The sequence below is a fragment of the Lycium barbarum genome, chromosome 8, assembly GCF_019175385.1.
Source record: "Lycium barbarum isolate Lr01 chromosome 8, ASM1917538v2, whole genome shotgun sequence".
Classification (NCBI taxonomy): Eukaryota; Viridiplantae; Streptophyta; class Magnoliopsida; order Solanales; family Solanaceae; genus Lycium; species Lycium barbarum.
The window spans coordinates 64,224,371-64,368,549 of record NC_083344.1 but is presented as its reverse complement, the minus strand read 5'-3'; the positions used below and the strand labels follow the sequence as shown (position 1 = coordinate 64,368,549).

General features: G+C 39.8%; 1 protein-coding gene, 1 long non-coding RNA gene and 1 pseudogene across 3 annotated transcripts; 1 reads left to right on the top strand and 2 right to left on the bottom strand.

The window, feature by feature from the left end:
* Positions 1 to 49,520: 49,520 nt before the first annotated feature.
* Positions 49,521 to 55,325, bottom strand: LOC132605092 (uncharacterized). 2 transcript variants are annotated; one of them, XR_009569026.1, is made up of 3 exons: positions 54,899 to 55,325; positions 54,459 to 54,652; positions 49,521 to 49,730 (listed from the first exon to the last, which is right to left on the bottom strand). XR_009569026.1 is itself a non-coding variant. In XM_060318365.1 (3 exons), the coding sequence occupies exons 1-3, from the start codon at positions 55,022 to 55,024 to the stop codon at positions 49,680 to 49,682; spliced, it is 357 nt and encodes a 118-aa protein (XP_060174348.1). In that variant the 5' UTR covers positions 55,025 to 55,325; the 3' UTR covers positions 49,521 to 49,679. The 2 variants fall into 2 exon arrangements, 1 of the variants encoding a protein (XP_060174348.1); XM_060318365.1 differs by having other exon boundaries at positions 54,459 to 54,638.
* A 1,517-nt stretch (positions 55,326 to 56,842) lies between these two features.
* LOC132605091 (uncharacterized) lies at positions 56,843 to 68,323 on the top strand. Its single transcript, XR_009569025.1, has 3 exons — positions 56,843 to 57,030; positions 57,477 to 57,540; positions 68,069 to 68,323. It is a non-coding gene; the product is annotated as an uncharacterized LOC132605091 (long non-coding RNA).
* A 10,955-nt stretch (positions 68,324 to 79,278) lies between these two features.
* On the bottom strand, positions 79,279 to 135,592 carry LOC132607842 (uncharacterized; annotated as a pseudogene).
* Positions 135,593 to 144,179: the final 8,587 nt, after the last annotated feature.

Here is a 144,179-nt window from a genome sequence, read left to right as displayed (position 1 = left end):
TAAAATTGCATTTCACCTTCCTTTTCCTACCCTATAGCACACAGCCATACACCCACTTTCACACACACACACCCATGCACATACACAACACAATCCCATAATTCTCATTCAATTCTAATCATTATAACATGTATACTTCTTCCATAACATAAAAGAATAAAATTCTTACCTTTTTCTTCAATTTTCCACTTTCCGCAAACGGAGTTTTCTTGGCAAACTAATTATACCACGTTGTAGAGGGCCTTAAACTTATCAAGAATTCAAGAAGGAAGAGATTTTTGGATCAAAGTTGAAGAACTTGAAAAATTTTCTCCCTTTTTTTTTGCTTTGGCCGAAAGGCCTCTTGGTCTTGGCTCTCACCTTTATTTCTTGAAACTTCTTACTTATGAATGAAAAATAAGCCCCTTTTTAAGTCTATTTATCACATGATTTTAATGACATGGGCTTGGGCCTTTTCATCTTGCCATGGCCGACCACCTTCCTTAATTGGGCCTCTATTTTGTAAATTTTTTTTTTAGCCCAATTCATTGTGTATCTTATTTGTAATTCCCGGAACTAATTTTCAAAATTTCAATTTTGCCCTTGGCCTTCCTCCGCATTTCCGCATCAATATTTTTCATGAATATCACACATGTGTTAGATAAAGTAAAATCATAGCCTTATTTCCTAGAAGGCAAGATTATTCCAAATTTTTCCAAATGCGCAAAAACGCGAGATATAACATTCTCCCCCCCTTTAGAACATTCGTCCTCGAATGTTAAATTAGCCTTATACGGTCCGACAAACATTTCGGGGGATTTTCTTCTTATGAGTAGCGCAGATAGATCACTTTCCCATTAAGATAACAAATTTAGAAATTTAGATTACCTGTAGGCGTAAAGTGCAAGTGAGGGTACTTTTTCTTCATTTCGTCCTCTGCTCCCCAGGTCATTTCTTCTTTATTATTGTTTCGCCAAAAGACCTTAACAGAGGGTATATCTTTGGTACGTAGCCTCCTCACCTGACGATCCAGAATAGCCACAGGTTGCTCTTCATAAGACAAGTCTTCTGTCACCTGAATATTATCTGTTGGGAATATTCTGGAGGGATCACCAATACATTTCCAGAGCACGGATACATGAAATACCGAGTGTACTGCCTCCAAATCGGAGGGTAAGTCTAGCTCATAGGCGACCTCGCCTATCTTCCGAACGATCTGATATGGCCCGATATACCGCGGGCTTAACTTACCCTTTTTATCGAATCTCATAACACCCTTCATAGGCGACACCTTCAGAAACACCCAGTCGCCAATTTGGAACTCTAACGGTCGACGTCGTCTGTCTGCATATGCTTTCTGTTGACTCTGTGCAGCCAATAATCGCTCCCGAATAAGTTTTACTTTATCCCCTGCTTCCTGGATCACATCTGGCCCAATTAATTTTGCTTGACCCACATCAAACCAACTAATCAAAGAATCTGCACTCCCTACCGTATAAGGCTTCATACAGTGCCATCTGGATACTATATAGGGCTTCGTATTCGTATGGTGCTATGAACGATAACTATTATTTTGAACAAATTCAATAAGCGACAATTGATCATCCCATCTACCTCTAAAATCGATAACACAGGCCCGCAACATATTTTCCAGTGTCTGAATATTACGCCCGGCCTGTCCGTCGGACTGAGGATGGAATGCTGTGCTAGGACTCACCTGAGTCCCTAATCCCTCCTGAAATGACCTCCAGAAATTCACCGTAAACTGGGCACCTCGGTCAGTAATAATAGATACAGGGACTCCGTGAAGTCTGACTATCTCTCTGATGTATAATCTAGCATAATCCTCAGCCGAATAGGTAGTCCGGACTGGGAGAAAGTGGGCTGATTTCGTCAATCTATCGACAATGACTCAAATAGAATCATACCTGCGTGGAGTGCGCGGTAATCCTCTAATGAAGTCCATATTAATCATTTCCCATTTCCAAGCTGGAATTTCCATCCCCTGTAGTAATCTGCCGGGCTTCTGATGCTCAATCTTGACTTGCTGACAATTTGGGCATTGGCCAACGAACTCTGCAATGTCCCTTTTTCATACCGTCCCATCAGTATAAGCATTTAAGATCATGGTACATTTTAGTGGATTCAGGATAAACAGAATACCGAAGATTATGTGCTTCGCCCATGATTTGTCGCCGTAAGCCTGCAACATCCGGTACACAAAATCTGTCTTCATATAATAACACCCCTTCAGGTGAAATTTCAAACGAAATCTTTTCTTTATTAAGGGCCATATCTCTGTACTGAACCAGAATAGGATCTTCAAACTGACGCTGCTTTACCTCTTCTATAATAGATGATTAAGCAACTGCACGAACAGAAATCCCAGAATCTCCAGAATCTGCCAAACGAACTCCAAGGCTGGCCAACTGATGAATTTCACGAACCAAATCTTTCTTACCAGGTGGTACGTCAGCCAAACTGCCCATAGACTTGCGGCTAAGTGCATCCGCTACCACATTGGCTTTCCCCGGATGGTACAAAATATCAACGTCATAATCTTTCAGTAATTCAAGCCATCTTCTCTGCCGCAAATTCAGTTCTTTCTGCTTAAAAATATACTGGAGACTCTTATGGTCCGTATAAATATCAACATGGACCCCATATAAATAATGCCGCCAAATCTTCAAAGCATGAATCACCGCGGCTAAATCAATATCATGAGTGGGATAATTCTTCTCGTGCGGTCTGAGCTGCCGGGAAGCATAGGCTATGACTCGACCGTGCTGCATCAACACGCAACCTATCCCAATACCAGAGGCATCACAGAAGACAACATACCCGTCTGGCCTCCCAGGAAGGGCAGAACTAGAACTGTAACTAATAAACTCCGCTCACAAATACGATCCACTGGAATTTCACTGTCTTCTGAGTTAGCTCCATTAATGGTGTCGTAATAGAAGTAAAGTTCTCCACAAATCTTCTGTAATATCCGGCCAATCCCAGAAAATTATGTACCTCAGTCGATGTCGAAGACCTAGGACAATCCTTTATCGCTTTGATCTTGTGTGTGTCAATTATTCCCATTTATACTTACTTTACTTCACTTTCATCCGCTCCCCCCCCCCCCCTTTGGGGTTATACTTATACCATATCCGTGTCTTTTCTTTCTAATCTATAACTTGATTTTCTTCGTGCAAGACCTTAACAAAATCACAAAGCGATGAGAACTCTCGACTATATAGTACAAAATCGTCATATTATAGATTATCTCAGATCTCATATTAATCATTAAAACAGATTCAAAATCAAATATTGTCTTAAGCGGTCACACGTACCAAAATATCATATCAGAACAGAAGGGAGCGGCGGAATGCACATCGCCAGTCATATGTACAAATATAAACATAAGGGCCATTTTGGCCACCATAACAGACGGACCGCATTAAGACACAGATCATAGCCAAAACAGACACATATAGGACCCTCGACCCACATATATGACTACAGGCCTCTACAAATTCAAAACGAAGACATATGGCGGGACAAGGCCCCGCCGTACCCAATTAGCCAGATATACAAAAGTATATATACAGCAAAAGACAGATATACCAAAATGTGGGCTCCGGATGAAAGGGAGCACTCCGAAATAGCAGAAAGTGGAGCCTACAGTGGTGGATCACCAGTGTCTGTACCTGCGGGCATGAAACGCAGCCCCCCCTTCCCCCCCCCCCCCCCCCCCCCCCCCCCGAAGAAAGGGGGGTCAGTACGAAAGATGTATTGAGTATGTAAAGCATAGAGTACAGAAATGTAAACAACAACTGGAAACAAACAGGATACAAAAAGGGGATACTGACCAGTATATCAAAATCTGTACCAAAAACATATATGCATAATGCAGATAAAATCATGCAAAAGCTCAGGAACGTGGTCACCACTCCGACGCTGGTGCCACACACAGCATAACACCAGAAGGTTCAAATCTCCGTACATCCCCGAACACATATCATCATAACATATCACCAGCCATATCACAGCATAACTCCAAACGGAACCCGGCCCTATGGCGAGGTCTCGGGAATCGTAACACAGCATACGGCCGAATTTATCATAGCGCGCACAAACCATAGCCGGCCCGGGAACCGGTGAACGAAGTCATAATAAGGCACGAGCGGAGTCGTGAGCAAACAATGCAATTTATATATCAAAACACCTTTTGAAACTTGATAAAATCATATGCTAACTCATTAGTCAAGTAGTTCGAACAATTAGTCAATACGGGGTTTGTTTTACAAAAGTATTTCCAAAGTAGTATTTATGGTTCAAAATATAATTTAGAATATCGTGGCAGTCAAAACATTATTCTATGATAGCCAAATTCATAAACAAAAGGGTTTTGCTGACATTATACAAAAATGAGAATAATTGAGTCAACAAGGAAGTCTCGATGCTAGCGGGCCACCGCGGGTCAAGTCGAGGTGACGAACATGAATCACGAGCATTTAGGGTCTATGGAATCATACATGGAAGATCCGAAGCGATTTGATTACATTTGCATAAGTTTCGGACATTTAATTACTTTGCAAGCAAAAGAAGGACTTTAAGGTTCAATTCAATTGAATGAATAGTGCTCGATTTCAAATTCGGATTTCAAGGAACAGAATTTGCCTCCGGGACTCAAAAATCGACCTAGAATACCTAGAACATGCCAAAAGAAGGAATGGGGTAGCCTTACATACCCTATATGCGTCTTACGCTCGTCAAAACTCAAATCCCATTTCGCTCAAAATCTACAAATGGTCAAAGTTACCAATTAGAAATTGCAAGACCTTAAGAATTCACTTAACTTCATATTTGTCTACCGAAATTTCGGCAGCAATTCCCCTATACATATAACATCCCCGAGGCTTAGCTCGGCTCAATATATCATCAACAACAACCCACAATACCAAAGACATCACAAATCACAACAAAATAGGTCTAACGTCAATATTCTTCTTTTCTACATAAAGCGACGACTTTCATTCGAACTTCACAACATCAAACTAACATCAACATTATCGTATTCATTTTCTCATTCAAGGTTATTCAAACACATTCCAATAATGTTCCAAGCAATATACATGAGTTTAAATGATTCGTCACTTTCCATATTCCATCCGAAACGTCAACGACTACGACGAACATACGAACTCGCATTATTTCCTTCCAAATTCATTAACAACAACATAAATTCTCATTCTAGAATCTTACTTTCACAATTATATAAAAATCATATAAAAATCACATAATTTCCTATATCAACATACAACCAACTTCAATGCCAACTCACTTCGTTAAACCTTTATTTACGTCATAAATGCCACAACGACACAACTAACAAGCTAAATAAAATTGCATTTCACCTTCCTTTTCCTACCCTATAGCACACAGCCATACACCCACTTTCACACACACACACCCATGCACATACACAACACAATCCCATAATTCTCATTCAATTCTAATCATTATAACATGTATACTTCTTCCATAACATAAAAGAATAAAATTCTTACCTTTTTCTTCAATTTTCCACTTTCCGCAAACGGAGTTTTCTTGGCAAACTAATTATACCACGTTGTAGAGGGCCTTAAACTTATCAAGAATTCAAGAAGGAAGAGATTTTTGGATCAAAGTTGAAGAACTTGAAAAATTTTCTCCCTTTTTTTTTGCTTTGGCCGAAAGGCCTCTTGGTCTTGGCTCTCACCTTTATTTCTTGAAACTTCTTACTTATGAATGAAAAATAAGCCCCTTTTTAAGTCTATTTATCACATGATTTTAATGACATGGGCTTGGGCCTTTTCATCTTGCCATGGCCGACCACCTTCCTTAATTGGGCCTCTATTTTGTAAATTTTTTTTTTAGCCCAATTCATTGTGTATCTTATTTGTAATTCCCGGAACTAATTTTCAAAATTTCAATTTTGCCCTTGGCCTTCCTCCGCATTTCCGCATCAATATTTTTCATGAATATCACACATGTGTTAGATAAAGTAAAATCATAGCCTTATTTCCTAGAAGGCAAGATTATTCCAAATTTTTCCAAATGCGCAAAAACGCGAGATATAACATTCTCCCCCCCTTTAGAACATTCGTCCTCGAATGTTAAATTAGCCTTATACGGTCCGACAAACATTTCGGGGGATTTTCTTCTTATGAGTAGCGCAGATAGATCACTTTCCCATTAAGATAACAAATTTAGAAATTTAGATTACCTGTAGGCGTAAAGTGCAAGTGAGGGTACTTTTTCTTCATTTCGTCCTCTGCTCCCCAGGTCATTTCTTCTTTATTATTGTTTCGCCAAAAGACCTTAACAGAGGGTATATCTTTGGTACGTAGCCTCCTCACCTGACGATCCAGAATAGCCACAGGTTGCTCTTCATAAGACAAGTCTTCTGTCACCTGAATATTATCTGTTGGGAATATTCTGGAGGGATCACCAATACATTTCCAGAGCACGGATACATGAAATACCGAGTGTACTGCCTCCAAATCGGAGGGTAAGTCTAGCTCATAGGCGACCTCGCCTATCTTCCGAACGATCTGATATGGCCCGATATACCGCGGGCTTAACTTACCCTTTTTATCGAATCTCATAACACCCTTCATAGGCGACACCTTCAGAAATACCCAGTCGCCAATTTGGAACTCTAACGGTCGACGTCGTCTGTCTGCATATGCTTTCTGTTGACTCTGTGCAGCCAATAATCGCTCCCGAATAAGTTTTACTTTATCCCCTGCTTCCTGGATCACATCTGGCCCAATTAATTTTGCTTGACCCACATCAAACCAACCAATCAAAGAATCTGCACTCCCTACCGTATAAGGCTTCATACAGTGCCATCTGGATACTATATAGGGCTTCGTATTCGTATGGTGCTATGAACGATAACTATTATTTTGAACAAATTCAATAAGCGACAATTGATCATCCCATCTACCTCTAAAATCGATAACACAGGCCCGCAACATATTTTCCAGTGTCTGAATATTACGCCCGGCCTGTCCGTCGGACTGAGGATGGAATGCTGTGCTAGGACTCACCTGAGTCCCTAATCCCTCCTGAAATGACCTCCAGAAATTCACCGTAAACTGGGCACCTCGGTCAGTAATAATAGATACAGGGACTCCGTGAAGTCTGACTATCTCTCTGATGTATAATCTAGCATAATCCCCAGCCGAATAGGTAGTCCGGACTGGGAGAAAGTGGGCTGATTTCGTCAATCTATCGACAATGACTCAAATAGAATCATACCTGCGTGGAGTGCGCGGTAATCCTCTAATGAAGTCCATATTAATCATTTCCCATTTCCAAGCTGGAATTTCCATCCCCTGTAGTAATCTGCCGGGCTTCTGATGCTCAATCTTGACTTGCTGACAATTTGGGCATTGGCCAACGAACTCTGCAATGTCCCTTTTTCATACCGTCCCATCAGTATAAGCATTTAAGATCATGGTACATTTTAGTGGATTCAGGATAAACAGAATACCGAAGATTATGTGCTTCGCCCATGATTTGTCGCCGTAAGCCTGCAACATCCGGTACACAAAATCTGTCTTCATATAATAACACCCCTTCAGGTGAAATTTCAAACGAAATCTTTTCTTTATTAAGGGCCATATCTCTGTACTGAACCAGAATAGGATCTTCAAACTGACGCTGCTTTACCTCTTCTATAATAGATGATTAAGCAACTGCACGAACAGAAATCCCAGAATCTCCAGAATCTGCCAAACGAACTCCAAGGCTGGCCAACTGATGAATTTCACGAACCAAATCTTTCTTACCAGGTGGTACGTCAGCCAAACTGCCCATAGAGTTGCGGCTAAGTGCATCCGCTACCACATTGGCTTTCCCCGGATGGTACAAAATATCAACGTCATAATCTTTCAGTAATTCAAGCCATCTTCTCTGCCGCAAATTCAGTTCTTTCTGCTTAAAAATATACTGGAGACTCTTATGGTCCGTATAAATATCAACATGGACCCCATATAAATAATGCCGCCAAATCTTCAAAGCATGAATCACCGCGGCTAAATCAATATCATGAGTGGGATAATTCTTCTCGTGCGGTCTGAGCTGCCGGGAAGCATAGGATATGACTCGACCGTGCTGCATCAACACGCAACCTATCCCAATACCAGAGGCATCACAGAAGACAACATACCCGTCTGGCCTCCCAGGAAGGGCAGAACTAGAACTGTAACTAATAAACTCCGCTCACAAATACGATCCACTGGAATTTCACTGTCTTCTGAGTTAGCTCCATTAATGGTGTCGTAATAGAAGTAAAGTTCTCCACAAATCTTCTGTAATATCCGGCCAATCCCAGAAAATTATGTACCTCAGTCGATGTCGAAGACCTAGGACAATCCTTTATCGCTTTGATCTTGTGTGTGTCAATTATTCCCATTTATACTTACTTTACTTCACTTTCATCCGCTCCCCCCCCCCCCCCTTTGGGGTTATACTTATACCATATCCGTGTCTTTTCTTTCTAATCTATAACTTGATTTTCTTCGTGCAAGACCTTAACAAAATCACAAAGCGATGAGAACTCTCGACAATATAGTACAAAATCTCATCCGATAGCTGGCACTCAAATAATGTAATTAATATATCAATTTATCTTTTAATAATTATATCCTTCCTTCGTACCCGTTCCTTATCCGTCGTTCTATTATCTCGATAGTCGAATTACTTGATATTCACATGATTCATCATTCCATGCCATAGGCTTTTCTTTTGCCCTGCACTATTACTTTTTAGTTCGTTTTCGCAAATAATTTCGTGCTTTGCCTGTCGACTCTTTTAGAAGCTCTGCTTAATTACGTTTCTTACTTTTCACTTTTCTGACATTCTGATCTCCTTACCTTCTATTCAATTATTCTCTTTTCCTTCCAAACATCGTGGTATTAGGATCTTCCAACCTCCACCGGTAGCAAAATGAGTATCAATCTATTTCGCAACATCTGTACCATACCTTTCGCTTTGCCTCATAAATTTTGTTCGGTTAATGTTTTCCATATATTACAACAATGGCTATCAGGGTTCGCCAATCAATCGACACAGTCATAAATGGGGGCCCTACACATACACATATATATATTACTACCATTTCTTTTACAATACATCTTCAATCACTTGTTCATACTTACTCTAGTTTCAGAGCTGCGCTGCTTTTTCTTTCTTTTTCAGCAATCTAATCCGTCTCAGCTCGTGTGAACCCTATAAAGTTTCTTACCATTCCACATATCCTAATTACCTTCAAGTTACCCCAAATTCCCTATTCGTCTCTTATATCTATGGTTGCGAAATTTTTGTACATTTCCCAGGGGGTCACCCATCCCAGAATTGCTCTGGCCCTGGCACGCTTAACCTTACAACGTTAATGCATTTAGGCACGTTAAGGCCGGTATAATTACACCGATTGTCCCGCACAACCTTTGTCACGTAATTTAAGACCAATCGGGGTCTTAACAACGCTTCAAAACGTTCTCGTAGCGGGTCCCCCCCGGCCTAACGAGAATTCTTTTACTTTTTTGACTTTATAATTACCGTGTCGCCCCCTGCAAACCCTCAATATTACCTTCATGTATATATATGATTCTAGACAGCCCACGAGTTTAAGTTTGTATTCCACAAATTCCATCTCCAACGAGTCGAGGAAACTGATAAAACGTTACTGTAGGGTATCTTCCGACCACCAGCAAAAGAAAACTAGAGTCCGACGAACTTCGCGGAATCTTTTAGTATTTAATTCACATACCTATCTCCATATTTATTATTCTTTCTAAGTCGTGAGCGAACCATTTAATTCCCAACTGCCTATCATACATTTAGTATTCTTCAATGAATCGAAACTTAATCGTTGGACATTTTTTCCCTTCAGCATGGGCTTTTCTAAAGCACGATGTGGTTGGGACGTATTCTGGTCCGTTTAAATGAATTGCAAATTTACTGCTCGTATATGCCTTCCCGAAATAAAATTTCCCGATAAGGGTAATGCTTCTTACAAATGACATGGTTGGTACTTTTGTCACGACCCAACCCCGTAGGCCGTGACTAGCGCCCGATCTGGGCACCCAAACCCATCTATCAAAAGCATTCAAGTATATAGCAGAAGCCGACAAGGCTATATTCCAAATTTAGATAATTTCCAGAAAAATTTCGGCAGAGTTTCCTTTGTTTTACAGACTATCCAAAATAACCCTGCGCACAGAAAATACCAACAAAGGCCACACCGGCCAACAAGGCAACATGTAAACATATGCGGACCGGCCGCCGTTGCCTTCTTCGGAGGTATCACTGCAAACACAATAACGAATCAGATCAAAATCATCCTAATAGCACAGCTCTAACGCACGATCTAAGATTCCAAAGAAAAGTAACACCCTAAATGCCCTGTAGCCTCCTGTTTATAGATGTGGTGCACAACACACTGATAAACAAGACTCTACGAGACACGGCCTGTAGACATTCCGAGGACAAACCGCTCTGATACCACTTTGTCACGACCCAGACCCGTGGGCCGCGACTGGCGCCCTACTTGGGCACCCGGACAGACAAACATACCAAATCGTCATATTATAGATTATCTCAGATCTCATATTAATCATTAAAACAGATTCAAAATCAAATATTGTCTTAAGCGGTCACACGTACCAAAATATCATATCAGAACAGATGGGAGCGGTGGAATGCACATCGCCAGTCATATGTACAAATATAAACATAAGGGCCATTTTGGCCACCATAACAGACGGACCGCATTAAGACACAGATCATAGCCAAAACAGACACATATAGGACCCTCGACCCACATATATGACTACAGGCCTCTACAAATTCAAAACGAAGACATATGGCGGGACAGGGCCCCACCGTACCCAATTAGCCAGATATACAGAAGTATATATACAGCAAAAGACAGATATACCAAAATGTGGGATCCGGATGAAAGGGAGCACTCCGAAATAGCAGAAAGTGGAGCCTACTGTGGTGGATCACCGGTGTCTGTACTTGCGGGCATGAAACGCAGCCCCCCCCCCCCCCCCCCCGAAGAAAGGGGGGTCAGTACGAAAGATGTACTGAGTATGTAAAGCATAGAGTACAGAAATGTAAACCACAACTGGAAACAAACAGGATACAAAAAGGGGATACTGACCAGTATATCAAAATTTGTACCAAAAACATATATGCATAATGCAGATAAAATCATGCAAAAGCTCAGGAACGTGGTCACCACTCCGACGCTGGTGCCACACACAGCATAACACCAGAAGGTTCAAATCTCCGTACATCCCCGAACACACATATCATCATAACATATCACCAGCCATATCACAGCATAACTCCAAACGGAACCCGGCCCTATGGCGAGGTCTCGGGAATCGTAACACAGCATACGACCGAATTTATCATAGCGCGCACGAACCATAGCCGGCCCGGGAACCGGTGAACGAAGTCATAATAAGGCACGAGCGGAGTCGTGAGCAAAAAATGCAATTTATATATCAAAACACCTTTTGAAACTTGATAAAATCATATGCTAACTCATTAGTCAAGTAGTTCGAACAATTAGTCAATACGGGGTTCGTTTTACAAAAGTATTTCCAAAGTAGTATTTATGGTTCAAAATATAATTTAGAATATCGTGGCAGTCAAAACATTATTCTATGATAGCCAAATTCATAAACAAAAGGGTTTTGCTGACATTATACAAAAATGAGAATAATAGAGTCAACAAGGAAGTCTCGATGCTAGCGGGCCACCGCGGGTCAAGTCGAGGTGACGAACATGAATCACGAGCATTTAGGGTCTATGGAATCATACATGGAAGATCCGAAGCGATTTGATTACATTTGCATAAGTTTCGGACATTTAATTACTTTGCAAGCAAAAGAAGGACTTTAAGGTTCAATTCAATTGAATGAATAATGCTCGATTTCAAATTCGGATTTCAAGGAACAGAATTTGCCTCCGGGACTCAAAAATCGACCTAGAATACCTAGGACATGCCAAAAGAAGGAATGGGGTAGCCTTACATACCTTATATGCGTCTTACGCTCGTCAAAACTCAAATCCCGTTTCGCTCAGAATCTACAAATGGTCAAAGTTACCAATTAGAAATTGCAAGACTTCAAGAATTCACTTAACTTCATATTTGTCTACCGAAATTTCGGCAGCACTTCCCCTATACATATAACATCCCCGAGGCTTAGCTCGGCTCAATATATCAACAACAACAACCCACAATACCAAAGACATCACAAATCACAACAAAATAGGTCTAACGTCAATATTCTTCTTTTCTACATAAAGCGACGACTTTCATTCGAACTTCACAACATAAAACTAACATCAACATTATCGTATTCATTTTCTCATTCAAGGTTATTCAAACACATTCCAATAATGTTCCAAGCAATATACATGAGTTTAAATGATTCGTCACTTTCCATATTCCATCTGAAACGTCAACGACTACGACGAACATACTAACTCGCATTATTTCCTTCCAAATTCATTAACAACAACATAAATTCTCATTCTAGAATCTTACTTTCACAATTATATAAAAATCATATAAAAATCACATAATTTCCTATATCAACATACAACCAACTTCAATGCCAACTCACTTCGTTAAACCTTTATTTACGTCATAAATGCCACAACGACACAACTAACAAGCTAAATAAAATTGCATTTCACCTTCCTTTTCCTACCCTATAGCACACGGCCATACACCCACTTTCACACACACACAACCATGCACATACACAACACAATCCCATAATTCTCATTCAATTCTAATCATTATAACATGTATACTTCTTCCATAACATAAAAGAATAAAATTCTTACCTTTTTCTTCAATTTTCCACTTTCCGCAAACGGAGTTTTCTTGGCAAACTAATTATACCACATTGTAGAGGGCCTTAAACTTATCAAGAATTCAAGAAGGAAGAGATTTTTGGATCAAAGTTGAAGAACTTGAAAATTTTTCTCCCTTTTTTTTGCTTTGGCCGAAAGGCCTCTTGGTCTTGGCTCTCACCTTTCTTTCTTGAAACTTCTTACTTATGAATGAAAAATAAGCCCCTTTTTAAGTCTATTTATCACATGATTTTAATGACATGGGCTTGGGCCTTTTCATCTTGCCATGGCCGGCCACCTTCCTTAATTGGGCCTCTATTTTGTAAATTTTTTTTTGAGCCCAATTCATTGTGTATCTTATTTTTAATTCCCGGAACTAATTTTCAAAATTTCAATTTTGCCCTTGGCCTTCCTCCGCATTTCTGCATCAATATTTTTCTTGAATATCACACATGTGTTAGATAAAGTAAAATCATAACCTTATTTCCTAGAAGGCAAGAATATTCCAAATTTTTCCAAATGCGCAAAAACGCGAGATATAACATTTAGGATGGGTGACCCCCTGGGAAGTATGCAAGAAATTCCATATATCCAGTCATAGGAGACAAATGAGAAGCTAGAGTGGCCTAAGGGAAATTAGAGTATATGGAATGGCCGGAAACCTTAAGAGGTCGCGTAAGACGAGGTAGGCTAGACTGGAGAAGAGATAGAAAGTGTGTCACAGCTCTGGAAATTTGGATAGGCTTGAATAGCGTTTGGAAGTATTTCGTGGGCTAGTTGATAGTAAATATATATATATCGATATATATATATATATATATATATATATATATATATATATATATATATATATATATATGAATGCGTAGGATATCCCACATATGATTGTATCGATGGACATGTGAGTTCCAGCAACCGGCGCTACGGTAAGGAAGTCATTAATCACGTAAGGGTACCGAAGATCGGGTGACAGCAAGAATAAATGATATAAGTGTTACAAGGTAAATTGATGACATTTTCACTACAGGTTAAGATTGGAAAGTTTTAATACAGCGATATTTGGAAAAGAAAGAGAGTGAGTAGATGGAAAAAAAAGAGGTCAAAGGGTCGGAAGAAGGTGAAAGGTAAGAAACCTCAGTGAGTGAAGCTCCCGAGAGAAACTACCGGTAAAGCACCAGACTATTTGGGTAAGAACTCAAAGTAGGCATATGAAAAGGGATAGAGTGTGGTAAAAGGAAACAAGAGAGGAATGTATGAGGTTCGAGAACTGATTTCGATAAGTGGGGCTAAAGGAATAGTGACTAGGATATGGGGATGTGAAGTAAGAGAAAGAATGCTTAGGCTTGCGATGATGTTGAGGTGAGAGATCTATAAAAGAATAAATATGTAGCTATATTAATGTAGTTAAAGGTTCGATGAACAAAGATAGGGAGAGTGAAAGTTGTAAGGATTCTGTGCTAAGAACAAAAGTAGCGGGACGCTTGAGAAATATGGACGCACAGCTACAACACAAACACGTAGTTAAAGAAGAATTACGAGCAAGTGAGCTAAGCAAGTGAAAGGACAAATAGTGGATGGAAGGGTATGGAAATGAGGACAAAATGATGACATAGACAGAAAGTAAAAGAAAAACTTAGGATAAGAAGTTTTCGATATGTTAGGCACAGAGTTGGAAGGAAGATGAGGAATAAGGTATAAACGAAGACTTCATAAAAGGACTGTTGGCCTATAAGGAGCCCCTTAAAGGGGGGGGGGGGGGGGAGACCATATTATATTAGGCCAAAAAGGGATCACAATATTTTCAAGTACCAGAAAAGGAAACTTATAAGCTCGGGGCCAAAGTTTAAAACATGTCGGCACATCAGAAGTAAGTAAAGAATGTTTTGAACGACGACGACTATTATAACAAAAGTATAACCAATTGGTAGTCTAAGGATTTTTGGAAAGAAAGAAAGAACGTAGTGCCTATGAATGAAACAAAAGAGTTCATCGGACACTAGAAAATAGTTCTTGGACCATTATTATAACACCCCATGAGGCCAGTTGAACATTCGAGGACGAATGTTCTAAAGGGGGGGAGGATGTTATATCCCGTATTTTATAAATTCGGATATTTCGAGGTAGTCGTGGTAAGTGAAGGGCAAGACCATTGTCCAAAATAATTTTAATGTACAAGTTGGTTATGGATATTATTTAAGAATAATTATTTTCTTCTAGTATTCCAATTAATTTGAAGGCCCTAATTAACATGGAGTGATTGTTGGAGCAAGCAAAGCATTTGTTGTGCTAGTCGGAAACCTTAGCCAAGCCAAGAAGTTGAGTGAGAAAGGTATGTGTTCAATCCTCTTTTACATATGTTATGGATGGTTGTGTATGTTGTAGTGTGTATAAATGGATAAAAATCAGGAATTTGGTATGTTGGGGTGTTGGCCGAATATAGTTGCATTGTGTAGAACAAATGAATTGATTTTATTTAGTAGTTTGATTGTTGTGTTGTGGATTCCATGATGTAAAAAGAGGATTTAATGGCTTGAAATGAAGTTGTAATCGTTGTGGTGTCGTGGTGGAAGTTAATGTGACACTAGCATGAATTGTTATATTTGTATGAATGAAGTTGTTAATGTAAAATGTTGGTGGAATTCATGAATTTGGAAGTGAGACATTTGTTTGGAAGATTGTAAGTTGGGTTGTTGTGATTGAATTTGAAAGAAGGAAATAGGCTGTCATTGTCCTTGTTGGAATTGGAAGGTTTCGGGTGAAGTAGTATGTTGATTGAGTCGTTTTGAATGTTATGTCAATTGAATTGAATATAAATGAAATGTCGTTAAATTGTATGACAAAGGTTGGTAATGTTAGAATGCGTCTTGAATTGATTGTTGATGTTGTTGGTATGATTGATGGTATTGTTGTTGATAGTTTGGCCGAGTTGAATTCTCGGATTGTTGATTGATGATTTGGGTCGAGTTAGATTCTCGGGGATGGTGTATTTACAGGGGAGATGCTGCCGAAATTTCGGCAGATTATAAATGAATTCATTTGAAGGATTAAGACAAGTATATGGTGATGAATCTAATGATTACGTCAATCTTCTTGAATGTAGACTAGCGATAACGAGCTTGGACAATCAAGCGTAGCTAATAGGACGTGGGAACAGGTATGTTAAGGCTTGTCCCTTTCTTTCAAAGGCATGAATCCGATGTTACGATTTCATAATTGTTTCCATATCTTCCTTGTTTTCAAAAGTTAGATATTTATGATTCCAAGGCATGATTCTCTTCCCGATAACTCGTAAATGTTTTTCCAAAGTGTCCGTATTCTACCAAAACAGAGCTTTATGATTTTGTAAGCTCTTATGACAATAACGATGGATATGTTTCACAATGACAATGATGATATCAAGGATGAGCATATTTCTATGATGACTATGATAAGGATGATTTTCCAAAATAGCTTCCGAAACGTTCATAGAAGGTTCTGTACTTCAAACGCTCATAACTTTCTTATACTAAGTCGGATTGACCCGAAACTTGTTTCTGAGTCTTCAGGTATCGGTTTATGTACGCTGTTATTCGTTGCTAGTCTCATCTTATAATAATTGTTCCTTCAAGGTGAGACAAAGTCATGATGATTATTCCATAATGTAACCGGAGATTACCGACCTTACGTCACTCCGATGGAGTTATAGCTTTTGATTGGGCTCTTATGCATGCTTAAGTTGTGATGATTACACCGTGCCTATACGGCCGGGCAGCACCGTTAAGGCGGGCGGCTTATGGATAATAACATCGTGTCTATATGGCACGGGCAGCACCACTAGTGGGCGGCGTGAGATGACTACCCCGGACGCGGGAGGCCCGGACGCAGGCTAATGATGTTATGTGATTCAGACAGTTTATGTATAAATAAAAGTAAAGGTGAGCATGCATGATTCCGCCTTAAGAGGCAGGCAGTTACAGTCAAACCTTTTCTTATAACTTCCATATTTCCTTATTATGTTTTGTTCATGTTCTGCCCATATTATCATGTTATCATTCATCCCTTACATACTTAGTACATTGCCCGTACTGACCCCTTTTCTTCGGGGGCTGTGTTTCATGCCGCGCAGGTACACCCAGATGAGTAGAAGCTATTATAGAAGATGTTCCAGCAGAGTTGGCATGCTCCATTTGCCTTGGAGTGTTGCCGGGTCAGAGCACTATGCTATGAGGTCTTGTTCGAAGTTAGAGAAGTTGCAGACAGAGTCATGGGTATAGAATGTCGGTATTGTAATCGGCCCCACCAGCCGATGTGTTATTCTGTTTCATGTTACGAGTTTCATGTGATGATAGATTTTATTTGAATTGAGTATAATGAAAGGAAAATTTCTGAAAGCTTTACTATGTTTTTCGTTACTTATTGATGTAAGAGTCTAAAGAGATTAAGTATGTAATAAGAGTCAGCGAGTTCGCTCGGTTCCGAGTATGGGGTCGGGTGCCCATCACACCTTAGTAAGATCGGGGTGTGACAAGACATGACGTGATTCGTGTGACTAGAATATAAAGGTAAGTGTAAAACGGAAAAGCGAGCTATAGTACAAATAAGAAAGACTTATCAAGTTCTGTAGGGAAAAGTTTAAAATAAAGGGGTACACAATAACGGAAATGATAGCAAGTACGAGAAAAGAAAGTGTAATTGAAAGGGAGGAAATAAGAAGAAAGCGAGATGACAGTGTAGCAATAGGTTATGACATGTACAGCCGAGGAAACGAGTATTATAAGTGACGGAACTGTGAAAGGCCAGGTTATAGGAAGAGGAGTAACGGGGTAGAATGAGTGCTAAAAAATGACTGATATGATAAGAATAGACGTGGAGGAACAAATACGCTCTGAAAATGAGAAAAATATTATGCGGAAGTAATGTGTTCCGAAGGATACAGAGGTAGCATAAGATTCCTCGTGTACCGAATAAAAGATAGACATAAACGGGAGAAATGATAAGGGAATTCTAAAGGAAGATGGTCAGAAAGGGTTATATTTATCATCTGGTACGGGTACACGACCTGAAGGCAGAGGCACCGACTTTTCAGTCAGTGCCGGTAGTTAGCGAGTTTCCCGATGTATTCCCAGATGAACTCCCAGGCCTTCCTCCTAGGCGTGAGATAGAGTTCGCTATAGACGTATTACCAGACACTCAACCCATATCTATTCCTCCTTATAGAATGGCACCTGCGGAACTGAAGGAGCAACTGAAAGATTTATTAGAAAAGGGCTTCATAAGGCCCAGTACATCACCTTGGGGAGCACCGGTATTATTTGTAAAGAAGAAGGATGGGTCGCTGCGAATGTGTATTGATTATAGGCAGCTGAATAAAGTAACAATAAAGAACAGGTATCCCCTCCCCAGGATCGATGATTTATTTGACCAGTTGCAGGGTGCTAAGTGTTTCTCAAAGATAGACTTGCGGTTAGGATATCACCAGGTGAGGGTAAAGGAGGCAGACATTCTGAAGACTGCATTCAGGACCCGATACGGACATTACGAGTTTAGAGTGATGTCCTTTGGGTTGACCAATGCTCCAGCAGTATTTATGGATCTGATGAACAGAGTGTTCGAGCCATTTCTTGACCTGTTTGTGATTGTATTCATTGATGATATTCTGGTCTACTCACGATCAGAAGAGGAGCATGCAGATCACTTGAGAGAGGTACTTAGGGTGCTCCAGCACCAGAAATTGTATGCTAAGTTCTCTAAATATGAATTCTGGTTGACTTCAGTAGCATTCTTGGGGCATATTATTGGAGATGATGGCGTTCGAGTAGATACGCAGAAGATTGAGGCGGTGAAGACTTGGCCTAGACCTAGGACACCTACTGAAGTACGCAACTTTCTGGGGCTAGCAGGATATTACAGAAGGTTCGTAGAGAAGTTTGCCTCAATCTCAGTGCCTTTAACGAGGCTAACCCAGAAGACAGCTAAGTTCCAGTGGACCGACTGTTATGTCCCGTGTTTTCGCATAATTGGAAATCGCGAAATAATTTAGACTTGTGTGTTATAAGGAAATATTTTGATTCTAGTTGATATGACCATGTTGGTTGTGAAATGAATGGTGTAAATACATTGGGGAAGGCCGAGGGTAAATTTGGAATTTTGGAAATTAGTTTCGGGAATTACAAAACGGGACTTTTAATGAATTGGGCCAAGAAAATTGGAACAAAATTTAGGCCCAAGTCCAATGGGGTGGCCGGCCACAAGGCAAGGCCCAAGCCCCTCATTAAGTGGTCATGTGATTTTCACATGACCCTTAGTTGATATATATCCATATCTTCCCTTGTAATTATCAAGAAGCCATACCAAACACAAAACAAATTGAACAATACTCCTAACATAGCTCTCGGCCGAGCTTGAGAAAGAGAGAAAGAAAAATTTTGCTAGCCTTTGTTTTGATCCAAAAATCTCGATTTTCCCATATTTGTAAAGTACTCAAGACGCTCTCCGACGGGGTACAATTAGTTTGGCGAAAGGTGCACGTTTGCGGCAAGTCGGAAATTCAAGTAAAGGTATGAATTTTGCTATTCTAATGTTATGGAATTGGTATGAATATGTTAAGGACTGATAATAGACGAGAATTCCGTAGTTTTGATGTATGTGTATGAAGCCGTGTGTGTATGTGGGTTTAGTATGCTAGCCGTGAGCCATATGGTGTGTAAGGCAAGGTGGAATTGATTTGTTAGTTCGTTAGTTGCGTCGTTGTGACCTTTATGACGTAAATGAATGTTTAGTGAATTGAATTGGAGTTGGAAATGATTGCGGAGTATTATGGGAAAGTGTATACCTTTTGTATATTTGTGTATATTGTTGTATAATTATGATGCTAAAGACTTTAAATGTGATTTATGGTTGATGTTAATGAATTTGGAATGAAACAATGCGAGTTAGAATGTTCGTCGTAATTTTTGATGTTTTGGATGAAATATGGAAAGTAATGAACTTCGGGAAATTTTGTACATCGTTTGGAATATGTTTGAATAACCTTGAATGAGTGAATGAATACAATAATGTGGACATAGATTTGGAATTTTGAAGTTTGAATGAAAGTTGCCAACTTATATAGTAAGGAAGAACATTGAAGTTAGAATGGTTTGATTATGGTTTATGTTGTTTGATGACGTTTGGGTTGTTGTTGTTGATGCATTTTGAGCCGAGCTAAGTCTCGGGGGTGTTAGATATATAGGGGAAATGCTGCTGAAATTTCGGTAGACAAAAATCAAGTTAATGGAAATCTTAAGCCTAAGAATCTCTAATTGGTAACTTTGACCATTTGCAGATTCTGGACGAAACGGGATTTGATTTTAAGGAAAGCATAAGACGTCCATAAGGTATGTAAAGCTTCCCACTTCTTCGTTTGGCATGTCTTAGTATGTTAGGTGAATATTGGAACCTCCGGAGCATTTCTGCTCCTCGAAACCCGATCTACAAAACGACTACTATTCATTCAATTCAATTGAAGCCTAAAGGCTCTATTTTGGCTAGAATGCAACCAAATGTTCGAAACCTATCGAAATGTGATCGGGTCACTTTGAAATCATTATGTATGATCCTTTGGCCTTTAAATGTTCGCCACCTCAATTTGACTCGAGGTGGGCCCGCTAACCCCGAGACGCCCTATTTGTCCTATCGAGCTCTCTTTTTGGATGAACTTCGATATGAGATCTTCGACTTTGAGACTTCCCTCTATGAATTATGTTTTGACTATTATGATATGTTAAGTTTTGTTTTGAGCCATACGTACCACTTTGGAAACATTTTGTGAAATAAACCTTCGTATCAGCTAAGTATTCGATTATTTTGGGTTATGAAATGACTTATGAAATCATTATGTTTTGAAAGGCTATTTTGAAATATGATTTGCATTTGTTTGCTCACGACTCCGCTCGTGCCTTACTATGACTTCGTTCACCGATTCCCGGGCCGGTTATGATTCGTGCGCCCTATGATAATTCGGCCGTATGCTGTGTTACGGTTCCCGAGGCCTCGCCATAGGGCCGGGTTCCGTTTGGAGTTATGCTGTGATATGGGTAGTGATGCGATACGCTCACTTATGTTTGTGTTCGGGGATGTACGGAGATTCGAAACCTTCTGGTGTTATGCTGTGTGTGGCGCCAGCGTCGGAGTGGCGACCACGTTCTTGAGCGTTTGCATGATTTCGTTTGCATTATGTATATGTATATGATTTGATACGGATTTTGACATACTGATTGGTACTTCCCTTTTGATATCCGGTTTGCTTTCAGTTTTAGCCCATATTTCTGTACTCCGTGCTTTACATACTCAGTACATATTTCGTACTGACCCCCTTTCTTCGGGGGCTGCGTTTCATGCCCGCAGGTACAGACATTGGTGATCCTCCACTGTAGGCTTCACTCTCTGCTCTTTCGGAGTACTCCTTCTTGACTCGGAGTCCACTTTTGGTATAGTCTTCTTTTGCTATGTATATATTCTGTACATTTGACTATTTGGGTACGGCGGGGCCCTGTCTCGCCATATGTCTTTGTTTTAAATTCGTAGAGGCCTGTAGTCATATATGTGAGGCGAGGGTCCTATGTATGTTTGTTTGATTTTGTTTTTGGTCTTACAGCGGTCAGTTTGTTATGATGGCCCTAAATGGCTCTTACGCTTATATTTGCACTTATGACCGGCGACGTCTATTCCGCCGCTCCGTTTGTATTCGATATGACATTTTGATTTGTGCGACCGCTTAGGACATATTTTGATACAACCTATGTTGATATGACTTTTATGAAATTCTGAAATACGTTCGGATTTGGTAAATGAATATGTGATTTGGTCTGGGTACCCAGGTAGGGTGCCAGTCGCGGCCCACGGGGCTGGGTCGTGACAAAAGTGGTATCAGAGCAGTCTGTCCTCGGAATGTCTACAGGCCGTGTCTCGTAGAGTCTTGTTTATCGATGTGTTGTGCACCACATCTATACACAGGGAACTACAGGGCATTTAGGATGTTACTTTCTTTGGAATCTTAGATCGTGCGATAGAGCTGTGCTATTAGGATGATTCTGATCTGACTCGTTCTTGTGTTTGCAGTGATGCCTCTGAAAAAGGCAACAGCGGCCCAGAAGGGCAAAGCGAGGATGGGAGAGACTAGTCAGGCACAGCGATCTACCCGGGCTCGTGTTTATGATTTGCCTGAGGTTGTGCCTCATTCTGAGGGGTCTGCTACACCCCCACTAGTACAGCCTGGAGCAGGACCTTCAGCAGCTCCAGAGGTCCGTGTACCCGCTCCCGGGACTCCAGCTCCTCAGCCGGGGGCGGAGGATAGGACCCTGAGGGAGGCTGTACAGTTGTTGACTACACTGGTGGCAGGACAGGCTCACAGACGCGGGCGGAGGGACGATGATGATGATGACAGGCGGGACAGCCTGAGAGTTCGGGAGTTTTTATTATGTGGCCCTCCAGAGTTTTTCGGGTCTAAGCCTGACGAGGACCCCCACGACTTTATTCGGGGGATGCGGCGCTCACTGGACTTGGTCAGGGCTTCAGAGACCGAGTCGGTCGAGCTGGCTTCGCACAGACTTCGAGATGTTGCCACTCACTGGTACGAGACTTGGGAATTATTTAGGGGTGAGGGTGCTCCTCCAGCTACGTGGGATCAGTTTGTGACAGCATTCACCCGCCACTTTCTGCCCCCAGAGTTACGGCGGGCGCGGGCTGACCTATTTTTACATCTGCAGCAGAGGGGTCGGAGTGTTCGCGAGTATAATCTTGAGTTTGATTCTCTGGCCCGATATGCACCGGCCGTGGTAGCTGATATGTCCGATCGGATGCACAGATATGTTATGGGATTGGATCGGTATTTGATTGACGACTGTATGGCAATGTCATTACAGACAGATATGGACATTGCCCGACTTCAGGCCTATGCGATGGGTATGGAGGATCGTCACAGGTCTGATCATTCTGGTAGAGATCGGGATAGGAGGCCGCCCAAGAGGGCTAGGTCCGCAGGTTATTCCGGGGATTCTCGAGGCGGACAGCCTCAGCAGCAGCAGCCAGGCAGACAGCTACCTCCGTCCGGCCGGAGTACTCAGTCAGGCAGCCAGAGATTTGATAGTGCGGGACCGTCTGGGGCCGGTCAGAGCTCCAGAGCGGCAGGTTCACAGGTATCCAGAGGCCCCAGCCAGGCCAGACCACCCAGGCCCCGTTGTTCTCATTGCGGGAAGTCTCATCCTGGGGAGTGCTATCGAGCCACTGGAGCTTGTTTTTCGTGTAGTGGTCAGGGCCATTTTATGAGAGATTGTCCGTTGGCCAGCAGTTCTGGTAGTGTGGCTCAGCCGACAGGGTCAGCCGCCGGTTCATCATCTGCTCCATCTGTTGCACGCCCTGCAGGGCGAGGTGCGCCGACACCGGCGGGACGCGGTCGAGGCCACGGTGGCGTTTCAGGTTCTAGCGGTCCTTCGAACCGCATATATGCTTTGGCCAGCCGCCAGGATCAGGAGGCTTCGCCAAACGTCGTCACAGGTACATTACTGGTTTTCTCCAGATCTGTATATGCATTGATTGACCCTGGTTCTACTTTATCATATATTTCCCCGCTCGTTGCTGGGAAAATTGGGATAGTGTCTGAGCCTATAGAGCCATTTGAGGTAGCTACGCCTGTTGGGGATTTTGTTATAGCGAGACAAATCTATAGGGATTGTTCTGTGACTATTTATGATCGTTGCACTAGGGCTGATCTGATAGAGTTAGACATGCTTGAGTTTGACGTCATTATGGGTATGGACTGGTTGTCTTCTTGTTATGCTAATGTTGACTGCCAGAAAAAGGTAGTCCGTTTTCAGTTTCCAGAGGAACCAGTTATAGAGTGGTTCGGATCCACAGCATCGCCGAGGGGTAAGTTTATTTCATACCTCAAGGCTAAGAAGATGATCCAGAAGGGTTATATCTATCATTTGGTTCGTGTGCACGATACTGCAGCGAGATACCTACCCTTCAGTCTGTTCCGGTCGTCAGTGAGTTTCCAGATGTATTTCCTGACGAGCTTCCTGGCCCTCCGCCTGAGCGGGAGATTGATTTTACTATAGAGTTGATGCCGGATACGCAGCCTATATCTATTCCCCCGTACAGGATGGCACCGGCTGAGTTGAAAGAGTTGAAGGAGCAGCTGAAAGATTTGTTGGATAAGGGCTTTATCAGACCCAGCACATCACCCTGGGGAGCGTCAGTATTGTTTGTTATAAAGAAAGATGGGTCACTGCGGATGTATATCGACTACCGGCAGCTGAATAAGGTGACTATTAAGAATAAATATCCCCTCCCCCGGATTGATGACTTGTTTGATCAGCTGCAGGGTGCTAAATATTTTTCGAAGGTAGATCTGCGCTCAGGTTATCATCAGGTGCGAGTGCGGGAGTCAGATATCCCGAAGACTGCTTTCAGGACCCGGTACGGGCACTATGAGTTCAGAGTAATGTCTTTCGGGCTGACTAATGCTCCAACGGTATTTATGGATCTGATGAATCGGGTATTTCGGCCTTTTCTGGACATGTTTGTTATTGTGTTTATTGATGATATTCTGATTTACTCGCGATCAACCGAGGAGCATTCAGATCATTTGAGGACGGTACTTGGAATTCTCCGTCAACAGAAGTTATACGCTAAATTCTCCAAATGTGAATTTTGGTTAACTTCTGTGGCATTCTTGGGCCATATTGTCGGTGCAGACGGTATTCGGGTCGATACGCAGAAGATTGAGGCTGTACAGAATTGGCCCAGGCCTACTACACCGACGGAGGTGCGCAGTTTTCTGGGATTGGCCGGATATTATCGCAGGTTCGTGGAGGATTTTTCTTCTATTTCAGCACCACTGACGAAGCTTACTCAGAAAGCAGCGAAGTTTCTGTGGACCGATGCCTGCGAGCGCAGCTTCCAGATGTTGAAAGAAAGGTTAGTTTCAGCACCAGTTTTGACTCTTCCAGAGGGATCACATGGGTATGTGGTCTATTGTGACGCCTCTGGTATTGGGATAGGTTGTGTGTTGATGCAGCACGGTCGAGTCGTAGCCTATGCTTCCCGGCAGCTCAGACCGCACGAGAAGAATTATCCCACTCATGATCTTGAGTTGGCCGCGGTGATTCATGCTTTGAAGATTTGGCGGCATTATTTATATGGGGTCCATGTCGATATTTATACGGACCATAAGAGTCTCCAGTATATTTTTAAGCAGAAAGAATTGAATTTGCGGCAGAGAAGATGGCTTGAGTTACTGAAGGATTATGACGTTGATATTCTGTACCATCCGGGGAAAGCCAATGTGGTAAAGGATGCACTTAGCCGCAAGTCTATGGGCAGCTTGGCTGATGTACCATCTGGTAAGAAAGATTTGGTTCGTGATATTCATCAGCTGGCCAGCCTCGGAGTTCGTTTGGCGGATTCTGGAGATTCTGGGATTTCTGTTCGTCCAGTTGCTGAATCATCTATTATTCAGGAGGTAAAGCAGCGCCAGTTTGAAGATCCTCTCCTGATTCAGTACAGAGATGTAGCCCTTAATAAAGCAAAGACTCAGTTTGAGATCTCGCCTGAAGGAGTATTATTATATGACGGCAGATTCTGTGTACCGGGCGTTGCGGGCTTACGGCGGCAGATTATGGGCGAGGCCCATAATGCACGGTATTCTGTTTATCCTGGTTCCACTAAAATGTATCGGGATCTCAGGTGTTTGTATTGGTGGGACGACATGAAGAAAGATATTGTTGAGTTTGTTAGTTAGTGCCCGAACTGCCAGCAAGTTAAGATCGAGCATCAGAAGCCCGGTGGGTTATTACAGGAGATGGAAATTCCAGCCTGGAAATGGGAGATGATTAATATGGATTTCGTTGTTGGGTTACCGCGCACTCCACGCACGTATGATTCTATTTGGGTTATTGTTGACAGATTGACGAAATCAGCCCATTTCCTTCCGGTTCGGACTACTTATTCGGCTGAGGACTACGCTAGATTGTACATCAGACAGATAGTCAGACTTCACGGAGTCCCTATATCTATTATTACCGACCGAGGTGCCCAGTTTACGGCAAATTTCTGGAGGTCATTCCAGGAGGGATTAGGGACTCAGGTGAGCCTCAGTACAGCTTTTCATCCTCAGTCCGACGGGCAGGCCGAGCGCACTATTCAGACGCTGGAAGATATGTTACGGGCCTGCATTATTGATTTCAGGGGCAGCTGGGATGATCATTTGCCGCTTATTGAGTTTGCCTATAATAATAGTTATCACTCCAGCATTCAGATGGCACCGTATGAAGCCCTTTATGGCAGAAAATGCAGATCTCTTATTGGTTGGTTTGACGTGGGCGAGACTAAGCTGATTGGGCCAGATGTGATCCAAGAAGCTATAGATAAGGTAAAGCTTATTCGAGAACGATTATTGGCTGCTCAGAGTCGACAGAAAGCTTATGCAAATAGACGACGTCGACCGTTAGAGTTCCAGATTGGCGACTGGGTATTCCTGAAGGTATCGCCCATGAAGCGGGTCATGAGATTCGGTAGAAAGGGTAAGTTGAGCCCGCGGTATATTGGGCCGTATCAGATCGTTCGGAAGATAGGCGAGGTTGCCTATGAGCTAGACTTACCATCCGACTTGGAGGCCGTACACCCGGTATTTCATGTGTCTATGCTGCGGAAATGTATCGGTGACCCTTCCAGGATATTCCCAGTGGACGACATTCAGGTAACGGAGCAGTTGTCTTATGACGAGCAGCCTGTAACTATTCTGGATCGACAGGTAAGGAGATTGCGCACTAAGGAAGTGCCTTCTGTCAAAGTCCTGTGGCGCAACAACAATCGGGAGGAGATGACTTGGGAGGCGGAGGACGAGATGAAGAAGAAATATCCCCACTTTTTTCCTACGCCCACAGATAATCTAAACTTTTAAGCTTGTTGCATTAATTGACGACTAAATCATATGTGCTAGTTTTAAAGAGAGACTCCCCCGTTACGCTCATAAGACTAATCTAACATTCGGGGACGAATGTTCTTAAGGGGGGGAGAATGTTATGTCCCGTGTTTTCGCATAATTGGAAATCGCGAAATAATTTAGACTTGTGTGTTATAAGGAAATATTTTGATTCTAGTTGATATGACCATGTTGGTTGTGAAATAAATGGTGTAAATACATTGGGGAAGGCCGAGGGTAAATTTGGAATTTCGGAAATTAGTTTCGGGAATTACAAAACGGGACTTTTAATGAATTGGGCCAAGAAAATTGGAACAAAATTTAGGCCCAAGTCCAATGGGGTGGCCGGCCACAAGGCAAGGCCCAAGCCCCTCATTAAGTGGTCATGTGATTTTCACATGACCCTTAGTTGATATATATCCATATCTTCCCTTGTAATTATCAAGAAGCCATACCAAACACAAAAAAAATTGAACAATACTCCTAACATAGCTCTCGGCCGAGCTTGAGAAAGAGAGAAAGAAAAATTTTGCTAGCCTTTGTTTTGATCCAAAAATTTCGATTTTCCCATATTTGTAAAGTACTCAAGACGCTCTCCGACGGGGAACAATTAGTTTGGCGAAAGGTGCACGTTTGCGGTAAGTCGGAAATTCAAGTAAAGGTATGAATTTTGCTATTCTAATGTTATGGAATTGGTATGAATATGTTAAGGATTGATAATAGACGAGAATTCCGTAGTTTTGATGTATGTGTATGAAGCCGTGTGTGTATGTGGGTTTAGTATGCTAGCCGTGAGCCATATGGTGTGTAAGGCAAGGTGGAATTGATTTGTTAGTTCGTTAGTTGCGTCGTTGTGACCTTTATGACGTAAATAAATGTTTAGTGAATTGAATTGGAGTTGGAAATGATTGCGGAGTATTATGGGAAAGTGTATACCTTTTGTATATTTGTGTATATTGTTGTATAATTATGATGCTAAAGACTTTAAATGTGATTTATGGTTGATGTTAATGAATTTGGAATGAAACAATGCGAGTTAGAATGTTCGTCGTAAATTTTGATGTTTTGGATGAAATATGGAAAGTAATGAACTTCGGGAAATTTTGTACATCGTTTGGAATATGTTTGAATAACCTTGAATGAGTGAATGAATACAATAATGTGGACATAGATTTGGAATTTTGAAGTTTGAATGAAAGTTGCCAACTTATATAGTAAGGAAGAACATTGAAGTTAGAATGGTTTGATTATGGTTTATGTTGTTTGATGACGTTTGGGTTGTTGTTGTTGATGCATTTTGAGTCGAGCTAAGTCTCGGGGGTGTTAGATATATAGGGGAAATGCTGCCGAAATTTCGGTAGACAAAAATCAAGTTAATGGAAATCTTAAGCCTAAGAATCTCTAATTGGTAACTTTGACCATTTGCAGATTCTGGACGAAACGGGATTTGATTTTAAGGAAAGCATAAGACGTCCATAAGGTATGTAAAGCTTCCCACTTCTTCGTTTGGCATGTCTTAGTATGTTAGGTGAATATTGGAACCTCCGGAGCATTTCTGCTCCTCGAAACCCGATCTACAAAACGACTACTATTCATTCAATTCAATTGAAGCCTGAAGGCTCTATTTTGGCTAGAATGCAACCAAATGTTCGAAACCTATCGAAATGTGATCGGGTCACTTTGAAATCATTATGTATGATCCTTTGGCCTTTAAATGTTCGTAAATTATGTTCGCCACCTCAATTTGACTCGAGGTGGGCCCGCTAACCCCGAGACGCCCTATTTGTCCTATCGGGCTCTCTTTTTGGATGAACTTCGATATGAGATCTTCGACTTCGAGACTTCCCTCTATGAATTATGTTTTGACTATTATGATATGTTAAGTTTTGTTTTGAGCCATACGTAACACTTTGGAAACATTTTGTGAAATAAACCTTCGTATCAGCTAAGTATTCGATTATTTTGGGTTATGAAATGACTTATGAAATCATTATGTTTTGAAAGGCTATTTTGAAATATGATTTGCATTTGTTTGCTCACGACTCCACTCGTGCCTTACTATGACTTCGTTCACCGGTTCCCGGGCCGGTTATGATTCATGCGCCCTATGATAATTCGGCCGTATGCTGTGTTACGGTTCCCAAGGCCTCGCCATAGGGCCGGGTTCCGTTTGGAGTTATGCTGTGATATGGCTAGTGATGCGATACGCTCACTTATGTTTGTGTTCGGGGATGTACGGAGATTCGAAACCTTCTGGTGTTATGCTGTGTGTGGCGACCACGTTCTTGGGCGTTTGCATGATTTCGTTTGCATTATGTATATGTATATGATTTGATACGAATTTTGACATACTGATTGGTACTTCCCTTTTGATATCCGGTTTGCTTTCAGTTTTAGCCCATATTTCTGTACTCCGTGCTTTACATACTCAGTACATATTTCGTACTGACCCCCTTTCTTCGGGTGCTGCGTTTCATGCCCGCAGGTACAGACATTGGTGATCCTCCACTGTAGGCTTCACTCTCTGCTCTTTCGGAGTACTCCTTCTTGACTCGGAGTCCACTTTTGGTATAGTCTTCTTTTGCTATGTATATATTCTATACATTTGACTATTTGGGTACGGCGGGGCCCTGTCTCGCCATATGTCTTTGTATTGAATTCGTAGAGGCCTGTAGTCATATATGTGGGGCGAGGGTCCTATGTATGTTTGTTTGATTTTGTTTTTGGTCTTACAGCGGTCAGTTTGTTATGATGGCCCTTACGCTTATATTTGCACTTATGACCGGCGACGTCTATTCCGCCGCTCCGTTTGGATTCGATATGACATTTTGATTTGTGCGACTGCTTAGGACATATTTTGATACAACCTATGTTGATATGACTTTTATGAAATTCTGAAATACGTTCAGATTTGGTAAATGAATATGTGATTTGGTCTGGGTACCCAGGTAGGGTGCCAGTCGCGGCCCACGGGGCTGGGTCGTGACACCGACGCTTGTGAGCGAAGTTTCCAGTTGCTGAAAGATAAGTTGACTACGGCCCGAGTTCTAACTCTTCCTGAGGGAACAGACGGCTATGTCTTTTATTATGATGCTTCCGGTGTTGGGATAGGTTGTGTGTTGATGCAGCATGGCAAAGTTATAGCCTATAACTCCCGACAGCTCAGAAAGCACGAAAGAAATTATCCCACCCATGACCTGGAGTTAGCAGCGGTGATTCATGCTTTAAAAATATGGAGACATTATTTATACGGTGTGCATGTTGACATCTATATAGATCATAAGAGTCTCCAGTACATCTTTAAGCAGAAGGAGCTGAATTTGCGGCAGAGGCGGTGGCTAGAGTTGCTAAAGGACTATGATGTTGACATTCTATACCACCCAGAGAAAGCAAATGTTGTAGCAGATGCACTCAGCCATAGATCTATGGGTAGTTTGGCAGACGTACAACTAGAGCAGAAGGAGATAGCCCGTGAGATTCGCCAGTTAGCTAATTTGGGAGTCCGTTTGGCCGATTCTGATAACGGCAGGGTTTCTATTCTAGGAGTTGCTGAGTCCTCTATCATAGAAGAGATAAAGAGACACCAGTACGAGGACCCAATTCTTGTACATCATAGGGATACAACTCTTCAAAAGGAAGAGACCCCATTTGAGGTTGCACCTGACGGAGTGCTACGATACAAAGGTAGATTATGTGTACCTGAGGTTGCAGGGTTGTGACAACAGGTGATGGGAGAGGCACACTGTGCCCGTTATTCTATTCATCCAGGGTCAACGAAGATGTATCATGACCTTAGATGCTTGTATTGGTGGGATGGCATGAAGAAGGATATAGCAGAGTTTGTTGCCCAGTATCCGAATTGTCAGCAGGTTAAGGTCAAGCACCAGAAGCCTGGAGGACTATTACAGGAGATGGAGATTCCGACCTGAAAGTGGGAGGTGATCAATATGGACTTCGTCATAGGTTTACCTCGCACTCTGCGAAAATATGACTCTGTTTGGGTCATCGTTGATAGGCTGACAAAATCAGCCCATTTTCTTCCAGTCAGGACTACATATTCAGCTGAGGATTACACCAGGTTGTACCTTAAGGAGATAGTGAGACTTCACGGGGTTCCCACAGCTATTATCTCTGATAGAGGAGCCCAGTTCACAGCTAACTTCTGGAGATCCTTCCAGGAGGGATTGGGGACACAAGTGAGTCTCAGTACGGCGTTTCACCCTTAGACTGACGGACAGGCCGAGCGTACCATTCAGACACTACAAGATTTGTTACGGGCTTGTGTTATGGATTTCCGGGGTAGCTGGGATGATCATTTGCCACTTGTTGAGTTCGCATATAATAACAGCTACCATTCGAGTATTCAGATGGCACCGTATGAGGCCTTGTATGGGAGGAAGTGCAGATCATCTATTGGCTGGTTTGATGTTGGTGAGACCAAGCTGATAGGCCCAGATATGATTCAGTAGGCTGTTGATAAAGTGAAGGTTATCCAGGAGAGATTACTGGCAGCCCAGAGTCGGCAGAAATCATATGCAGATAACCAACGTCGACACTTAGAGTTTCAGGTTGGTGACTGGGTGTTCCTGAAGGTGTCGCCCATGAAAGGTGTTATGAGGTTTGGCAAGAAAGGGAAGCTAAGCCCGAGATTTATTGGACCTTATCAAATTGTCCGAAGAGTAGGCCAGGTTGCCTACGAGCTAGACCTACCAGCTGATTTGGAAGCAGTGCATCTAGTCTTCCACGTGTCAATGGTTCGCAAATGTATAGGCGATCCTTCCAGAGTATTCCCCGTAGATGATGTCCAAGTAACAGAAGAATTATCCTACGAGGAGCAGCCTATAGCCATACTTGATCGACAGGTTAGGAGGTTACGAACTAAGGACGTGGCTTCAGTCAAATTATTATGGCGAAACAACAATAGGGAAGAGATGACCTGGGAAGCCGAGGAGGAGATGAAAGACAAGTATCCTTACTTGTTCTCTACGCCTACAGGTAACTCAAACTCCTCACTTGATTATATAAATTTCCTGATGAACTATATGTTATAACGATAAGGGAGACTTCCCCAAAATTTGTATAGAATGTCACGGGACCAAATTCAACATTCGAGGACGAATGTTCTAAAGGGGGGGAGAATGTTCGACCCCGTATTTTATACGTCGAGTTATTCGCGAAGGAATCGACGTGAGATAGAAACCTCAGATTTTTTTAATTTCTAAACTAGAACTAATCGGTTATAAATTTTACTTAGTATAAAAATGTTATTGGAGATTAGGAACTACTTAATTGTGGTGTTAATTAAAATTTTGTGACAACCATGAACCAAGAAGGAACACCAACGTGCAATACACAAAAGATGAATCAAAGTCATCTAAAACAAGGCTGTTATGGAAGACATACACATATGCATTTAATGTTGATTCATCCACTACACTTTCATTATATTGTGGACAATAAAATTGGAAGAAATATACATGTAATACTCGGCCAAGATGGCTGAAAATTGGAGGAGAAAAAGTTGAAGCATGCATTATTTTATGAAGACATAACATGTTGGAGGAATCATTTCATATTTAAATATTGACCATTCATCTTGTATGATTGCAATTGACAAAGGGTAGTGTATGAATCATCCACCACACATGCAATTTTCTTGTAAACAATTGAAAAGAAAGAAGAAAGGAGAGACAAGGGAGGGGGGGGGGGGGGGCTCGGCCAAGAGGCTAGCCGAAAGTTGAAGGGAAAGAATTAGAATTTTAGTGTAAAGTTTATTTGAGTGGCTCAATGTCATGAGTGGAGCACGTGGCCACCTTTTAGGCATCATAGTTTAACCAAATAAGGACTAAGGATATCAGCAAATACATTCATTTCAACTACACAACACAAAGAAAGAAAACCTAAACCTAGAGAGGGAAAGCTCTCGGCCACAATGGCTGATTTTTGAGCTCTTGAGTCTTGATCTAAAAATTATTTTCCAAGGTGTTTCAACCCTTTAGAAGGTACCTAGAAACGTGAAGATAGTCATTGGAGCAACAAGAACCATTTTCATTTCAATTCACAAACTCTAGCCATGTTGAGAAGTCAAGTTGTCAAGGTAAGATCTAACTTTCTTTTTCATGAATTAAGGGTGATGTAGATGTGTAAATATAAGTTGTATGCATGAAATAAGGTGTGTTGATGTGGGAACATGATAGTAACCATGAGGTTATTGGTGTTGATGTTGAAGTATGGTTGTAACTTGATGAACAAGAATCGCATGCATAAAATCATGAATGTTGGTGTTGGAATGACTATGTGGCCGAGGGGACTGTTTTGGTGGAATTAATGAACTAATTTTCTTTAATAAATATGGTTTTTACTATCATATATCTCATCGTATAAAGGAATGAAAAGAATTGGAAGGTTAAAAGTGAAGTGTGTTAGTATGAAAATAATTGAATATATGATTTTATGTGAGTGATGTTGAAGCATGTTGAAACCGTGTATGGACTGTTTTTGTAAGAAGTTAGTGAGCTGATTTTACTTGATATTTTTATTGTTATTGTCATGAATTTTATGATGGAAATGAAGGTGTTTAATGGTTGTAGTTGAAACCAAAGTCGTTTGTGAGTTGTTGTAAGGATTATAGAGATGACGATGTAGCTTAGTTGCGTATGAATTGATGTTTTACTTGTCGTGTGGATAGCTGGTCATAACTTACTGAAATTATATGAAAAGAAGACATTAAATAATGTGTAAGAATCATATGTGGTTTTCTTAGTATGTTCGTAAACGTTTGCAAGAATTCCGAACATTTTTATGTTGTCGGTTAGGGACTGTTTTGGACATGTTGTTGGTTAGGGACTGTTTTGGACGTGTTGTTTTGGCTAAGTTGGAAAAATTAATTATAGTTAAGAATATACATCATGTTGTCATAGTGGTTGGGATGTTATAGAATCGTTTCGACGAAATGTTATGACTATAGACTAACAAGAATAAATTGGACGTGTCATAATTGCATGTAGACTGTTATTGGGGGTTGTAATGTACGGACTGTTTTGACACATTGTTGTGGTTCTTATTGAGCTTGGAAGATTAATGATAATTAAGGTTATGCATTATGTTGTATGTTGGATGGGCTGTTATAAAGTTGTTACATGCAAACGTTAAGGCTCCGAACTATTAGAAGTAACTTGAGAATGTAGTAGCCGTATGTGAATCGTTATTGCATGTTGTGAATGTGGGCTGTTTGGAATATTGTGTGGGCTGTCCGGATTGGTATTGAACACATAATTATTGATGTTGGATTGGTTGTATGTGGTTGGTTTGGATACAAGAGAAAACGTCGTCTAAACATCTAGAAAGGAGTTACTAACGTTAGAATACGTTTTGAATCTGCCCGTAACTTAAACGTAGTTGTTGGCATCTTAATATAGGTTGAAGTATTATTGGGCAGCGTATACATATTGTGTGACGAATAAGCACTAAAGGTATGTGAAGCTAACCCTTCTTTCTTTTTGGCATGATCGTTGTGAAATGAATATACGATATATATATATATATATATATATGATTCCAAAGGAAATTCCTATTCTTAGAGCCACTAGGATGGATATTGATCTTGATTCCCATAACTTATGTTTTGTTTTATATATATTGATATGTACACATGATTTCAAAGTTCCATTTTGATATGATCCACAGGGACATCCGAAAGGTATATGGTATGACTATTATTTGAAATTGCGAACGATGGTTCGTGTTGACTATCCTATTAAGTCCTTAAAAATGTTTTGAATTGCATATAGTTTCTCACTACTCTGCTCGTGCATACCTCAATATATCTTTCACCGAGTCCCGGGCCGGGTATGTTATCGTGCACACTTCCACTGCATTGTTCGCCGAGTCCCTCATTAAAGGGCCGGGTACAATATATATATATATATATATATATATATATATATATATATATATATATATATATATTCTGGAGTTATGCTGTGTTATTGTGTTATGCTGTGTTATGGTGTTATGCTGTGTTATGTTGTGTTACAGAGTTATGGTGTGTTACGGAGTTATGCTGTGTTACGGAGTTATATTATATTCTGGAGTATGCTGTGTTATGGCGCCAGAGACGGGGTGGCGACCATGTTCACCGAGTCCCATAATGGGGCCGGATCTGCCATATGATATTGATGTGCATGAGTTATGTTTCAAAAGAAAGTACTTGGTATTCTGGTTATTGTACTCATTTTCTGTACCTCTTATTTCAGTTATGATCCCGTTTACTGTATTTCATGCTTTACATGCTCGGTACATATTCCGTACTGACCCCCTTTCTTCGGGGGGCTGCGTTTCATGCCCGCAGGTGTAGATATTCGCTTTGGTGATCCGACAGCTTAAGATTCCCCTTCTGCTATTTTGGAGAGTTCCGTTGTTCCGAAGCCCAGATTTGGTATAGATCCTTTCTAATCTAAATATATGCATATGTTGACTAAGGGTACGACGGGGCCCTGTCCCGTCATATTTACTGTTGAAACTCTTAGAGGTCTGTGGACATATGTGTGGGTTGTGTATGGGTTCTGTTCAGCTGTGTCTATACGATGTGATGTGGTATGATGTTCGTCTATAATGGCGGCCTTGTTGGATTCCATATGATATTGATATGTGATGGCAGCCTTGTCGGCTTGCTTTTATATGTATAATTATGCGACAAATCTGAGACCATGGTTGGTCGTTATAAGATCCATATTGAGTTTGTTGTGAAAAGAACATATAGCTAAAGAACATGTATACGGGTGTCCAGGTCGGGCACCAGTCACGGCCTACGGGGTTGGGTCGTGACAGTGAGTTTTAGTACAAATAAGATATGTAAAGCAGAATGAATCAGGAGAAGGAAAGACTATGACTAAGATCGGATATACTTTGTACAAATTATACAATAATATTTATGCGATCTACGCACATTTGTATGTTAAGAATGAGACTAAGTGAGTACTTGATAAGAAGAGTAAGGATTCAGTAATAATAATGTGGTTACGATATTTTGGATACATTAGGGAAAGGTGTAAGATGGTTTGAACCAAGTACCGAGATAGGATTAGTACTGAGGGCAAAAGCCATAGTTGAGCCTCGATACCATTGAAAGGTACGAGAGAAGAATGCAAGGTAAAGCATACAGACTAGTGAAACGACGCTAAGGTATGCCTAAAGATTGCAACATAATAGGTGACAGGAAAACTAGAAACAAAAGCTGAGTAAAGGGGCAATAGAATATGCCTAAAGTGTTACAAGTTGGGTTAAAAGAAATTGTGAAATAGCTTATGCGAGACGAGAAGGACGAGCTGGTTACTGGGTGACAGTGAATTTATATGTCAAATCAAGAGAAATTCTTTCAGAATTATACCAGTCAGTAATAGACAGATCACAGAGCAGCTATGTTAAGTTATAAAATGAGGGAACTCTAGCGCTACTTAATAGCCAACCCTAAAGATCGAGATCAAGAGCTAAAAGCAAAGTGACAGTTAAAAATAAGAAAGTCGAGAAGTGATACATGATGCTGAAGATTCCAGAGTATGGACTGTAACACAGAGCAATGTAAGGTTATTGAAGCAAAATAATGTTACACCAAGGGAAATTTTGTGTTATCCGTAAAGTCTGCGAAGGGTCTACAAGTTACCAGAGGCATGAAATACCCCAGGGAATTGTAAAGTCTAATAAGTCAACGAGGGACGTCTACGCGTGAGAGGAAAGATGAAGTGAGCGATGCGTCTTAAAGGAGTAACTATAGAAGAAGAAAGAGTCGAGTTAAGACTACGTGCACCAGGAGAGAGTAAGATTTCAGCGGAAGAGCTCGCAATACAATCGTCAACCAACTGCGAAATGAAAAGGAGAGTAAAGACAACGACGTCGAATTATCACCTCAAGAGGCAAGAACAAGAACAAATATTATGGGAATGGTTACTTAGAGATCTGGAATGCGTTATAATAAACTGAAGGGATCGACCAACGAAGGAGGCATGTGCAGGGCATAATTCAGTACAGGAATGTTTAAGGAAGTATTGGAAGTGCAGAATTAGTTTAACATTCGAGGACGAATGTTCCAAAGGGGGGAAGGATGTTACACCCCAGAAAATTTCGTGTTACTAAGGATACAGACGGCTTAATGTGAGCTCGAGGAGGAGCAAATATCACAAGTATAAATAATGAAATTCTACTGTAGTAGCATGAGTATGATATCCGGAATTCATACAATATGATTGGAATAATACGTTAAAAGATATATAGCCCTCGTAACCGTAAGCTGAGGGGGGGCCCGCATGATGGGATTTTTATATGATATATGATAAGTTATATGGACAATATATTTGAAGTTAAACACTGTCACGACCCAACCCCGTAGGCCGCGACTAGTGTCCGTGCTGGACACCTGAACGTACCCAATAACCCAAACCAGCATATAAGCAGAATATTTAAATGTAAAAGTCAATTGGCGTTATTAATTATCACAGATTAACGGATAAAGCACAAGGAAGCCGATCAGGCTGTCACAGATCATACTAACCCAAATCATATGCAGAACCCACATGTATGTCTACAGACCTCTACAGAACACATCAGAATCATAAGACGGGACAGGGCCCCGTCATACCCCTGAACAACATACAAATGTACCATAGCAAGGAATGTACCAAACATAGGCTCTGAACAATAGAGCACTCCAAGATGGCAGAATATAGTCCTAAACATGCGGATCAGCAAATCTGTAGTCTGTACCTGCGCGGCATGAAAACGCAGCCCCCGAAGAAAGGGGGTCAGTACGAAATATGTACTGAGTATGTAAAGCATGGAACGTAGTAAACAAAGTCATAATCGAAGCAGAAGATACAGAAAATGAATGAAATATCCAGATTAGCAAAGATGCTGATCATAAAGCATAAATAGTATTTGCAAAAAACGTATGTCATACCTGGTCCCACTACGGGACAAAATCATAACCGAAACAGAACGTACAGAAAAGTGAGTGTGATGTCTAGAGTATCAAATGCATATTTTCAAAACATGAAGAGTGTGTACAGAAACATATGCCATATCATATCCGGCCCCTTCCAAGGGACTCGGCAGACAGAACGTGGCCACCCCCCGACGCTGGTGCCACAACACATAAGGATCAGAAAAGGGGAATAACCCCGTAACATAGCATAACATATCAAATGGCCATATCAGATCATATCATATCATGTCAGAATAGTGTACATGGCACAGCATACTCCACAACCCATGTACATATATACCTGCCCCCTCACATCGAGGCACGGCGAACAATGCAGTGGAAGACGCTTGAGAACATATCCTGGCCCGGGCTCAGTGTGGGAAACATTGAGGCATCCACGAATGGAGTAGTGAGAAACTAAATGCAATAAAATAACATGTATACTTCCAGAGACTCAATGAGGCATATCGAGTGACAAGTCAAAACAATGAAATCGGACGGAATCATAGTAAGTAAACTTCGGATGTCATAATGGGTTACGGAGGCATAATCTTTCTGAGATCGTTTCCAAGATCCAAAACAGTTTATAAGACTTAACGGAGTATTTAAAACACTTCTTTAGATAATAGCTAGAGGAGTAGTTAAGACATTTCCTTTAAAGCAGCTCGAAGACAAGTCATAAATACAAAAGGGGTAAAATCGGAAATATTGGGCCCACCTCGGGACAAACGAAGCGGTGGGCTCAAATTACGTATTTTAAGCTTGTGGGGTCACCTATAGAGGTACTAGGGACATTTCATAACTTTCTAAACAATTTGTGAAAGTTTGCCTAATTCTTCCAACAAAGCATACCTAAAAGGTTCAATTCTATTGAATGAAAAAGTGACAATTTCAAACGCGGATTCCGATGGACAGAATATATTTCGGGGCTCAAATCCGATCCTAGTACACCTAGGACATGCCAAAAGAAGAATCGGGATAGCTTTACATACCTTATATGCTCTTTACGCCTTTCCAAATTCAATTCCCGTTTCGCCCAAAATCTGCAATTGGTCACATTTACCAATTCTCAATTTCCAATCATTAAGTATTCAATCTTTATTCATAATTGCCTACAGAAATTTGGGCAGCATCTCCCCTATACATATAGCATCCCCAAGAATTTAACTCGGCCAAAACAATCAACAACAACCCAACAACAACACCAACAACGACAACAATCAATATAGGACACAATATAACACAACTAGTCTTCTTTCCGACATAATGCAAGAACTTTCATTCCGACTTCCCATTTCCAAACCAATCTCAATGTTTTCATATTCATTATTAATCTAGATTATCACAATATAATTTGGAAGCATTTCATATCATTTCCACAAAATATTCACAAGATATACAAAATATACAAACTTTCCACCAAAGTCATAATTCATCCAAAACTTCTAATATTCAACCTACATATCCATAACATATTTCCATCTTCCAATTTCATCAACCATAATCATAATTCACATCTTAACAACTTCATTTCCATAATATCACAAAATCATTCTAAAGTGACATAATCTTCTACATTCCAACTTCAACCAAAATTCATTCAACTTTCATTCCCAATATAATTTTCACCATAACCACAACTAGAATACAACATAAAATTCAACTCATATATGTATACAACATACATACACTCACGGCTACATATATATATATATACACTTTGTAAACTTCCATATTTCCATAGTTTCTACTCATTTCCATATACTACAACACAAACAAACCTTCATAACATAATAAAAAGGTATGAATTCCTACCTTTTCCTCCAATCTTCTTCACTTGTCCAAAGTGTGAGATTGATGAAACTAATGCTCAATCTTCCAAAACAACTACACCAAGTTGTAGAGGGACCTTGAATTAGTAGGAATTCAACAAGAAAATAATTTTAGAGTCAAGATTTTTTTGAGGGTGATTTTTCTATGGCCAACCCGAAATGGCTCTTATGTTTGCTCTTGGTTTTTCTTCTTTCTCTTCTTTCTTTGTTTCTTGAAACTTCTATTAGATAGTGACCATTTATAATTAATTAGCACATGGAAATATTCATTAAAACCATGGGTTGGGCCTCACTTGGCCGGCCACCCCTTAAACAGTGGGCCTAAATTTTCATTTTATTTTTTTGGGTCAACTCGGTTGATCCCGAGTTGGGCCTAGCCCACTGACCTTTCGACCTTAAAACGTTCATATCTCTTTGTACCGACATCACCTAGGAACCCACGACCTATGGATAGAAAGCTAATTCAATTATCTACAACTTCTATTTCATGGTATCTTTCCAAATTCCAAACTTATAATACCGTTGTTGCCCCTCAAAGTCAGGTCACCCGAAAACGTTTTGTTAAAAATATTCGTTTGGAGGGCTTCCACTTTGATTTGGCCCAAGGGTACTTCATGAGTTGTGTTTAAATTTACATATGTGATTCATATGACTTTTCAGATGTTCCCAAAAAAAAATCTCGGTGTGTGGGCCCCACCCCAGCAAATAATCCGACGTTCAAAAATACGGGATATAACAAACACAACTCAAGAAGGACCCTTGAGCCCAATCCAAGTGTAAGCCCTCCAAAAAGATGTTTTTAAGTTACGCTTTCGGGTGATCTGACTTCGGGAGACCATAACCCCATCGTTATTTGGGAATTTGGGAAAACTCCTAAAATGAAAGTTGTAGATAATTGAATTATATTTCCAACCATAGGTGGTGGACCTATATGTGACATCGGGATAAAGAGTTATGGACGTTTTAAGGCAGAAAGGTCAAGTTGGGCAATGAAATGGGCCCAACCCGATTCCAAGTCGGGTCAGGCCCATTTCCCTTGCTATTTAATGGAAATTTTCAGCCTTTAGCCTCCTTTTTACACTAGAAAAATCCAGAATATTTGAGAGAGAGAGAGAGAGGAGAGTTAGAGAGAGAAAGTGGAGAATCGATCAAGTTTAAGGCCCCGAATCCTGAGGCTCGTGAAGGATAAAGTGTAGTACGAGTTATCATCGTCATTTTAAGCTAAATATTGATCCTGGGGGAGGATATTTTCATGGTTGAGCTGCTGCTAAGGTATGTATAAGATTCCTTTTATGTTATTAAAGTGTTTATTTAGAGTTTTAACGGATTAGAACGGAGAAAATAGCGTTATAAACTCGTTTGTTGTTTTGTTGAGATTTATGGATCGCGGGTTATTTTAGTTGGATTAAATGGATGGAATTAGCTGAGTTATGATGTATAATAATTGTTGATGTTGTTGAAAAGTTGTTGTTCTTGAATTTGGGAGAATAAAGTGTATGAAGATATCATATACAAAGCGTATACCGGGATATTTTTATATGATTTTCGTGGCTGTTTTGTGACAATATTTTGGGGATGTTGGTGGTTGTTATGAATTGTTTTGTGGGCTGGAATATCGTGGGATTGGCTGTATTTGTTGTTGTTGTTGTTGTGTTTGTTGTTATACTATAGATATACGAAAATAAAGAAGTATATACAAGCATTGGTATACGAATGTATATTGGGCTGTTTTGGAAGTGATTTAAGAATGGATTTAATTCTAGTTTGATATGAAATTGTTGGTGTTGTTGCTGTTGGTATTTTGATTGATGTTTGGCTAAATTGGAATCTCGAGGATTTTTAAGTTTTCTGGGGAAATGTTGCTCGAATTTCGTTAAGTTTCGTTCGTACTTGGATTAGTTAGTAAGTGATGTGGATGATCTAACTGTGGCTTATGTTATCTTAATTTTAGACCTACGAGCTCGAGAAGTAGACGTTGGACATTTAAATAAGCGTTAAAGGTACGTAATGCTAACCCTTCTTTCTTTTTGGCATGATCTTTATGAAACAAACAAACGACGTGTATATGATTCCAAAGAAGTTCCTATTCTTAGAGCCACTTGGATGGCTAATGTTCTTGATTTCCAGAAGCTATTTCATTATGTCTTGATACGTGTCCATGATTCCAGAAGTTCTATTTTGATATAATCCATAGTGACACTCGAAGGGTACTTGATATGATTATTGTCTTGATTATCAAATGATGGTTCATTTTGATTATTCTATTGAGTCTCAAATATGACTTAGTTTGCATATGGTTTCTCACTAATCTGCTCGTGCATGCCTCAATATGTCTTTCACCGAGTCCCGGGTCGGGTACGGTATATATATATATATATATATGATATGATGATATGTTTATGGCGGCCAGGACGGTATATGATGACTTTATTCACCGAGTCCCATAGTGGGCCGGGTATGATAGATGATATTGACATGCATGATTTATGTTTCAAAAGGCAAGTGTTTTGGTATTCTAGATGTTATACTTGTCTCCTGTACTCCCTATTTCAGTTATGATCCTCTTTACTATATTTCATACTTTATATACTCAGTACATATTCCGTACTGACCCTCCTTTCTTCGGGGGGCTGCGTTTCATGCCTGCAGGTACAGATAGGCGGTTTGGTGACCCTTCAGCATAGGACTTCTACTCAGCTGTCTTGGAGAGCTCCGTTGTTCCAGAGCCTAAAATTTTGGTACAGATCTTATGGTGTATATATATATGTTTACCCAGGGGTACGGCGGGGCCCTGTCCCATCATATTTCGCTATCGATATTCTTAGAGGTCTGTAAACATATGTGTGGGTTGTGTATAAGTTTGTTCAGCTGTGTCTATACGATGTGCTATGGATATGCTCTTCTGTAGTGGCAGCCTTGTCGGCTTGCGTATCATGTTGATATATTGTGGCAACCTTGTCGGCTTGCGTATCATATTATGTTCTGATCAGTTGTGACTCCCCAGGAGACCGGTTATTTAGATATATGTATATATGATGATGTTACGAACCTTTGGAGTTCTTATGAAAGTTTCCATATTGTTTCATAGATTCGGTTTGACTATACCTAACATGTACGTATGTGAGTGTCCAGCTCGGGCACTAGTCATGGCCCATGGGGTTGGGTCGTGACAGATGGAATGCCCACAGAGACTTGACAGGCATTATATACGCATATATATATATATGTATGACCCTTATGCATGCATGCACATTACTCATGTACATTGGCCTGCGGAGGCAGTTCAGACAGACAGGTTGCATTTATTTCATCCTATGTTCTCTTATGTCTCTTTCATGTTACTTTCATGCTTTACATACTGAGTACTTCGTCCGTATTGACGTCCCTTTTCCGGAGGGCGCTACATTTCATACTTGCAGGTTTAGGTAGACATGTTGACGATCCGCCCCTGTATGCTGCGGTTCAGCTGACATTGGAGCACTCCTCTCGTCCCAGAATTGCGGTCTAGTTTTGGTACGATATGCTTTTGTGTACATACGGGTATGGCGGGGCCCTGTCCAAACCTCTTTATGTCAGATACTCCAGTAGAGGCTTGTAGATATTCACGGTATAGCTAGACTATGTATGGCCACTTCAGCCTATATTTTTGTTGTCACGACCCGACTAGGGGCCGTGACGAGTACCCGATACCTGAACCGAGCACCCCTTGTCTATCGTTTTACCTTTAGCTCTTAGCAAGCCGTATAAACAGTGCCATGTTTTTTTTTTGAACATCAACGAACATTAACATTAGCAGCGTTATTATGAACATAAACTAGTAAACTTCGTTATCACTTTATACAACAACCATTCCAAAACACCATATATCTAACCGTACCTGACTGACTGTACATATCTGTCTACGAGCCTCTAGACATAGTATACTTATACATAGAGAGGGCCGAGTACTGTCGGGCCCGAATATACATACACAAAATAGTACCGCTGGGGTGAGGCTCCGAAACAACTGGAGCGCTGTCAAGTGCGGATGGTAGGGCTTCTAAGGATCACGTCCACCTGTCTGCTGACCTGCGCGGCATGAAACGCAGCGTCCACAAGAAGGGACGTCAGTACGAATAATGTACCGAGTATGAAAGGCATGGAAGATAATACAAGTAGTAACATAGAGTACAATTAATAGTATCATGGAGTCGTAGGACGTACAACGAGGTAAGAAAGTAACCTGCACTTAGGGAAGCCCCTTTTCAGGCTGGCTGCCATGTAGGCTTGTCCTTTCTTTTCTCTTTTTTTTTTCTTTGAAACATTTCTTTTTCATAAACATGGAAAATGGGGTTTAAATCATGTTATGTTTTTATCATATTACATTCTGCACTATCATAGCATGTCGTATCATATCATATCGAAGCATATCATGTCATGGAAGTATTATATCCTAGCGTATCATGTCACAGCATAGCTTGTCATATCATAGCATAGCTTATCATATCATAGCATGGCCTGTCATATCATAGCATAGCTTATCGTATCATAGCATGTCATGTCATGGCATATCATAGCATATCATAGCATATCATGTCATAGCATAGCTTGTCATAGCATTTCTTATCATAGCATCGCGTTTCATAGCCTATCGTGTCATATCATAGCATAGCATGTCTGGTCATGACATGGTAGGTCATATCATAGCACCGAACAATGTCGGCTCACCCACATAGCGCCGATGTAGATACGCACCGGCTCACCCATATATCCCGCGTCCGGGCACCCCGCGTCCGAGATGATAAGCCAGCTGATCAGGTGGCAGTGAAACATATTTCCCTTCCCATTCCCCCATGTATCCCTTCCCCCCAGCCCAGGTTCATATACATAGCTTGCATATATGTACTCTGTATGCATATACACATCTTTTATATGTACACATATTTTTGTATTCATATACATAGCTTGTATACATATACATGTCTTATATACCTTTACTTATCTTATATACATATACATATTTTATATACTTATACATATCTTATATACATATACATGTTTTATACATATATATCATATAAGCACACAAGGGAGCCCAAGGAAAAATCATGTAGCCATCGGAGTGACGTAAGGTCGGTGACCTCCGATTACATTATGGAATACTCGTGATCGCTCTTGTCTCACCTCGAAAGGACGCACAATTTAAGGTGAGATGGTCAACGGATAATAGTAATAAAGTAAATGTAGAATGAAATCGTGGGCGTCGTAGATGACAGTTCATAGGTTTGGGAGTCTTTAGAAAATAAAGTCATAGCTAGGGGATATAAATAAGATTCAAGAATTAGTTTATCACTTTCATATTCACATAGAATACTTAGCTTATAAATCTTAGTCATAGGATCGTTCCGGTAGTACTTATCATTGGCATATCCTCTTGTCTAACATCATTGTTATCATTATCATCATGTAAGTCTCCTCGTTGGAGTACTTATAGTACTTATCATTTGGTAACGAAATCGGGATCAAAAGATTCCCTTGGATTCAACTTCTAGTAAGTACAACAAGACTATAAGGAAAATCCGAGAGTAATGGGCCCACCTCGGGTCGGATGAGGTAGCGTATACTATTTGTATATGATACATGTTGTAACGGTACTTGTGAGGGTTCTAGGGTAATCGGGTCCCATTTGTACAAGTTCTAAGGGTGTAGGAGGTTTTTCCAACAATTGGCACACTTTCTAGTTCAATTCTAATGAACAAAAAGTGGAAAACTTTAGGTGCGGATTCCGGGAAACCGAGTTGTCCCCGAGGCTCGTACCCAACTTATTACAACTAAGGCATGCCATAGAAAGAAGGGTGAAGCCTTACATACCTCTTTCCGCTCCTTTAGCTATTCCAAATTCACGTTGCAATCTCGTCGAAATCTGCAAATTGGTCATTTTTACCCAAAACTCTCATTAGCATACTTAGAGTTAGAATCTTAAGGAAACACTTGGCTACCGAAATTTCGGCAGCATCTCCTCTGTACATACACCATCCTCAACATTCAACATAGCCAAATTCTCAACCAACACAATCCGGGAATTCAAACCCGGCCAAACTATTAACATAATCAACAATCGCACTAGCAATTCACATATTTCATCCAAGATGCATGATTTCAATTTATTACTTTCTTCAAAACCTTCCGACTCCAATGAACACGATAACAACCTTATAGTATATATTCCAACGACATCATACCAATATCATTACATACTATCCATGCAAAAACATTATTCTTCAATATACATAATCTTCCAATTACCAATACTTTACCAAACTTATCAAGTCTTTACTTGCAATATGCAATATAAAATCTACAACACAACAACCAAAACACTAGATATAACTTGCTCATTATTCTTTCACAACTCACCAATATACACGGCCATACATCATGTATACACGGCCACATATACATGCCACAACTCACGGCCACAACATGCATACACCACTACAATCTCTCCAAACTCATTAAACTTCCATTTTCCACATATCATTCACAACAATAACAACCAAACATTAATTAAAATAATTGAAGCATGACTCCTACACATATATATATATATACACGGCCATATACTATATTCCTCTCCTTCATGAATTTCATTCATTTTAGCATACTACAACACATATAAACCATGTATAACACATAAAACAAGATCAAAACTCACCTTTCTTCTTCAACTTCTCACTTGCCTATACCTTGGCAACTTGTATGATAATGAGTCTTTCTTGCTCCAACAACAACTCCACCTTGTTAAGCACCCTCTACTTGGTAGAAAATGATTTTTGAAAGAATTTTTATAAATTTTTCCTTGGAAATTTTACTATGGCCGAAGGCCTTGAGGGTTTTCTCCTTCTTTGTTTTGTTCTTCTTTTCTTGAAAATTCTAGAGATTATGAGATAAAGATGATTTAGTCATCTTATTTATTGACCAAATTTAGTTCAATGTGGGCTTGGACCCTATGCATGGCCGGTTGGGCCTTCCATTTCTTTACAAAAAAATATGTCAAGCCCACTTTGTATTCTTGGCAAATTCTTTTAATTTATGAAACATTTTTCCAACTTCCAAATTTGTCCTTCGCCTTTCTCCATATTTCCACTTCTAGACTTTTCATAAGCAACTCACGTACCAAACAAAATAAAATATGGCCTTACTTGTTATCTTCCCGCGATTGTCTTGAATTGTCCGATTGCACGAAATGCGGGATATAACATCCTCCCCCCCTTTAGAACATTCGTCCTCGAATGTTAAACTGGCCTCATAGCGTAGTATAATACTTCGGGGAGGTATCTTTTGTGGATACCTCGTGTCGCTTAGCATATCCAGCTTAGGAGCTTAGGTTGCCCTTTGCAATCTTTATGGATGTAATCCCTTCTTCGTGGCGTCCGTCGCGTCTATCCCCTCACTAGACATGTTCCCATACATCGCCACACTGGGGATTTCTTGCCTTAATTTGTGTGGACTCAATATCGGTCTCACCCTGTGACATCTGTACCCTTTTCCTTCATCCTCAAAGCTTTCTGTTGTTATGGCTTCCCCTTTTCTGTTAGTTTAGCCCGTCTCGGCCTATATGACTCATACGAGGTTTCTAACCACTTTCCACGCCCCAATTTACTCTGGGCTACCTACTTTTACGCTCGTCTCTTGTTTCCGCAATTACGAAATTTTCAGCATATTTCCCAGGGGGTCACCCATCATGGAATTACTCCCACCTGAGCACGCTTAACCTGGAAACTTTAATGCATTTCAGGGTCTCGGTGTTAGTATTTTTACTTCCGCTTTTCCGTGCTACCTATATCGCATAATATGGGACGCGTTGGGGTCTTAGCAGGTTTCGAAACGTCCGCGTAACACATCTTTTCTTTTATTTATAGTTCTAACCTCCGCAATCTCCAGTATCCGCCTTTCACCTATGCGTATGGCCACTTTTTGTCCAAATTTCCAAACTCTTAATATGTTCAGTAATACAGAGGACAGTATAGAGTAAAATAAAATCCGAATTGATTAACACACGGTTATCATAGAAAATACTGAAAAAGTACCTGTGGCTGCATCAGTGGAAGGTCCAGTATCCTGCCGCCCTATCAATGCATATATGCGGCGTAAAGGACCAGCTGAGCTAGGCGTCCCTCCTCTGCCTCGGCCACGACTTGCAGGAGCCTGGAAGGCCTGTCCCGGAGGGCGCACGGACGGTGACGAATCCACAGCTGATCCAGCAGGCTGAACTCTGCTTCCCTCATTCCTTAGCGGACAATCTCGCATCAAATGGTCGGTCCGTCCGCAAGCATAACATGCACCTGTGTCCCGGTAACACTGTCCCGAGTGTGGCCTGCCACACCGAGTACACCGTGGCGGGGGTGGCATCATCCTGCTAGAATCATCCCTATACTGGGATCCTGAAGCTCTAGTGCCCTGACCCGCTCCCGAATAAGTAGAACGGTCAAATCTCCTATCCGCAATTCGAGGAGGTGCACTGGCCACTGGTTGGTCTGAGTACCCGAATTGCCCCTGTGCCTGTCCCCCTCTGTACTCGCTCCTAGTCCTGGAAAACCTGCCCCTTTTTCTGGAACCCCTATCCGGATAACGCTCCTCTCTCCGTGGCTGATATTGTTCCTCCATATTTTGGGCGTGGGCCTGGATGCGGGTAATAGTCATCCCATCCTGGAGTGAAGCCGTCAAGCATTCCTTAACCAAATGTGGCCCTAGCCCACTTACAAACCGGTGCACATGGTCTCCCCTATCAGCTATCAGGGCAGGGGCATACCTGGCTAGCGAGTTCAAACGAAGGCTGTATTCTCGGACACTCATATTTCCCTGTCTCAGGTTCAAGAACATATCGGCTCGAGCCCGTCGAACCTCTGGCGGTAGGAAATGTCGTAGGAAAGCCTCAGTAAACTCCTGCCAAACCGGAGGGGGTGCATTTGCTCCCCTCGATGATATCCAGTTACCGTACCACAGAACTGCCACATCCCGCAGCCTGTATGAAGCCAACTCTACGGACTCCGTATCCGAAGCATGTATAATTCTCAGAGTCCTCAGCATCTCGTCTATGAAACTCTGCGGGTCCTCCTCTGGTTTTGATCCATAGAATTCTGGCGGCTTCAGGGTAATAAAGTCTCGGGCCCTTGCGCTTACCGCCCTGTCTCCCGTGTCTACATCTTGCCGCTGAGCTTGTGCGGCGACTAACCGGGTCAATAATTGGATGGCCTCTGCTATCTGATGGCCCGGAGCTGCTGGCGGTGGAACTGGAGGTGTGGGGGCTGGAGCTGGAACTCTTCCCTGCTCTGCCGGTGGAGGGGGAGCAGGAACAGTCTGAGGGGGAGCCTCATTATGAGATTCTTCTTCTTCTAGCTCCCGTTCAACTCTACTGGCCGCCACCCTCTTGGCTTTCTCGGCCATCGTAGCCTTTCTCTTCGGCGGCATTACTGAAACCATAACATAGGTTTAGGAAAAGGAATATGGAAGCCTGGCAACTTAGCTCTATCGCACGATTTCAGAATGCAAAGAAGGTCACATTTCCTAAATGCCCTGTAGCCTCCTGTTTATAAGTGTGGCGCGCTACACACCCATAAACAAGACTCTACTGGACACGGCTCGTAGACAAACCCTAGGACCGAACTGCTCTGATACCACTTCTGTCACGACCCGACTAGGGGCCGTGACGAGTACCCGATACCTGAACCGAGCACCCCTTGTCTATCGTTTTACCTTTAGCTCTTATCAAGCCGTATAAACAGTGCCATGTTTTATTTTTGAACATCAATGAACATTAACATTAGCAGCGTTATTATGAACATAAACTAGTAAACTTCGTTATCAATTTATACAAAAACCATGCCAAAACACCATATATCTAACCATACCTGACTGACTGTACATATCTGTCTACGAGCCTCTAGACATAGTATACTTATACATAGAGAGGGCCGAGTACTGTCGGGCCCGAATATACATACACAAAATAGTACCGCTGAGGTGAGGCTCCGAAACAACTGGAGCGCTGTCAAGTGCGGCTGGTAGGGCTTCTAAGGATCACGTCCACCTGTCTGTTGACCTGCGCGGCATGAAACGCAGCGTCCAAAAGAAGGGACGTCAGTACGAATAATGTACCGAGTATGTAAGGCATGGAAGATAATACAAGTAGTGACATAGAGTACAATTAATAGTATCATGGAGTCGTAGGACGTACAACGAGGTAAGAAAGTAACCTGCACTTAGGGAGGCCCCTTTTCAGGCTGGCTGTCATGTAGGCTTGTCCTTTCTTTTCTCTTTTTTTTTTCTTTGAAACATTTCTTTTTCATAAACATGGAAAATGGGGTTTAAATCATGTTATGTTTTTATCATATTACATTCTGCACTATCATAGCATGTCGTATCATATCATATCATAGCATATCATGTCATGAAAGAATTATATCCTAGCGTATCATGTCACAGCATAGCTTGTCATATCATAGCATAGCTTATCATATCATAGCATGGCCTGTCATATCATAGCATAGCTTATCGTATCAAAGCATGTCATGTCATGGCATATCATAGCATATCATAGCATATCATGTCATAGCATAGCTTGTCATAGCATTTCTTATCATAGCATCGCGTTTCATAGCGTATCGTGTCATATCATAGCATAGCATGTCTGGTCATGACATGGTAGGTCATATCATAGCACCGAACAATGTCGGCTCACCCACATAGCGCCGATGTAGATACGCACCGGCTCACCCGTATATCCCGCGTCCGGGCACCGCGCGTCCGGGATGATAAGCCAGCTGATCAGGTGGCAGTGAAACATATTTCCCTTCCCATTCCCCCATGTATCCCTTCCCCCCAGCCCAGGTTCATATACATAGCTTGCATATATGTACTCTGTATGCATATACACATCTTTTATATGTACACATATTTTTGTATTCATATACATAGCTTGTATACATATACATGTCTTATATACCTTTACTTATCTTATATACATATACATATTTTATATACTTATACATATCTTATATACATATACATGTTTTATACATATATATCATATAAGCACACAAGGGAGCCCAAGGAAAAATCATGTAGCCATCGGAGTGACGTAAGGTCGGTGACCTCCGATTACATTATGGAATACTCGTGATCGCTCTTGTCTCACCTCGTAGGGACGAACAATTTAAGGTGAGATGGTCAACGGAGAATAGTAATAAAGTAAACGTAGAATGAAATCATGGGCGTCGTAGATGACAGTTCATAGGTTTGGGAGTCTTTAGAAAATAAAGCCATAGCTAGGGGATATAAATAAGATTCAAGAATTAGTTTATCACTTTCATATTCACATAGAATACTTAGCTTATAAATCTTAGTCATAGGATCGTTCCGGTAGTACTTATCATTGGCATATCCTCTTGTCTAACATCATTGTTATCATTATCATCATGGAGGTCTCCTCGTTGGAGTACTTATAGTACTTATCATTTGGTAACGAAATCGGGATCAAAAGATTCCCTTGGATTCAACTTCTAGTAAGTACAACAAGACTATAAGGAAAATCCGAGAGTAATGGGCCCACCTCGGGCCGGATGAGGTAGCGTATACTATTTGTATATGATACATGTCGTAACGTTACTTGTGAGGGTTCTAGGGTAATCGGGTCCCATTTGTACAAGTTCTAAGGGTGTAGGAGGTTTTTCCAACAATTGGCACACTTTCTAGTTCAATTCTAATGAACAAAAAGTGGAAAACTTTAGGTGCGGATTCCGGGAAACCGAGTTGTCCCCGAGGCTCGTACCCAACTTATTACAACTAAGACATGCCATAGAAAGAAGGGTGAAGCCTTACATACCTCTTTCCGCTCCTTTAGCTATTCCAAATTCACGTTGCAATCTCGTCGAAATCTGCAAATTGGTCATTTTTACCTAAAACTCTCATTAGCATACTTAGAGTTAGAATCTTAAGGAAACACTTTGCTACCGAAATTTCGGCAGCATCGCCTCTGTACATACACCATCCTCAACATTCAACATAGCCAAATTCTCAACCAACACAATCCGGGAATTCAAACCCGGCCAAACTATTAACATAATCAACAATCGCACTAGCAATTCACATATTTCATCCAAGATGCATGATTTCAATTTATTACTTTCTTCAAAACCTTCCGACTCCAATGAACACGATAACAACCTTATAGTATATATTCCAACGACATCATACCAATATCATTACATACTATCCATGCAAAAACATTATTCTTCAATATACATAATCTTCCAATTACCAATACTTTACCAAACTTATCAAGTCTTTACTTGCAATATGCAATATAAAATCTACAACACAACAACCAAAACACTAGATATAACTTGCTCATTATTCTTTCATAACTCACCAATATACACGACCATACATCATGTATACACGGCCACATATACATGCCACAACTCACGGCCACAACATGCATACACCACTACAATCTCTCCAAACTCATTAAACTTCCATTTTCCACATATCATCCACAACAATAACAACCAAACATTAATTAAAATAATTGAAGCATGACTCCTACACATATATATATATATACACGGCCATATACTATATTCCTCTCCTTCATGAATTTCATTCATTTTAGCATACTACAACACATATAAACCATGTATAACACATAAAACAAGATCAAAACTCACCTTTCTTCTTCAACTTCTCACTTGCCTATACCTTGGCAACTTGTATGATAATGAGTCTTTCTTGCTCCAACAACAACTCCACCTTGTTAAGCACCCTCTACTTGGTAGAAAATGATTTTTGAAAGAATTTTTATCAATTTTTCCTTGGAAATTTTACTATGGTCGAAGGCCTTGAGGGTTTTCTCCTTCTTTGTTTTGTTCTTCTTTTCTTGAAAATTCTAGAGATTATGAGATAAAGATGACTTAGTCATCTTATTTATTGACCAAATTTAGTTCAATGTGGGCTTGGACCCTATGCATGGCCGGTTGGGCCTTCCATTTCTTTACAAAAAAATATGTCAAGCCCACTTTGTATTCTTGGCAAATTCTTTGAATTTATGCAACATTTTTCCAACTTCCAAATTTTCCCTTCACCTTTCTCCATATTTCCACTTCTAGACTTTTCATAAGCAACTCACGTACCAAACAAAATAAAATATGGCCTTACTTGTTATCTTCCCGCGATTGTCTTGAATTGTCCGATTGCACGAAATGCGGGATATAACATTTGTTGTATAGTATTTCACGGTGGCCTTGTCGGCTTGCACAGATTTTGACCAGCATAGCTGCAGAGTATGTGTTCTTGGGCTCATCCCTTTCTTAGTATATTTCTCATATGATTTAGCCGACTTTCATCTGGTGACCCTGAGGTCCATTCTTGTTTATGATCATAATAGGAAAACATGTTTAGCGGTGCTCGGCATGTAGGGCCCGGGTGCCCGTCATGGCCCTCCAGTTTTGGTCGTGACATCTGCTCACTATTTGACCTAGTTCCTTTAGCCATTGATGTCGAGAATCAGATAGCTCTGATACTAATGTTATAAACTAGGGAGAACCACATCTAGAAGCTAGCTATTAAGGTGGGATAGCCCAAGGCTATATAAGCCCACAACAAGCACATACCAGTACCGATGTTGGACATAACACACTACCACGCTCCGCATCCGTTGTCCTCAACAGCTATGCGCTAGACATTACTAGCTTGGGGCGATCACTGTCATACCGGCATCACCATCCAAGGCACGACGGTTTGAAGGGGCGGTCTCTAATACCAATGTTAACAGAATAACAGGAATTCAGTTTAGAACTCGAGTATTCAACAGCTAAAACAAGAATTCAATAGCAAAAATTAGGGTAAGATGCTAATTTGATGGAAAGAAAGGAAATGTAAGAAAAGAATAGAGTTCTTGTATTAAGAATCAAGAGTAATGAATAAATACAATTCGACATATCACAACTACTTATAGCTATAACGTAAAATGGAGTCCTAACAAATTTGTAACTAACTTTCCCGCCTTTAGCTAATTCAATTAATTCCTAACTAATTCAGCTAACAAACTGCTGACGTGGATTCTAACTAATCCTGAGTTTATTTCCTGCTTGTAATTCATGTATCATGGTCAATAAATACCATTGAGCTTTTGGAAAGAAACTCAGCACTCAAGATTAAGAGACAGGGTGAGCTGGGGTCTCCTTGTCTCTAACCCCATCTCAGATTAAAGTGTCTAGTACCTTCGATTACATGAGAGTACCAGTTATTAGAGACGTGTTTGAACATAATATCAATCTAGGTCTCACTGAATCCCATTTTGCTCATAATCTCACAGAGAAAGGGTCATGACACTATATCATAAGCTTTGACGTCTATATCTAAATTGAGTACCACATTTCCATCTTCATAAAGTTTCCACCAAATATGGCTGACGTAGTAGGTAAAATATGTCTATTCAAAGAACATATTTAGAATTTTAAATCAATTAATAGTTTACATTATATACAAATAATTAAAACCTTCCTAAAGGTTTCAACATTAAGAAGAGGACTAGACATACATTTCCAAAAATAATGACTAGGAAGTTATACAGATGCATGCATAATATTTTATCATAGATATCTTTTCCCTATGCATGTTCATATAAGTTCTAACTGAACATTCAAAAGTTGGATAATACCATTTAGAAGGTGGTATTCCAAATATGTAATCTCCCTCAACTCAAATACAATATATATACCAAATTCACTTGTAGTAATTTCGAAACAAAAGTAAAAGTTTGAGTACTTACAGCCCAGTAATGGGGCTCACTGATGTTGCATCCACCGCTATATTTGTTGTAATCATTGAGAGGATCTTTTCTGTGTGTTCTGTTGGCAGCCAAGATAAGTGATGAAGGCTGACAATTCGGACTTTCAGCAAGAATTCTTTTTGTACCCCAAGAGTGGACCGCATTATGTTCATTCTCCCCCTTTTAAAATTCAGCTAATCATTCCCAAACCAAAACATAAAAATCCCAACAAATAGAATAATAATAAAATTATAAAAAGATGAACAAATAATACTTTAAACATTGACAGTTCTTCTTTTTTTTGTCCTAAATTTTGCTTACTCCTATTTCTGGATTTGGGCAGATCATTGTTACGTAGGGACCATCCTAATATAATTTTTGTATTGTTACAATAATTTTATTGAATATCATCGATCGAGGGGAAAAAGGAAGTTGAGTACCTGAAATTGGTGGTGTTTAGATAAAAGAAAATTAGACTCAGATCCTCCAAGGGTGCATGGAAAAAGAATGGAAGAGAAAATGAGAAGGAAAAAAAGCCGTGATCCTGTACATAGCATTGCAATCATGGGTTGTTTTCTTCGATTTCTAAAGAGGATTACTAGTCAAAATCGGCGAACAAACTTGATCTTAAGAAAGAAAATGAATAAACATGCAAATTCTACATGGGGAAACTCCTACAAAAACTTGGATGAAATTGGTTATTTTGAAGATGGAATGGGTAATTTTTAACTGTTAAATAACGTAAAGTGTGCAAATGCTTTCAGAACAAACAGGAGAGAAAGAGAAAGAGGGTGGGAACGAAAATAAATTAGGATAATGTATGGGGTAAAATATGGAATTGCCAGGTGGCCGATTCAGGTGAAGACACGTGGAAATAGGGACAGGTCAGGCATGAGCCAGCGATTAAGTGATACTAGCTAAGTTCATGTGATCGGTCGGAAGGTTTGCCTCACTCACAGTCTCCGAAAATACAGGCCGGGGGAAGCGGGGTAAGTATGGGTTACTGGCCGGACGGAATGAAGCTCGGAGGTCAGCCGATATGGAAGATCTCATTATGACCACTCCAAGTTTTTTATAAGAATAAGATCATGTGAGTAGTATTGTGCGATGCGATAAATCTATTCTCATTATTGTTGAAGTTCTAATGTATGTTGTCCCGATAGTAAAGTTCCCTCGTAGGTTGTCCTTATTCATATGAGGTAAGTCAGTAATACGTCACGAACCCTCCAATTGCCTATTAAATTTCCCTTATTTCCTTCTTATAAACTGATGAATTCCAAGGGCAGAGGGGGAACGTCTAGTTCAGGCAGTAACCAGAACCACGTATAGGCATTAGTGGGTTGATAGGACCAAGAATCATCGCTAAAATACAAACCGTTAGTTCATGTAGATGCTTAAACATTTAGGAGCCTAATGTCTACTTGTCATTTGTTGTTCCTATTGTTGAAATATGTATTTTTATAAATCAAAATGATGACTGATTTGGGCCTGGAAGCCTAAAGCCAAATGGACTGATAACAAAGGGTTCTTGGATCTCAAACGGAGTGAAATATGTATTTTTATAAATCAAAATGATTTTTACAAAATTATTTCAATAATGTTTTGCCATTTCATTTGGCAAAACAACTTCAAATATATATTAAGTCATTTAAAAGTAATTTACATATTTTACTATTTATGTTAAAGTATTTGTCAAGCTTAATCGGAAAATAACTTAAAATAATTATTTGTTAAAATTATCAAGTATCAAATTGATAAGTATTTTACTCTGTTTAATTCAAGAAAACTTGATTATTTAAATAAATAATCATTTTACCTCTCAAAATTTTAAATCCCTGCATAATCAATTTGCATTTCTTGCAATTTTTAGATTAATCCTAATTAATTAACTGTTTAATTGTGGTTATACTTATAAATTGCTTATTGTGTGATTAATTGCAGCAACAATTGAAATGACCAATTGATTAGCTAATTATGGCCATAATAAAAATAGCCAATTTCATGTTTCAGTTCAATTTAGGCAATTTTGCAATTAAAGTCCCTTTCATGATTTGGCCGTGCCTTTAATTTAAACCAATAGGTTAATTGTTTAAATTTAGGCCATAATTAAAGTGTTTCACTAATTAACATGCTTTGATTTTTACTATCTATTTAAATTGCGTTTTTTATCCCTCCTTATATATATGTGTATACACGAGTATACACGAATATACATGTATACCCATGTATACACATATGTATACATGTATATCGGCTTGGGCCCCCTCCCCTTTCTTTTCTTGCAGCCGAGCCTAGTCCATAAGGACCAGGCCCAGCCCAAGTGCCCCTTTATTTCAAAAAAAATAAAGACCAAACAGGCCATGGTCTCATTTGTCTTCAAGGGTTAGGGTTTCACCCGAAACCCTAAGCTCTGCCCCCAAGTTGTTTCTCTCTCCTCGCTTCATATATGCTGGAAACGGCAAAAGTAAGGAACCACATGGTAGTATGGACTGCTGCATGGCCGAGAATGGCAAGAGCATTTATTGCTCTGCCATTTCTCACCTATTTCCGGCAAGGTTCAACCCCAAACACAGTATTGTACTTCCTCTTTTCTTTTTTCTGTTAATTTCTGGGCCAAACTAGTACAAATTCTTAATGGATTTTGTCTTGAGGCAACTTTTAATCCTCAAATCCCATTGGTTCATCCGAAACCAAAGGATCCCTTGAGAACCCCCTCAAATCTGACCCTCCATGTTCATTTGACTTCAATCCTCACCGTAGAATATGGATTGAAAGAGAACCAACCTCATTTTGTGCCTAGTCCCACATCGATTGAGGACTAGGATTTCTCAAAATTGGGGGTTCTATATAAAGAACCCCCCAATTCACATTTTAGAAGAGACTCGAATGGAGATATACACTGATATACTCAAAAAAGGGTCGAATTACCTAGGGTTTTTGCTATTTTAGCTAAGACCTTTGATTATTTTGCTTTAGTAAAAATTTTAAACTAGTTTTCTTTGTTCTTGTGTGGCTGAGATTGAGTTGGTGGAGCAAGGAAGGCTTCTAATTCCATTCTCGACAAGGGCTGCGCAAAAGAAAGGTAATGGTTCTTCCTTTTATTCATTTTTAGTAATTTATGCATTTATTTGATGGTTATGTGTTAGTTTTAAATGTTAATGTAGCTTCTTAGTTTATTATTAAGTCTATATGTTTTTTTAGCTTGAGTTTTAAATGTTAATATAGCTGCTTAGTTTATTATTAAGTCTATATGTTTGTTTAGCCTGAGTTTTAAATGCTATTTTAAATGCTAATATAGCTGCTTGGTTTATTACTAATTCTATATATTTGTTTAGCTTGAGTTTTAGATGTTAATGTAGTTTCTTAGTTTGTTATTAAGTCTATATGTTTGTTTAGTATGAGTTTAGAGATCTTAGTATATTTCTCATGTTCAACTGTTGAAGATCTCAGTTTGGGATATCATGTTCTTTAGGCCCAACTTTCTGCTTAAGTACTATATAGCTTAGATAATGTTTTTTATTTGTGTTTTGATTAGCCAAGTACCTATTTAGTATTAAGTTGGAAACAAGCTAAGTGTGAATCCACCTCTTATGTCTGTTCCTACTTGCTTTGGTCATTTATTGAGATTGGTTTAGATATTTGATATTAGTTAGTATACATGTCGTTACTGTTCGCTTTTACGCGGATAAGGCATAAAAGTTATTATGAGGTTGTTGGTGCTCTAATTGGATTTTAATGTTTTAGAGTGGTCACCTAATTTATTAAAGGAAAAATCGGAAAACCAGATAAAAGATTTTTCAAGCAAAAGAGAAATCTTCGGTACTAAAGTTCGAGGTAAGGGTTCTGGTGATCCCCTAGGGAAGGTTTTACGCACCCTAGTATTAAAGATCCGTAGAATACAGTTGACCTACGAGCTTCAATGTGTGATTAATGTACTTATTTCTTTACAAATGTTTTGATTTTCCACAAAAAAATGTCATTCATATCCATATCATAACTTCAAGGAAAAATTTGGCAAAAAATCCCCTTAAAAAAGAGGTTTTTGGGTTTGGAAAATCCATGTAAGTATTCAACTCACTTTATTACCGGACTAGGACACACTCGGGATTTCTCCCAAGTAGATTCGCTACTATACTAGTCCTAACAAGATGAGTTTAGTTCTTACGGGTTTTTATTTTTTATAAGAAAATATGGAGTATTCTCTTATATTTATACATATATATAGGTATATGTAAAAAAAGAAAGTCTCTTTAAGTCCAAATTTTATCTCTTTGAAGCCCATAAGGTCCAACCGTATTCCATGTCCCAAAGTCGATCATACCTCAATTTTGGTCCAAGTGTATTTCCCTTTGTTTTCAGTCCATTTGGCTTTGGGCTTCCAGGCCCAAATCAGTCATTATTTTTTATGAGATTTTTTGTTAAGTTCAAAGCCCATTTCCAGCTTCAAAAATGTACAAAATCTTTATCTTTCAGAACGTCTAACCTAGGTTAAGAAACGGTTCCTTGAGTTTGCAAAAGAATTTACTAAAACACAGCTTTAGCTCCAAGAAAATGTCAAACAACTTGCCTTTTTAAAATCACGGATGATAGCCCAAAATTTCATTTACTTAACCATTTTGAAGAACCATTAGACATTGCTCCCCCCTTTTTTGAACTTTAACCAAAATCCCATTTTTTCTTGCATTCTTTACCACTAACTGTGTCATTTAAAACTAATTTGAGAAATTCAAAATCAAGCTAAGTTTTGATTCGTCACGCGAAAATTGATCGTTATCCCAGTTTTTTAATAAAGGGTTTAGCGACTTCCTAAAACACTAAACATTGAATTCCTAACTTCTACACATGCATAGGATTTCAATATTTTTTTGCAAGAGTTTTTGCAAGTATATATATATATATACATAAACAGATATAGAAGGAAAATAAAGGAAGATAGTTCAGGCTGGTGGGCATACCCAAGCCCACCAATAGACTATTTTCACTCATAGTCGTGCCTTCAAATAATTTATCTTCCCTTTCTTCCCCCTATCGGACTCGATGAAAGAAGGTAGTTGGGCCTCTGGTCCAACAGGTTTCATGCAAGGATGCGGCCAAGGTTGTTTCATGCAATCAAGGAAAAAATGGAAATATGGAATAGAAAGCATCTAAAACTGAGACTTATTAAAAGAAAATTTTGTGTAATAAATACATATATGCCATATAATTCTAAAATATACTCCATTTGATGAAATAGAAACTCAATTAAACATACCCACCCACATGGACTAAAAACATCAAAGAAACTGTTACATCTCGTTGTTTTGGACGTTGAGGTTCGTTAGGTGTTAGTTGTTTTAATTGCGATCTGAAGTGATGTGCGCTTATTTTATGGTCGAGAGAACGCAAAAGCCCAGAGTGACGTTCATGAAGTTCAGTTCTAACACAACAGACCGCTCCTCAATAGGACATTGGGGTAAGGAGATATGGACGTTACAAGTTGGGATGGCAGATCACGAAAATAGCCTGCGCGAACGCGCCGGGGAGTGGCGTGAACTCGCAGGAGGCCAAGGGCCAACTCAGCGTAAACGCACCACCAAAGGGCGCGAAGGCGCGGAGAAAATTTTAGGCTCGGGTCAGGGATTAAGATTATATGATTTGAGTATAAGAATATATATGACATTTGGAGACCGTATGGTGTAAATTAGTTCATACGTTACTTGATGAAAAAGCCCTCGTAACCGTAAGCTAATGTGGGGCCCACATGTCGGGGTTTTATAAAGGACATATGAAAAATTATAAGAGTAGTACATGGGAGGTTGAGCAAGTCTTAAGAAGGGCCCTTCAGCCAAATATTGGCATAAGCCCTCCAAAAGGGTGATTTAAGGATACGTTTTCGGCTGATCTGCCATGGAGAGGCCAAAATGCACGCCATGATATGTTTGGAATTTGGAGTCACACAAAAAATGAAAGTTGTAGATAATTGAATTAGCTTTCCAACTATAGGTCGTGCGCCCTCACACGACATCAGTATCACAAGTTATGAACTTTTTACTAAACGAACGCGCAGGTAGAAAAAAAAAAAGCCAGTGCAACCGCCCGAAGGCACCGCGAACGCGCTGACCAAATTTTAGGTCGGTTTGGGCAGATTCTGGAACTCTATATAAGGGGGGCTTATCCCTCCTTCTTCATCCAAAACACCCAAAAACACCCCAAAAATTCTGAAAAACCTCCCACACCTCTCAACATCAATTTTAGCCCGGATCAAGTATAATTCCCGAATTCCGATCCAGGCAGCGTACAGTTGCGATTACAAAATCGTATAACAACGCGTTTGGCTCAGTTCAAGGTGGGAGAAAGTGAAGATATAATAATATTATTAGGAGAAAGGTATGAATCTTTTACTATTAATGCTCATCTTGGTTTACTACGGGAATAGAGCAATTAGATAGTCATATAACGGAGTAGTTGGTTGAAAAATCGGATAAATATCATATGAGGTGTCATATGGAGTATGTTGATGTTAGTGATGATGTTGTTGTTGTTGTTGTTGGTGGTGGTGGTGGTGGTTGTTGGTTCATTCTAATTATTCTATTGAGTCTCAGATGATGATTTAGTTTGTATATGGTTTCTCCTAATATTCTATTTGTGCATAACGTTATTACATCATTTCACCGAGTCTCGGGCCGGGTACATATTCGTGCACAGTTTCATTGCATTGTTCATCGAGTCCCTTACTAGAGAGCCGAGTACGGTATATATATGATTATTTCACCAAGTCCCTCACTAGAGGGCCGGGTACGGTATATATATGATTATTTCACCGACTCCCTCACTAGAGGGCCGGGTACAGTATACATATGATTATTTCATCGAGTCCCTCCTTAGAGGGCCGGGTACGGTATATATGTATATGACTTCATTCACCGAGTCCCATACTGGGCCGGTTATGGTATATTTTATACATATATATATATATATGCATGACTCATTTCATAAGGTACAGATGCTTTGGAATTCCTTGATTATCATATTTGTCTCCTGACATCTTTTACTCAGTCATGATCTTCCTTAATGTACTTCATGCTTTACATACTCAGTACATTTTCCTTACTAACCCCCTTTCTTCGGGGGCTGCGTTTCATGCCCGCTGGTACAGATACTAAGTTTGGTGATCCTCCAGCTTAGGACTGCTACTCAGCTACTTAGAGAGCTCTATTGTTCCAGAGCTTGAGTCATTTTGGTACAGATCCTTTGACATAAGCCTTGTTATACTCGTAGAGGTCTGTAGACATATGTGGGTTGTGTATATACGGTTTGGTTAGCTATGCAGATGTAGTTCGTTTTGGATATATCGTGTATAGTGGCAGCCTTATTGGCTTGCATAATTTGTTATGTTTTGGTTAGCTGTTGCTTCTCAAGAGACAGGTTCTTTTTGATGTATTACATGATGAGTATATAGAGTGCTTTTATAGATTGCCATATTTTTTTTTAGTTTCGGTCTGATTATATTTAGCAGGTTCGTATATGGGTGTCCAGTTCGGGCACTAGTCATAGCCCATCGGTTTGGGTCGTGACAAAAGTGGTATCAGAGCAGTTTATCCTCAGAGTGTCTACAGACCGTGTCTAGTAGAGTCTTGTTTATCGGTGTGTGGTAAACCACATCTATAAACAGGAAGATACAGGGCATTTAGGATGTCATCTTTCCTTCTTACTTTAGATCGTGCGATAGAGCCAGAGTATAGGAGATATTGCTTCTTACCCCTTTTCCTGTAGGTAAGCACAGATTGATAAAGATGAGAGAGACAAGAATGGCTAGACGAGCCGGTGGTGGGAGGATAATGGAGAGGACACCTCACTATATAGCCTTCCAGACCGAGCCCAGGGCAGGTCGATTACAGGTATATGAGTTTTTATTGGAATTTCCTATATGCGTATGTAATTACTTCAGGGTAATACTGAATAGTGATTAGCGGAAATCCTAAAGGGGATCAGTGACTTAAGTATTGGAGGTAACTGCAATTAAGGTGTTGTCGCCACCATTGGGAATCTTGAAATCTAGGATGGAAGGTAGTCATATACATAGATGAAAGGTGAATATTGAGGATTGAAAAGGCCAAAATAGCATTTGCTTAATCGGCAGAGTAAGAGATCCTTTCTAATTCAGAGGGAGATGCATTACGAGAATGTTTTGGAATATGTTAAAACTTCAACTTGTTCTAGGTTATGTGAGGAAGGTCATGCAATAAGGTGTATGCGATTATACCAGCACTAACGCACCAGATTTCATTAGAGTTTCAAGGTTAAGCGTGCTTGGGTGAGAGAAATACTAGGATGGGTGACCCCTGGGAAGTGTACTAAGAGTCCTACAAAGTCAGACATAAGGGACAGATGAGAAATTAGAGTAACTTAAGGGAGATTGGAGTATACGAAGTGGTTGGAAACTCTAAAAGATCGCGAAGGATGAGGCGGACTAGACCGACAAAGAGAAAGAAAGTGCATCACAGCTCTAGAATTAGGATAAGTTCGAATAGTATTGGGAAGTACTTTGTAAGCGAGGCGTTAGTAAAGATATATATATATATATATATATATATGTGTGTGTGTGTGTGTGTGTGTGTGTGTGTGTGTGTGTATGACATCCCATATGTGGCTGCGCCAACCGGTATATGTGTCCCAGCAACCGACGTTGCGGTATACTGAAGACATCAATCGAACAGGGTAGTGAAGTTCAAGTGATAGGATGTTACAAGGTAAGTTGATGATATTTTCACCACAGGTTAGAGTTGGAAAGTCCTAATGCAATAACATCAGGGAAAGGAAGGAAATAAGTATATACAAAATAAAGTGTAAGAAACGGGGGGTGAGTGAAGCTTCCAAGAGAGACGACGGGCAAGACAAGAAACTATTTGGATAAAAATTCGAAGGTAGGCATGCGAAAGGGATAAAGTATGGTAGTGTGAAACAAAAGATGAATGCGTGGGGTCAGAAAATAGACTTCGATAAGTGGGACTAAAGGATAGTAATCACAAATACGGATGTAAAGTAAGAGAGAGAATGATCAGGCCTTGCAACGATACTAAGAGATTTTTAGCTCTAGAGAGGTATATAAAGGGATAAATGTGTAGTTATACCAACATGGTTGCCTTAGAAACAGAGAAGCTTTCCTAAAAGATGATTTAATAATAGAACATATTTGCATGTTTAAAGGAATATTTTACAAACTTCAGGGTCAATACTATAAAATAACAAGTGGAGAAGGGCGTTCGAGGAAGAAGGAACTCAAGGAAGGTTTGAGAAGGAAAGAAGGAAAGGTGCACTAATGGGTTGGTCAAAGGGAGAGGAGAGAAGAAGAAGGGAAGAAAAGGAAAATTGAGCAATTACCAAGGACAAGAGAGAGGATAATGAACTAACAAAGCTAACCGGGAGGTAGTAAGGATGAGGATAATCACATGTTTATAAGGATAATCGCATAATCAACGACATAGGATGAAGATAAGAAACACCGAGATTTAATTATAAAGGAAATAGAAGGATGTATAGGGAATATTTATGAGTATGGACTATCCTTGGCGGCAGGAAGGAGAAGAAAGAAGAGGGCATATTTGCAAGGATTTCACGACACGAACAAGAAATGGCAGAACACTGGAAGAACTATAATGCATAGATGGGATGCAAATAAGTAGTCAACGAAAATTTCGGATAAGTGAACTAAGTGAGTAAAAGGGATTGATAGTGGAAGTGGAAGAGTGTAGCATATTAACTTCCAATGGTACATTGTAAACGTAGGGTGAAACTAGAAACTCAGAGTAAGAAAACTTCCAGTGATAATAGTTGTGGAGGAGGACGAGGGACAAAAGGAGTAAATGTTTTGGTAGATTCCAATGTCCCCATTAACCTATGGATTTCAGTCATAAAAGGTAGAAGTAGAAGGGCCTTAAGGGAGGTGGTGAGGATGGATCGGTAATGCATAAGTGCCTTGTTTACATGCAAAGCCTCGATTAGCAGAAAAGAAAATAAGTCAAGCTATACGATGAAAGGACTCTGGTATTATAAGGGACCAAAAGAGTTGGAAGATCATTAGGGTTAGCCGGTGACTATTGATATTCGGAAGTTACTAGTGTATAATAACACTCTTAAAAAGGGGGGAAAAGCAGATCTAATTCCGAAGGGAGGTATAGCATTGTCAAAATTCCAAAGAAAGACGGATGTTAGCTTAAAGAGGCCAAGATTCGAGACGTAATGGCATATCAAGAAGGTATTAATAGGGAGCAGAAATGAATTAAAGATAAGCAAACCACATGAAGTTGTGAAAAAAAAAAGAGAAAAAAACTACGATGGATCAAGAAATACTTCATGCGGACGTGAGATGTGATATTTCTAGGCCCGCCGTAATCTAAAGAGTAATAAAGATAATAAGGAAGGTCTCCAAAATAACTTCACAGAGGATAATGGGAAGGACGACAGGGAAGTGATAACAACGGTAGCAAAAGGAGTAACAGTTAGCAGTTTGGCGATTTCCAAAGAAAGGAAGATCGTTGTTCGACCATATCACCGGATATTAGGAAGCACCTCTCGGATCACTAATTACACTAAATAGGAGAGCATATACTATTGGAACTACCGAAACAATCAATGTGAAATTGTGCCCGACTACAATAGTAAGAAGGGTACGCTGGAAAGCTAATGGAGAATAATAACTGACGAGGTAACCTCCTGTACACGGAAATTGAGGATAAATATAATTACGTTGCAAGAAAGTCGTAATGAAGTAAGAATTTATATAGCCCTATGCTTCTGGAATCATATCGTGAGGTAGGGGAAAGGAAATTAGGGGAAAAGTTTTGGTAGGAATTAGAAGATGTGGTGAGCTATAGAATTAGTTGAACTCGGATTATAGGTTGTTCCAATCGATATGCATCTGAGAATAATGAAAATGGTGAGGAAACAGTATGTACATATGCATTGTGGGATATTGTTATGATTGATTTTGGAAGGGAGTTGGGAAGGATAGCTCGAGGAACATAACCGTTATATTTACTAGCCATAAAGAAGAGATTGAGCAAATATTTGGGGTATCAGTGTGAAAGCAGCTGTGATGGGGATGTAAAGGATTAGAGAGCCTGACTGATGAAATACAAGGAGTCAATACAGTGTGTGTCAAAAATCAACGGATACAAGAAGGAATAATCCGAGATGGCACCGAAGGAGTAAGCGTAAAAAGGGCACCGTATTTGAGCAAGGGAGCTGCCCACTAATAAGGAAACAAGGAATGGGAAAAAGGGAGCACTTGCAAGACGCCGAGCGGTTATGGAATGGCAAGCCAAGGCTACGATAAGGGAAATGGAACGAGAGTGGGATATGAGTTGATACTTGATTAGGCATATAAGAACAAAGAGGTGATGGAGTGCATAGATGAGTCCAATAAAAAAGTTAAGAGCGAACAGGACTGATAAATGTATAGCATAAAGGTACGACGATCGGATTCTAAGAGGAAGGAAATGAACCAACGGAGGTGTTGTGGGTTGTAAACTACAACATTCGAGGACGAATGTTTTCAAAGGGGGGAAGAATGTTACACCTCGTTGTTTTGGACGTTGAGGTTCGTTAGGTGTTAGTTGTTTTAATTGCGATCTGAAGTGATATGCGCTTATTTTATGGTTATAAGGGCTTACGATCATGTATGAGAAGTATTTGGAAGGATATCTTTTGGAACATGACGAGTTTTGAGACAACGCAAAAGCGCAGAGTGAAGTTCATGAAGTTCAGTTCCAACACAACAGACTGCTCCTCAATAGGACATTGGGGTAAGGAGATATGGACATTACAAGTTGGGATGGCAGGCCAGGAAATTAGCATGCGCGAACGCGCCGGGGAGTGGTGCGAACGCGCAGGAGGCCAAAGGCCAACCCAGCGTAAACGCACCACCACAGGGCGCGAAGGCGCTGAGAAAATTTTAGGCTCGGGTCAGGGATGAAGATTATATGATTTGAGTATAAGAATACATATGACATTTGGAGACCGTATGGTGTAAATTAGTTCATACGTTACATGATGAAAGCCCTCGTAACCGTAAGCTAAGGTGGGGCCCACATGTCGGGGTTTTATAAAGGACATATGAAAAATTATAAAAGTAGTACATGGGAAGTTGAGAAAGTCTTAAGAAGGGCCCTTAAGCCAAATATGGGCATAAGTCCTCCAAAAGGGTGATTTAAGGATACGTTTTCGGATGATCTGCCATGGAGAGGCCAAAACGCACATCATGATACGTTTGGAATTTGGAGTCATACCAAAAATCAAAGTTGTAGATAACTGAATTAGCATTCCAACCATAGGTCATGCGCCCTCACACAAAATCATTATCACAAGTTATGAACTTTTTACTTAACAAACGCGCAGGCAGAAAAAATAAGCCAGCGCGAACGCCCGATGGCACTGCGAACGCGCTAACCAAATTTTAGGTCGGTTTGGGCAGATTCTAGAACTCTATATAAGGGGGGCTTACCCCTCCTTCTTCATCCAAAACACCCAAAAACACCCCCAAAATTCTGAAAAACCTCCCACACCTCTCAACATCAAATTTTAGCCAGGATCAAGTATAATTCCCGAATTTCGGTCCAGGCAACGTACAATTGCGATTACAAAATCATATAACAACGCGTTTGGCTCAGTTCAAAGTGGGAGATAGTGAAGATATAATAATATTATTGGGAGAAAGGTATGAATATTTTACTAGTAATGCTCATCTTGGTTTACTACGGGAATAGAGCGATTAGATAGCCGTATAACGGAGTAGTTGGTTGAAAATCGGATAAATATCATATGAGGTGTCTTATGGAGTATGTTGATGTTAGTGATGATGTTTTTTGTTGTTGTTGTTGTTGGTTGGTGGTAACTGTGATTTCAGGCTAGGGATATAAATAGGGGAGATGCTGCCGAAATTTCGGCAGATCCTAGAAAGAGTTAATTTAAAGGCTTAGGATAAGCATTTGATAACGAGCCTAACGATAGTATGAATTCCCTTGATTGTAGATTTGCGAGGTCGAGAAGTAGAAGTTGAGCGAATAGATAAGCTTCAAGGTGTGTAAAGTTACCCTTTTTTTTGGCATGAATTACATAAAGAGGACGAACGACGAACATACATGACTCCAATGAATTCTAGTTCTCAGTGGTACTTGACACGATAGTTGTCTTTGATTCTAAGTGTTGGTTCATTCTAATTATTCTATTGAGTCTCAGATGATGATTTAGTTTGTATATGGTTGCTCTTGATAATCTATTCGTGCATAACGTTATTACATCATTTCATCGAGTCTCGGGCTGGGTATGTATCCGGGTACGGTATATATATGATTATTTCACCGAGTCCCTCACTAGAGTGCCAGATACGGTATATATGTATATGACTTCATTCACCGAGTCCCATACTGGGCCAGATACAGTATATTATATATATATATATGCATGACTCATTTCATAAGGTACAAATGCTTTGGTATTCCTTGATTATCATATTTGTTTCATGACATTTTTTACTCAGTCATGATCTTCCTTACTGTACTTCATGCTTTACATACTCAGTACATTTTCCGTACTGACCCCCTTTCTTCGGTGGCGGCGTTTCATGCCCGCAGGTACAAATACTCAGTTTGGTGATCCTCCAGCTTAGGACTGCTACTCAGCTGCTTGGAGAGCTCCATTGTTCTGGAGCTTGAGTCATTTTGGTATAGATCCTTTGTCATAGACCTTTTTATACTCGTAGAGGTCTGTAGACATATGTGGGTTGTGTATATACGGTTTGGTCAGCTATGCAGATGTAGTTCGTTTTGGATATTCCCGTGTATAGTGGCAGCCTTATCGACTTACATAATTTGTTATGTTTTAGTTAGCTGTGGCTTCTCAAGAGACAGGTGTCACACCCCCTTTTTTTCATAAATAAATTTGATTTGTTTTTATTTAAAAAGGGTTTTTCCAATTAAAGTGACATTTTGAGAAGGGATTATTTATTTATTACAGAGTCGCCACTTGGAATTGAGTTTTGGTGTTCCAAGTCACCTTATTGAATCCCTAATCAAAAGGAAAGTTGACTCTTTATTTATTGGTCTGCGAAACAAAAGATCGGGTAAGGAATTCTGTTGACCGGGGAGAAGGTAGTAGGCATTCCCCAAGTCCCGTGGTTCTAGCACGGTCGCTTTATCGGCTTATATCTGGCTAAAATTAATTCTTGGATAACATGTATTTATTAGTTATGCCTATGATTCGCTTAAATATTGTTGAACTTTTATTAATCTTAACTAAGACGCGTAGTTGCGACCTCAGCCTCGACATACATCGGTCAAGACGCGTAAACGCGACCTTAACTTGTGTATCGCACCTAGAATTTTGAGCCTATTCTCCTTTGCTTAAAACATGATGATTATTTGGTCCCTTTTCCATTCTTTTACAATGGGTTTTGAAGCCAATTCGCCACTTATCTCACTCCCTTACCAATGTTTTTACTACTCTTTTCTTTTCGAGTTTGCAATGGGTCTTGAATAAATTCATATCCCATCTCGCTCAAACGCATCATAATTAATTGAGTTAGGCCTTAATATGGATGTTGGCAACATTATCAGACCAAATATTGTTCTAACGCAAATTAAACTTAAGTACAAATTGGTTCAAACCCTCCACGCATGGCTAATGACGATTACAGATAAAAGTATGTAATGATGCATCAACGTATACATACAAATCATCCAAGAGAAATCCAATGACCCAAAGCTGAGTAGCAGCTGTTCTTTTTTTTTTTTTTTTTTTTTTTAGTTTCTTAACTACATGACTTTGATGGATAGCCTAGATAAACTACGAAACAAAGCAGCAATCGTTATACTAGTTAATTCTTCACCTAAATCTCAATCTTTATCTGCATACATCTTTTGTACTAATTCTTCTTTATTTATTTTTAAAACAAAAAAAAAACGTTAATGTCCTTAAATCATTTCATAGTGAACAAATGTGGGGTCAACTAATCCAATACAAGTATCTCTTATGTTTTTTAAAAACAAAAACAAAAAAAAAACAATTAAAGTAACTATTCGGTCCACTAGCGAATACAAAACAAATTTAGTCTCAAATCCTATTATACCTTCTTTTGCCATTAATGACACATTTTAAAATAAAAACTTCATCATCACACCCCACAGTAATAAACGCAGAAAAAAATTAACGTATCAACCCAACAAATACCTCATAATTTCAATATACAAAAAAAAAAAAAAATGCCAAACACTTTACATAAATTATATAAAGCAATTGAGAGATTTTAGAGTTAACAGTGTAAAGGTGGATTTCAACACTCAGTTGCAAACCAACATGCATATTCACGTACAAAGAAATAACTTCATATGTATATATTTAATAAAGGAGTTGTTGAACAAATGAGAATAAGATTGAAATTGAACCTCAAATGTCTATGCAAATCAAAACAGCGATCTTAGATGACTAAACGAAGCTCAATCGGAAAACCTTTGAACTCGGCGGATACCTCAAACGAAAACCTCGTACTCGAATAAAACCTTTTCGAAACACCTACATTGCTCTAAGTATTTTTCCTCTCTATATTTTTTGTTGCTCACTGTTTTGCTCTATTTTTACTATTTTCTCTGGGTTTTTTTTCTCTACTGCTTCTGATGTGTTTTTCTCTACTGTTCCTGATGTGTTTTTCTCTACTGCTCCTGATGTTCTCCTTTTTTCTCATCCTACGTTTTCTTTCTTTCTTTTCTCCCTTCTGTTCCTTTTTTCTTTCTTTTTATCTGTGTTGTGTGTGTCGTGCGTGTGTGCTGTGCATGTCGTGTGTGAGTGTGTGTGTTACATGAGAGAAAAAAAAATGGGACGTGAGGGAGTGGGGAGTTGGGAAGTTTACTTGCCTTTTTTTTTTTTTATTTATAATTTTTTTCTCTTTTCTTTTTAACAAAAATAAAAGTATACAAAATATGAAATTAGCTAATCATTTATAGACCAATGAAATATAGCAAAAATTAAATAGGTAGTTCATAGTCAAAGAATAGTAAAATCACTAGCTTATTTATTAAACCCAAATTAGAAGGAAAAAATATTTATATATATATATATATATATATTTTCAAATTTCTTTTCTCTTAAATAAAAATGAAAACAAGATTTATTTTAAAATGTGACTCTATTTTTAAAGTTCTCAATTTTTAAAATAAAACTAACTAAAATTGACATAAAAATCAAGATGTCTAATCTAGACCTAAAAGAAATATTTAAAAACTAAATAGGGTGTAAAACTTATGTTCGGTCAAAAATTAGGTGTTTACAGAATGTCCCTCTTTGCTTGGAAACATGAAGAGTTTTCAGGTAAAGATGTGAACACTGTGACTGATTTTTGACCTGACTATTATTTGAAAGACGAAAAGAAATAAAAGAACAGGATGTGACCGAGTCCTGGTTTTGGGCATCCTACATATCCCGGGTTATAAGGGAATCAGGTCACGTGTAGTTCAAGTGGGTAAAAGGATGGAATGATGAGTTGGATGATCGAGTGAGGTCCCTTCGAGGTTTCGGTTCGTGGCTCCTGTTATTACATTAAAGAAATGAAAAATACAACAAAAGAAGAAAGGAAATACAAGATCCTATTTACTATACTTGTCTTGAATCTTCCTTTAGACCTTCACTTGCATCTTCAGTTATCACCTCACCTTCTTTCGGTGGGTACCTTGATCTCAAAGTATGATCTTGAAGTTAGAATTTGTGACTTGAAATTGCAACTTGGAGTGAATTGTTGATTATCTTCCAAGTAACAGTTCGCAGAATATTCTTGGATGCTTGTTTCTTGATTAGAGGCTGAGAAGATGAATTTTGAGATGTTAGGTTGCTTTATATGTCAAAGCCGACTCTAACTATCCTTACGATTGAGCATTTTTCTTATCTCTGACCAATGATGGAACTTCATTCTTGAATATCAATTCTGTGCTTCACGGGAGAATCTGCAAGCCATCAAAGACAAACAAAAACGAACAAATATTTTTTGTCCCAGTTTGTACCAGGAAAATTTTGTGAGTGTTAGCAAAATCATGAACCACCTGGGACTGTATTCTGAGGTAGTCAACCTGGAATTTAAAATACGTGACTGTATTTTGAGGTAGTCAACCTAAACTTTAAATACGTGACTGTATTCTGAGGTAGTCAACTTGAAATATAAAAACGTGATTGTATTATAAGGTAGTCAACCTGAAATTTAAAACACGTGACTGTATTTTGAGGTAGTCAACCTAAAATTTAAATACGTGACTGTATTCTGAGGTAGTCAACCTGAAATTTAAAAACGTGACTGTATTCTGAGGTAGTCAACCTGAAATTTAAATACGTGACAGTATTCTGATGTAGTCAACCTAGAATTTAAAATACGTGACTGTATTTTGAGATAGTCAACCTGAAATTTAAAAACGTGACTGTATTCTGAGGTAGTCAACCTGAAAATATGACTTTATTTGGAGGTAGTCAACCTGAAATTTAAAAATACGTGACTGTATTTTGAGGTAGTCAACCTGAAATTTAAAAACGTGACTGTATTCTGAGGTAGTCAACCTGAAAATATGACTTTATTTGGAGGTAGTCAACCTGAAATTTAAAAACGTGACTGTATTCTGAGGTAGTCAACCTGGAATTTAAAACACGTGACTGTATTTTGAGGTAGTCAACCTAAAATTTAAATACGTGACTGTATTCTGAGGTAGTCAACCTGAAATTTAAAAACGTGACTGTATTCTGAGGTAGTCAATCTGAAATTTAAAAACATGACTTTATTTTGAGGTAGTCAACCTGAAATTTAAAAACATGACTGTATTCTGAGGTAGTCAACCTGAAATTTAAATACGCGACTGTATTATGAAGTAATCAACCTGAAATTTAAAAACATGACTTTATTTTGAGGTAGTCAACCTGGAATTTAAAATACGTGACTGTATTGTGAGGTAGTCAACCTGAAATTGAAATACGTGACTGTATTCTGAGGTAGTCAACCTGAAAATATGAGAAAAGCAGGGATTTTTGTTCCCTAAAATGCAACCAGGGAATGTCGTACCCTGTGAAGACATGAAAATAAATAAGGGTTTTTGTTCCATAAAATGCAATCAATAATAACATGATTATATGCGTATCAAAGGAAAAAAAACATTTGAGAACTTACTTTATGGCGTCCATCAATTTTTAAGAACTGTTTTCTTAAATTTCTTCGCCCCTGTTTTCAACAAAGAAAAATTTGTTAGTCTTAAAATGGTGGTCGGTTTGTGGCCTTCACTCGCTGTGGAAATTGTCTTAAAGCCCATCCCACTTTACGAAAAACGAGGATGATAGTGATCGACCAGATTGCTTAGAAACTATCTTTGCTTTCGAGAGACCATGATCTTTCAATGCTCACCTTGACTATTTTGTACCCCGTATCATTTTGCGTATGTGGTGTAATCGATCTTATTCTTAGAGCGATTTTTTGTTGTGGTGATCCTTCACCCTAGTACCTCGAAATAATGCTTTGCTTTTCGGGCAATTCACTTTCCTGGATAGATCACGAATGGATTTATGCCGTTGCCGATGCGGTGCGTGCCCAATAGTCATTGCTCTGTACCGCTAGGAAACTATAGTCAATTTTGCAGCCTTTTCTTTGCTCTTGAATTTGACGCAAGATTATACCGAAAGGGACTCAGAGAACAATACTAGAGATAAGGAGAAGAAAATGACAAAATTAAAAAAAATAAAAGGAGTTATGTTTAAACAAAAAGGTGTCCCTTTTGGGGAAAGAGGGAAGAGACTTATCTGGATGTATATGCCGACTTCAATGTATCATGACATGCATTTTGGACTGGACGCTTGATCCATCTGAGCTGTCTAAATCTCAAAATATGGTACCCTTCAATCGGAAACCGAGCTTTCTACGTAAATCGTGTTTATGCCGGAATAGAAGAAACTCATTCGATCAATGGTTCCCTGTGCGGGTCTTTACCAACCGACCTTTCTCAACTTACAATCATCTTATAGTGCCCTTGATGGTTTTCACCAATAAGACTCTCTCATCATTTTTTTTTATTTATTATTTAAACTTACAATCGTCTTATAGTGCCCGTGAGGGTTTTCACCAATAAGACTCTCTCATTTTTTTATTTTTTATTTTGAACTCATTATCGCCTTATAGTGCCTGTGAGGGTTTTCACTAGTAAGACTCTCTCATTTTTTCTTTCCTCGTTTGCATTCAAATAAAGCGTTGTATACAACACCAAAGTCGTGGCACGCTGATTTGGCATTCTCAAAGATTGATTAGAAGGTCTTAAAGGGGAATGGCAAAAGAATCATAGATTGAATTACAACTTTGGAACCTTTTTTATGAAAAAAATATATATATATATATATATATATATATATATATAAAATAAAAAATAAAAAAATGTTCCAGTTTCTTCAAATACTAGGGAAATATGATTTTTATTTTTTGGTGGGACCGAACCCCGAAATAGGGCTGCCTACGTATCCTTTTAGGAATCAGGTCGAACGTAGTTCAAAAACACATTTGATTTTTTTTTTTTGCGCTACGTTAGTTCCAAAGAGGGGAAAACAAAGAAAATGTGAATAAATCTCAAATGGGCTAGAAAGGGGTGACCGGTGTTTGGATAGTGAGAACGATAGCCTTTCGTCATCCCGAACTGAAAATGCCAAGTACCATAGCGTCGAAGTGAAAACATATCAAACATAATATCTTTTGACTGAGTCTGTGTTAATGGCTATGTCAGTCACCTTTCCCTCTATATCGGACAACTGCAAAGCTCCCTTTGACAACACATGTTTGATAACATAAGGGCCCTGCCAATTTGGGGCGAATTTTCCCCTCGCTTCTTCTTGGTGCGGAAGGATGCGTTTCATAACGAGTTGGCCCACCTCAAAATGTCTTGGATGCACCTTCTTGTTGTAAGCGCGAGCCATCCTTTGCTCGTATAACTGGCCAAAACAAACTGCTGTCAACCGCTTTTCATCGATTAAAGATAATTGTTCTAGTCTAGACTTGACCCATTTAGTGTCATCAATCTCTGCTTCAACAATGATTCGAAGAGAGGGGATCTCTACTTCTGCTGGTATGACCGCCTCAGTTCCATAAACCAATAAGTAAGGAGTTGTGCCAACAGACGTGCGAATAGTCGTGCGGTACCCTAAAAGAGCAAAAGGCAATTTCTCTTGCCATTGCCTGGATCCTTGTACCATCTTCCTGAGGATCTTCTTGATGTTTTTGTTTGCAGCTTCAACAGCTCCATTGGCTTTGGGTCGATAAGGGGTAGAGTTGTGATGCACAATTTTAAACTGCTCACATATCTCCTTGATGAGATGACTATTAAGGTTGGCTGCATTGTCCGTGATAATGGTCTTTGGTATACCAAAACGACATATGATGTTAGAGTGAATAAAGTCTACCACCGCTTTCTGGGTGACTGATTTGAACGTAACAACTTCTACCCATTTGGTGAAGTAGCCAATGGCAACTAAAATGAATCTGTGCCCATTAGAAGCTTTTGGCTCAATTGGCCCAATAACATTTATCCCCCAAGCAACGAAAGGCCAAGGAGCAAACATAGGGTGCAACTCCGATGGGGGAGAATGAATTTTGTCACTGTGAATTTGGCATTGATGACACTTGCGAACAAAGCGAAAACAATCTCGCTCCATGGTAAGCCAATAGTATCCTGCTCGAAGAATCTTCTTTGCTAGAACATAACCGTTCATGTGCGGGCCACATACTCCGGAGTGCACTTCATTCATGATCATTTCAGCTTCTTGGGTATCCACACATCTCAACAAATTCAAATCCGGGGTCCTTTTGTATAAGATCTCCCCACTCAGAAAGAAACTATTGGAAAGTCGCCTAATAGTTCTTTTTTGATCTCTATCGGCATGTATTGGATATTATTGTGTTTTTAGGAATCTTTTGATATCGTGATACCATGGCTCACCATCTGGCTCTACTTCAATTGTATTGCAATAACCATGTTGATCCTTAATCTGAATCTCCAACGGATTAATGTAAGCATTGCCTGGGTATGGAAGCATTGAGGCTAAAGTGGCCCAAGCAACAACCAACTCATTGTGAAATCTGGGAATATATCTGAACTCAATTGACTTAAACCTTTTGCTAAGGCCGTCCAAACATTGTTTGTACGGAATGAGCTTGATGTCTCGAGTTTCCCATTCACCATGAGCCTGCCGAATGAGTAAGTCAGAATCTCCAAAAACTATTAATTCATGTGCATCCAGATGTATTGCCATGTTTAAACCCATTATGCAAGCTTCATATTCCGCTGTATTATTGGTACAGAAGAAACGAAGTCGTGCCGTGGCGGGATAATGATGCCCCATTGGTGAAATAAGAATTGCCCCAATCCCGACACCTTTAATGTTGACCGCTCCATCAAAGTATAATTTCCAGACATGACTGTCATCGCGAACTTCTTCCTCAACTGAATTAATCTCTTCGTCAGCAAAGTAAGTATTCAAAGGCTCATACTCATCGTCAACTGGGTTTGCTGCTAAATGATCGGCCAATGCTTGTGCTTTTATAGCGGTGCGGGTGACATAGACAATGTCAAACTCCGTAAGTAAAATCTGCCACTTTGCTAACCTTCCACTCGGCATAGGTTTCTGAAAGATATACTTCAAAGGATCCATTCGAGATATAAGGTGAGTCGTATAGGATGAAAGATAGTGCTTCCATTTCTGGGCGACCCAAGTCAAAGCACAACACGTTCTTTCTAAAAATGTGTATTTTACCTCATAACTTGTGAACTTCTTGCTCAAATAATAGATCGCTTGTTCCTTCTTGCCTGTGGCATCATGTTGTCCTAGAACGCAACCAAAGGAGTTATCCATCACTGATAGATACAAAAACAAAGGCCTACCCGGTTCTGGCGGGACAAGCACTGGAGGGTTAGATAAATATTCCTTAATCTTATCAAAAGCCTCTTGACACTCGTCTGTCCACTTAACAGCGGCATCCTTCTTCAACAGCTTGAATATGGGCTCACATGTAGTGGTGAGCTGAGCGATGAACCTACTGATGTAGTTCAACCTACCAAGAAGACTCATGACTTCAGTTCTGTTCTTCGGGGGCGGTAATTACCGAATGGCCTTTATCTTGGAGGGGTCTAATTCAATTCCTCGCCGACTAACTATAAACCCTAGAAGTTTCCCAGTTGGAACTCCAAATGCACACTTGGCTGGATTGAGCTTGAAGTTGTACTTTCGCAATCTTTCAAAGAACTTTCTCAGATCACGCACATGGTCAACTTGAGTTTTGGACTTAATGATCACATCATCGACGTACACTTCAATTTCTTTATGCATCATGTCGTGCAAAATAGTAGTCATAGCTCTCATGTAAGTTGCCCCTGCGTTCTTCAAACCAAATGGCATAACCCTGTAACAGTAAGTACCCCATGGGGTGGTGAAGGCGGTCTTTTCTGCATCTTCTTCATCCATCAAAATTTGATGATACCCAGCATAACAATCCACAAAAGATTAAATCTCGTGTTTGGCACAATTGTCAACAAGAATGTGGATGTTAGGCAAAGGAAAGTTGTCCTTTGGACTAGCTTTGTTCAAATCTCTATAGTCAACACAAACTCTGGTTTTCCCATCCTTCTTTGGTACGGGCACAACATTTGCTAGCCATGTAGTAAATCGGACGACCCTGATCACATTTGCACTCAATTGCTTCATGACTTCCGCTTTAATCTTATCACTCACCTCTTTCTTAAATTTTCTTTGCTTTTGTTGGACTGGTGGGAAATCAGGGTATGTAGGAAGTTTGTGCACTACCAGATCAACGCTCAAACCTGGCATGTCATCATAAGACCAAGCAAACACATCTTTATGTTCAAACAAAACCTGAATTATGTCATCTCTAGTCTTTTGTTCGGCATGAATGCTTATCTTTGTTTCTCTAGTTTCATCAGAAGTTCCCAAATTAATTTCCTCGGTTTCATTTAGATTAGGCTTAGGCTTATTCTCAAATTGATCCAGTTCCCTTTTTATTTCTTCAAAAGCCTCTTCTTCATCATATTCATCAACCTCTTGATTCATTGTTTCGAGATTAAACAGCTCTTTAAGATCTGGACGTGAATTCCGCATGCATGTCATGTTATTAGAGCCGGCGTTAATGAAACTGAAATAAAAATTAAATAACAAAATTAGGGAAAAGGAGAAGATAGAATTGACTAAGAAACTAAAACTTCATTTTATTGAATTGGAAAGGATAGAAGGGTTAACATTAGAACATAGCAACTAAGATATTTGGATTACCACCCAGAAAATAATCCAAATATAGAGAAAAAGCAAAATAAACTACCAAGACTCCTTCTTTGTGGGGAGAGGAGTGGCTTCCCAGTTGGCGAGCTTGACTTCTGGGCCAATACGTTGCACATCTGCATGACTAGGGCCTTCCCCAATCTGAACCATATTTACTCCATAGAACATTTCTTTGAGACCTTGACATATTCGTCCACGTCATCTTGGACAGACATGTCCTTATCCTCTTCAAGACGTGACCAAGTAAAAGAGTTAGCCATGTGGGGAATGGGCTTTGGCAATTTCCAAACCTTATTTTTCTGCTCTTTTGCCCATTTTCTGTCAGCATTAGTTGGCCTAAAACCCAAACCAAAAGTATCTTGATTACCAAATGGAGAGATAGGGTCAACAATTCCTTGTAATGACACCCCTGAGCCCTTTCCTGGCTCATAACCATTTTGCAGCATTTGTGTAGCCACCATGACTGAAGTAGAGGATAGACGAGGCTCTAAGATAGGCTTCCCTTCCATAAACTAATCAGCTGCCACTATTTCAAAGGTCTGAAATATGAGGGATTCACAACCTTCCTTGGCCTCGACACATGGGACAGAAGGGTCTCTATATATTGAAAGATCATCTTCACCGTGAACAATAATTTCTTGTTTCTCATATTCAAACTTGACCACTTGGTGTAAAGTAGATGGCACCGCTCTGGCTGCATGGATCCATGGCCTTCCTAAAAGCAAGTTGTAGGAAGTGTCCATGTCTATAACTTGGAATGTGATCCCAAAATCAATAGGTCCAATTTTTAAAGTAAGATCAATCTCACCAATGGTGTCTCTTTTTGCGCCATCGAAAGCTCGAACACACACATTGTTAGTACGAATTCTATCTGTGCTGATTTTCAAACTTTGCAAAGTAGAGAGGGGGCAAATGTCCACACCCGAGCCTCCATCAATCATGACTCTTTTCACATAATGTTCTTCACATTTGACAGTTAAATGCAAAGCCTTATTATGCCCAGCTCCTTCCACAGGCAACTCATCGTCGGTGAAAGTGATTCTATTCACCTCAAATATTCTATTGGCCATCTTTTCCAGGTGACTTACAGTTGTTTTGTCTGAAACATGTGCCTCATTCAGAATTCTAATCAATGCTTGACAGTGCTCTTTAGAATGTATGAGCAAAGATAGCAATGAAATCTGAGCAGGAGTTTTTCTCAACTGATCAACAATAGAGTAATCCTGAACTTTCATCTTCTTCATGAACTCTTCAGCTTCTTCTTCAGTGATAGGTTTTTTCACCGGAAATTGGCTATCCCTGGCCTGTCTGGCTCTCCTTAATTCTTTTGGAGCATAACACCTTCCAGAACGCGTTAAGCCACCGGTTTCATCTATTTCTTCAACAATCTCCTTGCCTTTGTAAGTCACAGTGGTTTTGTTGTAGTTCCATGGGACAGTTTTCATGTTTGTCACTGGAATTTGTGTCGTGTGCTTTATCACAATTGGTTCTGTCATCTTTCCTAAACCATTCTGGTTTGACCAAACCTGGGAAAACCACTAGGAACATATAATTTTGGTCCAGTTACTAATGTCTCTTTTTTCTTTGTGGCTCCAGGAACATACAATATCAACTTCCCCGAGCCTTTGAGATTCACATTAGAACTTGCACCTTTTACACACAACGGTGCTTCTTGTGCAGACTTTGTCACCATACCCAACCCTTCTTTTAAGGTGTCAATTTCCATTATTGTTTTGCCTATTTGCTTGTATTCCTTATCGTCACAGATCATCCCAGCAACATGAGCATTGTTGTGAGCAGGAAGTGGGTTGTTGGTGACATTCGGAGCCTCTTCGTCATGTATTACAATTGCTTTGTCATCAATTAGCTTCTCAATGACTCTCTTCAAAGTAAAACAATTTTCTGTGCTATGACCCTGAGCGTTAGAATGATACTCGCACCTGACAGTGGGGTCAAAACCTCTTGCATTTGGGTTGACATTATACGACATGATAGGTTCAATCAAACCCAATTGTATCAATTTCCGCAACAGGCTTGTGTATGATTCTCCAATTGGGGTGAAATTTTCCCTCTGTCTTTGTTCTTTTACATAATCAGTCTTAGGACGTAGATTATAAGGTGCTTGAAAATTTTGTTGTTGGGGACGAAAGCCTTGTGGAGCAGGCGCCCTCCATTGTTGGCGTTGAGGAGGTTGGGCATATGCCTGGGTGTTGAAAATCGTATATTGGGGTGGAACAATTGAGTAGTGGGGATCCTGATGCGGATAAAAATGTTGAGGTGAGTTGGATTGTCCTCGTAAGATTTGGTGGTTTGTCCCCCTTTGAGCAACACTTGACCCTGATGCCATCATGGATCCTTCCTCTTTCTTTTTTCGATTTCCAAAACCACCAGACCCATTTTGAATTGCTTGGGTGGTAGCCTTGAGTGCTACCTGACTCACAATTTTGCCGGACTTGATGCCATTTTCAACCATTTCCCCAACTTTAATTGCTTCTGCGAATGTCTTTCCCACTGTGGAAAGCAAATAGTGGAATTAATCAGGTTCTTGTGCCTGGAGGAAAACATCAATCATTTCCGACTCCTTCATCGGCGGTTTGACCCTGGCAGCTTGTTCCCTCCACCTGATAGCATATTCTCTAAAACTCTCGGTAGGCTTTTTCTTTATACCTGCGAGAGAAGTGCGATCAGGCACAATATCAATGTTATACTGAAATTGTCGAACAAAATCTCCTGCCATGTCATCCCATGTATTAGAAATATCTTGATCGATGAACCATTCTGAGGCAATTCCTACTAGACTTTCTCCAAAATATGCCATGAGTAATTCTTCCTTATTCCCTACCCCTCTTAGTTGGTTACAATACTTCTTCAAGTGTGCTACGGGGTGGCCGTGACCATCGTACTTCTCAAACTTCGGAGTCTTAAAACCAAGGGGAAAATGAACATTGGGGAACATGCACAAATCTCTGAATGATACGCTTTCTGGACCTCCTAATCCTTGCATATTCCTCACACTCTGCTCTAGACTCTTCATTTTTCTAGCCATTTCTTCTTGTCCCTCATTCTTAGCAGTTTTCTCGATCTCGACGGGGGAACTATACTGCTGAAAGGGGTTATATGAGTCTGGGACTTTAAAAGTCAATTCCGGAAAATAATATTGATCGTGGTGACCTTTAGATGGAGGCTTATTATTGGAATTCTGTACCAATGTTGGTTGAGAGATTGTAGTAGTTTGTACAGTGGGGATGAAAAGTGGGTTATTTCTGAAGGGTGCATTTGGAGGGCGCACAGTGGAAGTTCCAGAAGTGTTGGATATGTTAACATGCAGACCAAATCCAGGAGGAAAAAGTGGACCACTTGTCGGGGTTTCAATGGGAATTGACATAGTCACATCCGGGAATCCAGGGATTGAAGATGGTGGAGCTTGCCCATTCATCCAAGCCTGGTACATGTCAGCCATTTGTTGTCTCAACATCCTTACTTCCTCTGCTGATGCTGATTCATGTTGAACCATCTGACCTCGAGATTCATCACCGTCTGACTCGTTTCCATCCTTATGGGCCATTATCCCCTTGCTTTTGGACCTTGTGTTATATTCGTGAGGAGCCAGTTCAACCACAAACCAACCACCTTATCTTTAAGACGAGAACAAACAAGTTAGGGTTTAGAATTTTGAAGATATTAATCACACGTTGTATGCCATGCACCTAAATTATTTCCCATCTAATATGAGCATCAGAAGGCATTCATGTTTCATCCCGGCTTTTAGGTGAATTCATTTCTCTTTTTTTTTTGTTATTATTTTTTTTCTTTCGGTGATTTTGAAGTATTTTGATCGAACCCATTAAGGGGTGCCTACGTATCATGTTAAACATGAATCAGATCATTACGTAGTTCATGATGAGAATGGAAACTTGTTTCTTTTTTTCTTTTTTCTTTTTTTTTTTTGAATTTTCTCTCTTTTTTTTTTTTTTTTTTTTTTTTATCTTTAAAAGAAAAGAAACCCTTTTTATTTTTTTATATTCCAAGGAATGAATAAATAAAAGAAAACATTTTTGGTATTTTTTCAAATGTTGGAATTTTCTACAAAGAATAATCCTAAAAATAAGGTAAAATCTTTTTGGATTTTTTTGAATAAGGAAAACTCATTTTTTTTTTTTGAATTAGGATCACCGAACCCAAGAAGGGCTGCCTACGTATCTCATCGAGGTGAGAATCAGGTGCGCGTAGTTCGTGAAACTAGCTTAGACTCTTGGATTTTTTTATTTTTTTCTTGACACCAACAATCTTCGACCCTTTTTTTTTTAAATGGAGGATAATTATTTCTCTCTTATTCTTCCTAATCACCCTATAAACGGGTCAACATGCAAATGCCTTCCAAATAAATATGTTTTCGGATAGCACATAAAATAACCATGGTGGTCTTTTGAGATAGACACCTGTCTTAGACGGACCCAGCCCCTGTGCCGAGTCCCATTAGGTCAAATGCATGTGATGCAAACAAAGCGTAGCCTACTAGGGATAATTATTGCTTGTGGCTTGTTCTGCTAGGTTTAACATCCTAAAGGAGAAGGTGTCTAGACTGGCTGTAAAACGAGCGGACGACTCGAGTCGGGCGAGGGACAACGTACCGGTAGCAGCGCTTTCCGACTTTGTTGTGGGTCCGCCCCATCCTAAACATGTGTGACTATAAATCCTTCACCAGGGACCAAGGGCCCACTGGCTTTATCTCAGCAGAAATGGGGTGCGTAGTCGCAATTCCCGTTTTTGTGGCAAAAATGTATTATTGAAGACTCAGAGGAGGTGCGCGAGAGAAGAAAAATACATTGCAGTTCAACAATATCAAAGCAGTAAATAAGCACGCAAAGAGCACATTAGTCCCATATATACAAAATATCCAAGAAATAAAGAAAGCCAAATGCAATTCAATATATAAAGCTCGAATTCTGGTTATCCCTAGCAGAGTCGCCATCTGTCACACCCCCTTTTTTTTCATAAATAAATTTGATTTGTTTTTATTTAAAAAGTGGTTTTTCCAATTAAAGTGACATTTTGAGAAGGGATTATTTATTTATTACGGAGTCGCCACTTGGAATTGAGTTTTGGTGTTCCAAGTCACCTTATTGAATCCCTAATCAAAAGGAAAGTTGAATCTTTATTTATTGGTCTGCGAAACAAAAGATCGGGTAAGGAATTCTGTTGACCGGGGAGAAGGTATTAGGCATTCCCCAAGTCCCGTGGTTCTAGCACAGTCGCTTTATCGGCTTATATCTGGCTAAAATTAATTCTTGGATAACATGTATTTATTAGTTATGCCTATGATTCGCTTAAATATTGTTGAACTTTTATTAATCTTAACTAAGACGTGTAGTTGCGATCTCAGCCTATCAGATTAAGTTAGTTTTTACCATTAGCACAACAACAGGCCACACATGTCCATATTTAAATAGTGACAAAATGGCCTACAGTGCTCAGGTTTGAAATATATAAACTGATTATTAGTTCAACATCTAGTTAAAGGAGAGATTTCAATCCACAGAAATCAAAAGGGAGCAATTAAGAGTCCTAGACAAGAATAAGAATCAAAACAAGTCATCACTTAGTCACTTAGGGTGTTTAAACTTCTTTTAAATTTATTTTCTTCCAATTAGAACACGAACACAGTTCATAATTTAAAACAAACTCCTAACAAGATTGTGTAAATAGATTTAGCAAGTCATGGATTAAAACTGAGATTATAAACAAGTTTAACTGCTAACCTTCCAAATCATATTGAAACATAACTACAGTCAAACATTAATATCAATGAACCATTTTGCTACTTATCTTAACTTATATATTAGCTTTATACAGAATAACATAGATAGGATTAAACCTTAGTTAAGATAAACAGAGTATTTTCCAAAGTCCACGTCAAATGAAGACTAATCACAAGGTAAATGTTTGATATCTAGATAGATTAGCTACTGTTTTAAACAAGGTTTAGCATGTTAACCCTCAATTCATCATAAATTAACCAGCAAAATTCATGAAGAAGCTCAAGTCATATATTTAAGAAAAGCACTAACTAGGATCAAGTCATACATGGGTTTAAAACTGGAAACATAACAACAATAATTTAGACCAATATAAAACAGTCCCTAATGACTATAAATCAAAATATTAGCACATAAATATTATTTAACTAACATAGCTAGTAACTAAGTTAACAAACACCATTAACTAGACAAAATTTAGTATTCAACTAATTACTTAATTTAAACTAGACAAAATCAGCTTAGAAAACATAATTAACTACATTAAGCGTAAATTAACACTTAACTAGCAAAGCATAATTAACAGAAAAATGCCATAAAAATAAAACAGATAGGAAATTACTTTTTTGATGCACGCCTAGAAGTGTAACATCCCGTAAATTCGAGTTAGGTGTGAATGTCTAAATATCTAGTGTTAAGATGATATTATACCTATATGAATTCATTCTTGATGAATTCGGGTGGAAGATGGTCGTTTTGAAGCGAAACCAACAATTGAATTTCTTAAGGGCTCTTAAATTCGCCTAAGTTTTGGTAGGTCTGTCTTTTTGTAGATTTTCATGAAAATGTGTTGTGAATTTGGAAAAGATTCCTTAATGAAAGTTGTAGATATTTGAAATATATTTCCAATGGTAGGTCGCCCAGCCCAAGCAAAGTTTTTTACCAAGAGTTATGATCATTTTACTGAACAAAGGTCAATTATCAAAAACGAAAAAAATGTGTTGGGCCCGCGTCGCGGACCCAGCACAGAAAGATCAGCTGCAGACCAAAATAAAAACGTGATCAGGTGCTGAACCCGCGACGCGGACTCAGCACGGATCGGGAGTTGTTTTCTGATTTCGAATTTCCTTTAATTCCTAATTCATTGTGTTATTTCCCGTTTCGTTTCAAATCAATATTTCTGAGGAAAAGAACCCTAGAAAAGTCTCTCTAACCCTAAGGTGAGTTCTCACTCAATATTGATCATTCCCACATCATATCCATCCCCTCTTAATAGCAAATCATCTCTCTAAAACCCTTAGTTCTTGTATATTCAAGAAGAGGAAGAAGAGAGGCGTGTGGGATTCCATCAAAAGGTAAGACTCTTGATTTTATGAGATTATTATTGTTGTTTGAACTAGTATAGAATGAAAAAATAGGTTAGGATCCACCAATGATTTCCATAAGCTTCAAGAACAAGATTTAAGGCTTGCGAAAAACCCTAGTTTTCGAAATTCCAAGAAAACTTCAAGAAACTATTCAAGTACTGGAGGTTAGAGTGAAGGGAACAATTGAGGGTCTCTTGTAGTGAATTTAGAATTATCGTACATGGAGGTTATATTCTTATTGGGTTTAAAGATCTGTACTATTTTGATGTTTAGTGGAAGAACTTTAGTTTAGGCTTGAAACTCGAAAACAACCGCTTGTGGAATAATGATTTAAGAGGATGATGTAGTATATTTAGGCTTTAATTTGTTATTTTCAATTTTGGCATGAGGTAAGTTAAGCTTGAATCATGTGCTGTTGAATTAGTCTTCTTGTCGGAGTCTATTGTTTAGATGATATATTGTGTGCTTCCTAGTCAAAGCATATACGTGTTGAGCCTTTTGAGTATCTAACTCTTGGGAAAGTGAGATGAAGGTAGAAACCCCTTTATTCGTTCTGAGACTTGAGCGTTCTAGTTGTTAGAAATCCCCGTGAGGGATTTGTTGTTCTTATTTGGGTAAAGATGTATTTTTATCTTTTCGGGGTCGTTTAGTACAAAGAAAGCTCTACTTCGTGATTTGGCAAACTATTACAGAAATATTGTAGGAAGTGGCTTCGTGAAATGGCTAACTCTTCAGGCCAAAGGAATAATCCATCTGATGTGAATTCTAACAACACACCTAATGCTCATGGTAATGGGGCTGGTAAAACGGTTGCTAACACCGCTAATAGGGGACAAGCTCGACTTTATGGTTTGACTCGTAGGGAGACGGCAGAAGATCCTGATGCTAGGGTCGCAGGTATTCTAACTATATGTTCACTTGAAGCGTATTCGCTGATCGATTAGAGCTTGACTCTTTCTTATACAACTCTGTGCTTTGTCCTTGATTATGGTAGGGAACCCAAACAATTTTTAAGACTATCTTTATACCCCTGCTATTGTCCTTGACATTCTCCTAGAATCTATAAGACTATGTGGTATAGTTAAGGATCGTAAGACTACTGCTGGTTCGATTGAATTTGAAATAACAAACTTGGATGTAATTTTGGGGGTAGACTGGCTTTCCAAGTGTTATGAAATTCTAGGTTGCCAATTAAAAATAGTTAAGCTTGTATTTCTAGATATACCTGTTTTGATTGGAGAAGTAATATTGTTAAATCTCGATGTAGACTACAGGTATGTGTTCAACCTTTCGGATTTATTTTCTTGTGAAAGTTCAGAGTGAAGCATAAATCTCACAATTGAGTTTAGGCTTGTATGATGTGTTCGTTATATGTTTAGTCGTATGTTATCTCTGAGGATGTTTCCCCTTTCTAGAAGAACTCTTGAAATTCTGAAATTTGAGGTTTAGTAAAGAATCCTAGGCCATGACTTTCATTCGGGGACGAATGATCTTAAGGGGGGGATAATTTAACATCCCGTATATTCGAGTTAGGTGTGAATGTCTAAAACTCTAGTGTTAAGATGATATTATACCAATATGAATCCATTTTTGATGAATTCGGGTGGAAGATGGTCGTTTTGAAGCAAAACCAGCAATTGAATTTCTTAAGGGCTCTTAAATTCGCCTATGTTTTGGTAGGTCTGTCTTCTGGTGGATTTTCATGAAAATGTGTTGTGAATTTGGAAAAACTTCCTTAATAAAAGTTGTAGATCTTTGAAATATCTTTCCAATGGTAGGTCGCCCAGCCCAAGAAAGTTTTTTACAAAGAGTTATGATTATTTTACTGAGCGAAGGTCAATTATAAAAAATGAAAAAAAATGTGCTGGGCCCGCATCGCGGACCCAGCACGGAAAAATCAGCTGCAGACCAAAATAAAAACGTGATTAGGTGCTAAATCCGCGACGCGAACTCAGCACAGATCGGGAGTTATTATCTGATTTTGAATTTCCTTTAAGTCCTAACTAATTGTATTATTTTCCGCTTCATTTCAAATCAATATTTCTGTGGAAAAGAACCCTAGAAAAGTCTCTCTAACCCTAAGGTGAGTTCTCACTCAATATTAATCATTCCCACATCATATCCATCCCCTCTTAATAGCAAATCATCTATCTAAAACCCTTAGTTCTTGTATATTCAAGAAGAGGAAGAAGAGAGGCGTGTGGGATTCCATCAAAAGGTAAGACTCTTGATTTTATGAGATTATTATTGTTGTTTGAACTAGTATAGAATGAACAAATAGGTTAGGATCCACCAATGATTTCCATAAGCTTCAAGAACAAGATTTAAGGCTTGCGAAAAACCCTAGTTTTCGAAATTCCAAGAAAACTACAAGAAACTATTCAAGTTCTAATCTTTATCATCTAAAACCATTATAGTGTCATTATTGAAACTTGGAAAGTGAGTTTTAGCGGGATTTGAGGTATGTCTAGATTTTCCCAAAAATCTTTTCTTCAAGTATGTCTATATTCCAAAAATTATCTTTTCAACTATGTCTACTTATGAAGTACGTTTAAATTGTGAAAGCATGAATTGTATTTGAGAATCCTTCCTTGATTGTTTGTATAAATTATAACTCTTGTTTGGTGGAACTTATTCTGGAATTAAAGATGATTTTTTTTAGACAAGGTCATGCGTGTGTAGGGTCAAGCCCGCATCGAACCTTATACGAACCATACTACTTTGTGAAACTCGCTTTTCCCATTATTGGATGATTGAACTTATTCTTCTAAAGGTTGGACCTTAAAATTGTTTTATTGTTGAATGGGTTTCTTGAACTTGAAATTGAATAAGAGGTTTGAATAAGATTCTAAATCGGTTATAACTTGAAATGCCTCTATTTTGAAATGATGACTTGAGAAGTGAGATTCGGCTCTAAGCCATGATTGATGATTCGGTAATATGCCATGATTTATATTTTGTTGTTGTTTAGGTTTGTATGGGCAAGCTGTGCTAATCCAGAGGACGATCCGCCGTTTGGATCCTAACGTATCGATACGAGTATTGCTGTGTCAGTCCAGAGGACGATTGACCTCCGTTACTTCCTAGCCCGGAGTGTCTATTGCTGTGCTAGTCCAGAGGACGATTAGCCTCCGTATCTTCCTAGACCGGAGTATCTATGGCTGTGCTAGTCTAGAGGACGATTAGCCTCCGTTGCTTCCTAGCCCGGAGTATCTATTGCTGTGCTAGTCCAGAGGACGATTAGCCTCCGTATTTTCCCAGACCAGAGTATCTATGGCTATGCTAGTCCAGAGGACGATTAGCCTCCGTTGCTTCCTAGCCCGGAGTATCTATTATTGTGCTAGTCCAGAGGACAATTAGCCTCCGTGGTTTCCTAACCCGGAGTATCGATTGACTGATCTACCTGTGAGTGGCTTGTTTCATACTTTGATTAGCCTGTGAATGGCTCTTTTCGTGTCTTGTTGCCTGTGAGTGGCTTGTGGTGATATTAAATTCGTAAGTGAAATACATGGAATGGTAAATGGTAAGGAGTTAAGTTAATGTGCCTTTCGTTGTTGGATTCTCTGATGACTCTTTAATGTTGCTGACTTACGTTATTCCCGGGTTTGAATTGTGATTTTCATTGATGTCATTTTATTGATTTTATTCATAATATCTTGTTTTGTTAACTATTGCCCCTTAGACACTCACTGAGTACGAAGTACTCAGACATACCATTGTTGTTTTTGATGGTATGTTAGGTAACGGAGAAGAGCAGGTTCTTGATACTCAAAACGCTGAAGAAGGACTTGTTGTTGCTGCTGACTTGATGAGCCCACATGTTCATTTGTGGGACACCCCTTATCATATTTATTTACTATTCTAGTTTTTTGGGCTGCGTCCTGATGTGTCAGACAAATTATTCCTTTATCTTAGAAGCTCCTTAGTATACATTCTTGTGGGTAGTTGTTGAGTTTTGTTTAACTATTGGGCGTTCATCACGATTTGATTAAGTTTTATGATATTAAAGACTTCCGCTGATTAATTCATATATCATGATTTGATTGTATTTATTTTATAAACTGTTGGAGGTGACTATTGAACCTGGCAGGTTCAAGTGTTGTTATTGCATCTTTTAGGTTCTTCCGATGTTGTTCATGACGTCGGATGCCGGTCACGTCTAGGGTGGGTTTTGGAGCGTGACAAGAAGAGATTTGGATTTGGAAGAACCTTTACTCCTCAAAAATCCCAACACTCAGCCACAACAATTAATTTAAAAAAAAAATTAAACTTAATGCGAACAATTAAAGGTTTTAAGCAAATAGCTAGAAACCTTAGGTATTTCGATTTGTTTGGGCAAGTGTTCTTTTTTTTTTTCCTAAAAATTGAGGTCCTATTTATAGAGTCCCAAATATAAGCAAACCCTAATTCTCATCCGGTGTGGGATTTCAAATTTCTTGAGAATTCTTCTCCTCAAATCCCAATCTAATGCCTAAGAATCGATTAATCAAGTAAATGAAGGGTTAGATTTGACTAGTAGTTGGTTAATCTGAGGGTTCTTCATGAACCAATTGAAATCCATAATTTCAAACAACTAAAAACAAAACCCATTAAAGAAAATCAGAACATTTGACCGTTTGAATTCAGAAAGCAAAAGAAAATAAAGAAAAGGGAAGTTTTAATACCGTGTTTGGTTGGATTAGGTGAGAAGTGGTGGAAGCATTTAATGCATTGCCACTCTCAATCACATAGACCTATAAAAGTATGGAGAGCCTGAGCTTTTTCCACTTTAGGCTATGATGACGAGGAAAGAGAGAAGAGGGAGCGTAAGGTGGCTAGGGTTTTTGAGGAGAAGAGAGGGAAATGAGAGATAGGGATGCGTTTGGATGAAAAATGGAATGGGTTGTGGGATATCACCTCTCTTAACACGGACATGGGCCGGGTCAAGTCCTATTTGCACTGGGCCTGGCCAACTGAAAAGGAAATAAAGATAAAACCCCAACTTATGCATGTGTTATATACATGGGTATACATGTATACTCGTGTATATTCATATATACATGGGCGGGGCAAACAAATGCAGATTTTAACAAACAACCCAAATTTAAAACGATGTCCACTAATTGGATATTTTAAAAATAAGACCCCATTTAAACTAGTAGGTAAAATTTAAAAGAAATAATAATAATAAAAATAAATAAGTTTCATCAAAAGACTTTAATTAAATTGAGCCATGAATTTGGCTAATTCAAAATTATTACCATAATTGGCTAATAACAAATTATTTCAATTGCAGCCGCTAAATGGCAATTTTCAAAATCAATTACAATTAAAACTTAATTGATTATGACAAAATTCTAATAAATTGACTAAATAAGAATTGGGGGGTAAAAATGGCTAATTTACTTAATTAAACATATTCCCATATTAAACAGAGTAAAATACTTTGCAAATTGATATTTTAACAATTTGGACAATTAAGTGAATAATTATGGAAAATTATCCTCTCTTCTTGGCTAATTTAGCAAAGTGTGATAACTGTAAAAATACTTAAATTAATTTATAATATTATAGAAATTATCTTATCAAACAAAATAGGCAAAAATATAGCCTCAATAAATTTTAAAAAAATATTTTGATCTTCTAAAAACATATTTCTCTCTGTTTAATATTTCAAGGACTTTGGCTAATTAAAGAAAATTATGGGAGGTCAAAAATTAGGTGTCAACAACTGCCCCTTCGGTGTTCGGGGATAGCGGGACCATCCTTGAGCAACGAAATTTGACTAACCTTTGTTTTTGCCTGACCCAACTTATATTTCCTCTCATTTTCAAGTAGTTTTCAAAATATATGGCCGGACCCCGGTTTATGGGTTTCCTACATTTCTTAGGTTTCATGAGAATTTAGGCCACTTGTAGTTCGACTCGATTATGACTTCTAAATGCAAATTTGAAGAAATCTCAGATTTTTCGGGTTATTAAACTGGTGGGTGAAAACTCTAGAACCCTAAATTCATGAAACCCTTATTGGAAATTATGGAATATGGTTTATACTGCTGTTTATATCATCTAGAGTTTTAGGTTATCACCTTCTGGGATGGGAATTTCGTAATCATTGTAAAAATTATATATTGAGACTTAGGGTTTCACTCAAATTAGGGGTTTTGCCTAAAACCTTATTTGTAGGGTCTAAAGTGATTATAAACCTTTAAATTGGAGGATTATGATTTTTGGTACTGAGGGTAGGATAAATTCACCCTTAACTTCTGGTTTCGCCCATTCGGATGGTTAGGGATATTTTGGGCACTATTGTCCCAAATGTGGATTTTGTTTGATTAGGGTCTGTTGCTTACTTAGCATTATGGTCTGTTGTTATTTACTAAAGTACCATCGTTCTGGGGCGTTTCGGAAATAGAAGGCTCGTGTAGAGTAATTCGTGGCTCCTGTTCTGCATTCGAGGTAGGTTACGACTTACTTTAGTTAGACTTTGATTAGTAAAACGTATGTATTGTATAGAATTGAATGGAGAAAGCATGATTAGGTCTTCGGACATGGTGTTTGGTTGGATATTATCTAGGTTGGTATGATTTATGATTGTGTGGACTTGTCGCCATTACCTTATGTACTGAACCTGAGGTGTATTCATTGTGATATGAGCAGGAAGGAGTCAATATATACTCTTCTTGTTGATTGAGATGGTTTACATATCCTTGCTGTTGTTGAGTGATTTGTCTGAGTTGTGTTATGACTTGTGGCATGGTGCTTTGTATTCACTGACCTTGATATTATTGGCTGATCACATGTTCCATATTGATTGTCGAATTAGAAATACGTTGAGATTCATATTTTGATAAGATAATGAGATTATTACGCTTGAATTAGATGTGTAATTGTGATAAGGCACGAATGAGATCTTGATTATGAATTGCTGATAGTAACGAAGTTATGCAAGATTTGATACAACTTATGGTGGTTATGATCTTCATAGCATATTCCTTTACATTCATTGCACTGATTCCTCATTCCTGCATTCATACATTCATACATGATGGAAATGGTCCGGAAATGATTGATGGATATGGCAACTATGAAAGGAAATGGAACATTTTGGTGACAAGACTTATTTATGTGGTGTGCTTGCTATACTTGGAAGAAAGAGGTGACATAGACTCTTTATGTTGACTGAGATGGTTTGTATGATTCATTCCATAGTTGAGCAGATTTATCTAAGTCCTGATATGGCTTATGGCATTGTGACCTGCATTTTCATCGGCATTTGATTTCATTGATTGATCACGCTTACTTTTGAGTTCATATTTCATCTCAGGGTTCTAGACTTGAACCATATTGGGATACTCATTCCTGCATACAATATATGTTTAAAAGGCACATCTGACGGGGGTGAGGATGTGGCTTATCTTCATATATATATATGACACATTTGACAGGGGATGAGGATATGGCTTAGTTATGGGCTCGTGATCCGAGGTCACTTCCGGAGTGAGTGGTACATGGAAACCATGGGTCCTCTACAGGTCATGACTATTGGGCAAACAATACCATTAGAATGTGTATATAGGTTTGAGGTATTTGGCCAGTGCATTGCATTGCACATCATTACATATTGTTGACACCTAATTTTTGACCTCCCATAAGTTATTTTAATCACTCGGGGTCCCCAGCTAATAAGTGAAGCCTTAAATGATTTTAATAAAGTGCCCAGATCAATAATTCTTCCTTTTAAATTAGCAAAAAGATTTTCATGCATCATGTATTATTTAGAGAATAATAAATATGTTCAAGATTTTTGGTTAAATTATTTTTAAAAGAGAAAAGAGAGAAAGAGGAAGAATTCTTGTTTAATCATTTAAAATTATTTTCAAACATTTTTTCCCTTTTATTTCACCTCTGAAATTTGGATAATTTAAATAGTTTAAGTAACTAATTATTTATCCCTTTTAACTCCTGATTTTTACAAAATAAGCATAATTGCCCTTTAATGATTTGATTAGGCTAGTTAATTAATTAAATGATAATTATTGCAAAACTGAGCCCCTTATTAGATATATATTTACCCTTTTTGATTTTTTGCCTTGGTCATAATTAATTTAATTATTCCTTCATTTAAATAAATTAGCTTATTTATAAAAGAAATTAGCCTGTTGGTATTTAATTTAAAATAGTATGTTTATCCTAATTTTCAAATTTGATTAAAAGGCCATAATTAATATAAATACATTGGGCCAATTAATTAGTGACATCTTTTCAGGTCCATCCACGACTTAACCGCGATTATTTTTTTTTTTTTTTTATTTTTTATTATTATTATTATTATTATTATTATTATTATTATTATTATTATTATTATTATAAAAATACGTAACAACCCGATTTTCCCCATGATTTAAATTCTCTTTAATTTTTTAAACTATAAATGGCTAGGATTTAAATATACTCAGCATATACACCAAATACACACACACACACACACACATATATATATGAAAAATATGTGTGTACATTTGGTGTATACACAAGAAGGGTTTTTTTTTTTAAAAATTTCGGCTGGACCGAGTCCAGCCCAATAGGACTGACCCGGCACAAGGCCTAACGGATAAGAGGAATACGGGGTCCCCCCCCCCCCCCCCCCCACGATACCCTTTCTTATCCCCTTCCATTTCCCCTCACCCTAACCCTAGCCGCCGCCTCATTTTCCTTTCGCTCTCATTCCAAAAATGACAATGTTGTAGAAAGCACAAGGCTTTTGCAGCCTTCGTACAACCCATTACATGATACAATTAATGGCTTAGTCTCGTTTTCATCTCCCTCACTCCAAACACGGTATAAGTCATTTTCACTTTAAATTTTTTCTTCAATTTTTTAGTCTAATATATGATTTCCTGCATTTGTTTATGATTCTCTTTTGTAGTATTCATTCAAATTTCATTGGTCAAGTACAAATGGGCCAGATCGAGTAGAACAATACTCAGATCTGGCCATGCATTATTAATTCTACCTAATTTCAACCATAGATCTTGTATACAGAGGCCATTGAATGGAAAAAATGTTAGTCCCGCATCGGTATTTTTGAGGTTCCTTCAATATTCATCATAGAAAAAGGTTGAAAAAAAGTTTTAACAAGTTAAAAAATCGAAAAAGCTAGAATTTGAAGTTAAGAACTTGAAATTTAAGCAAAAGTATAATTTTCGACTCAAAAAGTCTCCTTGTCGAGTTTGAGTCCCTCAGTTATAAAATTTTATTTATTTTGTCTTTCTCTTGTGGTTGAGTTCGATGGTGGAAGCACCAGGAGCTTCCGAATCCCTTTTTGACCAAAGGCTGCATTGTAAAAGGGTAATACCCCAACCCTTTTAGTTATTTTGCTATTTTTTTATAAGCTAATGATTGGTCTGTGTTGTTAAATGTTTTTGATTGATGGTCTTGTTGTGTGATTTTCTGCCTTAGCACTGTTTAAATGAATTTAGAATGAGTCCCTCTTAAACATGACATCCTGCTTATTTTATGTATTTAATCTAATATTTTGCTATTTGTTTGAGTTGAATGGTCCAGCTTAGTGCTAATCCTTTGCAAGAATATGTGAGACTGCTGGAAATTTGCAATGATTCATATTGAAATGGTTTTGAGGTTTGATAGAGGTCAACAGTGCACTCTTAATATATATATATATATATATATATATATATATATATATTGAAATAAGAGGTTTGCTTAGTTTAATTAGGGAACACATAGGGTATTGTAAGGCTGTTGGAATACTAATTTAGATTGTATGATTCCTTGGTAAGACTAATTTGTGTTAGGAGGTCCATATGACATGTTTAGAGGGTCACTATTTGATTACTTGCATCTTAATGTGATAACACCCATCTCCAATAGGGATTAATGACTTAAGCATATTCCTAATTGTGTCTAAGGACCTTTGTTTTGAACTTTGACCATGTCTATAACTATTATTAGCTGATCTGTGATGTTCTTCTTTTAAAAGTGAGACTGCCCTGCTCCTATCCTACTATGCTTTAGTAAGAATCACCTTAAAGCTATGCTTAAAGAATTTTGGTGCAAATGTGTTATGTCTTCCATGATTGATGCTGCATTGCTGAACAAGCACCATAGCTTGACCCTTTCCGTGATTTGTTCCTATTTTCTATTGGCTTGTTAAACTCTGTAGTGTGCAACAACTGTCTTTGGTAAATATAAAAATAAAAGGGGGAGGGGGGGGGGGGGGGATCAGGGACACAGGCAGATTAAGAATGCAATATTTCATTTTTAAAATAAAGAAGCCTTATGTTCTGTTCATAGATCAGTCTAGATTAATGCCTCATGTTAAAGAACAAGTCAAGTTTAAACAAGACTTACAGTTTAGGTATGCTTTGTTGGGAAATTAATGTGCTTGAAGTTCTTATTTGATTATGACCTCTGGATTAAGCTTGACTAAAGAAAATAACTAGCTTGTTGTTGACAATTTAAGTTCTAAATTAAGAAATACTGAGTGGAACCAGCCTTAATAACTAGTTATTATTAAGTTAAATTTTTGAATAGCAATCACAGATAGAATCATAATGGGAATAAGTTTAGAAAGGTACTAAATCAAAGCTGTTAGAGGAAGAGGGGGTTAGACTGATAATGAACCATTAGTTATTAGGGTGACATTACTTTGCAAGCCTAGTCTATTTCAGTGTTAAAACATGACTAGGTAAAAGGGAGGGAGGATAACACCACCTAGGCTAGATTGAACCTTGTGTACACTCATGAGAAGGGATCTGCCTAATGATTAGTTAGTAGGGGGGGGGGGGGGGTTGAATCAATTCTTTTGAGGAGGCTACCCTTCAGAACCTGAGTAGAAACCTAAACTGTTTGCCACATAGCCTTGCTTATAAGGGTACCATATTGTTCTTTACACCTACATTACAATCTAAGGATTTTATTTCATTTCTCAGTTGAGCTCTGTCTTCCCTGTTCCCTTTTCTTCCTTTTCTGTGAATCTTGTTGTGTCAAAGGCCTAAAGGTTTGATTATGCTTAAAAATTAAAGGGCCTCCACTGAGAATCAAGGTTGGTTCATGGCCATTTGGTTATTTGTTTACTTGAAATCCCTTTGTATCCTGCTTAGAGGTTCTGAATGTCTCAAGGGGAAAGTCAACACTGTGCTCTAGCCAATGAACGTGATCATGCTATATCCAAGATCAAATTGCCAACCTAGCCTGTATTGTTAATGTAACGACCCGTTTGGTCGTTATGGCCTTTTCAATATTTTCTCCCTTTCCTGAGCAGTAATTAGCTCATTTTTTACCCGAGTGAACCGTTGGCACGCTTCTCGAGGTGTCTAGATCGAGATTCGGGAAAATTTTGTGAAATATAGGCGTAAAGTGAAAAAGAGTTGACCCAAAGTTGACTCGGTCAATGAGAGATCCGTTGGGAATTCGAGGCCACCGGTGCATTCGTAGCATGTTTTAAATGTGTCTATGTGTATGGTATATGAGCAGATGGCCTCAGGAACTTGTCAAAAAATCGGATCAAATGGTGAAACTTGAAAAAAAATTCTGGTGTCTGATTTGCTGGTGTTCGCTGCAGCGACACCAGTACCGCTACAGCGGCACCGCTGGGGCGGTGATGGTGCCGCTGGAGCGGTGAAGAGCATTTGTGACTAGACCGCTGGGGCGGTCTGCTTGACCGTTTAAGCGGTACCGTTGGGGCGGTGTCTCGACCGCTGGAGCGGTCGACGAGCAATTTTATAAGTTTAAAACCTCGAAACCCTAGTCATTATTTCTATTCCAACTTGAGAGCTTTGTAGAGGAGAATTTGAGGGTTTCACGTGGTTTCTTCCCTAAGGTTACATTCCTACCTTATTATAGTTTTATTAACCTCTCTTAGTCATCTAGCATAATCTAGAATCCCTAGAATCTAATGGGTCTTTAAATAGGTTTCTTGAGTTGAGTTCTAAAATCAAATTGGCTTCCTAGTATATGAATAAACGATGTTAATGTTGCTATTTATGCTAGATAATGATATATCTAGGCTTGTTAACCAATAATCTTCCATGCTAGAGTTGAAATTCATGAATCAAAGTTAGGGTTCTTAGACCCAATTTGGGGGTTTTCATATAAATGATGATTTGAGAATTAATTGAATATTCCTGTGATTATAGTAAAGGTTTTGACCATTTGGTATTGAATTTGGTATTTTGACCATAAAATTCCCGTTTTACCCTTGAGTCCTGTTTTTCCTAAATTAAGGAGTGGGTTTTGACCCGAATAGAATATGCTCATTATGGGTATCATTATTCACGGTTTCTTACATAGAATTCATATCTGATAGAGTTTGATTGTTTGGAGACACTTCGAAAGACGAAACAAGATATGGGTTCGTGGCACTTGTTCGGCTGCCAGGTAGGTTATGGCTTCCCCTTTCGGTAGACTCCGGTTAGTTTCCCATATTCGTGTATTAGAAGGAACGGAGAATGCATGTGTATGAATTAGAGATTTGGGATGGAATCCTAGGATGGTATTGATGTGTGATTGTGTGTTCGGGCTTGTGGCCTGTAGATTTTGTAGGATGTATGAGGTGGCTTCGTACAAAATCTATGGATTTTATGTGACTTGAGAGTAGCGAACGAAACTTATTTTTATGACTAATGATGAACATTTCCCGTAATATGTGATTACTTTTGTTATGCCGTTAAAAGTGAATCTAGTGGATAAATGGGAAAATAAAATGTACCAAAGATCCTGATTGAGTCCAAAATGAGTTGTGACGAGGGATTTTGAGTGTATGGTGAGATTCGTGTTCTTAATTTAAGGAAGTGGAAAAAATGTATATTGATTGGTTGACCTGTAGTGTGTGGGACTAGCAACCCTGTTGTGTTGTGTTTGGCCATTCTAGTGTGTTGGCTTGATACCATGTGTAGTTGGTAGATATCGAATCCTGTTTTGTCGTCTAGATTGGGATAGATTTGAGATACCCACTGTTGGTGTTGTGATATGATATATTTTTGGCATACCCAGTGTTAGTATTGTGATATAGATACATTGTTGGCATACCCACCATTGGTATTCTGATATTGATGTATTGTTGGCATACCCCATTGTTGGTACTTGTGATGTTGAACTTGATTGTAATGATTGTCATATGCATTGCACGCATTCTTTCATATTCATGATGCATGGCCGATACCCGATGATGATTTGGTATCGTTGATTGAGCGAAACTGATATTTACCAAACTCTTTTACTTGAGTGATTGTGAAAAGGCCGATGTCCGAAAATCCATTCTGGAATTGTTGATTGGCGTACCCATTGCTGGTACTTGTGATATTGATATATTATTGGCTTACCATTGTTGGTATTGTGATATGGTACATTGTTGGCATGCCCCATTATTGGTACTTGTGATGTTGAACTTGATTGTAATGATTGACATATGCATTGCACGCATTCTTTCATATTCATGATGCATGGCTGATACTCGGTGATGATCCAGTATCGTTGATTGAGCGGAACTGATATTTGCCAAACTCTTTTGCTTGAGTGATTGTGAAAAGGCCAATGTCCGAAGATCCATTATGGAATCGTTGATTGGCGTACCCATTGCCGGTACTTGTGATATTGATATATTATTGGCATACCATTGTTGGTATTGTGATATGGTACATTGTTGGCGTACCCCATTGTTGGTACTTGTGATGTTGAACTTGATTGTAATGATTGACATATGCATTGCATGCATTCTTTCATATTCATGATGCATGGCTGATACCCGGTGATGATCCAGTATCGTTGATTGACCGGTACTGATATTTGCCAAACTCTTTTGCTTAAGTGATTGTGAAAAGGCCGATGTCCGAAGATCCATTCCTTAATCGTTGATTATATGAAACTAGTGTTTGACAAACTCTTTTACTTGAGTGATTGTGAGAAGGCCGATGTCCGAGGTTCAATTCCGAAATCGTTGATATACGCATTGCATACATTCTCTCATATTCATGATGCATGACTGATATCGGTGATGATCCCGTATCATTGATTGAGCGAAACTGATATTTTGATAAACTCTTTACTTGAGTGACTGTGAGGTGGCCGATGTCGGATGAGCTATTCCAGCATCGTTGTTGCATGGTCGATTCCGATGTTATTCCGGAATCGTTGTTAGTGCATGGACTCCGCGGGTCCCCCAGAGTGGTGCCGGTGAGACTCCCCCTATGAGAAATTAGCCAGGGTCCCGTCTGTCTATTGGGCAAAGATCCGGGTCGGGTGGCACTTAGACTTCGCGAGTCATACTGGGTTGTGCTACCGAGACGTCGATATTTCCATCCGATGTACATGTGTACACCTCATTTGCATGGCATGGCATTGCGTTCATACATCTAGCATTGCATTATGGCTTGTTTGAGATGATTTGGTGTTTACTTGTGATGAATGGATTCGAGTTGATTTATTCAGACTTGGCACATTTGGGATTAGATGCTTTACTTAGGCAATGACATGTACTTGGATCTGGATTTATTGATCGAACATGTTGAGGTATCCCACAGACCGTCCGTAAGATTAGTTATATGTTTGGTCTCTATGTTATGTAGGATAACGAGGTGTCTTAATGATGAGTTGACTACTAGACTGAAACAATCGATTTAATGATATGTGAGTTCCGAGACCATTGCGAGCTTGACCGGTGAATTATTTGAGTGAATTTAATGCTTAAGGGTATTGATATACAGTGTGTGGTAGATAGACGTATAACTTCATTGGGTTGTTATCCTGTTTATCTGTGAATTCTTTTACTGATATGTGTTATTAACCATTGTCGGCCTGTGATACTTACTCAGTACGCGTGGTTTGTACTGATATTCCACTTGCTACACCCTTTTTGGGGTGTAGATTGTTTCAGGTGATTGATCGAGGCATATGTGGAGATACGCAGTGCCTATCTGGAAAGCCTCCGTTCATTTCATTCTGGGATGGAGGTTGAGTTTTAGAATGTAGTGGTAATCTGAAGTCATTAGTCGCTCTTGTACTAGTCTAGACTAGGTCATGGGAAGTTATATCGAGTCTGTATTTGTTACTTCATTGTAATTATATTAAGTCTTGAGTTTATTGCATATATCATGAAGTTTCCGCTGAATTTCTAAGTATCTATTGATTTAAATGAATCATCTTTTCTTAATTGATATATAATCAGTAAGAGGGTTCGCCTACCGAGGTGGGAAAGTTAGGTGCCCGCGCGACCCCGAAATGGGTCGTGACAGTTAAATCATGAGATTCCTACTGAGTTCTATTGGAATATAACTAGTTCAAGATAAAAAATGGAAATCTGCCTACTGTCCACTACTTGAATCATTTGTGTTTGGGTCTAATCTCTAATACACTATCCAGATATTCTAGTAATCATCATTTACTTGACTGCCTCATACATACTTTCCATGACTTGGCCAGATGAAGTTTGTAACATAACATGACTTGCTAGATGCCTAGATTGATTTAAAATGGTTCTGTGAAGTTGAAGTAAGCTAAGGAACTTGTTGATACACCTTGACTTATGTTGTGATTCTATGTGAATTTTGTTAGATTCTAGTGGTGAAAATGATCCTAGTCTTAGCCTAAATGGTCCTGTATACTTATGTGTCCATGTATTTGAATTTGTTAAGGCACTTGGCTGTAAGTGATTCCTGGTAGCAATGTTCTTTACGATTAGACAAAGATTGAAGGTAAGCTAAAAACCACATGGCCAGGAGGAGTCTTTTTAAAAGGTGCCTTGAGAGGGGATCTACGTGGGGGGGGGGGGGGGGAATCAAGTACTGTTTGATTCATCACACCTTTCCTTCACATAAAAGGTACCGCAGCACTTTCATAAGCCCATGGTGGTGGATGCTAACTGTACAAATCATTCAAAATTAGGTGAACTTTGTTGCCAGAACCTAGAAGACTTGGCTAAAACCAGACATGCATTGATAAATGGCTTAGTAAAACCTAGTAATGAACCTAGGCACATATGTATATGACTGAACTAGAATACAAAAGGAAGAGCTTAAAGGGAAACAAAAAATATGAATAAGTGAGGCATTGAAACTGAAACTGAGTATTTAAAAACTGTTAAGATCATGTAGATCCTTCTTCTCTTCAAGAAATTCCACCAAAGAGACATGAATGATTTTATGCATTCTTCATATGCTACGTATGGAGCCTGCATATTTTTCACTTGATGTTTTCATCTTGTTAAGTCTAACTGGGACATGAAAATCCACGTTTGTGACATGCTTATGTGTCTAACTTGACTGAAATCAGTTCCCTTTTCTCTATGTTATACCTATTTACCCAATCTGCATCTGGCCTTTGCAAATATAACCTGGAATATGCTCTCCTTTTTACTTGGGCCTGCTTTGGTCCCCTTTATATGTGCAGTGTGTGTATGTGATTGAACTCTATATTGGAATCTGTTTATGGTTGTACATCTTCATAAAGAGATTGATAAGCTTATTTTGCATAGACCTCTCCTGGCTTATAATGATGCATAGTTTGATGAATATATTCCTGTCCCTTGTCGCAATTGAGTAGTAGTAATGGTGTACAGTGAAATATTGTACTTCGTTTCTTGGAGTTATGTTTTTTGCCTATTCCTTTGTGTCCTTGTTTGAAGGCTAGACTGTTTAATGATATTTGGTTCTAAGTGTACACTTGTGTTTGATTATGGTAATGTTGAGGATCATTTGGGGTTGTTCTAACATTCCCCCAGTGGCAGCCATGTCTGGGGTTCGATGAAACCCCTTGAATCTTGTGCGACACTGGGAATAACGATGGTGACAACCACCCTAATCTCATTCCAAAATACTCAGTCTAACCATACATGTATATCTTCTATATATTATGTGAAAATTTATGGGATCCAGTCTAACCAAATTCCTTTTCTTTTCTCTCCTTCCCCTCTCTTACTCTTCGTACGACCATTTGGGCCGAGGACACAACCTTTCTATTGGGCCTTTGGCCCAATAGGACAATGCTTTCAGATTGCTATTGTCACGACCCGTCTAGGGGCCGTGACGAGTACCCGATACTTGTACCGAGCACCCCTTGTCTATCATTTTACCTTTACCTCTTAGCAAGCCATGTAAACAGAGCCATTTTTTTTTTAACATTAACATTAGCGGCGTCATTCTGAACATAGACTAATAAACTTCGTTATCAATTATACATCAACATTAGCATGCCAAAACACCATATATCTAACTGTACTTAACTGACTGTACATAACTGTCTACGAGCCTCTAGACGTAGTACACTTATACATAGAAAGGGCCGGGTGATGCTGTGCCCAAATATACATACACAAAATAGTACCGCAGAAGTGAGGCTCCTGAACAACTGGAGCGCTGTCAACACTGCTGGTAAGGCTCCTAAGGAGCAAACTCGCCTATCTGCTGACCTGCGCGGCATGAAACGCAGTGTCCACAAGAAGGGACGTCAGTACGAATAGTGTACCGAGTATGTAAGGCATGAAAGATAACACTAGCAGTAACATAATGTATAATTAATAATGTCATGGAGTCACAGAATATAGAAGATAGAACGTATCTCATGTCATATATTATCATCTCATATCATATCGTATTATATCTTATCTTGTCTTGTCGTAGTATATCACGTCATAGTATATCGTGTCATAGAGTGTCAGGCTATAGTATATCATAACATAGTACCTCATATCGTAGCATGGCATGTTATAGCATGTCGTGTCATAGCATAGCGTGTCATAGCATGTCTTACCATAGCATAGCATATCATAGCGTATCATAGCATAACATAGCTTGTCATATCATGTCCTGTCGTAGCAGATCATAGCATATCATGTCATAGTATAGCTTACCATAGCATATCTTATCATAGCATGTCTGGTCATGACATGGTAGGTCATATCATAGCGTCGATCAATGCCGACTCACCCACATAGCGCCGATATACACCGGCTCACCCATATATCCCGCGTCCGGGCACCCCGCGTCCGGGATGATAAGCCAGCTGATCAGGTAGCAATGAAACATGTTTCCCTTCCCATTCCCCCATGTATCCCTTCCCCCCAACCCAGGTTCATATACATATCTTGCATACATATACATGTCTTATATACATTTACTTATCTTATATACATATATATCTTTTATATACTTATACATATCTTATATACATATACATGTTATATATATATATATATATATATATATATATATATATATATATATATACATGTCTTATATACATAGTCTATATGTATATATCCTATAAGCACACAAGGGAGCCCAAGGAAAAATCATATAGCCATCGGAGCGGCGTAAGGCCGGTGACCTCCGATTACATTATGGAATACTCGTGATCGCTCTTGTCTCACCTCGAAGGGACGAATATTTTGAGGTGAGATGGTCAATGGAGAATAGTATTAAAGTAAACGTAGAATGAAATTGTGGGCATCATAGATGACAGTTCATAGACTTTGAAATCTTTAGAAAATAAAGTCATAGCTAGGAAATATAAATAAAATTCAAAAATTAATTTATCATTTTCATATTTACATAAGATACTTAGCTTAGTTATCTTGGTCATAGAGTCGTTCCGGTAGCACGTATCATAGGCATATCCTCTTATCTAACGTCATTGTTATCATTACCGTCATGGAAGGGTCCTCGTTGGAGGAGTCATAGTAGTTATCATTTGGTAACGAAATCGGGATCAAAAGTTCCCTTTGGATTCACTTCTAATAAGTCAAGCAACACTGTAAGGAAAAATTCGAGAGTAGCGGGCCCACCTCGGGCCGGATGGGGTGGCGTATGTTATTTACATATATTATGTGTCATGTCATTACTTGTGAGGGTTCTAGGGTAATCGGGTCCCACTCGTGCAAGTTCTAAGGGTTTAAGAGGTCTTTCCATCATTTGCACACTTTCTAGTTCAATTCTATTGAACAAAAAGAGGAAAACTTTAGGTGCGGATTCCGGGGACTAGGGTTGTCCCCGAGGCTCGTACCCGACTTATTACAGCTAAGACATGCCATAGAAGAGAGGGTGAAGCCTTACATACCTCTTTCCGCTCCTTTTGCTATTCCAAATTCACGTCGCAATCTCGTCAAAATCTGCAAATTGGTCATGTTTACCAAAACTCTTATTAGGGTACTTAGAGTTAGAATCTTAAGGAAACATTTGGCTACCGAAATTTCGGCAGCACTTCCCCTATAAATACTCCATCCCACCAAGTTCAACTTGGCTAATTTCAATCAACAACAATCCCGGGAATTCAAACCCGGCCAAAATATCAACCACAATTCCAACAACAACAATACTAACAACTTCCATATTCAATCAACTTACTACTTCTTCCAAAAACTTTCTAACTTTAATGAAAACAATAACAACCTCATAATCTATATTCCAACAACATCATACTAAATAAAATTGACCCATTCTCTTCCATTTTTTCACCATAACCACACGGCCAACACCAACATACACACTACAACTTCTCAAAATTCATTCAACTTCCATTTTCCACATATCATTCACAACAATAACAACCAACACTAATTAAAATAATTGAAGCATGACTCCTACACATATATACATACACACGGCCATGTACTATATTTCTCTCCTTCATGAATTTCATCCATTTTAGCATACTACAACACATATAAACCATATATAACACATAAAACAAGATCAAAACTCACCTTTCTTCTTCAACTTCTCACTTGACTATAACTTGACAACTTGTATGATTTTGAATCTTTCTTGCTCCAACAACAACTCCACCTTGTTAATCACCCTTTACTTGGTAGAAAATGATTTTTGAAGAATTTTTATCAATTTTCTTGTTGGTTTTTGATCTTGGCCGAAATGGCCTTCAAGTTTTTCTCCTCCTTTCTTGTTCTTACTTTCTTGAAAATTCTAGAGAGTTTGATGAAAAAGATGACTTGGTCATCTCTTTATTTACTCATTAACCTTGATGTGGGCTTAATCCCACACCAAATGGACGGCCAAACAAGGCCAAAACCGTAGCCCACTTATTGTTTTTTGATTTTTTTGGGCCAACTCGGTTTGGTCCCGAGTTGGGCCTAGCCCACTGACCTTTCGACCTTAAAATGTCCATATCTCCTTGTACCGACGTCACCTGGGGACCCACAACCTATGGTTGGAAAGCTAATTCAATTATCTACAACTTCTATTTCTTGGTACTTTTCCAAATTCCAAACTTATAATACCGTTTTTGCCCCTTGAAGTCAGATCACCCGAAAACGTTTTCTTAAAAATATTCGTTTGGAGGACTTCCACTTTGATTTGGCCCAAGGGTCCTTCTTGAGTTGTGTTTAACTTCTCATATGTGATTCATATGAATTTTCAGATGTCCCAAAAAAATCTCGATGTGTGGGTCCCACCTCAGCAATTAATCTGACGTTCAAAAATACGGGATATAACAGCTATTGAGTTCGAGAAAGGGAAGCTAATATGTGTATCCATGAAGGCCAAACCATGGGTGAAAATGGTTAAGCGGCTTGGTACATACCAAGTCATTTCACTATTATTGTATGATATGTTTATATTTATACTTGTATTTGTAAACTCACGTTACTATTGGAAACCAAATGGTTGGAACTAGACGTTTTAGGCTAACGGTACTTAAGCCGTTTAGTTGGACTTTAGGCTCCTTCGCGAATTTTCAAATCCTGTCCTATTTTCTTACTTTTAAAGAGGATTTCTAAGAGGCAAATCAGATGTTTTTTTCTTACAAAATAAACTAGATTTAGGGAAATTTTGGTAGACGTTAGCATATAAACATTTTTTTATTAGAACTACTTACCCTATAGTCCTTTGTTTCAGAATTAAAGGAATACATTACCTTTTCATCATAAAACTGGTTATTAAAAATGAGAGATTTTATATAAAACACAGCTGATTTCCCAAAACCAAAAAATTCTACACTTTGCTTAAAAAACTGGCATAGTTTTGGATAAACCAACAAACAAAACCGAGTTTTTGGGCCAAGGCCCACCAAATTGCCATAAATCAAGATATTTTGATCCAAAGCCCTGTCATGGATGTTCCTTTTTTCAGAAATGAAACAAACAAAAACACATTTTCTGGGATAGATCCCATTACATTTCCTTATCCAAAAACCACAACTCTTTTCCCTTTAAACAAACACAAGTTTATATGATTTGAAATCCTTTACTTTCAAAGCATGTTGTCGCCTATTATTCATTATAAATCGAACCCATCTTTTCACGACCCAATGCCGAACCAATCTAATTATATATATAAAAAAAAACCAGAGTGCTAAAAACGTTCTTTTAATAAAAATGGAATAATGAGTAAAGGGTTCTTGGCATATATATATGCGATTAACCCGAACCAAGTGTGGATTAAGGCATGAACTGGAAATACATATATATTTTATCACAAAAATAATTTCCTTCCTTACCAAAAATATTTATCCTCATATATAAGAGGAAATATATTTGTTGGTATATGATAAATCCAACCTAAAAATAAGCCCATATATAAGGGAACTACACTCAATTCTTAAAAAGAAACTTGGTATGCAATAAAAGGACAGATTTTTACGGGAATTTTACACTAAATAAAAAATTCATGCAAATATCCACACATTGGAATTCGAAGGTCAACCGTATAGTACGGATCCTTAATACTAGAGTGCCTAACACCTTCCAAGGGGATCATCAGAACCCTTACCTAGAACTTTGGTGTTATGTCCCGTGTTTTCGTACAATTGGAAATCGTGAAATAATTACGACTTGAGTGTTATAAGGACCTAATTTAAATTTTGTGAATATGACTATGTTGGTTGTGAAATCTTTGATGCTAAGACCTCGGGGAAGGCCGAGGGTAAATTTGGAATTTCGAAAATTAGTTTCGGGAATTACAAAACGGGACTTTTAATGAATTGGGCCAAGGAAATTGAAATAAACATTTGGGCCCAAAGAGGTGGGGTGGCCGGCCACTAAGGCATGGTCCAAGCCCACTTTTAAAAGTCATGTGCTATGCACATGACCTCTAGTATGGATATATATCAATGTAACACTTAGAAATTATCAAGAAAATCACAATTCATTCCTTTGAGTCAAAAACCCCATTCGGCCGAACCATAGAAAAAAAAAGAAAAGAAAATTTTCCTAGCTTGTGTTGTGATCCAAAAACCTTGGGTTCTACATATTTGTGAAGTACTCAAGACGCTCTCCGACGTGGTATAAATAGTTTGGCACGAGGACGACGTTTTCGACAAGTCGGGTTTTCAAGAAAAGGTAAGAATTTTGCCCCTTTTATGTTATAGAATTGATATGAATGTATTAAGAATTGGAAATAGACGAGAATCCCGTAATTTTAACGTAAATAGAAAGTCGTGGGTGTGTGTTTGTAGAGTGTTTGGCCGTGAGCCATAGAGAGAAAAATTGGTGTGAATTGATCTTGGCTAAGTTGGTATAATGTGTTGTTGTGATCCTTATATCGTAAATGATTGATTGTTGAATTAAATTGGCGGTGGAAAGCGAATTCGGATATTATCGGAAAGTGTATATCCTTGGTATCTTTATGTATATCATTGTATATTTAGGGTGCTAGAGACTTTAGATATGAACTTATAATGATGTTAATGAATTCGGAATGAAACGACGTGAGTTAGAATGTTCGTCGTGCACTTTTGATTGTTTTGAAGAATTATGGAACATAATGGATTTTGGTGTAATTTCGGGTATGGCTTGGATTGTAGTTAGATTGTGATTGTATAAGTTTGAATGTGGAAATGAATCCAATTATGTAGATGTAGAATTGGAGTTTTGAAAGTTTGAATGAAAGTTGCCAATTTAGATAACAAAGTGGAATTTTGAAGCTAGAATGGCTTGATTGTTGTTTGTGTTGTTTGTTGATGTGTGGGCTGTTGTTGTTGTTGTATTTTGAGCCGAGCTAAGTCTCGGGGATGTTAGATTTATAGGGGAAGTGCTGCCGAAATTTCGGTAGGCAAAAATTGGAGTTAAAGGCATTTTTAAGCCTAAGAATCTCAATTGGTAAGTTTGACCATTTGCAGATTTTTGACGAAACGGGACTGGACTTTTGGAAGGGCTTACGACGTCTGTGAGGTATGTAAAGCTTCCCAATTCTTTATTTGGCATATCTTAGTGTGTTAGTTGAATATGAGACCTTCCGGAGCATTTCTGCTCCTCGAAACCCGATCCACAGGAAAGTTACTATTCATTCAATTCGATTGAAGCCTAAAGGCTCCCTTTTGGCTAGAATGCCATTATTCGTCCGAAACCTATCGAAATGTGGTCGGGTAACCTAGAAATGATTATGTATGACCTTTGGCATATTACTGCTCGAAAAAGAATATGTTCGCCACCTCACTTCGACTCGAGGTGGGTCCGCTACCCCAAAATGCCCGATTTGCCCTTCGGGCCATCTTTGAGAATAGAGTTGAACGTACCACTTCTGATCTTTGGAACATCCTTCCACGGGGTATGTTTGGACTATTCGATGCACTAATCCAGGTTTTGAATTATACGGACCATTTTGGAATCGTTTTGCAAAATGAAACCTTATGTCGACTAAGTATTCGACTATTTTGTAATAGGATATGATTTATGAGTTTACTTTGTTTTGAATCACTATTTTGAAATACGATTTGCATTTGTTTGCTCACGACTCCGCTCGTGCCTTATTATGACTTCGTTCACCGGTTCCCGGGCCGGTTTTGATTCGTGCGCTGTATGATAAATTCGGCCGTATGCTGTGTTACGGTTCCCGAGGCTTCGCCATAGGGCCCGGTTCCGTTTGGAGTTATGCTGTGATATGGCTCGGGACGCGATACGCTCACCGATGATCGTGATTATGTTCGGAGATGTACGGAGATTTGAAACCTTCTGGTGTTATGCTGTGTGTGGCGCCAGCGTCGGAGTGGCGACCACGTTCTTAAGCGTTTGCATGATTTTATTTGCATAAAACATATGTATATGATTTTGATACAGATTTTGACATACCAGTTTGTACCCCACTTTGACATTTGATTTGCTTTCGGTTTTGATCTATAATTCTGTACTCCGTGCTTTACATACTCAGTACATATTTCGTACTGACCCCCTTTCTTCGGGGGCTGCGTTTTATGCCCGCAGGTGCAGATATCGGTGATCCTCCGCAGTAGGCTTCACTTCTTGCTATTCCGGAGTACTCTTATCCGATCCGGAGTCCACTTTTGGTACAGACTCTTTTGTTTTGTATATATTTGGTATGTCTGACTATTTGGGTACGGCGGGGCCCTGTCTCGCCACATGTCGTTGTTTTGAGTTCGTAGAGGCCTGTAGTCATATATGTGGGGCGAGGGTCCTATGTGTTTATTGTCTGATTTTGCTTTCGGGTCTTAAAGCGGTCTGTTTGATATGATGGCCCCAAATGGCCCTTTTGTATATAATTGTATTTTGACCGGCGATGTCTATTCCGCCGCTTTGTTTGAGTTTGATTTGATATGACCGCTTAAGACATATTTTCGATATAAATTATGTTTGATATAACTTCTTGAAAATTCTGAAATAAGTTTGGATTCGGAAATGAATATGCGATTTGGTCTGGGCACCCAGGTAGGGTGCCAGTCGCGGCCCACGGGGCTGGGTCGTGACAAAAGTGGTATCAGAGCGGTTTGTCCTCGGAATGTCTACAGGCCGTGTCTCGTAGAGTCTTGTTTATCGATGTGTTGTGCACCACATCTATAAACGGGAAGCTACAGGGCATTTAGGATGTTACTTTCTTTGTAATCTTAGATCGTGCGATAGAGCTGTGCTAATAGGATGATTTTGATCTAACTCGCCTTCGTGTTTGCAGTGATGCCTCCGAAGAAGGCAATGGCAGCCCAGAAGGGCAAGGCGAGGATTGGGGAGACTAGCCAGGCACAGCGAGCTACCCGGGCTCCTGTATATGATTTGCCTGAGGATGTGCCACAGTCTGAGGGGTCTGCTACACCCCCACTAGTACAGCCTGGAGCAGGACCTTCAGCAGCTCCAGAGGTCCGTGTACCCGCACCTGAGACTCCAGCTCCTCAGCCAGGGGCGGAGGATAGGACCCTGAGGGAGGCTGTACAGCTGTTGACTACACTGGTAGCAGGTCAGGCTCGCAGGCGCGGGCGGAGGGACGACGATGATGATGACAGACGGGACAGCCTGAGAGTTCGGGCGTTTTTGCTATGTGGCCCTCCAGAGTTCTTCGGGTCTAAGCCCGACGAGGACCCCCACGACTTTATTCGGGGGATGCGACGCTCACTGGACTTGGTCAGGGCTTCAGAGACTGAGTCAGTTGAGCTGGCTTCGCACCGGCTTCGAGATGTGGCCACCCACTGGTACGAGACTTGGGAGCTGTCTAGAGGAGAGGGTGCCCCTCCAGCCACTTGGGATCAGTTTGTGACAGCATTCACCCGCCACTTTTTGCCACCAGAGTTACGGCGGGCACGGGCTGATCGATTCTTACGTCTGCAGCAGAGGGGTCGGAGTGTTCGCGAGTATAACCTTGAGTTTGATTCTCTGGCCCGATATGCACCGGCCGTGGTAGCAGATATGTCCGATCGGATGCACAGATATGTTATGGGATTGGACCGGTATTTGGTTGATAGTTGTATGGCAGTGTCATTGCAGGCAGACATGGACATTTCCCGGCTTCAGGCCTATGCGATGGGTATGGAGGACCGTCGCAGATCTGATCCTGCTGGCAGAGATCGAGACAGGAGGCCGCCCAAGAGGGCTAGATCCGTGGGTTATTCAGGGGATTCTCGAGGCGGACAGCCTCAGCAGCAGCAGCAGTCTGACAGATATTTTCCTCCCTCCGGCCGGGGTACTCCGTCAGGTAGCCGGAGATTCGATAGTACAGGACCGTCTGGGGCCGGTCAGAGCTCCAGAGTGGCAGGTTCACAGGTACCCAGGGGTCCCAGCCAGGCCAGACCACCCAGGCCCCGTTGTCCTCATTGCGGGAAGTCACATCCCGGGGAGTGTTACCGAGCGACGGGAGCTTGTTTTTCTTGTGGCGGGCAGGGCCACTTTATGAGAGATTGTCCATTGGCTAGCGGTTCTGGTAGTGCTGCTCAGCAGACAGGGTCAGCCGCCGGTTCTTCTTCTGCTCCATCAGTTGCACGCCCTGGAGGGCGAGGTATTTCAGCACCGGCAGGACGCGGTCGAGGCCGCGGTGGCACTTCAGGTTCTAGCGGTCCCTCGAACCGCATATATGCTTTGGCCAGCCGCCAAGATCAGGAGGCTTCGCCAAACGTCGCCACAGGTACATTGCTGGTTTTCTCCAGATCTGTATATGCATTGATTGACCCTGGTTCTACTTTATCGTATATTTCCCCGCTCGTTGCTAGTAAAATTGGGATAGTGTCTGAGCCTATAGAACCGTTTGAGGTAGCTACGCCAGTTGGGGATTTTATTGTAGCGAGACAGATTTATAAGGATTGTTCTGTGACCATTTATGATCGTAGCACTAAGGCTGATTTGGTAGAGTTAGACATGCTCGAGTTTGATGTCATTATGGGCATGGACTGGTTGTCTTCCTGTTATGCTAATGTCGACTGCCAGAAAAAGGTAGTCCGTTTTCAGTTTCCAGGGGAACCAGTCATAGAGTGGTTCGGATCTACTGCATCGCCGAGGGGTAAGTTTATTTCATACCTCAAGGCTAAGAAGATGATCCAGAAGGGTTATATTTATCATTTGGTTCGTGTGCACGATACTGCCGCGGAGGTACCTACCCTTCAGTCTGTTCCGGTCGCCAGCGAGTTTCCAGATATTTTTCCTGACGAGCTTCCTGGCCTTCCGCCTGAGCGGGAGATTGATTTTTCTATTGAGTTGATGCCAGATACGCAGCCTATATCTATTCCTCCGTACAGAATGGCACCAACTGAGTTGAAGGAGTTGAAGGAGCAGCTGAAAGATTTGCTGGATAAGGGCTTTATTAGACCCAGCACCTCACCCTGGGGAGCGCCGGTGCTGTTTGTCAGAAAGAAAGACGGGTCATTGCGGATGTGTATCGACTACCGGCAGCTGAATAAGGTGACTGTTAAGAATAAATATCCCCTCCCCCGGATTGATGACTTGTTTGACCAGCTGCAGGGTGCTAGACACTTTTCAAAGATAGATCTGCGTTCTGGTTATCATCAGGTGCGAGTACGGGAGTCAGATATCCCGAAGACTGCTTTCAGGACTCGGTACGGGCATTATGAGTTCAGAGTTATGTCTTTCGGGCTGACTAATGCTCCAGCAGTATTTATGGATCAGATGAACTGGGTATTTCGGCCTTTCCTGGATATGTTTGTTATTGTGTTTATTGATGATATCCTGATTTACTCGCGATCAGTCGAGGAGCATTCAGATCATTTGAGGACGGTACTTGGCATCCTCCGTCAGCAGAAGTTATATGCTAAATTCTCTAAGTGTGAGTTCTGGTTGACTTATGTGGCATTCTTGGGCCATATTGTCGGCGCAGATGGTATTCGGGTTGACACGCAGAAGATTGAGGCTGTGCAGAATTGGCCCAGGCCTACTACACCGACAGAGGTGCGTAGTTTTCTTGGATTGGCTGGGTATTACCGCAGGTTCGTGGAGGATTTCTCTTCTATTTCAGCACCACTGACGAGGCTTACCCAGAAAGCAGCAAAATTCCAGTGGACAGATGCTTGCGAGCGCAGCTTTCAGATGCTGAAGGAGAGATTGATTACAGCACCAGTTTTGGCTCTTCCAGAGGGAGCTGACGGGTATGTTGTCTATTGTGACGCCTCTGGTATTGGGATAGGATGTGTATTGATGCAGCACGGTCGAGTTATAGCCTATGCTTCCCGGCAGCTCAGACCGCACGAGAAAAACTATCCCACTCATGATCTTGAGTTGGCCGCGGTGATTCATGCTCTGAAGATTTGGCGGCATTATTTATATGGGGTCCATGTTGATATCTATACGGACCATAAAAGTCTCCAGTATATTTTCAGACAGAAGGAACTAAATTTGCGGCAGCGGAGATGGCTTGAGTTACTAAAGGACTATGACGTTGATATTTTGTACCATCCGGGGAAAGCCAATGTGGTAGCTGATGCGCTTAGCCGCAAGTCCGTGGGCAGTCTGGCTGATGTTCCACCTGATAAGAGAGATTTGGTTCGTGATATTCATCAGCTGGCCAGCCTCGGAGTTCGTTTGGTGGATTCTGGAGATTCTGGGATTTCCGTTCGTCCAATTGCTGAGTCATCTATTATTCAGGAGGTAAAGCAGCGCCAGTTTGAGGATCCTCTTTTGATTCAGTACAGAGATGTGGCCCTTAATAAAGCAAAGACTCAGTTTGAGATCTCGCCTGACGGAGTATTATTATATGACGGCAGATTCTGTGTACTGGACGTTGCGGGCTTACGGCGGCAGATTATGGGCGAGGCCCATAATGCACGGTATTCTGTTCATCCTGGTTCCACTAAAATGTATCGGGACCTCAGGTGTTTGTATTGGTGGGACGGCATGAAGAAAGATATTGCTGAGTTTGTTAGTCAGTGCCCGAACTGCCAGCAAGTTAAGATCGAGCATCAGAAGCCCGGTGGATTATTGCAGGAGATGGAAATTCCAGCCTGGAAATGGGAGATGATTAATATGGATTTTGTTGTTGGATTACCGCGCACTCCGCGCAGGTACGACTCTATCTGGGTTGTTGTTGACAGGCTGACGAAATCAGCCCATTTCCTTCCGGTTCGGACTACTTATTCGGCTGAGGACTATGCCAGATTGTATATCAGAGAGATAGTCAGACTTCACGGAGTCCCGATATCTATTATTACTGACCGAGGTACCCAGTTTACAGCAAATTTCTGGAGGTCATTTCAGGAGGGATTAGGGACTCAGGTGAGTCTCAGTACAGCTTTTCACCCTCAGTCCGACGGGCAGGCCGAGCGCACTATTCAGACGCTCGAAGATATGTTGCGGGCCTGCGTTATTGATTTCAGGGGCAGCTGGGATGATCATTTGCCGCTTATTGAGTTTGCCTATAATAACAGTTATCACTCCAGCATTCAGATGGCTCCGTACGAGGCCCTTTATGGCAGGAGATGCAGGTCTCCTATTGGCTGGTTTGACGTGGGCGAGACTAAGTTGATTGGGCCAGATGTAATCCAGGAGGCTGTAGATAAGGTAAAGCTTATTCGAGAACGATTATTGGCTGCTCAGAGTCGACAGAAAGCTTATGCAGATAGACGACGTCGACCGTTAGAGTTCCGGATTGGCGACTGGGTATTCCTGAAGGTGTCGCCCATGAAGGGTGTCATGAGATTCGGTAAAAAGGGTAAGTTGAGCCCCCGGTACATTGGACCGTATCAGATCGTGCGAAAGATAGGCGAGGTCGCCTATGAGCTAGACTTACCATCCGACTTGGAGGCCGTACACCCGGTGTTTCATGTGTCTATGTTGCGGAAATGCATTGGTGATCCTGCCAGGATATTCCCAGTTGACGACATTCAGGTGACGGAGCAGTTATCTTATGACGAGCAGCCTGTATCTATTCTGGATCGACAGGTGCGGAGACTACGCACTAAAGAAGTGCCCTCCGTCAAAGTCCTGTGGCGCAACAATAATCGGGAGGAGATGACTTGGGAGGCGGAGGACGAGATGAAGAAGAAATATCCCCACTTGTTTCCGACATCCGCAGGTAATCTAATTCCTTTTTCAGTTTGTTGTGTTGATTGATAAAATGAATTATGTATGTCATCATTAAAAAGGGACACTCCTGCCTTGATCATAAGACCTTATAAGACTAATCTAACATTCGGGGACGAATGTTCTTAAGGGGGGGAGAATGTTATGTCCCGTGTTTTCGTACAATTGGAAATCGTGAAATAATTACGACTTGAGTGTTATAAGGACCTAATTTAAATTTTGTGAATATGACTATGTTGGTTGTGAAATCTTTGATGCTAAGACCTCGGGGAAGGCCGAGGGTAAATTTGGAATTTCGAAAATTAGTTTCGGGAATTACAAAACGGGACTTTTAATGAATTGGGCCAAGGAAATTGAAATAAACATTTGGGCCCAAAGAGGTGGGGTGGCCGGCCACTAAGGCATGGTCCAAGCCCACTTTTAAAAGTCATGTGCTATGCACATGACCTCTAGTATGGATATATATCAATGTAACACTTAGAAATTATCAAGAAAATCACAATTCATTCCTTTGAGTCAAAAACCCCATTCGGCCGAACCATAGAAAAAAAAAGAAAAGAAAATTTTCCTAGCTTGTGTTGTGATCCAAAAACCTTGGGTTCTACATATTTGTGAAGTACTCAAGACGCTCTCCGACGTGGTATAAATAGTTTGGCACGAGGACGACGTTTTCGACAAGTCGGGTTTTCAAGAAAAGGTAAGAATTTTGCCCCTTTTATGTTATAGAATTGATATGAATGTATTAAGAATTGGAAATAGACGAGAATCCCGTAATTTTAACGTAAATAGAAAGTCGTGGGTGTGTGTTTGTAGAGTGTTTGGCCGTGAGCCATAGAGAGAAAAATTGGTGTGAATTGATCTTGGCTAAGTTGGTATAATGTGTTGTTGTGATCCTTATATCGTAAATGATTGATTGTTGAATTAAATTGGCGGTGGAAAGCGAATTCGGATATTATCGGAAAGTGTATATCCTTGGTATCTTTATGTATATCATTGTATATTTAGGGTGCTAGAGACTTTAGATATGAACTTATAATGATGTTAATGAATTCGGAATGAAACGACGTGAGTTAGAATGTTCGTCGTGCACTTTTGATTGTTTTGAAGAATTATGGAACATAATGGATTTTGGTGTAATTTCGGGTATGGCTTGGATTGTAGTTAGATTGTGATTGTATAAGTTTGAATGTGGAAATGAATCCAATTATGTAGATGTAGAATTGGAGTTTTGAAAGTTTGAATGAAAGTTGCCAATTTAGATAACAAAGTGGAATTTTGAAGCTAGAATGGCTTGATTGTTGTTTGTGTTGTTTGTTGATGTGTGGGCTGTTGTTGTTGTTGTATTTTGAGCCGAGCTAAGTCTCGGGGATGTTAGATTTATAGGGGAAGTGCTGCCGAAATTTCGGTAGGCAAAAATTGGAGTTAAAGGCATTTTTAAGCCTAAGAATCTCAATTGGTAAGTTTGACCATTTGCAGATTTTTGACGAAACGGGACTGGACTTTTGGAAGGGCTTACGACGTCTGTGAGGTATATAAAGCTTCCCAATTCTTTATTTGGCATATCTTAGTGTGTTAGTTGAATATGAGACCTTCCGGAGCATTTCTGCTCCTCGAAACCCGATCCACAGGAAAGTTACTATTCATTCAATTCGATTGAAGCCTAAAGGCTCCCTTTTGGCTAGAATGCCATTATTCGTCCGAAACCTATCGAAATGTGGTCGGGTAACCTAGAAATGATTATGTATGACCTTTGGCATATTACTGCTCGAAAAAGAATATGTTCGCCACCTCACTTCGACTCGAGGTGGGTCCGCTACCCCAAAATGCCCGATTTGCCCTTCGGGCCATCTTTGAGAATAGAGTTGAACGTACCACTTCTGATCTTTGGAACATCCTTCCACGGGGTATGTTTGGACTATTCGATGCACTAATCCAGGTTTTGAATTATATGGACCATTTTGGAATCGTTTTGCAAAATGAAACCTTATGTCGACTAAGTATTCGACTATTTTGTAATAGGATATGATTTATGAGTTTACTTTGTTTTGAATCACTATTTTGAAATACGATTTGCATTTGTTTGCTCACGACTCCGCTCGTGCCTTATTATGACTTCGTTCACCGGTTCCCGGGCCGGTTTTGATTCGTGCGCTGTATGATAAATTCGGCCGTATGCTGTGTTACGGTTCCCGAGGCTTCGCCATAGGGCCCGGTTCCGTTTGGAGTTATGCTGTGATATGGCTCGGGACGCGATACGCTCACCGATGATCGTGATTATGTTCGGAGATGTACGGAGATTTGAAACCTTCTGGTGTTATGCTGTGTGTGGCGCCAGCGTCGGAGTGGCGACCACGTTCTTAAGCGTTTGCATGATTTTATTTGCATAAAACATATGTATATGATTTTGATACAGATTTTGACATACCAGTTTGTACCCCACTTTGACATTTGATTTGCTTTCGGTTTTGATCTATAATTCTGTACTCCGTGCTTTACATACTCAGTACATATTTCGTACTGACCCCCTTTCTTCGGGGGCTGCGTTTTATGCCCGCAGGTGCAGATATCGGTGATCCTCCGCAGTAGGCTTCACTTCTTGCTATTCCGGAGTACTCTTATCCGATCCGGAGTCCACTTTTGGTACAGACTCTTTTGTTTTGTATATATTTGGTATGTCTGACTATTTGGGTACGGCGGGGCCCTGTCTCGCCACATGTCGTTGTTTTGAGTTCGTAGAGGCCTGTAGTCATATATGTGGGGCGAGGGTCCTATGTGTTTATTGTCTGATTTTGCTTTCGGGTCTTAAAGCGGTCTGTTTGATATGATGGCCCCAAATGGCCCTTTTGTATATAATTGTATTTTGACCGGCGATGTCTATTCCGCCGCTTTGTTTGAGTTTGATTTGATATGACCGCTTAAGACATATTTTCGATATAAATTATGTTTGATATAACTTCTTGAAAATTCTGAAATAAGTTTGGATTCGGAAATGAATATGCGATTTGGTCTGGGCACCCAGGTAGGGTGCCAGTCGCGGCCCACGGGGCTGGGTCGTGACATTTGGATTCAGAAGGATTTTTCACGGTGTATGAATGAACCCTTCAAAAACTGATTTTCTAATTTCCTAAACATTAGGTGGCTACTCTTTTAAAACAAAGTCCGAAAGAGCACCAACGAGTTCCAAGTAGCTTTTCTGAGCACTAACCCCATCCGCGAAAATGCGAACCGTAACACATATTATCATGCATCATCATACGACTCTTTATTTCTGATTTGGTATGGTCGGTTCGTATTATTATGCTAACATGGATCGGATTATGGACTAGTTAGATCGCTGGGTAGCGACTCTGCCTAGGTCAGAACTTGGGTTGTGATTATGGATTGAGATTATTGTGATAAGACAGACTTGTGGTTTAGAAGCATCATTTTAGGTGGTGATTCGGTTATGGGATATTCTGTGACTTGGTTTGAGTATTATGTGCTTACCTTCTTATCTTGTTGATTTTATGCTTATATGCGTGAGCTAATCTTAGTCGGCCTATGATGCTTAATCACTACGTGTTGTTTGTACTGATGCTACTCTTGCTGTATTCTTCTTTTGAGTGCATAGTTTGTTACTAGTTCCAGCTCCTGTCGTCGAGAGTGATCCGAGTCTACTTGACAGAGATTCACGGGTGAGCTTTGGCTTGATCTGAAACCCAGAGACTTTTCCTTGTATTTTACTTTCTACTTTGTATTTTTGAGAAAGTATTGATATTTTAGATTTGTACTTCCTATCTGACTTGTATCTATGTAATAGTGGCTCTTGATTTTGGGGTTGTTGTTACTTGCGCATTCGTTATAAATATGATTCGAAACTGTTAAATTATTTTCTATTTCCGCATAATTCCTATAAATGATTAAAGTGATTTGGGAATGGTTCGCCTACCTGGGGGGATAGTGTAGGTGCCATCACGATTCCTGAATTAGGTCGCGACAACTTGGTATCAGAGCCTAGGTTACCGGTCTTAGAAGTACAAGAGCATGTCTAGTAGAGTCTCGCGGATGGGTACGATGAGCTTCGTACTTATCTGCGAGAGGGCATAGGGCATTTAGGAAACTTCCAATTCTTTCATTATTTCGTGCTACTTCATTTAAATTGGTATCTATTCGATTCCAATTGGTATCTACATTTCCTTGTCTTATTCTCCCACGAATGGTGGAAACTCATTTCCTAAACTCTTATGCGAGCGGTTTTTATTATGACAGGGCTGGGTATGGTACTAGATGTGTCTTCTTGATTCGAACGCGTGACTGAGTTTAGTATCCCACTACGACTTGAATAATTGTGTAGGTGGGAAAGGTAGGTGCCCGCGCGGTCCTAAAATGGGTCGTGACATGAATAATTATGTAAAATTTATCCTCTCTTCTTGGCTAATTTAGCAAAGTGCAATAACTGTAAAAATACTTAAATTAATTTATAATATTGTAGAAATTATCTTATCAAACAAAATTGGCAAAAATATAGCCTCAATAAATTTTAGAAAATTATTTTGATTTTCAAAAAACATATTTCTCCCTATTTAATATTTCAAGGACTCTGGATAATTAAAGAAAATTATGGGAGGTCAAAAATTAGGTGTCAACAACTGCCCCGTCAGTGTTCGGGGATGGCGGGACCATCCCTGAGCAACGAAATTTGACTGACCCTGATTTTTGACTGACCCTACTTATATCTCCTCTCATTTTCATGTAGTTTTCAAAATATATGGCCGGACCCTGGTTTCTGGGTTTCCTACATATCTCAGGTTTCATGAGAATTCAGGCCACTTGTAGTTCGACTCGACTATGACTTCTAAATGCAAATTTAAAGAAATCTCAGATTTTTTGGGTTATTAAACTGGGAATTCTGGAGTGATTGGTTGGAGTTGTGACTGACTCTCTGGTATTGAGTCCACCTACATATCCCTGTTCTTGGGAATTAATTCACTTGTAGCTCGACTCGATCGGAAGAAAAGGTCATCCCTTATGTGAGAATGCATTTATGTGTGCCGGTGTGTGTCTGACCGGTAGCAAAATAAAAAATAAACAAAACACATAAGTAAACAGGCAATTTTGTGTTGCTGAGCATGGTGAGGAGTGATCTTCCAAGTCCTGGTCGGAGAGCTTGACTCTCATGGGCACCTTATCTCGACTGGCTGCGCAAGAAAAAGTTCCACGTTTTCTTCGCAATCTGCTTGTATTTGACTTGATCAACCTGCTTTGCTTGCCGGCTACAAATCTGCTCACATCTGCTGAGTAACGTTGATTTTTGGGTGACGAATACTGCGGTCATCCGACCGGGTTTACATCGTCTTGTCTTTTTTGAGCGAATACTGCGGTCTTCTTACTAGTTTTACATCGCTTTGTCTTTTTAGGGCGAATACTGCGGTTTCATGACCGGTTTTACATCGTTTTGTCTTTTTGGAGCGACTACTGCGGTCTCATGACCGGTTTTACATTACTTTGTCTTTTTTAGGGATAATATTGTGGTCTCATGATCGATTTTACATCGCTTTGTTGTCTTGCTGCATCCGATAGTTTATATGCATGGCCCTTTCGGCAAATGAAATAAATGGACCTCTTGGCATGTTTGTATGAATGGATGACCCTCTTTGTATGTTTGCATGAATGACCCTCTTGGCAAGTTTGTATGAATGGCCCTCTTGGCAAATAAGAAGAAGTGATGGCCTTCTCGGCAGCAGGAAAATAGATATGCAATGGCCCTCTCAGCAAATAAGAAGAAGTGATGGCCCTCTCGGCAACAGGAAAATAGCTATGCAATGGCCCTCTCCGCAAATAAGAAGAAGTGATAGCCTTCTCGGTAGCAGGAAAATAGATATGCAATAGCCCTCTCGACAAATAAGCAGAAGTGATGGCCCTCTAGGTAGCAGAAAAAAAGATATGCAATGGCCCTCTTTGAAAATAAGCAGAAGTAGTGCAAATGACAGATATGGCCCCTTTGGATAAATCTTCTTTCTTTCGTCCTTTATGCCGGCTGTGACCCTCTTGGCCAGGTATGTCGTTCGTTCTTGTTGCGACCCTTTCAGCCAAACATTTGCCTTTGTGGCAATTTCAGTCAGTTTCTAGCCTTTGTGGCTTAATATTTTTTCCCCGTGGCATTTTCATCCTTTCATAACCCTTATGGCTAGATATTCGCCCTTTTGATGTTTTTCGTCTTTTATAGCCCTTATGGCTAAATATTCGCCCTTGGTGGCATTCTGTTACACCTCGAAAAATTTTATGTCGTCGTATGGTAGATAGACTGGCGCAGGGTAAGGAGTACATGGTGTTTCTACTAGTAAGAAAGGTTACTTAACGGTTCTAATTAAGATTTCAAAGACATTTGAAGCAAGAGAAGAAAGTTTGTTGAAGAATGTTAAGTATAAGTCGTGTTTTGGAAGGGGGTGCAAGTATCGAGCTAATGTTGTCTTGATGATGTCTTGAGTAAGGGTTATAACACCTCTTAGATTGCTAATGAAGTGTTAAACAAGTGCTAAGGAGGTTCCATAAGAATCAAAGGTCAAACGGAACGACGAGAGTAACTTCAAAAAACTGGGAGTTATACGGCCCGTATAATTCATACGGTCCGTTTAAGGGACCGTATGACCTATCCAGAGAAGGTTCTTCCACTGGGAGCATTATACGGTCACATATACGGACCGTATAAGTTATACGGATTGTATGTGTGTCCGTATAATACCGTCGGGACAGATTTTTAATTTTATAAAAAAGCCCCCCAAGTCCTCATTTCTTATTTCATCCTTTCTCCACACCTCAAGAAGGCTCTAGAATATTCCCCATACCATTTTAACATATACCCAAGAGAAATCAAGAGTTAAGCATCAAGAGTTGATGGAATCAAGAACATGAATGCTCATTAGGGCTTATACAAGTCAAGAACTTTTTTAATGGTGAACTTGGGGTTTTCTCAAGTGGAATATTTTCATCCAAAGACCTCTTCTACATTATCAAAGGTAAGTTTTATGATCACTTTATGCTATTTATAATATTGAGTGGTTGAAAGACTTGGATTACGGAAGGAAGTAGAAGATGGGTTACAAATATGAAAATAATAGTGTTTTTGAGTGGTAGCTTCAAATGAATCATGATTCTTGGCACGTTATGAATATAATCATGTTATAAATGATATTAAGGGTGTTGAAGAAGCATTGTATGCTGACGAATATGATGTAGTGTAGTAATTTCAGTTATGGATGATTTGAAATGGAATTGGGAGAATTGAATAATGTATGGTTGATGAAGATTGTTGATTATGATATTGTGATGTTGTTATTGATGTTTGGGAGCTTTTATATCATATGGAGGAAGTTGTAGCAACAGAGGAAATGCTTCCCAATTGTCGTTAGCTTTAACTTAAGGTTGAGCATATTGTCGATTATCTAATCTTAGTATGAATTCCTTTGAATGTAGACTTACGAACTTGGAAGGAAGCGTATAGTCGGCAAGTTAGAAAGGGGAAAAGCTATGTAAGGCTAGTCCCTTCTTTTTCTAAGGCATGATTCCTATGACGTGACTTCCGTTATCTTTCCATGACCTTCTTACGATCCGAAAACATTGAGTCTATGTTCATAAAGAGCTCCTTATGAGATAAAGTTAACAGATATGTTACGAATAGGATAATGGCGATGATGAGTCTAAGTCTAGAAATTGAAAAGCTAATGATCCCTTGATGTTATTCATCGTTGATAGACTCACCTTATAATGCTAGTTCCTACAATGTGAGGCATGATGATCATGACTACTCCATAATGGAATTGGGGGTCCTCAACCTTACATCACCCCGATAGAGTTATAGTTTGTGATTGAGTTATAATGCATGTTTTATGATAAGTACATGATGAAGAGATTACACCGTTCCTAGATGGCTGGGCATGACACCGCGAAGGCGGGCGGCTTATGATTACAACGTGCCTAGATGGCCGGGAATGACACCGCTAAGGCGGGCGGCTCAAAGATAACACCGTGCCTAGATGGCCGGGCATGACACCACTAGTGGGTGGCGTGCGATGGTTACCCGAACGCGGGTTAATGATGATAGTATATGTGATATGCATACCAAGTTTTTTCTTTTAAAGGTTAAGCAGGTTATACCTTCGCCTCATGTTTCATGATTTCTTTATAATGCTAATATTATTCATGCCTTACATACTCTGTACTTTATTCGTACTGACGTCCTTTCCTTTTTGGATGCTGTGCTCATGCTCACGGGTAGTCAGGGAGACGGTGTAGACCCGTAGGAGCTTATCTTATCGGCGGATTTACAAGAGCACTCCATTACTCCGTAGGTGCTACTTATGGTCATATTATTTTGTGTATATATATTCTGGGTATGACAAGGTCCTGTCCCGTCCTTATGTCACAGTACTCTAGTAGAGGCTCGTAAATACAGAAGCGTGGGTAGTTGATGTCTTATGGGTATTTTGGTGTACATTTTGTATATCATTTTTGTATATATATATATTATGAATGAAACATTGCCTTCGAGATTGTGAATGTTCAGGTTGGGTATGTTGATTAGCATAATGAGGGGTGCTCGGTAGTCAGCTTCGGGTACCCATCATGGCCCCCTAGTCGGGTCATGACAAAAGTGGTATCAGAGCAGTTCCGTCCTAGGGTGTGTCTACGAGCCGTGTCCAGTAGATTCTTGTTTATGGGTGTGAAGCGCGCCACACTTATAAACGAGAGGCTGCGGAGCATTTAGGAAAAATGATAATTTTTCTTCTTATTAGATCGTGCCGTAGAGCTATGTTTTAAGATTTCCTCTCCCCTAATTGTGTGTTATGATTTCAATAATGCCGGTAAAGAGAAAAGCCACAGCTGCCCAGAAGGGCAAGGCTACGACAGAAAGGCGAATGGAAAGGGAGCCACCAACAAATATAGAAGAAGGTGAATCTCATAATGAGGCTTCATCCAATATCTCTCACACTCCGCCGATTCTAGAAGAACAAGAGAGGGCTTCAGCTCCAGCTCCTATGCCTCCAGTTCCTCTACTGGGTGCTTCGGGTCAACAAATGAACGAAGCTATTTAGTTATTGACACAGCTAGTTGCCACTCAGGCTCAGCATCAGAGTACGGGTCCAAGTGATAGGGCGACTAGTGCTAGAGCCCGTGATTTCATGAGTTTAAATCCCCCAGAATTTTCAGGTCAAAGTCGGTTGAAGACCCGTAAGGTTTTATTGATGAGGTGATGAGAACGTTGAGAATCATCCAGGCCTCCGATACTGAATCTGTAGAGTTGGCATCTTATAGCCTCCGGGATGTGGAGGTTCTTTCGTATAATAATTGGATATCTTCAAGGAACGAAAATGCATCTCCCCTAGTTTGGCAAGAATTCGTAGATGCTTTCATCCGCCACTATTTGCCCGAGGTTCATCGGGCCAGAGCTGATAAATTCTTGAATTTGGAGCAAGGGAATATGAGTGCCCGGGAGTACAGCCTTCACTTTAATTCATTGGCTAGATATGCTCCGACTATGGTGGCCGATATGGGAGATAGAGTACACAGATTTATGAGTGGCTTAGGGCCACATTTATTTAAAGATTGCCTGACAGCTTCACTGCAAGAGGGGATGGATATTTTCCGTATTCAGGCTCATGCCCAGAACTTAGAAGAGCAGTAACATCCGCAAAGGGGTGAGCGCGATAGTGATAGAGGGTAGAGTAACAGGGATAGATCTTTTTGGTGCCGGCAGCGACTATAGAGGGAGATTGGGGCAATCATACTCTAGATATTCAGGCCAGTCGAAAACTAGTGCACCTCCTCGATTTGCAGGCAGGAGATTTGACCTCCCAATTTATTCAGGATAGGGTCAGAGCTCGCGAGCTTTGGGTTCCCAGTTTGGGGGTGATTATAGTCAGAGGAGACCACCGGTTCCACGATGTAGTCAGTTCAGAAAGTTACATTGGGGCCCGTGTCGCCAAGGTTCATATGCTTGTTATGGTTGTGGGCAGACTGGGCACGTGATGCGCGCTTGTCCTTTGAGGTACGGTAGAGGTGGGGTTCAGCCTATAGGATCAGTAGCCGGATCTTCTTCTTCTGTGCGCCTCGTAGGGTAGACTCCCCAGATTCCGGTAGGCTCTGGTAGGGGCAGAGGGGGAGTGTCTAGTTCAGGCGGTACCCAGCCCCGTATTTATGCTTTAGCCGGATGACAGGATCTTGAGTCCTCCCCAGATGTGGTTACAGGTATTCTATCCATATTTTCTCATGAAGTTTATGCATTGATTGATCCGGGTTCTACGTTATCTTATATTACTCCTTATATTGATGTCCACATTGGGGTGAAACCTGAGCCAATTAAAACATTCGAGGTATCTACCTCGGTTGGTGATCCAGTAATAGCGAAGCAAGTGTATAAAAATTGTGTACTTGTGGTCTGTGATCGTCAGACTAAAGTTGATTTGATTGAACTGCAAATGTTAAATTTTGATGTTATTATGGGCATGGATTGGTTGGCCTCTTGTTATGGTAATGTGGATTGTAGAACGAAAATAGTCCGGTTCCAATTTCCAAGAGAACCAGTGCTTGAATGGAAAGGCAATACAGCGTCTCCAAGGGCAGGTTTATTTCCTACCTTAAAGCAAGGAAGATGATCGCCAAAGGCTATATTTATTTTCTAGTCCGAGTTCATGATACTGAAGCAAAGCCACCGACTTTTCAATCTGTCCCGGTAGTAAATGAATTTTTAGATGTATTTCTAGATGAACTTCCAGGCCTTCCTCCGGAAAGAGAGATTGACTTTGCTATTGATGTGTTGCCGGACACCAAGCCTATATCTATTCCTCCTTACCGAATGTCTCCTGCAGAATTGAAAGAGCTAAAGGCACAACTGAAAGATTTTCTTGAGAAGGGATTCATTAGGCTAGGTTCATCACCGTGGGGAGCACCTGTCCTATTCGTGAGAAAGAAAGATGGTTCCCTACGGATGTACATTGATTACAGACAGCTAAACAAGGTGACGATAAAGAATAAATACCTGTTTCCAAGAATCGATTACTTGTTTGACCAATTACAGGGTGCCAAATGGTTTTCCAAATTTGATCTAAGATCGAGGTATCACCAAGTGTGTGTTAAAGAAGAAGATATTCCCAAAACAGCTTTCAGAACGAGATATGGCCACTATGAATTTCGGGTGATGTCATTTGGGTTGACTAATGCTCCAGCGGTGTTCATGAACCTGATGAATAACGTATTCAGGCCTCTCTTAGATCTGTTTGTGATCGTGTTTATTGATGGTATTCTAGTATATTCTTGGATAGAAGCAGAGCATGCAGACCACTTGCATATTGTCCTTGGAATCCTTCGGACTCGAGAATTGTATGCAAAATTTTCAAAATGTGAGTTTTGGCTAAAGTCTGTGACTTTTCTGGGCCATATCATCTCAGCTAATGGCATTCGAGTAGATGTTCAAAAGATTGAGGCTGTGAAGACTTGGCCAAGGCCCACAACACCGACAGAGGTCTGTAGGTTCTTGGGACTGGCAGGTTACTATAGAAGATTTGTCGAAGGAGTTTCCTCTATTTCAGCCCCATTAACGAAGTTAACTCATAAATCAGTAAAATATCAATGGGCTGATGCTTGTGAATGCAGTTTCCAGGAATTGAAGGATAGATTAACTTCAGCCCCAGTCCTGACACTCCTAGAAGGGCCAGATGGTTATGTTGTGTATTGTGATGCCTCTGGTGTCGGGTTAGGTTGTGTGATAATGCAGAACGGTAAAGTCTTTGCCTATGCTTCAAGGCAATTGCGGAAACATGAAAAGAACTATCCGACCCATGATCTCGAATTGGCTGTGGTCATTCATGTACTAAAGATGTGCAGACATTATTTGTATGGCGTTCATGTTGATATTTATATAGATCACAAGAGTCTCCAATATATTTTCAAGCAGAAGGAGTTAAACCTACGACAGAGGTGGTGGTTAGAATTACTGAATGATTATGGTGTGAGTATTTTATACCACCTCGGAAAGGCGAATGTAGTAGCTGATGCACTTAACCGCAAATCAATGGGTAGTCTATGTGAGGTTCCTCTGGAGAAGAAAGAACTAATCCGTGAACTTCACCAGCTAGCCAGCCTCGGAGTTCGTCTAATTGATTCGGGCAATACAAAAGTTGGTATTCACAACCCAGCTGTTTCATCCTTAGATATAAAGGTGAGAGAGCGCCAATATGAAGACCCCCAGTTGGTTCACTATAGAGATACATGGTATGAGAAAGAAAAGTCACCATTTGAAGTTTCCACAAAAGGGTTCTTAGGTACCGACGTAGGCTATGTATTCCAAATGTTGCTGAACTACGTCGTCGGATTCTAGAAGAAGCTCATCATTCTCGGCATTATATTTATCCAGGAGCTACAAAGATGTATCACGATCTTAAGCTAATGTATTGGTGGGATGGAATGAAGAAGGCCATAGCAGAATTTGTGGCTCAATGTCCAAGTTTCCAACAAGTAAAAATTGAGCATAAAAACCAGGAGGATTGTTACAGGCCATGGAAATTCTAGCCTGGAAATGGGAAACGATCAACATGGATTTCATTGTAGGTTTAACTCATTCCCGAAGCAAGTATGACTCTGTATTGGTGATGGTGGACAGACTCACGAAATCAGCTCATTTTGTTCCACTTAAAACCACATATTCAGCAGAAGATTATGCAAGGGTATATCTTAAGGAGATAGTGCGACTTCATGGTGTTCTGATATCCATTATCACAGATAGGGGAGCACAATTTACTGCTAAATCCTCGAAGTCCTTTCAAGAAGGTCTGGGTACTCAGGTAAGGCTTAGCACAGTGTTTTATCCACAAACTGATGGACATGCTGAACGCACTATTCAGACCTTGGAAGATATATTACGGGCATGTGTGCAAGATTTCGATGGTAGCTAGGATGATCACTTGCCTCTTATTGAGTTCGCACACAAAAACAGTTATCATTCTAGTATTCAGATTGCCCCGTATGAAGCTCTATATGGAAGAAAGTGTAGATCCCCAATTGGGTGGTTTGAAGTAGGAGAGGTATAGCTAATAGGCCCTGAGTTGATTCAACAAGCGGTGGAAAAGGTTAAGGTTATCTGAGATCGATTAGTGACAACCTAAAGTCGCCAGAAATATCATGCGGACAACCGTCAGCGAGACTTAGAATTTCAAGTTGCTGATTGGGTATTCTTAAAAGTAGCACCGATGAAAGGCGTGACGAGATTTGGTAAGAAGGGAAAGTTAAGTCCTCGGTACATTTGACCTTATAAGATTGTCCACAAGGCGGGTCAAGTAGTTTATGAACTGGACTTGCCTCAAGAACTTGAATCAGTCCATCCAGTCTTCCACGTATCAATGCTCCGTAAGTGTGTCGGAGATCCCACTAGAATCGTGCCAGTAGATGACGTTCAAGTTACAGAAAAGTTGACTTATGAGGAGGTACCCATTGCCATACTAGATAGGCAAGTACGGAGACTTAGAAACAAAGAAGTAGCTTCAGTTAAGGTCTTGTGGAGAAACAATAATCGAGACGAAATGACTTGGGAAGCAGAAGAAAACATGAAGTGCAAGTACCCGCACTTATTTCAACCCCCGGAAGAGATCCAAGATGAGACATCAACATTATGAGGTGTGTATGATTTCATTTCATGATTTTGGTCATGTATGGCCATAATGTATTGCTATTGTGTTGTAGCCCTACGAGGCATTATGATTGTGATCTATGATGACAAGATAGTAGCGCTATATTACAGGGGAAACTCTGGCAAAATTTCTGTAGAATTCCCGAGAACTTAACATTCGAGGATGAATGTTTTCAAAGGGGGGAAGAGTGTTACATCTCGGAAAATTTCATGTCGACGTATGGTAGATAGACTAGCGTAGCGTAAGGATTACATGGTGTTTCTATGAGTAATAAAGGTTACTTAATGGTTCTAATTAAGCTTCCAAAGACGTTTGAAGCAAGAGAAGAAAGTTCGTTGAAGAATGTTAAGAATAAGTCGTGTTTTGGAAGGGGGTGCAAGTATTGAGCTAATGTTGTTTTGATGATATCTTGAGGAAGGGTTATAATGCCCTTTATATTGATAATGAAGTGTTAAACAAGTACTAAGAAGGTTCCATAAGAATCGGAGGTCAAACGGAACGACGAGAGTAACTTCGAAAAACTGGGAGTTATACGGCCAACTTATACGGCCCGTATAATTCATACAGTCTGTATAAGGGACCGTATAACCTGTCCAGAGAAGGGTATTCCACTGGGAGCATTATACGGTCACATATACGAACCGTATAAGTTATACGGACCGTATGTGTATCCGTATAATTCCGTCGGGACAAATTTTTTATTTTATAAAAGAGACCCCAAGTCCTCATTTCTTATTTCATCCTTTCTCCACACCTCAAGAAGGCTCTAGAATATTCCCCATACCATTTTAACATATAGCCAAGAGAAATCAAGAGTTAAGCATCAAGAGTTGCTGGAATCAAGAACATGAATGCTCATTAGGGTTTATACAAGTCAAGAACTTCTTTAGTGGTGAAGTTGGGGTTTTCTCAAGTGGAATATTTTCATCCAAAGACCTCTTCTACATTATCAAACGTAAGTTTTATGATCACTTCATGTTATTTAGAATATTGAGAGGTTGAAAGACTTGAATTACGGAAGGAAGTAGAAGATGGGTTACAAATATGAAAATAGAAGTGTTTTTGAGTAGTAGCTTCGAATGAATCATGATTCTTGACACTTTATGAATATAATATTGTTATAAATGATATTAAGGGTGTTGAAGAAGCATTGTGGGTTGACGAATACGATGTGGTGTGGTAATTTTAGTTATGGATGATTTGAAATGGAATTGGGAGAATTGTATAATGTATGGTTGATGAAGATTGTTGATTATGATATTTTGATGTTGTTATTGATGTTTGGGAGCTGTTATATCATATGGAGGAAGTTGTAGAAACAGAGGAAATGCTGCATCTTTAGCTTAATCTTGAGCATGTTGTCGATTATCTAATCTTAGCACGAATTCCTTTGAATGTAGACTTATGAACTTGGAAGGAAGCGTATAGTTGGCAAATTAGAAAGGCGAAAAGGTATGTAAGGCTAGTCCCATCTTTTTCTAAGGCATGATTCCTATGACATGACTTCCGTTATCTTTCCTTGACCTTTTTACGTTCCGGAAACTATGAGTCTATGTTCATAAAGAGCTCCTCATGAGATAAAGTTAAGAGATATGTTACGAATAGGATAATGACGATGATGAGTCTAAGTCTAGAAATTAAAAAGCTAATGATCCCTTGATGTTATTCATCGTTGATAGACTTACCTTATGATGCTAGTTCCTTCAAGGTGAGGAATGATGATCATAACTACTCTATAATGGAATCGGGGGTTCTCTATCTTACGTCACCCCGAAAGAGTTATAGTTTGTGATTGAGTTCTAATGCATGTTTTATGATAAGTACATGGTGAAGAGATTACACCGTGCCTAGATGGCCGGGCATGACACCGCGAAGGCGGGCGGCTTGTGATTACACTATGCCTAGATGGTCGGGCATGACACAGCTAAGGCGGGCGTCTTAAGATAACACTGCGCCTAGATGGCCGGGCATGACACCACTAGTGGGCGGTGTGCGATGGTTACCTAGACGCGGGTTAACGATGTTGGTATATGTGATATACATAACATGTGTTTTCTTTTAAAGGTTAAGCAGGTTATACCTTCGCCTCATGTTTCATGATTTCTTTATAATGCTAGTATTATTCATGCCTTACATACTCAGTACTTTATTCGTACTGACATCCTTTCCTTTTTGGACGCTGTGTTCATGCTCACAGGTAGACAGGGAGACAGTGCAGACTCGTAGAAGCTTATCTTATCAATGGATTTATAGGAGCACTCCACTACTCCGGAGGTGCTATTTATGGTCATATTATTTTGTGTATATATATTCTGGGTATGACGGGGTCTTGTCCCATCCTTATGTCACAGTACTCTAGTAGAGGCCCGTAGATACAGATGCGTGGGTAGTTGATGTCTTATGGGTATTTCGATGTACATTTTTTATATCATTTTTGTATCCATGAGGGCTTAAATATATTTATTTATTTATGAATGAAACGTTTCCTTCGAGATTGTGAATGTTTAGATTAGGTATGTTGATTAGCATAATGAGGGGTGCTCGGTAGTCAGCTCCGGGTACCCGTCAGGCCCCCTAGTCGGGTCGTGACACATTCAAAACCTTTAACTTTTGTGGCTGGATATTTTGACCTTATGATGTTCCGGTCTTTTATAGCCCTTGTGGGTAGATATGTTGCCTTTGATGGCATTCAAAATCTGTCATATCCCTCGTGGCTGGGTATATATTTTGAAAGCCTGATCCTAGCTGTGGTCTTGATTTTATTCGGCGAACCGTTTCCTGCACATAAGTAAAGTTAGAAAAAGGATCGTCTTCCGATGTCCTGGGGACCTGCATCAAAAAAGGATTAGTTTTTTCCTATTAAAATTGATTTGTGTTGCCGTCGCTATTGCATCTTCGACTTTCTGGACTCAAAAACCCCTCCGGCTTCGGTATTGGAAAGATAAATTTATTTTCGTTATGCAAAAAATCATTTTTACAAAGTTATCACAAAGCTATCTAATCTGTAGGAAAATAAATGCATTATTTTGAAAGATGTAAGGTTAATTATCATGACATGTGCTTTGAACGAGGGAGATCCCTTCTTCTGTGACTGAGGTTCTTCGCTTCCTCACGCGGAATTTTTGAGACCTTTTCTCAAAAATTCTGCCCCAGTTTAAATCTCGACCGACTCGCGCTGAATCTTCCAGTAAATTTTGAGGTCACCTCAAAATTTCTTCCCCAATTTATAGTTTTGAATAAATGAGGAATTTTGAGAGCTTCTCAAAATTTCTGACCGAGTTTAAAACTCTTGGTTAGCTGAATCTTTGTAGTGGATTGATGGCGCGAATTTTTTAAGATCTTCTTAAAAATTCTGCCCTAGTTGGGCGTGCAGCAATCCTCGTTTCTTTGTGAAGTCCTATCTCTAAGGCTTCCTAGGGGTTTCTTGGTTTTTTCTTTTGGTGCGACCGTGCTCACAGAGCGCCTACGTATCCTGTCGTAGCAGGAATTTAGGTCGAATGTAGTTCAGAAATAAAAACAAGGGGCTTTTGGTTTTTACTAATAATGCGATCGGGTCCCAAATGGACTACCTACGTATCCCACTGTGGGGAAATCAGGTAATTGCGTAGTTCATATTACAAAAGATGTTTTGTTTTGCCTATCTATTACAAAACGATTACAAGCAAAAGGAAATACCTAATACAAGCTAATAGAATAACGATTTCAAGCAAAGAGTACTATTACAAACTGAGAAACTCCTTCTTCATGCATAGTAGCGATTGATTGCATCTGAGTTGATTGGCTTTGGCCACTCATGTCCGTCCATTTCTGCCAATACTACTGCTCCTCCGAAAAGTACTTTACGGACCACATATGGACCTTGCCAGTTGGGAGCAAACTTCCTTTTGTATTCATCTTGATATGGGAAAATTCTTTTAAGCACCATTTGCCCAATTTGGAAAAGTATAGTTCTGACTCGCTTGTTGAAGGCTCTTGACATCCTTTGTTGGTACAGTTGACCGTGACATACGACAACCATACTTTTCTCATCAATTAGAGCCAATTTCTCATATTGAGCTCGGACCTATTCAACATTGTCTAATTCTGCCTCTTGAATGATTCTCAGGGAAGGTATCTCAACTTCAGCAGGTATGACTGCTTCAGTTCCATAGACCAGCAGGTAGGGAGTTGCCCTTATCAAAGTTCGGGCCGTGGTACGGTATCCCAATAGAGCATAAGGAAACTGCTCGTGCCAAACTTTATGATTATCAGCCATTTTCCTCAATATCCTCTTGATATTTTTGTTGGCTGCTTCTATGGATCCGTTCATTTGCGCTCGATAGGCTGTCGAGTTTCGGTGAGTGATTTTGAATTGCTCACATATACCCTTCATCAAGTGGCTATTCAGATTTACTCCATTGTTTGTTATGATGGACTCGGGCACACCGAATCTGCATATGATGTGGTTTCGCACGAAGTCTGCTACCACTTTCTTTGTTACTGATTTGTGAGATGTTGCTTCCACCCATTTGATGAAATAGTCAATAGCAACTAAAATGAATCGGTGGCCATTTAAAGATGCGGGTTCAATGGGTCCAATAACATCCATGCCCCAAGCAACGAAGGCCATGATGAGCTCATAGCATTAAGCTCACTTGGAGGGACCTTGATTAAATCACCGTGGATTTGGCATTGATGGCACTTTTGCACATATTTGCAGCAATTACTTTCCAGGGTCATCCAATAGTATCCAGCTCGTAGAATCTTCTTTGCCAGTACAACTCCCTTCATATGGGGTCCACACGTTTCGGCATGTACTTCTTCTAGAAATTTGGTGGCTTCGCTGGCATCTGCACATCTAAGCAGACACAAATCCGGCATCCGTTTGTACAACACTTCTTTGTTTAGGAAGAAACCATTTACCATCCTTCGGATGCTCATTTTTCGTTCATTTGTAATGCCTTCAAGATATTACCATCTTTCTAGATACATTTTGATGTCATTGTACCATGGCTTGCCATCTGGCTCAGCCTCTGTGTGGCAGCAGTGGGCATGCTCTTCTTGCAAACTTATTCTTAGCAGGTCAATGTGACTGCTTTCAGGATGTTGGATCATCAATGCTATCGTGGCTAGTGCATCAGCAAATTAATTCTGAGCCCTCGGCGTACGTCGAAATTCAATCTTTTTGAATTTCTTGCAAAATCTTTGTGCAAGGTTCACATATGGTAAGAGCTTTTCATTCTTAGTGGCCCATTCGCCTTGTACTTGATGAATTAGCAGGTCAGAATCTCTGATGACCAATAATTCATTGATGTCCATATCTAGTGCCATTCTAAGACTTAGGATACAGGCCTCCTATTCATCTATATTATTGGTACAACGGAATTTGAGCTTAGCGGCCATGGGGTAGTGTTGGCCATTTTTCGATATAGGACCGCTCCGATTCTGGAACCTTTGTAATTCACTGCTTCGTCAAAGAATAGTTTTCAGTCGATATAAGATTTTGTTGCTCCTTCTTCTATGGCCAACACCCCTTCGTCTTGGAAATGGGTGCGGAGTGGTTTGAGCTCTTCATCCACCGAGCTTGCAGCTAATAGATCAGCCAAAACCTGTCCTTTGACAATTTTTTGGGCTATGTACACGATGTCAAATTCACTTAACAACATCTGCCATTTGGGAAACTTCCCGATGGGCATGGGTTTGCGGAATATATATCTCAACAGATCCATCTTGGATATGAGGTGAGTGGTGTATGAAGACACATAATGCCTCAATTTCTGGGTCACCCAAGTTAGAACACAACAGGTTTTCTCCACCAGCGTATACCTTGCCTCACAGGCTGTGACCTTCTTACTTAGATAGTAAATGGCACAGTCCTTTTTCCCTTTTTCATCGTGTTGTCCTAACACGCAACCGAAGGCATTTTCAACAACATACAAGTATAGCAATAATAGGCTCCCAGGACTTGGTGGTGCCAGGACCGGTGGGTTAGACAGATATCTCTTGATGGTGTCGAATGCCTCTTGGCACTCCTCGGTCTATTTTATAGGAGCGTCCTTTTTCAAAAGCTTAAGGATGGACTCCACAATAATGGTGGATTGAGCTATGAATCGCCCAATGTAATTCAACCTTCCTAAGAAACTCATAACTTCTTTCTTAGTTTGGGGAGGAGGTAATTCTTTGATTACTTTGATCTTTGTCGTGTCTAATTCCCCTTTGGCTGACTATGAATCCCAGCAATTTTCTGGCCGGTACTCTGAACGTACATTTGGCCGAGTTCAATTTCGAGTTAAACATTCGGAGTTTGTCGATGAATTTCCTCAAATGTGTGGTATGCTTCGAACTTTCCCTTGCCTTGATAATGACATCGTCCACATAGAATTCAATCTCTCTATGGATCATGTCATGGAAAATGGTAGTCATCTCTCTCATGTATGTTGTGCCGGCATTCTTGAGGCCGAAGGGCATTACCCTGTAATGATACACTCCTCATGGTGTGATGAAGGCTGTTTTCTTGGCATTCTCTCTATCCATTAAGATCTGGTAGTAGCCGGCAAAATAATATACAAATGACTATAGCTCGTGCTTGGCACAATTATCTATGAGTATGTGGATGTTCGGGAGTGGAAAATTATCCCTTGGGCTAGCTTTGTTAAGATCTCGGTAATCCACGCAGATTCTTATCTTGCCGTCTTTCTTGGGTTCCGGAACTATATTGGCTAGCCATGTGGGGAATGATGTCACTTCCACCACTCCTGATTCAATCTATTTCTCCACCTTGTCTTTGATTTGGATACTAAGATCCGGTTTGAATTGTCAGGTTTTCTACTTTACCAGAGCAAACCCTCATTGATGGGTAGCCTGTGGGATACTATGCCGGTGCTGAGTCCTGGCATATCGGCGTATTATGCAAAGATATCCACGTACTCCCTTAGTAAACTTATCAATTCTTCCATTAAAGGAGTCTCCAGGTGTGCACTTATCCTTGTTTCTTTGAAATTCCCTTCATCACCTAGATTTATGGCTTCTGTCTCGTCCATGTTTTGCTTCTGCTCACTCTCTAATTGTTCTACTTCTTCTGTGAAACCCTTGGGTAGTGGTTTGGTCTCATCGTATTCCTCATACTCTTCTTCCTCTATGCTGCCCGAATTTTTCGTTTCGTAACATGTCATGACATTTAGGTTTACTTTATTTTTTTTATTATGAAGAGCCAGTAGCGGGGTAGAGGTCCAGTTGGATAGCTGCTCGCCCGGTTCTGCATCTTTAATGGTTGGCGCTTCAGCACATTCCTCCACAATCATGGAGCAATCTTCCTCTTGGAATAGCATCCTTATCCCTTCTTCAATGGCAGCATCATCAGGCATAGGCATTCTGTGGGGGAAACGACTGATACAGATTTGGAATAGATTTGCAAAGTTCCGCAACCTCTTGTTTCTTGTTGCTACGTATCTCTTCTTCTGCTGGGACGTAACCAAGCCCAAAGGCAAAAATTATCTTGAAGAATGGGAATGGGCTTAGTGATGCCTTGTAGGTTTCTCCCCAGGACTTTTCCAGGTTTAAACCCATTTAGGATTATAGTGGCAGCAATCATTTTGTAAACTGCTGGCATGCGAACTTCCAGGGAATCTATCCTGTGGGCTGCTCCCACTAACTCAATGACATGGAAATTGGTTCCTTTGGGTGCGACTTCAATGACAGGTACAGAATTGTCTGGGTAATTATGCATGCTGGCTTCTCCGTGGATCACCACTTCTTCCCCTTCCCAGACAAACTTTACAGATTGATGCAGTGAGGATAGTACTGCTCCTGCCATGTGGATCCATGGTCATCCCAGAAGAAATTGTAATTGGCGGGTATTTCCATGACTTTGAATTCAGTAGTGAATCAGCTGGTCCTATTTGAACGTCCAAATCAACTACCCCAGTGGCATCACAACTGTTATATCCCGCATTTCGCGCATTCGGATAATTCAAGACAATTGCGGGAGGTTGAGTGCAAGCCTACATTTTAACCTTGAGTAGCACACAAGTTGTTTATAAGAGTTATGGATGCGGAAATATCGAGAAAGGTTAGGGGCAAAATTGGAATTTTGGAAAATAGTTTCATGAATTACAAGAATTAGTCACAAAATAATTGGGCTTGAAAAACAATTTTTTTTTTATGAAAAGGCCCATGGAGGTGGCCGGCTATTGAAGTGAAAATTGGCCCAAGCCCAAGTGGTAAATTTAATCCATGTGATATATATATAACAAGGGCCATAATTCAAGAACATTCAAGAAAAGAAAATAGAGAGCAAGAGAGACAAGGGGTTCGGCCATGGAGGAGAAGAATGTCCCCCTTGAAATCTTGTCCAAACAAATTATTTCTCCTAGCATTCCTACTAATTCAAGGGTCCTCTTCAACGTGGCATAATCGTTGAAACAAGAAAACCGCTCTTTGTTGCAAAATCACAACTTTAGCTAAGTGGAGAAGTTGAGAAGAAATGGTAAGATTCAATCCCTTTTTATATGTTATGAAGAGTTTGTTTATGTTGTAGCATGTAGAAATGGATAGAAATCATGAAAATATGAACGTTTGTATGGTGATTGTATGTATATTCATGTGGCCGTGTGTGTGTGTGTGTGAAGGTGGGATGTTAGTTGATGTGGTTATGTATTTTGTGGTGGAAATGAGAGTTTGATAACTTAAATTGATGTTGGAATTGTTATGGGCTGATTTGGAAGCCAATATGATGTTAGTGTCGTTTCTTTAATTGTGAGAATAATGTTGTTAGAATGTGTGTTGTTGGAATAGTTCATGAATTTGGAAGCAAGAAATGCATTAAAATTGTTTCTAGGGAAGTTGGGGAGTTTTCGGGTGAATTATGGTTTTGGTGGAATTTTTTTATATTTTGTAGAATGATATGAAATGCTTTGGAATTGTATTTGAATGATCTTGAATTAGTAAATGAATATGAAAACGTTGATATTGGTTTGAAAGTGTGAAGTTGGAGTAGAAGTTGTTACATTATGTAGAAAGGAAGACTATTTATGTTAGAATGTGTTTTGTATTGATTGTTGGTGTTGTTGGTATTGTTGTGGGTGTTGTTGACATTTTGGCCGAGTTAAATTCTCGGGGATGTTGAATTTATAGGGGAGATGCTGCCCAAATTTCTGTAGACAAGTATGGATTTAAGATTTAATTCCTAAAGGCTTATAATTAATATTTGGTGATTGTGACCAATTGTAGATTTTGGAGGAAACGGGATTTGAGTTTGGACAAGCGTAAAAGGCAAATAAGGTATGTAAAGCTCTACCTTTTCTTTCTTTGGCATGTCCTAGTTATGATAGGCTATGATACGGACCTCGGGGATAACTCTACTCCTTAAAATCCGAGCTTAATTTTGACCCTTATTCATTCAATGTAATTGAATTAGGTTTTGTTGGAAAAATGTATTTAAACACCTTTTACTCCAAAAAGGGTCTTGCGTCATAAAACGTTCATAACTTTCACAAAGAGAATCGAAATGCCCCGAAACTTTCGTTGACGCCTCCATAAGTCCTAATGTCCATAATTTATCTGCGCCACCTCGACTTGACCCGAGGTGGGCCCACAATTTCGGAAACCTTCTTGTATTGTTCTACTTGATCTATTTTCCGTACTATGATTAAAAGAAACTTTTGGTTATTACTCCGACTACCAAACGGTAGTTTTTTTAACTATTCTATTGAATCCTACGATATTTTGATATGTACAAATAATCTCAGCATTTTTACTTTGACATAATTCGTCGTAACATCCGAAAGGTACGTACTATGACTATCGTCTGACTCCTTTTCTAATGACCTATCGTTCGGACTATTGTATCGAGTCTTTGTAAATATTTTATGATGCATATAGTTTCTCACTACTCTACTCGTGGATGCCTCAATGCTTCCTTCACTGAGCCCGGGTCAGGATATGTTATCACGCGTATTCCACTGCATTGTTTATCGTGCCTCGATGTGAGGGGGCAGGTATACATGTACATGGGTTGTGGAGTATGATGTGCCATGTACACATATTCTGATATTTGATGATATGATATGATATGGCCATCTGATATGTTATGATATGTTACGGATATATTCCCTACTCTGGAGTTATGCTGTGTTGTGGCGCCAGTGACGGGGTGTCGACCACGTTCTATCCACCGTGTCCCATAATGGGGCCGGATATGGCATATGTTCTGACTTGCATTACCTATGTTTTATGAGTAAGCATTTTGATACTCCTGTTATTGCACTTATTTTCTGTACTCCCTGCTTAGATTATGATTCTGTTTATTGTATCTCATGCTTTACATATTCAGTACATATTCCGTACTGACCCCCTTTCTTCGGGGACTGCGTTTCATGCCGCGGAGGTACACCCAGATGATGTGAAGTTATTGTAGAGGATATTCCAGCAGAGTTGGCAAGCTTCATTTTCTCCTGGAGTGCTGCCGAGTCAGAGTTTGTATGTTATGCTTTTCTGGATTGATGTTAGAGACTTTGCAGACAGGGTCGTGGTTATAGTATGTCAGTTGTGTAAAGCGGCTTCGTCAGCCGATATGTCATTCTGTATTATGTATTAAATTCTATGTGATCACAGATTCTGTTTGCTTTCGAAAGCATCGAAAAGAATATTTTGAGAGGTTATTATGTATTTTCTTTTTATTTGATTTAAAAGTCTTATAAGATTTTGTGTGTCCCAAAGGTCTGTGGGTTCGCTCGGCTCCGGATGTGGGGCCGGGTGCCCATCACACCCTAGTGGAATTAGGGTGTGACAACAACGTCCTCGGTCAAATGCTTTTATGTTAGTGTGGCTTTGATGAACCTTTCCAAGGTCATATCCTAACTGAGTCAGGGTAGACTCGGGAAAAATATTAAGTCCTGCTCCATTGTCCATTAATACTCTAGTTACCACTTTGTTGAGGCACATGATGGTGATGTGCAATGCTTTGTTGTGATTTGTACCTTCTTTGGGTAACTCTTTCTCTGTGAAGGCAATTTGATGTTCCTCCATAACATGAGCAACAATTTCGGCCATATTTTCACTGCTTGTTCCAGCTGGGACATGAGCTTCCTCCAACACCTTCATTAGAGCCAGACGGTGTTGAGGTGAACTTTGCAGCAATGCCAATACTGAGATTTGGGGTGGCAAATTATTTAAATACTCAACAATAGAGTATTTCTTTGGCTGCATTCGGCGCCAGAAATCTTCAGCTTCTCCTTCGATGATAGTCGTTTTTTTATTTCCCTCTCTATGGGGTGCCCCTTGGGCCTGGTCTTTAGGAGTGTAGCATCTTCCCGATCTTGTAATGCCATGTGCGGCAGCAACTTAGAGTACACTTTGCGAGGCGGTGCTGGAGTCACTTGAGCAATGTGTGATGTCACTTGTGCGGGGATTAATACTTTAATTGCGGGCGTTCTTGCAAAGTCAATAACGCTACTGTGTGTTCAAGTTCTTTTATAGAATTATGGATTGTGGGTCTTCCTGCGACCCAATCTTCCTCTCTCTCAATCATGTGAAACACATTGTTGCCATGATTTGGCAAAGGGTTGGTGTTCATACTCGGAGGGGCCGTTTGGAGTACGATTTCCTTTTGATCAATTAAGGCTTGTATTTTGTACTTGAGATTAATGCAATCTTCAGTACTATGTCCTATTCCATTGGAATGATAGGCACATGTCTGGTCAACTCGGTAAAACCAGTTCTTTGGGTCGACGACCTTTGGGTGAAGCGCCTGGATCATCACAGCTGCACTTAATCTTTTAAACAAATTAGTCCGAGATTTCATCAAGTGAGTGAATACCAGATGGGGTTTCTTTTTGAAATTGGGGCATGGCGAATTATAGGCATTTGGTGGTGGTTGATTTTGGTAGGTATTGGGTTGGTTATTTTATGGAGTGCAGTAAATGGGTGAGGGAGTTTGGTAATTTGGTTGTGGAGCTTGGTAATTTGGGCGAGGTGATTGGAAGGCATTTGGTGGAGCTTGGTAATTTTGGGGTAGGGAATAGAAGGTTGGTCGCGCGTAATATACTAGCACCCTGTTGTTACGGGCGGGTATGTATGCTTCCATCGAGAAATCATCCCTTCTTTTGGGTTTGGGAGTGTGGGATATGCAAGCCACGTCTTCCTTCTTCTTGTGCACTAACCCTGTTGAACTTCAATGTTACACCTCGTACTTTCAGAGCATGAGGATGCCACGTACTTAACCGTATTAATGGAGTATCGGAGACGTCCCATGAAGTGTTGGAAGGTACAAGCCATGGAAAGTATGTAACAATGAAGTAAAAAATGAATTACGATCTTGTAAGTCGTAACCGGGAAGGAAAACCTTGAAACCAAAGGACATGACCATAATAATGTATAATAAATGATAAATATCATGTATGGAGAGTTTCAGAAGATTCTGGGATCAAGAAAATCGAAGAAAATAAGTTTGTCAAAATGTTGGTAGAATTCTGGACAGAATTTTGGGTCAACTTTGGAGGGGTATATATCTAGGTATATTAGGAGTTTTAAGGTGTTTCAAAAGCCTAAAATGAAGTTTGCCGAGTATAGTTTATAATGCAACAAACCGTTTGTCAAAATGACATCGGAGTAGGGAGTTATGGCCATTTTAAAATATCCCATGCAAGCTGCAAAATGGCTTCCGCGGGTCCCACATGGGAAAAGTCAGTGGAACCGACTTTCAAAGGGAATAAAAACCCCATTGTTACACCTCGGAAAATCGTCCGTTGGTACGCAAGTGAATGAACTAGTAAGGAGTATGAGTATACAATGTTTTCATGGGCGAGCGATGGCATTCGATGATTCTAGGTGAGAGTTCAAAGATGTTAGAGATGGGGTAAAAGGATTGCCAAGAGAAGGCAAAGTATTTGATAAGTAACGGAAAGGAAATACGAGTAACGGGTTAGTAAGGGCTTAATGATGTCTTGGAGAAGAGTGATAATGTCCCTTGGATTGGTATTGAAGTGTTGAACAAGTGTTAATAAGGTTCCATAAGGATTGGAGATCAAACGAGACGACGAAACGAACTTCGGGATCACTGGGGATTATACGGCCAAACATACTGGCCGTCTAATTTATACGGTCCGTATGTTTGGGACCGTATAATCAACTCAGATTGGCCAAACTTTCTGGACCAATTGTACTACCAAACATACGGCCCGTAAAATTTATACGGACCGTATGTTGGTCCGTATATTTGGTCGGGACAGATTTTGGCTCAATAAATGTAAGGGACCAAGGTTATTTCATTTCATTTCCCTTGACACCCCTTCTCTCTAAAACATCTCCCTACATATATTATACAATTTTTCAAGAGTTTTTAGTGATCAACAACACAAAATAAGTGAATCAAGTGTAAGCAAACCCATTAAAGATCATTCAAGTCAAGAAATCCAAATGGAGAAAAACTAGGGTTTTTGCTCAAGTGGAGTATTTCGACTAAGGCTTGTTCCTACAATATCTAAGGTAATATTTATGGTATTTATATGTTGTTTAAGGTATTTGGAAGTTGAAATGCTTGGATTTTAGGAGAGTATAGCAAAATGGGTCATGAAAGATGAATAGCGACGTTTTGAGAAATAGTTTGAATTGAACCATGATTGTTGTTGTGTTGTGACATGAATGGCTTATAAATGACGTTAAGATCATGAAATAGGCATTGCATGTGAATGGACGAAGTAGTGTGTTATGGTCTTGAATATGGAAAATTGGAACTGAATTGAGAATATGGATAATGTAGATGACTAAAGGCTATTGTTATGATATTGTAAATGTATTGTTGACGTTTGGGAGTTGAATTACGATATGGAGGAATGTTATATAAATAAAGGAGATGCTGTCCGATTTTCCCTAGCTTTAGCCATTTATGCTAGTTGTCAATTCTAACGATAGTATGACCTTGATGAAGGTATAAACGCAAGCGTGGAAGGGAACTTGCGAGTGTTATATAGTGGAACGAAAAGGTATGTAAGGCTAACCCTTCTTTCATAAGGCATGGTTCTTTGGCCAAACGTCTAAATCTCCTATAAGACTATGATTCCCTTAAAACGATTTGATTCCCCGAGCTAGTAAGCTCCCGATGCTCAATGTGCTACGATTGTACTAAGTTCCTCGTATGACGAGTAAGCCTATAGGGTAGATGTAATGATAATGACAATGATAGTAATGATGATGAGAATAAAATGATGCTAAAGATGCTTATGAGCTATTATATGTATGTGTGCCTATGAAGGGCTATAATAAGACCCCGAGCTTATGACGCCGGGTAAGAATATATGTATATGAATATGTATAGAGTATGTATATGACTATGAAACGCGCGCGCACTTCTGCAGAAGGTACGAATAATCCTGAAGCCTTGGTAGGGCCAGGGATGTATGACCTTGAGCCTTGGTTGGCCAAGTATGTATGAAACACCGATCCTTTATGGTCGGGTACGCTATGCAAAAGCTATATAAAGGCTATAAGTATATATATATATGTATGTGTATATGACCTCAATGTGAGTACGAATATGCTATAGAAATGAGCGTGAAGGTAAATAAATACGGATATGGATGTATGTACAAGGATACGCAATAGAAATGGAATGTCCTTGTGGAAAGCAAGTAAGTGCTGTGACGACGATATTATTATCTTCCATGTTATGCTATCTCATATGTTGATTCTTAAGCTTTCATATTGATATTGATCATGCTTTACATACTCAGTACATTCTTCGTACTGACGTCCTTTTGTTTATGGACGCTGCGTCATGCCCGCAGGTGCACAGGGAGACAGGCTTGATCCCTATCTATATTTTCAGGGACTACATAGCGGAGCTCCATTTCATTCGGAGCTACAGCTTTTGGATACTCATTCTTTTGTGTACATAATCATGGGCATAGCGGGGTCCTGTCCCGCTCATGTGATATGCTATAACCTTCTTAGAGGCTCGTAGACATGTGTATGTGGTTAGATGTGTTCGGCCTTGTCGGCCTATATTTTTGTATGTCATTTTGTTGGCCTTGTCGGCCCATATACAGTGATGTGGCATAGATGCCTATGATGATATAAGAAATGTTGTCGTCCAAATGGGACTAGTTTGATGCATGACAGGAAATGTATGTCTAATTATGTGGCTCACCTAAATGTAAGCATAAGGGTAGGCTAAGGGGGTGTCCGGGTGGGCTAGCACCGGGTGCTCGTCGCGGCCCCTAGTCGGGTCGTGACACCCATCAACCCCATTTTGTCATCATTTTACATTCTTATGAGTCCTAGAAACGTCCTAACACATCCCCCAAACATTTATAGCCCATTAAACCAAGAATTTAACAAGATTACACCAAACTAGTCCATTAAAGGTGATTGTTCTTTCTTCTACTTGATGTTGTGGTGAGTTTGGTCTGGAATAAAGTTGGTGTGTCTATATTTCTTCAAGTATAAGGTATTTTGTTCATCCCAACTTTTATGTTGAGTTGATTTGAAGGTTTAGCAAGTCTTACAAGTGAAAATAGTTATGGAGGAAAGGTCATAAAGTGTTGTGTTGTAGTTGTTGAGTTTATGGACTGTTTTGAGCGTGTTGTGGCCGTGTGGCTGGGCTGATTTCCATGTATATCGATGGTATCTAATGTTGTTGGTGTGTGGATGAGATTATGCTCCTTGATTGGGAAGAAAGGAAGTGTATATTATTATTGTATGTTGATAAACATCGTGTTGGATGTTTTATGAAATATTTTGGTATTGATGATGATGTTGTTGATATTAGTATTGCCATTTATGTTATTTTGTTGGTATTGTGACTTCGGGCTAGGGATATAAACAGGGGAGATTCTGCCCGAATTTCGGGAGATTCTGCCCGAATTTCGGGAGATTCTAAAGGAATTAATTTGAGGGCTTAAAACAAGCATATGACGATAAGCCTAACAATAATATGAATTTCCTTGAATGTAGATTTACGAG

What these genes read in the sequence shown, in the direction of transcription:
- LOC132605092 (XM_060318365.1), bottom strand. Translation starts at nt 55,024, where the DNA reads ATGATTGCAATGCTATGTACAGGATCACGGCTTTTTTTCCTTCTCATT. An exon ending in CTAAACACCACCAATTTCAG is followed by an intron (nt 54,639 to 54,898) that starts GTACTCAACTTC and finishes GAATTTTAAAAG; the next exon opens with GGGGAGAATGAACATAATGC. An exon ending in GTGAGCCCCATTACTGGGCT is followed by an intron (nt 49,731 to 54,458) that starts GTAAGTACTCAA and finishes CATGCCGCGCAG; the next exon opens with GTCAACAGACAGGTGGACGT.